The sequence below is a fragment of the Gopherus evgoodei genome, chromosome 8 (assembly GCF_007399415.2).
Source record: "Gopherus evgoodei ecotype Sinaloan lineage chromosome 8, rGopEvg1_v1.p, whole genome shotgun sequence".
Lineage (NCBI taxonomy): Eukaryota > Metazoa > Chordata > Testudines > Testudinidae > Gopherus > Gopherus evgoodei.
The window spans coordinates 11,670,821-11,814,999 of record NC_044329.1 but is presented as its reverse complement, the minus strand read 5'-3'; the positions used below and the strand labels follow the sequence as shown (position 1 = coordinate 11,814,999).

The 144,179-nt window shown below is 42.6% G+C and overlaps 1 protein-coding gene across 4 annotated transcripts; it reads right to left on the bottom strand.

The window, feature by feature from the left end:
* Positions 1-55,413: 55,413 nt before the first annotated feature.
* On the bottom strand, positions 55,414-138,931 carry LOC115655769 (core histone macro-H2A.1). Of its 4 annotated transcripts, none has more exons than XM_030571565.1 (9): positions 138,788-138,931; positions 117,343-117,543; positions 88,127-88,233; positions 85,979-86,176; positions 83,074-83,184; positions 70,711-70,810; positions 65,202-65,291; positions 61,655-61,829; positions 55,414-56,155 (listed from the first exon to the last, which is right to left on the bottom strand). In XM_030571565.1, the coding sequence occupies exons 2-9, from the start codon at positions 117,512-117,514 to the stop codon at positions 55,990-55,992; spliced, it is 1,119 nt and encodes a 372-aa protein (XP_030427425.1). In that variant the 5' UTR covers positions 117,515-117,543; positions 138,788-138,931; the 3' UTR covers positions 55,414-55,989. The 4 variants fall into 4 exon arrangements, with proteins under 4 accessions (XP_030427425.1, XP_030427426.1, XP_030427427.1 ...); XM_030571566.1 differs by having other exon boundaries at positions 83,074-83,181; XM_030571567.1 differs by lacking the exon at positions 70,711-70,810 and adding an exon at positions 69,143-69,233 and having other exon boundaries at positions 138,788-138,930.
* Positions 138,932-144,179: the final 5,248 nt, after the last annotated feature.

Genomic DNA, 144,179 nt, shown 5'->3' with positions numbered 1-144,179 from the left:
AACCCATTGCTACCGTTTTACTACCATATTTTCCTACTACAACAAATTGCCTCATTGCTGTTTGGAGGACCCACACAAATTTACTAGCTAGCTAACTATGCCATGAAAGCTGAGTCCACACAAATGCTGCCACCCTTGCATGCAGGGAACAAACTGAAAAAATAAAGAGGAACTTTTTTCTCTTGAATCTGTCATTTCCAGTGATATGAATGGTTACAACAATAGCAGGGAATGTATTTGCAGACAGAAGGGTGAATTTTAAGTTGATGGTGTCTCTGTAAGTTAACTGGATAAGTGAAAGTGCTGCACACTAAACAGAAACTTAACTGACTGCTCTCTCCCTGCAACTATTCTCTGTAAATCCAGACTGCGATACTTTCCAGGTTTGGCCTGAGTTCCCAGGGCGACAGAGATAAATAAGTGATTAAATGTCAGTAGAACAAAACAAGTGGTTGTAAGGGTTAAGCGTTATACACAGTGGTGCTGGGAAATTAAATTAGTTTAATTGACCATGAACGGGTAAAATTTCTCTCTTTTGGGGACCTGACAATGGTGTTAATTTGGCTGCTCTGCAGTTCAGTGCTGCTTCAGATCCCTTTTGTACATGTGCTCAGTGACTTGAAGATGTACCTGTGCTGCTGATGAGAATGTTCAAAGCTTTGAAGCTCTAAACAGGAAAATAGAGTCTAGTTTTTATTTTAAATTCTGCTCTTGTGTCCCACAGTGCTTCTTTCCTCATTCTCCTTTTCAAAAGTCATCACTCATAGAGGAGCTGCGGCATTACTGAGAAGCCATCTTTGCAGAGGACCAGTTTTTGATTGTAATCCCTCTCTCCAGAGCACAGCTCTAATTCAGCCTTTGTGCATGTCAATGGCAGTCCATAGAGTTGTAATCCAGAGAGAACCAAGGTTGAAAGAGTTGGATTGATCAAATTTCTCATGCAATCAACTATAACATGGGGATTGTCACAACCTTGTTTCATTTCCTAGATTCTGTAGCAACTGCTGCAAAACACATTGTATGGGAAATTTTCTACCTCCCTTCTGCCTGGGGAACTGGCATTTATTTCATAGGCAGGGACTGCGTGCATAACAAAGGTTGAGTGTGGGCTTAGAGTATTTTGTAAGGATTCACTTGGGCCATGTATGCGTAGCCCTGTGTTGGGGCAGTACAGAGTCCTATCACCTCAGCAAATTTCCAGGAGAGATTCTGCCTCCAGGAGAGTTCCTTGGAGTGAGCACACTCACTGCCACATCCCTTCAGAGGGCAAAGCAAATTCCCACCAGATCTGCTGGGTAGTGCAAGGTGGGACAGAGGGCCTGTATGTATGGCCATGTATCCTTGCCTCCTCTCCTAATCCCTTTGGAGAATCTTGGGAACCTAAATGGTGAAATCCATGTATATTACAACTAAGGTTGCATGCCCTGCCGTCCATGTGCACCTATATAACAGCTGAGCACAATCTTTAAGTGATCTCTTACTAGAAGAGAATAGCAAAGAATCCTGTGGCACCTTATAGACTAACAGATGTTTTGGAGCATGAGCTTTCGTGGGTGAATACCCACTTCTTCAGATGCATGAAGAAGAAGTGGGTATTCACCCACGAAAGCTCATGCTCCAAAACATCTGTTAGTCTATAAGGTGCCACAGGATTCTTTGCTGCTTTTACAGATCCAGACTAACACGGCTACCCCTCTGATAGAAGAGAATGCATTATCCTACTGGATATTTTTTTCCCCTTCACATTAAAATGAGAAAGATAGTGCCAGTTCTTAAACAACTTGCCTTAATTTATTGGACATGATCAGTTATTTGGTTTGTTTAAATTAACACATCAATGTCAGTCTGCTTCCTACCATAATAGATTGTCATTTTTGTGATGTCCCTGACACCACAGCACACTGGGTTGCTCCTCCCTCCTTCTAAAAACCCTTTTCAAGGCTATTTATTTTAGACAACTGTTTGGACATGATGTTGAAAGCCACTTCATTTATTTATGTTTTTATATCATTTAGGCCCTGCTGGATGAAAAATAAAGTGTTTGCAGTGAAAACAGGAAACGGGGAGCAAAGAGGCATAAAGAGGATGACCCTTTTCATGCATCATTTTTGTCTGATACATTCACTTAGACTCTAGTCTGACACTTGAGCACATGCTTAACCTTGCCTTACATAGCGGCTAACTTACCAATCCACTTTCTCCAACTGGAGCCATATGTACTGATACTCCTGAAGACCCTTATCTGGTGCCCTTAAAAAACACATCTTGCTCTCCTAGTGGCTTGATGCAATCTCAGCTCCATTTAGGTGGAAGAGTTCACAAGTGGGAATGTAAAGACAATGGAAATCCAAAAGTCCTGAACTTTCACCTTCTTTGTTGTGGGATTTAAAAGGAGCCCCTTTAAACAATGTGAATTGAAACAGCACCATGTTCTTTCATTACCCATAAAGATTGCTGAGATTCCTATTTAATTAAAACAGTTCTTCGGGTACCAATGACCAGCATAAAAGTATCACTGTGCTGTATGTATCTCAGGTAGTGTAGAGAGGTTAGCCAGGGACCGCCTCGCTCTGGGGCGGCGGGGACCCACACCACCTCACTAAGTTTGGGAAGTAGCGGGGAATTAGTCCGGCTGCAGGAGTCTTCCTTTGAGGCCTTTGTGAGGGTAGAAACAACACAGTTAGGCATCAGCCCAGGCTCTAGGTCAGGGTGGGGCAATGGTGAGTCAGGTGCTCAGGCCCTCAGGCAGGGACTGAGCAATATACACAGTGAGCCCAGGCCCTGTGTCTGAAGGCCTGGGAGAGGGGGAGGCTCCCACTCCACTGCGTCCCAGCCTGGGGCCCTAGCAGCAGCAGAAGACCCACTGCTGAGTCAGTGGGGATCCTGGCTGCAACACACTCACGTGGGTTCTGGCAGTGCTACAGCCAGACTAGGGACTTCCGGACTCCCCGTCTTGAGGGACCTGGGTCAAGGTGGTGTCCTCGGGGGGTCCAACACCATGGGTTCCTCGGGATTGCCGGTGCAGGACAGGCTCAGCAACTCTCCGGGTAGCTGGCCTGGGGCAGGCCCGACCAGTCCTTGGATCCGCCGCTGGGGCTTCCCAAATGAGAGGTAGGCCAGAGGCATCTGGTCTCCCCAGCGTCTGCTCTCTCAGTGAGCGCTGGGGTTGGGCCTTTATACTTCCTGTGCCACGCCTGTCCCTCTAGGAGGCGGGTTCAGAGCTCCCTGGGTGCGCCCACTCTGGGGTCTGGAGGGGCTCGTCTCTCTCTGAGGTGGTGGTACCCACATCGCCTCCCTACAGGTAGCAACTGTGGTTCATTGTAAAAAATCCATTTTATAGTGCTGCAGATTTCCAAGGTGCTTTACCAGAGAGGGAGGTGGTTGAAATAGTCAAGATAGAAATTGACTAGGGCTTTTGTTATAAGCATGGAGAAAAGGACCAGATTTTGGAGAGAGTGTAGAACCACCATCAGCAGGATTTAGTATTAGCTAGAAGGTGTATAGAGAACTATAGATTAGAAGAATATGTCCTTACATGATTTTGTTTGCCTTGTTTGTCTTCTGGGGAATGTACATGTCTTCCAGGGAGTGGTACTGCTTGTGTAAATAAAGTAAGCAAAGATTCAGACTCTTGGAGATTTAAAAAAAAAAAAATCTTACTTATTCCCGTCTCTGTTTTTCAGCGTTCAAAGATACCAATGCTACTAACTTTGTCAGTTAAATTTTAAAAAAGCTTATGTGGAGAATATGCAGATGTTTAAGTCATTTGGCTATTGAAACAGAAGATTAAGGAAGGTTTGATCTTCACTCATATAAGGACAATGTCTTTACTCTTAAAAGGTTTCCTTTGAACGTTCAGAATGTGGCTTCAGAGATTCCTAACCTGGGGCTGGATCACCCCTCTCCTCTCCGTCTCCCCCCCCTTTGGTAAATCCTGGGGGAGATTTTCCATATGGAGTTTCCTACATGTCATTCAGTCAAGGGGGCAGGATGTGGTCCCCATGGAATGAGCTGCAGGGCCTGCCCACAAACTCCATGGATCCCCCAGGATCCAAAGAGGCCTGGCTCATCTATGCAAAAGCCCTCTTCCTCCAGACCAACTCTGGAGCCCCAGTGTCCCCTCCACACTGATTCCTGGTGTATTGCCTAGGATGTCTTTAGCCATGGCTTCCTCAGGGATTGTCTTAAATGTAGAAGTCACATTTACAGTCCTGGGCCTAGAGAGTAAGGTGAGACAGGGCAGAATCAGGCCCTTGATTAACTGTCAGATAAATGAACGATAAAATGTATGCAGCTTTCTGGATCTGAGAATGTTGTCATGAATACCCAGGAGCCATGCAAATCCTGATGAATAATAGGACTCCACAGCTCACAACAAACCAGACTTGGCACTGGTATTTATAAAAATATTCACAAATCCATTCTTTGTACCTTTCCGACAGCTCTGTGTATACCAGAGAAATCCCACAATAACACAATCCAATCATAAAATCACACAACACAATTCAATAATAATAAATTACCTCCTCTGTAACTATTGAAATTCAGTGGCATGGTTGCGCAAAGATCATCAGTTGGTAATTAGTGCTATTAGTTATTCATTGCTGTGTGAATTTTAATGATTAGAACCCCTTTTTGGCTCCCTAGAACCTCAAGGCAGAACAATATTTTCCTCTTATCTCATTGCTGGAGCTGACTCGGAGCCTCCTTCACTCTATAAATACAGTCACATCAAAGAGATTAGACTATTGTAAAATAGTCTGAGTTATATTAATGCGTAATTCTTCTACACATCAGTGTTTTTCTATGATATGTAGAGTATGGAACTTATTTTCATCTTAGGCTATCTTAAAGGATTTAGCACTCCTTCCTTTTGAGCAATCTTCTATGTGTTTGCTATGCACCACGTCCCTACTAATAAAAGAAAATATTCAGACTCCCAGTTTACAAGCTTTTAAAAGAACACCAGACTCCAGCAACTTGGTAAAATCTCATTTCTACCAAAGCTTTTAGAAAAGTAGATAAGTTGGGAATGTGTGGCATTCTTATTTGCCTGGAAAGTCTTTGATTTGACAATGTTTGCAACCAAGTTCTGTATGCTGTTATTCAAGACAACTAATAACCGAGCATGCTTACTTTGGGCTAAATGCAACTCACTCTGTGGGAATAAAGCTCTTTGCATACAATGTGAGAGATTTCTTTTGCTGAAAGTAACCTTCATTACATCTATTGTTGATTGTACTCAGCGAAGCTAAGTGACTCTGGCAGCCTTTTTATAGCAGTGGAGGCAATGGTAAACTTTTAACTACATTCTGCATTTTGACTCTATTTGCCAGTAGGAAAAATCTTAAACTTGATTCAGTAGCAGAACATTTTCTAGTCACTGGTTACTACTCTGTAACTTGTAAACTTATTGCCAGTCTATCTATTGACTTATTTACATTTAACCAATAATTAGATTGATTGCAGCTTTTTTCTTTAAGGGCATGATTCAAAATCCATTGAAGTCAGTGGGTTTTGGATCAGGCCCTAAGTGGTTAAACGAATTGAAAATACGATATATATTGTCATTTCAGTACAACTGACAGAAGTGTAGCCAGATAGTTTTGCAAATGTATTGAGCAAGCTACACTGATAACAGATTCTCTGTCCTTTTAAACATTTTAGCATTTTCCTTCTTTATTGTTTTGATTCTTCAAGAGTTTGACTCACAAAAACTGAAAAACACGAATAGAGTTCATTGTTTCTCTTACCAGTAGTTTCATTTCTTAAATTAGTACATTTCAAAAGCTAATCCACTGAAAAGAGAGTAGATGGAAAACGTAGCTCAGTTGGTTTATTTGTCTGACTTGCTCTGAGTTTACAGATCTAACATTATCTACTAGACTTTATTCTTATGAGATATTAAAAGGTATTTTAATTTAAGGAAATACTTTTCTGTGCATCAGTAGAAAAAACAGGCACAGAAACAGCTTAAAGTGGTGGATCATAAAAATCTATTCTCATGTTCGAATGTGCAGCTGAACTGTTAGCTTATTAGTCTATATGTTTTTATTTAAATGCCTATTGAGCAAAACATAATTCATGCTGCTGTTCACCCTTAAAACAGGAAATAATATACCCATTTAACTTAATCACAATTTATATTACATGTGCATATTTCTAAACAAGTGCTGTAGATGGAGAGTTTGGTAGCAATAATATTTATGAATTATACTTTTAGTTAGCAAAGGAAAATGTGTGACCTCTTACATTTTGTTTGACATTTGAATTTGGTATTCAGTATATATGACATGGGTGATGGATGCTTATTAACACAATGTATAAACAGGAAATGCTTCTAAGCTGACCATTTATTAACGCAGTATGTATTACAATTTGAATTTTAGTTGCATTATCCTTCTCTGAAGACTGCTGAGCTGAAATAAAAGGGCAGGCTTCTTTCCTTTTCTATTTGTCTGACTATAAATACACTGTACAGTATGTACATCAAAGGATTTAATTGGAAATATTGCACAAGAGCAATCTGGTATATTAAATATGAGTGTACGTGTGTGTGTGTGTATATAAAGTTAATTAAATGTGACATTTTTTGTAAGTTGGGTAAAAATAAAGTGGTGCAAATGCTATTGGTGGAATGAGTTTGTTAAGGCTTATGCAAAGGAAAAAATGTGTCCATGCTCATTTTTGCATTCTGAGGCATTAAGAAGGCCTGAAAGATTTTATTCTCTTCACTAACATGCCCCCCTCTCCCCGCTTGTTTCTTTACTGTGGAAATATCAGGGGTCAGAGCCACAATGGGGGTAAATTGCCATAACTGCACAGTGGAGCTATGACAATTTACATCAGCTGAGAAGCTGCCCCTGGGTATTGACTTCTTTGTTTCTGCTGGTAGATCCTTTGGAGGACTGGAGAGCTAGTGAGATTTTGCTCCCACTTGATTGTTTTTTTATCCCCCTCAATCGGCTTTCGTACAAACATTTGGTAAAAAAAACTTTCCGTATGAAAGCTTCAGTGCTCTCATTCCTACAACTGGGCTGAAAGGGTCCAGTTCTTCAGTCCTCTAAGGAGTCTTCTGGCAAAAACAAGCTCAGGAATCCTTGATATTTTTCAAGAGCAGAAAAAAATGGTTTTTGTCATTGTTTTTGAGGAAAATAATCTGGTCTTTAAAAAAAATAATCTGATAATGACAATAAAAAAAGACAACACATTTCTTTCCTTTCCATGATACCTTTAAAAAAGATAACCCCTGAAAAATTGAGCATAAAATGTCTAAGCTCCAGCCTAACATTTTAAAACATTAGGATGCAAACAGTTCTTGTAACACAAGAATCAAGATGGGAATGTATCTGAAGAAATTGTTTTAATTTTTATGTGTCTGCTCCAAACAGGTCCACAATATTGATGAAGAGGCAGCTCAATTAAATTATTCTGTGTTTAAAAGGTCTATGGAGTTCCTCCATCTAGTTATTAAAACTAACAGGTACCAGACCACTTTGACTAGCCAAAAATACGTATACTACTCTTAATATTAATACAGATGCTAAATGCACAGGTATCCAGGATTCAGAACTCAATCCATAGAAAGGTTAGCAACTTGGAAATTGAAACTGGCAGATCTTTAATCTGACATTCTGTTTTTCAGAGGGGAAAAAGTAACTTCTTTATAGCTGAAGGTCAAAGGTTAAATTTAGTTTGTATCAAATTACAAAAATATGCTTTTGGTGAGGTTAGATTCTCATGCTCAGAGCTATTCAAACTGTAATGAAAGCAAACATTGAAAGAGATAATCCCATTAAAGATGAACTATTCACTTTAACCTCAAATATTTGGTAACTAAAATAAAACCATCCTAGGACAAGAAGGATGAAGTTCAGCTCTTCAAGAAAACTGGACTTGCACGGTCCCCTATGAAAGAGATGATAAAATAACATTTCTGTTTTTCAAAAGAAACCTTATTTTTAGGGAACAAATTAATTTATGTTCTGCTACTGCTGGCCATGTAAAGAATTGGGAACTGTTTTAGTAAGGTGCTGTTATACCTAAGGGCAAATCCTGCCTCTTCCTCCCTAGCTGCAGATATGCTGCTAGCAGTGAAACCAGTATGGTCCTGCTGCCCAAGGGGGAGATAGGAGTTGAGGGGGTGTATCCACAGACTGGAGCTGCATCAAACTATCACTGCATATCCACATGGCCCCAGATCATTGCAGATGGAGAGCCTCTAGCTACTACTCCCTAGCCTAGTTCCATCAGTATCTGGTTTGATCTTACAGCACAGATCTCATTGACCATACACCTAGTTTCTGAAAGCAAAGCCATTTTTCTCTTGATTGGCTTGTGGACCAGGACTGGGCACAGGATAAACCAACTACAAAGTTATTACTCCTACACTAAGTTGCCCCTTTCTCCATTGTACAACACTCATTGATGTCGAGTGACGTTTTTCACAAAGATGGAGGGCAATGGATATTAAGCAGCATGATCTCTGCTGTTGTCTTTGCCCTCAGTTGCCAATTAGGGTAAAAATGAGTTGCTTACTCTGGGTATGAACTGATGCCAGATAAGCCCCTGCTTAATGGCTAGACAGGTGAACAACATCAATAGTTATTTAAATACTAACAAAACCAAATCAATACAATAGAAAGAATATATAAATGGCAAATGTATATCAAATGTGTGTGGGGAGATTGTCAAACAGGGCAGCTAGGCATATAAATTCAATTGAAAGTCAAAGGCTGTTGAGCACCTAACTCCGATTTGTGTTTTTAAAAGTCTCTCCCTAGATGTAGTAAGGATTGTGTATTTTTATCACCTCCCTAATTCTTCTCATTCCTAGGTTGCTCATCTTAAACCATAAATAAGGTCTTTGAGGTAGAAATTGTCTGCTTCTGTTTGCACAATACCTATCACAACAGGGCCTAGATCCAGGGCCTTTAGGCACTACCAAAATATAAACATTACAGAATGATAGTCCTTGTGAAGGGAAAACTTTGACTCAAATCCACAGGAGCTTTTTCTCCATGACATTTACGAGATTTAATGGGGGTGAGGGTAAGGGAAAGATTAGGTACCCAATGCCCATTGAAAAGCTGATGCCTAACTCCTTTTCTGCCTTTCAAAACCTCCTTCAGGATTATTTACCTGGAGTTTGAAGCACAGCAAGATTGTGTGCACAGCTTTAAAGGTTCTTTAGAAATATGGTCCTAGCAATTTAATGACATTAATGTTTCTGACTTAAAAAAAAAGGGTGCTGAAATACTGCAATGACATCCCCAAAGCAGTGGTCTCTACGACAGCGTAATGCACTGCAAAGTTTCACTTCGAAAAACAAGTCATTTTGGAGTTCTATAAATGCCAAAAGGCATTTTAAATCACTAAGCTTCTTATATCCTGATGAAAACTCAACCATAAGTGTAGTCCTAGACATAGTATTTCTTGGTTCTCAAGGGACTGGATGCTGATCTCAAGAATTTGGGAACAGTCTCATATATTTTGCTTTTTTGTAACTTAAAATAGCCTGAAAAGATTTTTTTTTCCAAAAGAGTAAAAAAAGATTAATCACAGACTGAGTTAGTTTTTTTTGTATGCCAAGTTTTAGAGTGGAGCAAATTTTTATGGCGGAGTTATAATCTCCTGCCCCTTCCCCTTCTCCCCCTCCCTCAAAGCCCCTGGTTTATAACAGAAATGCTGACACAATGCTAACTATAGCAATAGAAATGGTGGTGATATAATATTTATTGCTCCCCTGTGCCAATGGGGGGTTAATCCTTATTAAACACATTTGTTTTCTGGCCTGGCTGAGATCAAAGAATTTGGTGATCATACGAAATACTTCATATGGCTTCTAACTGGATTAATGGAAGATCTCACAATGAGACATGCTAAGTGAGGCTTGCTCAAGGGAGCAACTGTAGGTGGTTCAGTGACTTAAGCATCATCTCTGGAGCCATGGGTTCAAATCCAGGGTTTTCTTTATCCAAGAAGTATCTTTGCTGGAACAGAATATAAAGCATTAAAAGACCTATTTTTTTTTTCTTTTCAGCAATAAGGAAGAGTATGAGAAAATTAACACAGAGATTATCACAAGAAACTTTGGGATATATCCTTTAGATCAGGAGCTCTCAACCTTTTCCATACTTGGGCCCCAAAACCTAGGGTGACCAGATGAGAGGGAGACTGGGGGGTGTGTGACCGCCAGTGGAGCAAAAACAAACAAACAAAAAAGCCGAGTGCTGCTGGTGGAAAGAAATATCGGGACAAATTGTGTCCTGATCAAAGATCCGTCGGGACGTTAGACAAAGACCTAAATATCGGGACAGTCCCGATTTTATCGGGCTGTCTGGTCACCCTACCAGAACCCCTCTATTTCTATCTTATAACCCCTGTACCGTTTAGCAATCTTGGAAAGACAGGATGGTCACAAGCTCCACACTGACTCACTGGGCTTGATACCATTAACTCCTTCATACAATTTACAAGAGAAAGCAAAACTCTTACAGCCCTTTTTGGAACTAAATAATCGAAAAGAAATATTTGTGGGGCAGCACCTATGTTTGCCATATGCTGTCCTTACTCTGGCAAACTCCCACTGACTTTTATAGCAGTTTTGCTTGAGGGAGGACTGAGCAAAACTGGAGTCAGGACCTCATGATTTGGCTCTGCAAGAATCAATATGGTTAATAGTAAGTTCTCTAGACACATAGGGTGGATTTCACAAAGGTATTTAGGTGTCAAACTCCCACTGAAATCAATGGGAGTTCAGTGCCTAAACATCCTTCCTGAATCCCACTCTTATATTGCAATAGTGCATCTTAGACAACACCACCACCACCACCTCAGACAGCCGGGGTCTATAGCATCAGTAGTCCATGACCACAACGTACGGCTTTGTTCTAGGTGCATAAGAGCTGGATGCTAAATTAATCATGTACTAAGTAACAGTTCGGCCAACTGTTCATAAGAGATTGAAACAAGGAAAAAGAAGCCTTTCCAAGCTGCTGAAATATGTCTCCATGGCAAGCCTGAAATCACCTGTTAAGTTTGCGGTCAAGATGTAGCCTAAAATAGCTCTGCAGATTCTAAGCAAGTGAGCTTCTAGGTCTGAACATGTCTCCGAGCAGAATGAGTGAGAATGCCTGGCACGTTCGTGTGAATGCCGAGTGCATGATCTCATTATATCTCCTTATTATAATCAATAGTGATATATTGATACATGCCTGGAAGGCTGTGATGTATAGGAGATGCAAAAGCAAAGACTTATGATAACAGCAAGACCAAAGAATGAGCTAGAGCATGGACTGGGTACACTAACTCCTCACTTAAAGTTGTCCCGGGTAAGGTTGTTTCATCGTTTCATTGCTGATCAATCAGGGAACGTGCTCATTTAAAGTTGTGTAATGCTCCTTTCTAATGTTTGGCAGCCACCTGCTTTGTCTACTGCTTGCAGGAAAAGCAGCCTGTTGCAGCTAGCTAGTGGGGGCTTGGAACCAAGGTGGACCAGCCGCCCCAATATCAGCTCCCCCTATCGGCTCCCCGCTCCCCTAAGTTCCCTGTGCAGCAGCTGCCCAGCAGGCTGGCAATTACAGCTGTCCCTCCCCCCACTGCCATGTGCTGCTCCTGCCCTCTGCCTTGGAGCTGCTCCCTGAGACTCCTGCTTGCTGTGCAGGGGGGAGGTAAGGAAGAGGGGGCTAATTTCAGGGTGTCCCCCTCCCCCTGCTCCTGCACCCCACTTACTCCATCTTCCATAGAGCAGGGGGAGACACACCAGGGCTCAGGATAGAGGGAGCTTGCAGCAGCTGTGGTCTCAGCAAGCTGATCTAATTAACAAGTCGGAGTACTTAAAGGGGAAATGCACATATCTCCCTCCATTCCTGCTGCTTGTAGAGTGAGACAGTTAACCCTTGAGGGCTCAGCCAATTGCTAGTTCATCATTTAACAGTAAGGGACATATCCAACCCTCTGACTCCTCCACCTCAACCAAGCTTCACAATCATCATCACTGTGTACCAGTATTAAATTGTTCGTTTAAAACTTATACTGTCTGTGTATATATATAATATAGTCTTTTGTCTAGTGAAAAAATCTCCCTCATTTACATTAATTCTTATGGGGAAATTGGATTCGCTTAACATCATTTCGCTTAAAGTCGCATTTTTCAGGTACATAACTACAACATTACGTGAGGAGTTACTGTACCAAAATTCCTCATTTCAGTGTTGTTTCTTTTATAACTGATTCCTGGAGAGAAGAAGGGTGAGATCCACAAGCTTCACTTCAGAGAGCTGTTTGAAAAAATAAATAAGCTCAGTCATGGAAAGAAATGAAAAACTTGAGTTTGAACACAGAGCCAAAGCAGAATATTTAAGACCGTTTTCCTCCACTTGATGTTCCGTTTTTATACCTGAGAAGTGGTAGGCAGGGATGAGGAAGATATATAAATATTGACCAAAGGATCATCATTTGAGACTGATTTTACTGTTTCCATCTAAAGTTCCATCTGAATCTCAATGCATAAGGACTCACAAATAATTGAGCTGCTCAAACATTTTGTCATTAAAACTTTTTTTTTCCCCAATAAAAAATAGCTTTTCAACAAAGCTGAAAGTTTTGGGGAAAAGTTTCAATTGTCATAAAAAATTGAGAGGGGAAAGGTTCTTCAGAAGTTTTCAATAGTTTTTTAATGAAAATGCCTGAAACAGTTCATAGAAAAAATGTAGATGAAAAAATATTAGTTTTTGTTGAAATTTTTCACAGAGGAAAAAATATAATTTCCACACCAGCTCTAATAAATAAGTTAAGATTGATAACTGCAACTTGGCTGTAAAGAAAATATGACTAGAGGAGGTTTCAGAAAGGCTCCTTTGTCATGGAGGTAGAAAGGTCTTCTTTGTCTCATACTCTTCATTTGTCAAGAAGATTAAGCTGTTAATCCTCTACTCCTGAGGAACTACCCATATGGAGCTTGAGCCTGTGAGGTACTGAGCATCTCCAAGGCCAATTTTAATGGAAATTGAAAATGCTGAGCATGTCTCAGAAATGCTCAACACCATGGGGTAGGGGGCAGAAGGGAAGTAGCTTCAGAGTCTGTTACTTTAAATCCATGGAGTGTTCATATTTCACTACAAAGGAGAAAGGTTTCTATAGGCCCCTGGGATGGGATAGAGGAAGTTACTAACTATATTGATATCCTGAGATGTGCAGGGAAACCCAGGATATGGAGCCTCTGTGTAGAGTGGCCAACCCCTTTCTGCTTGGCCAAGACCTCTGCCTGTTCCCAGTAGCATGGCTCCTTCACTTTTGGCCATATATTTGCATCCTCATCCTCACTTTAGTAGGTAAAAGACAGACAGAGTTGAGGGCAAGACAAAGCTGCATTAACTTTCACTGGAATGGCCATGGGGTTGCTGAAAGCTTTCATGGTTTTGTGTGCAAGGTAGAGAGAATTCTTCAGAGGCTCATCTTCCACTTCCAGTTCTTTCCAGTCACCTTTGGCTGGTATTTGTCCTTCGTTTCGAAAGGACACTCAGCTACACAGTTGAAAGCAACTTTCAATTAACCAACAGCAATTTGACACAGAAAGTGAGCGTGACCCTTAATATCTGCCCCAGCAGCACAGACTGGTCCAACACAGTCATGTACATCTTTGAAGTTAGCAACATAAGTGAGTTAGGCTGCTGGGGCTTTTTATAAGGTTGCATGTGAAATTGTCAGAGGAATGAAACCATTTACAGATGGTGCAATGATAAGGATGATAGGGTATCTTGCTTGTATGTGCTCCTAATTTCCGGGGGAGGGGGGAAAGTGCGCAACAGGAAAAAGAAACTGAAACAAATGTAATTCTTTTGACTGTGCTGTGGTTGAAGGAGTAAGTGAGATTTCTGGCAATACCAAAAGAACTCCAAAGACAAGCTGGCTGCTGCAGAATTTATGAGTTTGCCTTTGATGAAACCCCTGACATCAAGGATTTTCCTCAGTGACTGATTTTTGTCAGAGTAATTATGAGTGAACTGGATGTGACAGAGGATTTTTTTGGACATGAAACCCTTGCATTATGGCATGAAAGGAGAGGACATAAAAACAATCAACCCGGTGTGACAGAGGCCCTGAAGCAGTTTGATGGGGCCCTGGAGAAAAGAACTGTTATCACTACTCACTGATGTGGTCACGAGGAGGGAAATTGCTAAATAAAATGTATCTTGAAGTCAGATAGGTCAGCGGGGGCCACTTTCTCTTACCACTGTTCTCTCTTATCAAAAGTAGGTCATGCCCGTGGGAGGGTGGGATTGGGGTGAAGTATTTGAAACATTTAAAAAGACTTTCAGAAGAGGAAAGTGAAGTTGGCTTTATGTTGGGTCTGTCACAGTTCAGAGTAAGTGCATCTGTATTCTCCCCTTATGGTCCATCCAGAGCACCCGCTTCTAGGCTTCCAGCTCCCCAGCTGTCATGTCTCTTGGGCGGAGACACATATTTCTCTCCCTCCTGTGAATTCCCCAGCAAAATCAGACTACCTCAGCAGGCCTGCTTTGCTTTTCTCCTCAGAGACAGCAAAGAGAGTAATTGCCACAGTTAAGTTACCCGACAGTCTTTCTCGGCAAGCACATTTATTCTTAAGGAAAAAGCATTACAGAGAAAACCTATTGAAGGCACTACAAGAACGTACAAACATGCTAATAAGTTTACCAGAGATCACTCTCAGTGCCAACAAGGGCTCCTTCGGAGCCCACCCAGGAGTTTTACTGTGGCTACAAGTTCATCACTTCTTCTGCTCAGAACAAGCCCCCCTGTGAATCCTTTCCTCTTTTATGTTGTTTGGGCCTTCTGATCCTGGGAACAGGTAATTTGTAGACAAAGGCTCCTCCCCAGGGCAAAGCTTCAAAAAATCAGATCTGGAGGTGGGCATTTGCTTGCCCTTTCTCCCAAGTACTTTCTAGGAAACCTACTCAACTAACAGTTCATTCTTGTCTTAGCCCATTTCTTTAAAAAAAAATCCTTTGAAGCTCATAACACTTTCCAAGGTTTACATTAGACATATCTCCTAGACAAGCTACATAGAATAACATATAAACAGTTGAATTTTTGATATAATGAGCTCCTAAGGTATTTAAACTTAATTCAATAACATTTATTCAAGATATTGCATCTATGTCACAGGGACTATCCTACACTCTGTAATGCTACCAATAAATAAATAAAATTGGCCCTGTTGTAAATCGTCAAAGCTCAGGAGAAAGGTCCTTCTGGGTATCCTGCCTTCATTATCAGTTTGGCCCAGTTGGGGTCTTTTGACTTCCTACTCAGTGCTAACATAAGTTGATCAGAAACTTATTTGAAAGCATTTAGTTAACGCCAAAGAGACATGGCTTCAAGATGGCGAATGAACACAAAAATATGTTTCTTCTCATACAGTGCTGTGTGAAATCTTCCCTACATGTTTGCATGGAGGCATCTGAAGACCTTCACCTGTACAGAAAGAACATCTGAACAGTGGGCTATCAGTTCCTTGCCTGCATATATGAATGTAATGTATGGAGAGTGGTACACGATACACCCTCAGTCTTTGTAAAATCAGTAGGCTAGGTTTTGTTATGGGGAGTCAAACAGAAAAAATCAAACTACTAGGAAACAACAACAACACAACAAAATCCAATATTTCCAATGACCAGTTTACAGTCCCATGTACACCTACAGTCAGTCTCTGGTACTTGACAAATAAAATAACCCAGAACAACCCTGGATTATCTGATTGTAACAGTGGATGCTGAATAATTGAGGATGTAGGTTTTGGATGGCTAAGGGAATTTCCAATGTAATTAACAGACATCAGGGAACATGACCCCATTTCAGATACCAGAGATATTTTGATAACGGAGATTTGGATAATCAAGGCTGTACTGATATTGTATTTAAGTTGGTTGGTATTTATTCCTTTCAAAACAGTTTGGGTTTTGATACTTTAACTTCCCTTAGCTCACATTCCCACTTTTTTGAGACAGCAGTCTTCATTCGGGAGAAGCCTGTAGTGAAATTGTTGGCATTCTGCACCTCTTCCTGTTAGAAGATATTGATGGAAAATCTGGGACTAGGTTACACTGCTCTGCAGCAGGACTGTTATTCTAAACCGAGGGGCCAGTATGTTAGCTAGATACTTTAATTATCTCTGGATATTTCAGTACATTTCTGCACCCTGTATAAACACACTCTCCTGCCCAAATCCTGCTTTGATTAACACCTTATGCAAACCCTTTGAGTTCAGTGGGGGTTGTGTGAGGTGTACTGACAGACTGGAATTTGTGTGTTGTACAAGACAAATCATCTTTTGTCATATGACAAACTATGGCAAAATATTCTCAAGTTAAATTTTGCTCCAGATTGGAGTAAAGAGATTTCCCTCATTTGTCTTTGACCTGCCCTGGCATGGAGTCACAGCCTGAGACTCAGTTTTTATTCCAGGGAGAAATTTGCCTGAGTAAAAATCAGAACAAAATGTCTTACTTTCAATACAGTGGTAAGAATGTATATACAAAGACAACTTTATTGAATGGCAAATTAAGAGCCTGCATGAAAAAGATGAGAGGAGAATCAGGCCTGGAGTTGGTCTAGCTCAGAAATGTACTGTAATGCCTTTTGGATTAAATAAAAGCGGGGGGAAGGGGGGGAGAAAGAAGCTACCTACTAGCTCTTGAAACATCTATAAGTATAAGGCCTGATCTTATTGCCTGCATCAGCAGCAAGATTGGGCACATAGTGCAGAGGTTATAATTCATATAGTGTCAAAGAGTGTCACAGGATTTGCAGGAATTGAAATCACGAACGCTTAGAGGTGTTATAAATTAACACACACACAAAATCCACTTTCTATCCTGTCTCCTCATTGACTCATTTTCAGTTTCATTTGTCAAGGCAGGATTGTTCTCTGGCTCTTGGAACAGTGCGTCCACCTGTCAAGCAGAAGCTTCAAGACTCCTCCTGGGGATCATCCTGAAGAGACACCCTGGCAATAACGATGAATTCAGCACACACTTGCAATCTGTTTCTTTAAAGGCTTAGAGATTTAAAACTCACTGACCAAACCAGTGCAGTTCTCAAGGAGCCTGCTTTGCAGCACAATGTAATAGACATTGTGGACCTGATTCTCATCGCTCTTACACCGCTGTATGCAGGAGGTACTCAGTCGAAATCCATGGAGTTACACCGCTGTAAAAGTGGGGTCAGTGACAGGTGAATTAGGCCCACTTATTTGCAGATAGTGGTAGTTTCACGTGTGTATTGGCATAAGTGTGGCTGTTAGGATGCTTTTGAAGGAAAACTGGTTTTAAAACACTGATGGCTTTCAGTTAGACAAGGCTATAATTCATGGAGATTTTACAGTAAATCCCCTACAGAGTTGCTGATGCCTCCCAGAAAACTTTGCATAATCTTCTGGCTCTGATGCTTGGCTAAAACCAAGGAATGTACAGTGCAGCTGAGGAGGTAGGGTGCAAAAATGAACTGAAGCCATTCTGAGCCAGTCCTGCCTCTCAGTGTTACTCAGAACAGCCTGCAAGTAGCTTCTGATGAACCCAAAGGCAGAGGAACTGTTGTGGTTCTGCTGTGAGTGCTTGGGGGTAGACTGGGAACAGAAAGGTTGTGCAAGGGGTTTGAGTCACCATGTAGGGTCATTGTGAGATGTGTGCAGGATGAGTGCTGGGGTGTGACCAGTGGGTCTGAAAATTTACTGGTCTAACCCACCTGTGTGTGTGCAGCGATCTGTGGGGAAGAGTGGATGCTCGTATAGTCTGTGGGCTGAAAAGCTGCTGTATGGTTTCTCCATAAGAAACTCAGCAAGCTGCTGTGTACATCCTCTGTGAAAAGACCTTTTATTTGCTTTGGGCAAGGTGGGAGGATTTGGCTGGTAGGTAGTTTTAATTTGGGCTCAAATATGTGTCACATTTTATTTTTTTTAATTGTATTTTCAGCGTGTATGCTGGCACATGAGCCCGTGAACTGATTTTAAAGGACTTCTTGGAAAAATCATCATATTTAGGCCATTTAAATTTCTCTCTAAAAAGGTCTATGTGATGATTTGGGGGGATTATTGAACACTGATGCCAATGTATTTCCGACAGGCTGAAGAATTAAGCACTCCTAGTGTTGAAAGCAATCTGAATATTGCCTAAAACTTGTGCTGAGTGAGGCTCTTGTCTGCAAGTGGACGAAGATGTCAGAAATGCAGGCTGAGCAGAGGCAGTGTGTTGCGGATGAAAGGAAGTAAGATCTGTGTTTTAGTACGAGTTCTTCAAACTGAGAGACATTGAAGGTCTGTAAAGAAATCTGACTGGTAAAAATGTCAGGTGCAAGACATGGCTATCGATAAATTGCATGTACATTTCACAACTGTATTATTATGGAGCATATCCTGTCACTCATTAAGCATATTTATTTTTTCTTACCCTTATGTTGCTCTTTGTTGTGTTGGGGATCAAGGTGTTAGAATATTTTCCCCCATCTCTTCACCTGGTGATGAGGAAATCAGGTACAAATCATCATGGTTTCTTTACTGGTTATATAGCTCTTCTTTTAAATAAAAATCAGCGGAATCTGGTATACAGTTTTTGGTGAATCTTTAACAGGGTAGGTGTTTGGCTGGGGTTGCATGGAACCATGGAGACCAAATGTGGATGCAGAGTGCTAGGTATGTATTTAGAGGCACAATCCTGACAGGTGTTGTTGACAGTGCAGGCCCTGAGGGGAGATTGCAGGATGGATCCCCAACATAGTGTGTGTTGGGAAATGAAAAATGGTCAGAAGAAATCACAGCTGGAATTTGTGTGATTGTGGTTTTCTGACACACTGGAAATCAGCTCTGCCGTTTTAAATGTCTGCTTGCACAAGTCTGAAAACTTAAAGGATGACAGTGCTGCACAAAGGCAGAATCGTGTACTTATACTTTGCCCTGGTTTTTCAGAAGGCCCATGTCCAAATTTCTGTAAGTGGGACTTCTCCTTCCACTCATTTTTCTTAAACCAGCATTTTCCCAATCTGTGGTCCATGGACTGCTGGTAGTCTGCAGGAAGCTTGTTGGCCAAATGGCACTGGCTCTCCTCCTCTTCCTTTCTAGCTGTTACAGTGAAACATACATTAAATACTTCCCTCATTTTCCTTTTCCATGGAAGCAAGTGCTCTAGCTTTCATATTGATGTTATCCTATTGTGAATGGCTGAAGAGAGGGTCCATTCAATTGCAAATGGATAGTTCCATGGGGTCCGTGAGGCAATCTCTCTCTCAAAATGGATCTACACTGTGAAAAGTTTGAGAATCCCTTTTATACCAAATCTGGGTAATTGTTACTCATTCTTTGTATCTGAACTTTTTCTGTAAGCACGCAGTTTTGTTTCCACAGAAGACGTTGTTCTGGACTTCCTATACTGAGGACTTCCTATTCCTTTCTTTACTCGGTCAGATAGCTGTTGTTCTCCTTACCACATGTGAGCAGCATTAGCATAATACAAACATAAATTATGCTGAAACTTCATGCTAACAATAATAACATCATTGCCATGAAGGTTGAAAATAACAGATGATAACAGAATGCATGGATCCTTTCCTTTCAAACCTGAAGTTCTGGTCATTCAGGTCTCAGGTACAATAAGAAGGTAGAAATCTACTTTTCAGAATGTTTGTTATACCCTCAGGCTCCTGACTCTTCAGAATATTGAAATAAATCTCTCACCTTGGGCTTGAAAGAGATGCGTGTGGGCATGTGGAGCTCAAATCCTTAACCTAATAAGGAGAGGAAGTTCTTTGTGCCTCTACTTGGGAGGCCTGTAATGGCTGGTGTGTGTGGGAAGCAGTTTTTAGAAGATGGCCTGACTCAAGGCTGACTCAAGGAAGAAACTCTGGCAGGAAATTGCTTTAGGTTTTGTCTCATGCTCCTTTTTTTTCCCCTCACACAGTTGCTTTTGAAGCCAAGCCATCGTTTAATTGAGTTCCCCTTCCTGTATCTTTTGGACACTGTTTTAAACTAAAAAACCCAAAACAACTAAAACACCTTAAAAAAGGAGGGATGGTCTTGAAGAGCAAAGTGTGGATCCGAATCCAAATTTTTTAACTCTTTCCCACCACACACACACAATTCCTGTGTGTTCAGGTCTAGAGTTTTGCTTTGGCCATTATAGAGATTAGAAGCTGGCGGGGAAGTTTGGTTCTACATGCTGATTTGAATTCCCTAGCTCATCTTCACCACATCATATTTTGGGGAGTTCAGCTCCTGACTTTGTGTTTAGGCTCATCACACTGTAAAAATATTCTCTTGGTGCTAAAGACTTCGGTGGGAATTAGTTCTGGGCTGTTACCCTTACATCTCATTACTTTCTCCTCCTCAGTCACTTACATAGGCATATTTTAAAATGCTGCCTTAAATCTCATTTATTAATAGCGAAATTACCTTTAGCTAGATTTTAGATTCACAAGTAATCACAAGTTAAAGGATCTGATTTTCATTTACACTAAGGCCTGATCTACACCGCAAAGTTATACTGATCTAAGTTGACTTATTTTGCCTTAGTTTTCATGCATCCACACCTAAATTCATCTCCTGCCGACACAGACACCCTGTTACATGGACACAATAACATCACCTTCTTGAATAACTTAGAACTAAAGCTGACCTACTTCCATCGTCCTGGTGCTAGTGCAGACAACGCATTACCTGTGTCCGCTGTACAGTCCTCCATGTGACACTGCTGTAGCACTGTAGAGGGGCCTTAAAGTGGAACTAAATTTAACATACTCTTTAAGGCCTCTATACACCATGTAAAGTAGCCTTGGTGTAAAGAAGAATCTGGCTCAGACTCCTTAACTATCCCTGCAATTATCTCATTGCAGTAACATGGACAAACTAGACCCATGTACTCTAACAGGACACTAGGAAACAATTCTAAAAAGGGAAACAGCATTAAACTGAAAGCTACATTTGAGCCATTTGCAAATAGTTTCAACTTTCAAGATAAACTATTACTTTGTGGGGCTGTAACCATAAATCCCAAAGTACCTGCAAGCAGTATATCAGAGGCTACCAACACCACCCAGCACCTGCACACCAAACCCAACACAGGAAATGAGACCAAAGGAAATGCCACCCATAGGAGACTACACTATTATGTGCCACTGGCAGAGATAGAAGGGACTAAATTGCACCAGTGCTCAAGACTCCTGCCAGGGGCGGCTCCAGGCACCAGCACACCAAGCACGTGCCTGGGGCGGCAAGCCACGGGGGACGCTCTGCCGGTTGCCACGAGGGCGGCAGGCAGGTTGCCTTCGGTGGCATGCCTGTGGGAGGTCTGCTGGTCCTGCGGCTTTGGCGGACCTCCTGCAGGTGAGCTGCCGAATCCTTGGGACTGGGGACCTCCCACAGGCAAGCCACTGAAGGCAGCCTGTCTGCCGTGCTTGGGGCGGCAAAATACCTAGAGCCGCCCCTGGCTCCTGCAATGGCAGGGAAATATTAAATGAGATATAGCAAGATAATCTGCACCCACATGCTGCAAAGGAAGGTGAATCCCTCTGCACCAGTGTTGCTGGCAGTCTGACTTGGGGACAAATTCTTTCCCGACCCCACATATGGCGCTCGGTTAGACTCTGAGCATGTGAGCAAGAACCAGCCAGACACCTGAGAGAGAGAATGCTCAGTGCCACCCCAGGGCATTGGTCCACCCTAGTGTCCCATCTTATAGCACAGGACCATGATTCTTCTATATTGAACACATCCTAGGAATATAGTGCTTATCTTCGATGAGGCAGGAAGAGTATTAATCCAAGTTAGTCTAAATCAGATGTGTAAGTGACATTAAAGGAGAATCTGAATGGATTTTGTTTAGACGAAGGACATGTTGCCCAGGTTTTCGCAGAGATGCAGAAATAACAGATTCTGTATTTTTTAAATTATTTCAAGGAAACTTGTCAGTATAATCTGTTCCATTGTGACATCCCATTTAAAAGTACCAGGCAACACAATCATTATACAGGAAGTCTAAGGATGAATGAAACTTAATCAGAGTGGCTCTAAGTGCAGGTCGGGTGTTTGCCACTGATATTAGTCTGGATGGGGACCTACAGAGCATGGGGACATGCTTCATGGGGTGTGGAAGCATCACGAATGGCACCATATGACATTGCTTTTGAAATTGCCACCATAGAGCCCAAGTAATGTGGGATTGATTTGAGGAAGCCTGATGATTACGTTCAACGCGTAACTATATATACACACAAAAATATACATAGCGGCGTCAATCAGTGCCTTTACTTCTAAAGTGTTTGCAAGTAAGAGAAGAATTGTGCTAACCGGAGGAGACTTTTCCCAGTTGTAGTAGTTATGGCAGCAGAATGAACTTTAGATGCACACAATTTTATTGCATCTGTTAAAGCAGTATTGGCTTTCAGCAATGAAATGTGTACTCAAGAACAAGTGCTTCTGCAGAATTTGGGGCACTCTCCGTGCAGAGATAGAATTTCCACTGCAGAAATGAAAGACAGGACCAGACACAAATGCACCAAGTATTACGTTCAGGGAAAGACCCTGAAGTGGATAGGTTATACCGTGGGAATAGACAGCAGCTGGTGGCTGATGGTGGTGTTATGACTGGATCACTGATGAGACCACAAAGAAGTCAGATGGCCTTTAAGGAAACCAAAAGGGCCAGCCTGTGGACTAATGGCAGCAAAATGCTAGGATCTGGGTTTGAGTTCCAAGCTTAGTCTCTCATTTCCAGGCAGACAGAGTTGGAGGTAGCACGTGCCAGTCTCCATTGATCCCCTCTGGCCAACAGAAGGAGTTATGTTGCCAGACATGAGGGAACTGCAGCCAGTTGTCCTTTCCCGAAGGCAGGTTGTTACAGTGGGGGTGAGAAAGGAGATACACTGAGGCCCCTATCAATACAAAAGGACTATAACTTGTAAGGAAACATGCTTCTGAAAGATTAGCAACCATGCCATAATCAAAGACAGTTTCAACAGCCAAGGAAAGGCTAGACTCACCCATCAACAGCTGAGATAGGAGATATGTCTAAGCCAGCCTTCATCAAGAAATCAGAGGGTGAGGATGCTGTTCTTATAATTCCAGGCTGGTTTGCTTTCTTCAGACCTCTGTCCTGGTGCTGCCTCAGGGACCACACTGCCTCACCTGTCAGCTACATGCAGAAGTGACGCATTCATCTGGCCAAAATTCCATGGGGTGCAGCCTAAAGACATCTGTGCTTCAGATGCTCCTGCATAGGAAATGGGTGTTCCTGCACTATTTCCTCTGTGCATTGCGCCCTTTGCAGATGTCTTTCCTCTTCCTCTCTTTCCACTCCTGTTCTTCACAAGCCTCCCACTCAGCCCTTCACCTTTGTTAAGGGCCTCAGTGATTTCTCTAGCATCTTAAAGACATTGTTGGGCTATTCAGTTGTGAAAGACGTGACAGGTTGAATTGGACTAAACTACTGCACCGACCTCTGCAATTATCTTCTTTCTAGGTAGGAATCTCTCTCATTGATTATATGGTTCTTCTGATTTTCATCAGCTGGAGTGCTAGCTCTTTGGGATTATCCTTTCAGCATTGCATCCTTTCCCCTTGCCTACCACTTAATGTCACAGGCTTTGGCCAGTTAGTCCAGTTATAGCTTCTCTCAATTCCAGCCTTATCCGCCTGAAAGTCTAGCTCCACAAATAAAGCAGAGTGGGAGTTTCCATGTTAATGTGCTTTCCCCTGGAGCCCTCAGGGAAAGGTCCTGAACATGATTTCTTCCGCTTGGATGGAAAGAGGAATTCCTGCTATAGCCTCCATGAAATTACAGTCTTCTGTTTTTATGAAATGTAAACCAAAGTCAATATTACCTTAGAGCCTCTTATTCACATTGTAATAAAATGAGACATTTCCTTGGAAATAAGTTTTAAGACACTTAAGTCTTATAATGTTCATATTTACTAGAGTAGAGTTTGCAGCTAACCTCTGGGCCCTGATGTTTTGAAAGCATAATTCTAGATGATCTTTCAGTTTTCTCTATCTTCCAACACACTAGTTGCAGAACTGGTTAGAAATGCAGATTTTCCCCCATCTCAGTCCCCCTTTCCCCTCGAAACTCCTGTTTGTTCACGTGTCTCTCACGAGGCATAAAGAGTGAAATATTACAGCGAATCTGCTGGGAATCGCTTGTAAAACACATTATTTTGAATTAGCCTCATTAGAAGTCTCCCTTCTCCTTGATTTAAAACAGATATGGTGCTTGAGAAAGAGAACTACAGTGATTTTTTTTTCCTGTCTGGCTGTTTGGCTCGACAAATCATAAGAAAAGTGAAAATAAATCTGTAAACCAGGAGTAGAAGTCATATGCTGCATTGAAGTGATGCTTCCCCTGATATAATTAAGGGCTTGGAGTGTTTCCCATGATGTTCAGTCCTCTAACTTTAATAATAAAATATTCATATTATTTTACATTTATAAATGGCATGATCTTGCATTCCTTGGATATCCCAAATCCCATTGACTGAGGACCTTACCCCATTTCACAAAATATGTCCTCGGCCATTCCACTGCTCTCTTCCACAGCTGTTGTGTAGAGAACTTTGCTCCTGTTGGCTGCCTCACAGCACCCCAGAGGTGGCTGCATTTCAGCACTACCTGATTCAGTTCCTGCTTAAAATGGTTTTACACCAGTGCAAACCCAGCGAAACCAGTGAAGCTAGTTTTAATTTATCTCCGACCACAACTGGTGAGATCACAATCAAGCATTGTTGAAATGCAGCAGCTTCTGGGGTGGAAGCCAACTGGTGCACACCTCACCGCACAAAGCTGCAGGCAAGAGGGGTAGAATCTTTGGGCAAGGATAGAGGAGTAAAATCCGCCTCCCCGCAGTGTTATTTCAGAGTGCATCAACACATTACATGGTATGTCAGCTTTGATGCAATTTCTTTTCATTATTTAGGTGTCAGTAAACAACAATTTTCATTGTCGGGGCTGCTTATAGGCAGCACCTACAACCCTCTTGGCACCATGGTTTGGTTTAAAGGCCTCTGACTTCACCTTTCTTGAACCACTTAATCACATTTAAAGGCCTTAATAAAATTAACACACATCATTATTAGGTGGCCCTCAGTCTGGCCAGTTTCCTGTCATCATAATCCGAACAGCTCTGCTACCCACAGACCCCAGGTAGCTCTCCTCCCATGTGGAGCCTGCGGCTTATCTGTAAGGGTGTCTTCTTGCCTGTGCAGTAAACTCTTGGGTGAAGTCCTGGCCCATTGAAGTTATTGCTGGCCTTAGTGTGCAAACTTTAATGTACCTTTAACTTCCTTGTTTCCCAGGCACTACCTTGTAGTTTGGGACAATGGGTTAAGATACCTGTAATCCTCCAGCAAGGACATTGCTCAAAGCTGTCACAAACAAGTCCAGTATCAGAGGGTAGCCGTGTTAGTCTGGATCTGTAAAAGCAGCAAAGAATCCTGTGGCACCTTATAGACTAACAGACGTTTTGGAGCATGAGCTTTCGTGGGTGAATACCCACTTCCTCAGATGCAACACCCACGAAAGCTCATGCTCCAAAACGTCTGTTAGTCTATAAGGTGCCACACGATTCTTTGCTGCACAAACAAGTCCATTTGCACTGCTTTTGTTGAAGGTGCCATAAGCACCCAGTACCTGTGCCCTCCGCCTTTGGATACATTTCTAGGAGCGAGGACAGTCACATTTCTCCTTGAAACTTGCAAGGTCCTCAGAGGAAGACCCCCCAAAACAGCAATCAGGCATATCTGTGTGCATTATCAGACACTCTCCCATGCTTGTCCATGATACCTGGCTCTACCTGGGCCTGCTAAGACAGGGAGAGGCTGCAAGAGCTGAGTCAAAGTGGGAAAGACTGGAAAGACTGCCAGCTGTTGGAGGAGGAGGTGCGTGTCTCTTCATCTGCCCAGCACTCCCTATACCTGCTGGTCCAGACCAGCAGCAAATTACAACTCCCCCCACCCTTACACACACACTGCTGAGCTACTGTGGCTAGGGAATCACATAGGTCAGAAAGGCAGTAGGTGGTTACAAAACCCTACTTGCATCCTATGCATCCAGACCCATATTTGACATAAAGGGGGAGGCTCTGGCTCCTAGCAAGGGCACAGAGCAGAAATCACAGGTTAACCCTAGGCTATTAAAGCAGAATTATATGTATCAAATTCCCTTTCCAGGCTGTTTACTTCTTGCAGATTTTTGTTTTAACTTTGCCTTGATTTTTGTCAATTCTTCTGTATTTCTTTAGTGGCAACTCACATGATCTTATTTTCCCCAATGTTTTTGCCAGTGTTTTCCCTATCACTTCTTTCCAGGGTGTATTATGCTGGACCTGCTGTATTTCAGTCATAGTTTGTACCCCTGAGGTGGGTATGTCCTGGATTATTCTTGCCTGTGGAATTCTCTGGGGAGACTCAAATTCTCAGGACTGGGATTTAACAACTCTGGATTGAGTAGCCAATTCCTAGTGCACTCAGAAGATGGACACTTATGCGGGACAGCTAAATATCCATCCCACACTCCATCTGCCTTTTGAACTAGAACAATCGTAGTGGTGCCAAGATAGCAGGTTAACTTTTGGTAGTTTACAATGTCTGCTTTATTCTACGCTTCCTTGTATTTCAAGCAATTTCGAAACAGGATTGAATCCACCTGACAATAATGAGGTGGATCCCAGTTGCTACATCCATGATATTCTGTTATGCTTTAACTACAACATGTGAACTTTCAGGGTGTCTTCAGACAGTACCTCCATACATAAGATTGTCTCCCATGTTCTCATGAGAACAAGGAAAGATACACTAATCACACTTCATATACTTCATTTTGCTATTTGTTTCTCTTAGGGCCACATCAAGATAATGGGATTTTATAATCTTTTGTGTTTTCCTTTTCCCACGACAATGGAAAAAATGCTGAGGCTAGATTTTTGTTATACATTATTTTTCATTATCTTTGTCTCATATTTGGTGATTCAGGAACTGTTTGATGCAGTATTTTTAGTATATAACTTCCTGTTTGCAGTGATTGATTACAGAGTACAATATTCAATGACACTGTATATCTCCCAAGGAGACATAAGGATTATAATGGAAATATCACATACCTCACATCCAAGTTCTGATATATCAGCCCAGCACTGAAAGGAAACAGAATATTTGCAACTATCGTTGCAGTTAGATAACTTGGAAATTTGGATGAGAAAAACTTGCAACGATATTGAATCCTAGGGGATTACAATTCTTTTGTCCCTAAATGCAATGTAATAGATGTTAATGCAATGAAAAACAGAAATGTATGAGCTGGTTTAATTTGTCTATTGGTCACCGCATGGTCCGGACACAATATAGGTCAGAAAGATCCGTGTATCAAATTTCAGGACTCCCAGAGTCAGATCTAAACTCCTAGGGGCAGTATTGTTCCTAGAAACACAAATCTAGTGTGAACTCCTCTCCGCAACTTGACTGCCTACATCCCTTTTTCCTTTTCTACCCCTTTCAGCACCTCTCTAGTTTTGCCATTCATTCCCACAGGCCCTGCATTGTGACCACAGAGTACATATCCAGAAGTTGAGGGACTCAAAGTTGCTTTGTCTGCCAGGAAGCTCCTATGAATTTTCTTGTAAAAAAGTATTCTCAGGATGCTGAGAGCTTATGTTCCATATTTCTCTGCAAATATGCATTTTACACATGATAGGGTTACTCCCCTTTATGCAGAATCCCCCACTAAAGTTGCAAAATGCCACAAACTATTTAAGTTACAACCATTTCCCACCCCAGACTCTTGTGCCATTTCAGCAACACTGGCAGCTCAAGAAGTTAGATAAAATCCCGAGCCTAGGTCTCACGTAATTTAGCCTAACAGGAGCTCAACATGTTTGCTGTTAATCTGGAAGTCTGTGCTTTGGATGAGTTCTGCAAGGCTGTAACAAAAGAAATATTTCCCTGTGCTGCAGAAGGCTGGGCAAAAGGTCAATAACAGGTCAACGCAAGAGAATTCTTCTGCCAAGCTACAGTATATACAACCATGCCAAGAGCCACATCCTCAGCTGGTGTAAATTGACGCAGCTCTATGGATGCCAATGGAGCTAGGTTGGTGGATCTCTGACGAGAATCTGTCCCTCTGAGAAGGTAGTTTCTCTAGTTCTAAAATAAAAGGTGATTGGGCTCATGAATTTTATCAGCAATTCAAAGGTCTTGCTCATGACTACAGTCCCACCCTGAAGAATTAACTCCTGTTTCTATCATAAGAAAGGTAAAAGGGATTTTCCATTTTGCTTCTGCCTCCTTCATAAAATGTAGACCCTGCGGTGTTCGTATTAAAAAGACAAAGGTAATGAGAAACCCCATTGAAGTGTTCCCTGTCATAGTGGACAAATCCATTGTTATAACGAGCAACCTAATAGACAACACACTGAGGGTTATTTTAATAGACCCAACACTTTAAATAAAGCCTTAACCATCTATTCAGTCTTTGGATCGCAAGGGGAAAAGGGAACAAAATTCACAGGTGCATCATAAAAAATAAGACAATTATTTAAATGCAAATATAGAACTTGTTGTCTTGGCTGCGAAATGTGACAAAGCTTTAAAATAAATTGACCATTAGCTAATGTTAAGTTACATTGGATATTATATGGTGCCATGCGGTGTCATATGAATAATGTGAATATTGGAAGAATCCATCGTGATCAATGTTTTATCCAAGTCAAGTGACGTCCCACTTAATCCCAATGTGGTTTCCACCCTGCATCTACATTATTTTCCTCATATTTTGCCAAACGTGCTGGGTGAAAAGAAACTCCTGTCTCGGGATATGATAAATTCCACTGTAGTGTGACTGCAATGGACACTGTCTAAGGGAAGAATCTCATCCAGGGTATTTTCATGATAATCAAGAATTTATCCAGGTGTCACCAACTTTAGAGCCAAAAGCTGCTCTTGTGTCAGGATAGTTTCCACTGAAGTTAAGGGCAGCTGGGTTTGGGCTTAAATGTTTTTCTCTGGGAAGAAAGTCCTTTTACAGGATAAATTTTTTCATCTTAACCCTAGAATGAAAAAACTCGTCCTCTACAAAATTACACTATCAAGTCATAACACTTTGCACTTGTTCTTTTTGCCTGAAGAGCTTGAAACTCTTTGGTAACACTAATTAACCAAACCCAACAACACTCTGTCATGAAAAGAAACATTATGCCTGTTTTCCAGATGGTAAAAATGGAGCAACAGAGAATGTCGGTCATCTCAATGCACGTGTCAGGTGCACACTTCCAGTCAGAATAAACAGGAATGGGGCATGTAATTGCGATGCTTCGGATTCGGATAAACCTATGCCTAGCTGATTTAATAATCCATTGAAAAACTGGGCAAGTGCATTCCGTGTATATCTGTATTGCTTAGTATACTCCTGCTAAATATAAGGTGCACCAGCAATTTGTTGAGTCTCTGCTCAGACTGCTTTGTGGAAGGAATATGGCAGCCCTGATGGAGGCCTATTGCAAATATTTTCATCAATGAGATGTTTCAAAACAAGAGCTGTTACAGGAAGCTTGACCAGCTGCGTATTTTGTGCTATCTGGCCAACAAGAAGTATGTTGCTGGATGTTGTCCTTGCAGAAGCAGTGGCTGATTAAATGTAAGTATTTCTTTATGGCTATTGCCGTTGATCCTTTCACTTAGGCAACATTGCTAAGCTGTCTCCTTTTAGGGTGTGTCAGTACATTTATTGACTATGATAAGTTACCCTGCAATGAAGGGTTTACAAACCATCTATATTTTTTTGATTTTGAGACACATATAGATCATGTTAAAAACCAGAAGTCCATTGTTCAATCAATCAAGTTAATCCTTGTGCTCCTTGATAACTATGGCTATCACATTTCAGAGTGATTTTACTGGATATTACTGGGATTACTTGCAGTAGCCATTCAGTCTAGACAGGGGTTTCTATTACAGTGAGCACAGACAAAAGGGTAAGAAATATTAATGCCCAGCATCCATTAACCATGCACGAACAGCATATCAGAGAGTGGATCCTAGACACTTTGCCTTGGTTCCCCCTCTCTTTTGTTTCTCTCTCAGCAGGGCATTGACTCTTTTATTTAACAGGTCATCCTCACAAAGGAAAGTAAATAAGACGAGGTGCTTGAAAACTTGGCGAGTTAGAATTTCAGGATGGTTATAGTTTCTTTCCACTCCAGTTTGATGCACTGTCATAACATAAGGGATCTCCATTGGCCGGCCTACTTGAAGTATTATCCTCACGATGACTTACCATCTTTTCTGGCCTCTCTTTAGGGTTTGAATAATAGTATTTCTACCAAAGCACACAGCTTGAAAACCCATGGCGTTGTAATTCCCTTTGGGCTGCACGGAGAACGCTATAATGCTAGAAACCTGCCGTGGTGGTAAAGATGATCACAAGCAGGGCCGGCCAGAGAGGGGGGTGGGGGGGGGCAAGTGGGACAATTTGCCCCAGGCCCCACAAGGGAATATAGTTTTCTATAGTATTGCAACTTTTTTTTATGGAAGGGGCCCCTGAAATTGCTTTGCCCCAGGCCCCCTGAATCCTCTGGGCAGCCCTGATCACAAGGCAACCAGCAGGGCTAGATAAAATTATACACACTGTTGTTACTGAAACGAAGAATGGTGAACACTCCAGGAATGCTGCTCCTGGATTAAACCTAGTGCAGTTCTCCCTGACATGAGCAGTCTTGTGTGAGAAGATAATATCTCCTGCAGCTAAATGAGGCAAGGTGAATGATGATTAAAATTAGGCCTAATTAACAAGGGGCTGACGTGAGGTAACAAAGCAGAATTTTCAAGCATTTCAAACTTTTATTTTTTGCTGCTTCACAACATTCTCATCTGATAACATCTGAGCCAGATATCATCTGTTGTACAGACTGCTCCCTGGCTGCCCTGGATTTTATTTTTGATATTGCGTAGTTCAAACTGGTGCAAAACTGCCAAACACAAATCAAATCCATTTTATAAAACACACTGGGAATTGGACAAAGGCGGTATAACAGCAGAACAAGTTAAGCAATTTGCTTACATGTGGCTTGCCCGTCCTGACTGATCCCCACGGCCTCTGTCGTCACCTCCTGCAAATCCTTTCTCAAGAAGCTGTGAACTGAAAGCTAGTGAGGTACCGAGCCAGCTGCTGGTAGCGATTGCTAGTGCCCCTGCAGGAGGGCATGCTGACAGCTGTCCTTAAGGAGGCATTTGCACACAAAACCATCCCTGGCCATGACAATCTTGCCAAATCATTGACTAGTTTTAAACTTCTTTCTTTTTGGTAAAGATGGGCAAGAAAGTTGATGATGATGCAACTTTGGGAAGGTGTGGTTTCCAGAGATTCCCTTGACATCTGCCAGCCTGGTTTAATATAAGAAACTGTGCATCTGAAGAAGTGGGCTGTAGCCCATAGAAGCTTATGATCAAATAAATTTGTCAGTCTCTAAGATGCCACAAGTACTCCTGTTCTTTTTGTGAATACAGGCTAACACAGCTGCTACTCTGAAACTTGTGCTACTTATGTTGGCCGATGAACTAGTCCGGGAGCCTGGATGAAGATCCCTTTACACTGAGCAGCTGCTTTTGATACTATTAATTGTGTCAGAGTGACAAGATTGCATTGCCCCTGTTCATGTGACATGTGCCCTATGGACAGGTCTGTCATTTCCCGGGTTATCCACCTAACATCTTCCACAACAAATTCGCTGCTCAGCATATAACTTGAGTAACTACTCTGGGGAGCAGCTTGGGTTGCAATCTCAGGGCTGCAATAGTCCCTGTGGCCTGTAATTCCCCCAGAGAGAGGGACAGCAAGTGGATCTATTTATTTCAGGCACTTATCCCCCATTACCGTAATATCCGAGCATCTCACAGGTTTCAATGTATTTATCCTCACAACACTCCTGTGATGTAGGGAAGGGCTATTTCCCCCATTTTACCAATGGAATCTGAGGCACGGAGAGATTAAGGCCCAGATCCACAAAGATATTCATACCTTTGTGGGTCTGGATACTAATGATTAGGCTAAGATCACACAGGAAGTCTGCGGAGGAGTCAGAAATTGAACCTGGGCCTCTCTACTCTCAGGTTAACCACAGGACCATCCGTCTGCTGCTGTATACGTGAATCCATGTCATTCAGACCCACTGGTCCCAGCCCTTACCCTATTTGGAAACCTTTGCTCCATCGTGACCTGGAAGGAGCTTCCGGAGAGCACATCTCTGCAGTGTTCAGAGTGGGACCCCCACAGCATGCCATTCTGTTTCCAGTGGAATCACAATTGTTCCACTGCCTCCTGCCCCCACATTTTGTGAGCATAAGCTTCACAAATACTTCTCTAGGAACTGCTGCCATCTTGTCCTCCTGCAGACAGGCACTAACTATTGCCTGAAGAATAAAGGACAACCATTTTTGGGGAAGCAGGCTAATGAGGATACTCAATTTCTTGCATCAGAGGGGTAGCCGTGTTAGTCTGGATCTGTAAAAGCAGCAAAGAATCCTGTGGCACCTTATAGACTAACAGACGTTTTGGAGCATGAGCTTTCGTGGCGAATACCCACTTCCTCAGATGCATGTAGTGGAAATTTCCAGGGGCAGGTATATATATGCAGGAAAGCTAGAGATAATGAGGTAGGTTCAATCAGGGAGGATGAGGCCCTGTTCTAGCAGTTGAGGTGTGAAAACCAAGGGAGGAGAAACTGGTTTTATAGTTGGCAAGCCATTCACAGTCTTTGTTTAATCCTGAGCTGATGGTGTCAAATTTGCAGATGAACTGAAGCTCAGCAGTTTCTCTTTGAAGTCTGGTCCTGAAGTTTTTTTGCTGCAGGATGGCCACCTTAAAGTCTGCTATAGTGTGGCCAGGGAGGTTGAAGTGTTCTCCTACAGGTTTTTGTATATTGCCATTCCTAATATCTGATTTGTGTCCATTTATCCTTTTCTGTAGAGACTGTCCAGTTTGGCCGATGTACATAGCAGAGGGGCATTGCTGGCATATGATGGTGTATATTACATTGGTGGACGTGCAGGTGAATGAACTGGTGATGGTATGGCTGATCTGGTTAGGTCCTGTGATGGTGTCACTGGTGTAGATATGTGGGCCGAGTTGGCATCGAGGTTTGTTGCATGGATTGGTTCTTGAGCTAGAGTTACTATGGTGCGGTGTGCAGTTACTGCTGAGAATATGTTTCAGGTTGGCAGGTTGCCTGTGGGCGAGGACTGGCCTGCCACCCAAGGCCTGTGAAAGTGTGGGATCATTGTCCAGGATGGGTTGTAGGTCCCTGATGATGCATTGGAAGGGTTTTAGCTGGGGACTGTATGTGATGGCCAGTGGAGTCCTGTTGGTTTCTTTCTTGGGTTTGTCTTGCAGTAGGAGGCTTCTGGGTACATGTCTGGCTCTGTTGATCTGTTTCCTTATTTCCTCATGCGGGTATTGTAGTTTTGAGAATGCTTGGTGGAGATTTTGTAGGTGTTGGTCTCTGTCTGAGGGGTTAGAGCAGATGCGGTTGTAACAGTGCTTGACTGTAGACTATGGATCGTGTGATGCATTTCTTGATCAATTTCTTGCAGGTACCTAGATAGGATGTTAGAATTCTCACCCCTTTCTGAATGGAATAAGACTATTTTAGCACACACAAAATTAAATCCATGCACATAGAGCCCAATTGGGGTAGGGGGGAAGAAGAGAGAGAGAGAGAAAAGAAAACTTCATATGAAAATATTTCTTATGTTCTGTATGTGCTGCCAGGCTGTAGAACCTGAATCTCTATGAAGACATGAATTATTGTCGTGTAGCTAAATAAACATCACCGTGAACAAAACACGTAATAAAAGTTTTCTCTAGCTTGTATTTTTCACTGGTTTAAATGTCATCTTGATTTTTTGGTCAAATAAAATAACAGCTTGGGACACTGTTTTACAGAAAAGACGATGCTTTGAATTAAAGCAGCTAGCTTGGCATTTGAAGTTATGGCTGGGGATTCAGAGCCTTTCACCGCTCTTCGGAGAGCTTTGATAAATACCTGCACATTTCAAGCAAATGAAAATTGAGGCAACGCAAAGGAAGGTTTTCACTGAAACCCCAGCCAAGCCATACTTTGCAAGAGTCACAGCAGACACTTCCTCTGACTCGGTGAGCTGACATGAAGGGCTTTTTTCTGGATGGTTGGATTTTCTGTCTCTATTTACCTCTATTTTTCTCATCTCATTTGCTTTTTTATTCTTTCCTCTCTGTTTTTACTCCTGACATTTTCACCTCTCTTCTTCCTTGCCCCACTCCTGTCATATCCCCTTTTACCCTTCCTCTCCATGTTTCATCCATCCACTTGTTTCTCTCATTGATTTTCAATTCCTTCCTGTCCTCTACCTTCCCTTGCTCCCAGAGCTCTGAATTACCTTAGCCAGAGCAATCTGTACCAACTAGCTCTGATGGAAGGGATTCCATTTAGAAAGGATCCCTACTCACATCCACATCCAGGAGTTTGGGGCGTGTTTGAAAGTCAGGCTCTGACTTGGCCCATTCCACAGAAAAGCCAGAGTTGTGAAGTCAGGTGCCAAATATCAGGGTGGCGATTAGGATTCCATCTTCCAATTCAGGCCTATCTCCATATGGCCACTAAATAGGAGGAGGGTTTTGTTTCAGTCTGAGCTGGAAGAACGGATGCATAGAATATATTAGCTGAACAATGCCAGGGCACACAGAGTATTGCTATAGATACTGGCATGTCTCAGGTGTTCAGGCAGCATGAGGTGAAGCCAAGAGTTACTTTTGACCCCTTGAGATTAACAGCTCATGGCCTGGATTTTAGTAGTTCAATTTATAACAGAACTTCTGTGGGTGAGTTGGGAAATGAACATCTGCAAAGTCAATAATTATTAAGAGGTCCTTATAGAAAAGTGTCCGGTTAGTTAATCTGGAATGGGTACGATCTGCATCTTTCTGATAAGGGCAGTTTCCAGCTAGTCCCCTTCAGCATCCAAATCTGGCTTGTAGAGTGTGTCGTTGTTTTGACGATAGCTGAATATATACACTCCTGCAGTTCACGATCAGTGATCTCATCTCAACTTCCCCCTCCAAAAATAATCTCTGGGTGCAGGTCACATCAACGACAAGGAAGTGCCCAAGCGACCTTATGACAGCAGCGGGATGGAGCTGTGAAGGCTGATGTTAAAGGCTCTAATATTTGTAGAATGCCTCTGCTGCATCCTCAGCTTCCACCTGAATCCACCATTTAACTACATTATCATGGTAACCCATCACTCCGATTGTCACCTCCGATTACTGGCTAGGCATAGGCAGGTTTCAGCACAGTCCCATCAGATGGCTTGCTCTCCAGGAGCCAGCTCCACTGAAGTCTATTGAACTAAGCTGATTTACATAGCTTGAGTGTTTGGCTCATAAATAACAGCTGTAAGAAGACATTTTCCTATTGCTTTCATTGATTCTTAAAGTGCCATTCAAATTCTCTGCAATCTGATTGGTCAAAAACTGTCGTGGCTCCCAATGGTATTTATAACAATAGCATTGTCTGGGATTAAATTGCCTTTGTTAAACTTGGTAACAGACTCAATCAATAGCAAAATGTATGTGTTGGTTTCATATATATCTCCATATGGAGAAAAATGAATGAGCTGGAGAAAGGGTGGCTACTATTATTTCCTTAGCTATAGGACCCTTATTGCTCTTCTTTATCTAGACAGTTCAAAACTGAAGCCGGTAAATGTCTGTCAAGGATGAAAATATTTACAATAATTAATCACAACTCAGCTGTTCCTCAGCCCAAGCTCCTGCTCTAACATTGGCCCTCAATAAGGATCCACCATTTTGAACCTTCACTTTAAACAAAAAATGTTTTGAATGTTCTAGGTCTAGAGGCTGTTACAGAGATTGATTAAAAAAAAATATTTTTTGGGTAAAGCACAATTGACAGCTGCAATTGCATTGATGGCTTCTAGTTAAAAACATGCCTCTTTCTTTTCACTCTACCTTGCTGCTGCTGCTGCTGCAATTTTCTGACATGCTTCCTCTCACTTGGACTTGCCATGTAGCACCCATCTGGGAGAGGGCTTTGCAACGTACATATTTGCATTTTAAAACAATAAAATAAAGAGGTTATTTTTCTTTCTGTAAGGAGAGATATCACTTAACCCAGCACTTTGCCTTTTCTGCGACTGCTCTGAGTTTCTGTACCCCCAGACTCGCATGATGGTGGTGGTGATAGCAGTCTCATAGACTCATAGACTCATAGACTCTAGGACTGGAAGGGACCTCGAGAGGTCATCGAGTCCAGTCCCTGCCCTCATGGCAGGACCAAATACTGTCTAGACCATCCCTGATAGACATTTATCTAACCTACTCTTAAATATCTCCAGCGATGGAGATTCCACAACTTCCCTAGGCAATCTATTCCAGTGTTTAACTACCCTGACAGTTAGGAACTTTTTCCTAATGTCCAACCTAAATCTCCCTTGCTGTAGTTTAAGCCCATTGCTTCTTGTTCTATCATTGGAGGCTAAGGTGAACAAGTTTTCTCCCTCCTCCTGATGACACCCTTTTAGATACCTGAAAACTGCTATCATGTCCCCTCTCAGTCTTCTCTTTTCCAAACTAAACAAACCCAATTCCTTCAGCCTTCCTTCATAGGTCATGTTCTCAAGACCTTTAATCATTCTTGTTGCTCTTCTCTGGACCCTCTCCAATTTCTCCACATCTTTCTTGAAATGCGGTGCCCAGAACTGGACACAATACTCCAGTTGAGGCCTAACCAGCGCAGAGTAAAGCGGAAGAATGACTTCTCGTGTCTTGTTTATAACACACCTGTTAATGCATCCCAGAATCATGTTTGCTTTTTTTGCAACAGTATCACACTGTTGACTCATATTAAGCTTGTGGTCCACTATGACCCCTAGATCTCTTTCTGCCATACTCCTTCCTAGACAGTCTCTTCCCATTCTGTATGTGTGAAACTGATTGTTCCTTCCTAAGTGGAGCACTTTGCATTTATCTTTATTGAACTTCATCCTGTTTACCTCAGACCATTTCTCCAACTTGTCCAGATCATTTTGAATTTTGACCCTGTCCTCCAAAGCAGTTGCAATCCCTCCCAGTTTGGTATCGTCCACAAACTTAATAAGCGTACTTTCTATGCCAACATCTAAATCGTTGATGAAGATATTGAACAGAACCGGTCCCAAAACAGACCCCTGCAGAACCCCACTTGTTATACCTTTCCAGCAGGATTGGGAGCCATTAACAACTACTCTCTGAGTACGGTTATCCAGCCAGTTATGCACCCACCTTATAGTAGCCCCATCTAAATTGTACTTTCCTAGCTTATCTATAAGAATATCATGCGAGACTGTATCAAATGCCTTACTAAAGTCTAGGTATATCACATCCACCTCTTCTCCCTTATCCACAAGGCTCGTTATCCTATCAAAGAACGCTATCAGATTAGTTTGACACGATTTGTTCTTTACAAATCCATGCTGGCTATTCCCTATCACCTTACCACCTTCCAAGTGTTTGCAGATGATTTCTTTGATTACCTGCTCCATTATCTTCCCTGGCACAGAAGTTAAACTAACTGGTCTGTAGTTTCCTGGGTTGCTTTTATTTCCCTTTTTATAGATGGGCACTATATTTGCCCCCTTCCAGTCTTCTGGAATCTCAAGAGCATAATTCTTACTTCTCAGATGAGAATGTCCCCTAATCTGCAGGGTAGTTGAAAATGGTCACAGACTCCTGTCTGACATATGTGGAAGAAAACACAGTCTTCACTTTTATGTTGTTTGCAACATGTCAGAGAGTTTATTCTCAAGCAATACAATTATTGTTGCATACAATAATGATCAACGGCTGCATCTTATTTAGACATATTCCTTCCTGATATCCAGAGGTGAAAGTAAGCCGGTCCGGTTCGGTATGGTGTACTGGCAAGAGCCAGTTCGCTGTGCCAAACTGCACCGTCTTTGGTGGCGGGGATTTAAAGGACTCTGGGCTTCCCGTCACAGCGAGCAGCCCAGTGCCCTTTAAATCCCGCCCACGGCTCTGGCAGCTGGGCTGGGGCCAGATTTAAAGGGTTCTGGGCTCCCCGTCACAGTGAGCAGCCCAGAGCCCTTTAAATCCCACCCACGGCTCTGGCGGCTCGGCTGGGGCCAGATTTAAAGGGCTCAGAGCTCCCGCAGCTGCAGGGAGCCCAGAGCCCTTTAAATCCAGTCATCGGCTCTGGCAGCCGGAGCTTTGGTGGGGATTTAAAGGGCTTGGGGCTCCACGGCGGCCCGTGCCCCAGGCCCTTTAATTTGCCTCTGAGCCCCTTGGGGCTCCCAGCCACCTCTGCAGCTGGGGGCCCTGGGTTGATTTAAAGGCCCTGGGGCGCCCAGCCACAGCCGCTGCACCAGGGCCTTTAAATTGTGAGAGGCCATGCCTCTTCCGGTTGAGGCCACGCCTCTTCCGGTTGAGGCCACGGCCCCTCAGGACTCTGGTGGTACCGGTAAGTCCTGTAAATAACTTTCATCCCTGCTGATATCTTACTTTTCTCAATAGTTTCTGCTACAGTCTGAAATCCATTCTTATCTAACGCATCTCTTACAGTTTTTCCACTCTCTTCCCGCTAACCCAGGCCCTGCCTTAAAGTCTCGCATTATTAGAGTTATCTTGACTCTTGCTCTATTCTGATGAAAACTAAGATGTCTGTGTCCAAATTCCCTTTATCCTTTTTTCCATTTCCACAAGTACATATATCATTTTTTAAATGATCCAGGTCAAGAGGAAGGAGTGTGCCCAATTGGATAGGGCACAAATTCAGGAGACTTGGGTTGTAATCCTCACATGCTATTTGACATTGAGGAAGTCTGTTTCCATCCTTTACCATTATTTATGTACAACATAAGCTCTTTGGATCAGGGACTGACTTTTATTTTGAGTTTGAACAAAATAAATCCCCTAGCACCGTGGGAATTTAAATCTTCGTTGTGGCGTCTAGGCTTGTACAAACAATTATTATAATAACTATACAAACAAATAATAATAAATGTAGGGATATATGGATTCACACACAGAATATATGTACTCATCCAAACATGTTACAACACAAAGTAACATCTGCCATGTACCCTTGCACAACGGCCTAGATCCTGCTTGTCTTACCACAGGATTTAGCCTGCAGACACCTATGCAAAAAGTACCATCAATACAGCCTTCAAATGTTAGTAACTACAACTGGTCAGATTATTTTGTGTGAATAATTCATCCAGTGAATTTGGGAATTTTCCCTCATATACATTATTATTTTCTGTCACCAACCAGCTCTTTCGAAAGTTCGATAATATTCAGGGAGTTATTCATTTGATTATTTCTCCTCAGTCATCAAATCAATGCTACACAATGCAAAACACGGGCCGGTATGTTTGCTCAGGAGTTAATCTTGTGGAGGCATCTATATATAAATCTAAAGCCTGTCAATATTATCCTCTCGGCTAACTGTAAGTATGCCTTTCTTTCAGTAAATTATGATAATGCTGGAGAAATACAAGGTTCTTTTTAAACAAAAGCCATGTTTCTCTGGTTGTTTTTGTCTTTCTTCTCAGAATACAGTCTATCCTGGATTTTATTAGCCTCCCTGTGGTTTATTTAAAGCTGGACTAAAGGACCTTACAATATGCTGGGAAATATGATCTCCGCACATTACCTGTGCTTTGGGATTGTTTTATAAACATCATTTCAGATGGCATGGAAATAGGGCCTAGTTGTGCCGTCATTACAGATACAATCCTTCTATTGGCTGCAATGCGAGGTACGTTTCTGAGACTTCTGTCATTTAGACCCTCCTCCCTTGCTTGAGCAAAGATTTAGTACAGGGTGGAACTCCCTTTGAAGTTAGCGGGACATTTTTCCTGAGTAAGGACTACGAGATCTGGCCTGTTACTACTACAATGGCTGCTGGAACCCTGTAACTCAGCACAGGACACCCCTGAAGTGAAGAAAAGGCAATTCAAAGCCCATCTCTTTCTTAACCGTAGTAACTCTACTCTTTACTGCCTTAGCACTTGCTGGGCCATATATGTAGGTAGGAACCCCAGTTGTACTTCCTTTTTATGTGTATTGCTTTAGTAGAGTGCAAACATGTTAAAAAGTTCACTTTCTCCTTTATACAAGTCTATAAAAAAGCTCTTAAACTGGAGTCATAGGGTTTCAGTGAGACAAATGACTGATCACCCTGGATGGAACAGTCCTTTCCTATGGATTAGTCACTTAGGTGTGAGCAATTGTAAGATGCTAATTCAGTCTGGAGAGTTCACTTGATTTTCATGCCATTTTCAAGCAATAATAATGCCATGAAGTAATGTGATGCCTCATGATAGACTAGACTGCCAGGACGCAATTATAGGTATCATCCATTGATACCAGTTAGGGCTACATTTTGAAAAGTCTCCAGGCAGCAAAGATTCTGTGCCCAGTTATAGTAGGACATGGGCAAAAATATTCACAATCAGACATTTCAGCATTAACTCTAACCCACACACAGTTACTCAAAAATCATTTTTGGTGCAAGGATATTACGTATTTGACAGGGTTACTGTACAAGGGCCTGATCCTGCTGCCATTGAAGTAAAATACCCAATAACCTCGATGGTACAGAATCGGGCTGCAAAATAAAAGATGGAATCATTTCAAGGAACAGAGATGTAACATCTGATTTTTGTAGATTATGCAATTGCCGGGGTGTACCTGTGTGCACCATGCCACTGAAATCACAAACATTGTCAGTTACTAAGATGCAGCTTTGAGTGTCTTAGTTACAGAAACACTGTAATAACAGCATAATTGCTCCCTGAACTATTACTGAATTACACTCTGAAGGGCTTAAAGAACAGACCTGTTCTGTGCCCCAGGAAACCAGTAATCAGAGTATTCAGTACTACTTATACCGGATATTATGAACAGGCTGTTTTATTGTCTTGCTTAACTCTCTCCTTTTCTCTCTCTTAAAAACAAATATTTTGTGCTTTCTGTGGTCTGGCTCCTGGTTATCCCAAGGGTCACCTCTCCTTCTATGCATGACCCTGAGATTGAAGGTCACCTGGGGCATCCTTGCTGACAATCCTTAAATGTGACTGAAGACAGGACTTTCTCAGTGAAGGGCCCTTGCTTCTGGAACTCCCTTCCCCAACCTGCCCCATTGGTTCAGCGCAGCACAGCATAAAGCTTATATTCTCAGGCTTTTGCTGGATGGTGGGAAGGCTGGTGAATGTGTTACATGTGTGTGTGCATGCACAGTCTGTTAGAGGCTGACACTGTTCAGTGAGATGTGTCATTTCTAAAGGCCAGATTGATTCTTCCTGTGGAGAAATTCATGACAGGAGTCATGGGGGAATTCAAAACTCCATCATTCCCCTCACTGTTTTCCTCTCAAATAATGTAATCAAAGGAGTTGGGTCCCCTGAGATCCATGCAGTGTCATGCTCTCCTGTTCCGACTCCAGGACCTCTTGCCTCCGCTGGCTGCCTGGCAGCGTGGCTCCAATGAGGAGTTCTCCAGAACAGAGGGGGCTCTGTGTCAAAAGTAATGAAATCTCCATCTTTTTTAGCTTTCTGAGGCCATACTGCTTGATGGCTAAGGGGGTTATGTGAGTACCCCCTGGCATCGCTCCTACCATGTTCCAGTCCCCTCTCCCCACACACAGATGGGCACCCTGGGAGAAGGAGATAGTATGACAGAGGTACCAGACTCTTTTCTTCTTCCTGCTAGGAGGGATTCAGATGCAGAGTGGTGCTTTCTGCACAGGGCCGGCTCTAGCTTTTTTGCCACCCCAAGTGGCGGAAAAAAAAAAGGCCCGATTGAGCTGCCGCTGAAGTGCTGCCGAAGAGGAAGACGGGGAGTGAAGGACTGGTTGCCGAATTGACAATGATGACCCGGACGTGCCGCCTCTTTCTACTGGCTGCCCCAGGCACCTGCTTCTTTCGCCAGTGCCTGGTGTCAGCCCTGTCTCTGCATATGGCTCTAGAGTGGGGAGATTAGGCCCAGAAATGTTGACATGCACTCAAAAGGTTGACGGACGCAATGTAGAAATCTAAAAATAATTTTAAAAGGGGGTAGGTGGGTGAAAAGGAGAAAGGAAAATGGTATAGGACCAGATTCTCAGCTGGTGTAAATCTATGTAGCACCAGTGAAGCTAATCTGATTTACACCAGCTGAGGCTCTGACCCATGGTATCCCAGTGAGTTTACAAACATCGGTAACAGATTGTTCATTGTTAGAACAAACACCGGGAAAGATAGTGTTAAAAAATAGAGGGTAAATGAGGGTCAGTAACCCAGCTATCATCCTGCAGCCCTCGTACTAGCCTAGCTTATTGAAGTCCATGCGAGTTTTCTGTCTGAAAGCACTGCAGGATTGGGCCTTTGTTGGTAAAATAAGGGCCATCTTGTTTGTGGTTACAAAATATGAAGAAAAAAGCAGGGACATCCAATTAAGAACAAACATGATCCAAGAGCAGCAAGGATTCTCTCATAATGGAAAATCACAGTTTGAGGTGGTTTTATTATTAAGTGTTTGTCAAACTTGTATTGTATCTGTTTAATATAATTTTTGCTGAGCTCCAGGGTGACTTTCCTCTATTGCACTGTAGAATCATAGAATCACAGACATGTAGGACAGGCAGGGACTTTGAGAGGTCATCTAGTCCAGACCCTGAGCTGAGGTGGGTCCAAATATACTCAGACCATCTCTGACAGGTGTTTGTCCAACCTGTTCTTAAAACTCTCCAGTGAGGGGGATCCCACTGCCTCCCTTGGAAGCCTGTTCCAGGGCTTAACTATCCTTATAATTAGAAAAATTTTCCCCAATATCAAACCTAAATCTCCCTTGTTGCAGAATAAGCCCAAGGTTGTCAATCCCAGCTCTAGGTGCTTCCAAATGGATTGTTCAATAATTTGTTCCAGTATCTTTCTAGGTATCAAAGCTAGGCTGACTGGTCTGCAATTCCCCGGGTCCTCTTTGTTCCCTTTTTAAAGATCCGTGCAATGTTTGCCCTTCTCTAGCCCTCTGGGACCTCACCTGTCTCCCATGGTAATTGCTAATGGTTCCAAGATTGCTTCAGCTAGTTCCTCAAATACCTTAGGATGATTTTCATCAGGCCCCGCTGCTGTGAACACATCTAACTTATCTAAATATTATTCAACTTGTTCTCTCCCTATTTTGGCTTGCATTCCTTCCTCCTTGATGTTAATATTAATTGTGTGGAGTATCTGCTCACCATTAACCTTTTTTAGTGAAGACTGAAGCAAAATAAGCCTTAAACACCTCAGCTTACTTGATGCAATTTATTAGCTGTCCTTCCCCACTAAGTAGAGGGCCTACGCGTTCCTTCATCTTTCTCTTGCTCCTGATATATTTATAGAATCTCTTCTTATAGCCTTTTATATCCCTTGCAAAATGCAACTTATTTTTTCCCTTAGCCTTTCTGATTTTTCCTTACATGCTTGTGCTATTCTTTTGTACTCCTTACCAATTCATCCTTGTTTCCACTTTTAGATTCCTTTTCAATTTTCAGGTCATTAAAGAGTTCCTGGTGGAGCCATATTGGCCTCTTACTATTCTTTTTGTCTTTCTTTCACATTGGGATAGTTCACAGTTGTGCCTGTAACATTGTGTCCTTGAGAATTTGCCAGGTCTTCTGAACAACTTTATCCCCTAGATTTTCTTCCCAGGAGACCTTACCTAGTTGTCTGGGTTTGTAAAAGTCTGTTCATTTGAAGTCCATTGTCCTTATTCCATTGCTCTCATTCTTTTGCTTAGAATCATGAAATTAGTCCTTTCATGACTACTTTCACCCAAACTGCCTTTCACCTTTGGATTCACAACCAATTCCTCCCTGTCGGTCAGAATCAAGTCTAAAAGGCTGTCTCCTTGGTTACTTCCTCCACTTTTTGGAAAAAAAAAATAGTTGTCCTAAGTACATTCCAAGAACTTAATGGAAATTTGTGTTGGGGCATATTACTGTCCAATAGATATCTGGGCAAAGTCTCCCATTTCAATTTTTTGTTTTGGACATTTGTGTTTGTTATAGAAATGCCTCATCTACCGCCTCTTCCTGAGTTGGTGGTCTCTAGTAGACCTCTGCCATGATATCACCCTAATTTTCCCCCCTTTCCTCTTTACCCAGAGACTGTCAACTGATCTGCTTCTCACCTTGTTCTGATCTGAGAACAACTGTATATATTCTTGAGGTATAATGTAACACCTCCACTTCCTCATTGTGAGAAATGAGGTCATGTCTAAGGTTTCATTAAGTAAAAAGGCAAACAAGCATTGGAATGAGGATCCAGAATCAACACCGCACAGTACTCGATACTTGTAATTTTCTTAAGTTTAACATTACTATTATGATTTACATTATGTGGATTTATGGTGGACATGTGCGTGCTCCGAATTTAAGGAAAGTGGCTGGTCTGAAAACATGGTAAGCACAGAGGGGAGGGAGGAAGAAAACACAGATTTTCTTGTGCCAATACAAAGGAGGACTGACGACATGAGAAACATCAGTGCACTTGAAACTAAAGACAACCAGCCAATTCTTGCTATGTTCCAAAACAGAATGGCAACAACTCTAAGACCTGCCAGGTATAATCCTTCTGTCTTTTTCTCGATTCTTTGGAAAGCCACTTAAGGGGAAACGAGCAAGAAAACAGCAAACAGCTTTGGCCCACTATTTAAAATTATTCTCAAAAATCCATGGGAAAGATTTCAGTCCATGGTAATATTTTTCAGTGCTTAAAAAGCCACAAAAGTCACAGGCAATTTGATCCTGAATATTTCTCTTCAAGAAGGTGCTCAGAAGTAGTCCTGGAGCACATATGCGATGTGGGCTCTATTTAAGACAAACTTTTATTGCACAGCAGAATAAATAAGCATGTTGAAGCCGCATACAGTAACTTGTTGGCACGTATGTTAATACTCCCGTGGGCTGCGATAACTTGAGCACCCTCCCTTTTAAACATTTTTCAGCTTTTTACTGACTACATGCATTTAACATTAAGTTGAGGAATGTGCCATTTCTACCCAGGTTTGAAGTAATTGAGGCAAAAAAGGAGGACTGTATAATAAATCATAAAGGGACATTGTATGTGGACAAAGAGGGCAATTTTCCTTTTCCTAACATACATGAAGCCAGGTAACACACAAGGCCCAAACCTGAAGTGATGGACTACCCAAAACTCTGGCTGGATTCAAAAGTAGCTTTGAGTGCTCATAGTGTGAAGCGTTGACACAGCCTGGGTGTCATCAGTAATCAAACAGGCCTCTAACAGCTTATTCTGCGTTTTCTGCCTTGTCACATGGTGTTCCTCATCATGTTACTTCTGTACCATTTCATCCCACCATGGTAGTTGTCCCACTTTAATAATTTTATAAACCACCTGTTACCCTCTTGATTCTGCTCCCAGTTATCCCCTTAGATTTGGGAGGAGTGAGTGAGTGTGCGTGTGTACACCAGTGGAAGAGAGGAAAATCCATGCCTGTAAGAGGATCTAGACCTCTGGTGCTCTTGAGGATCAATATAAGTTATAAATTAGTACTTTATAATGGAAGCTTCAATTTTAAAAGAGTTATTCATGTATTCCACTAGGCTTTATTAACTGAGAGCGTCAAGCTAATTTAGGGGGAGGTTTCCGGCATGGGAGCTGTGATGCTAGCTCCTGCTTCTGTGAGAAGCAGTAACTTTTCTAGTTTGGAGAACTTTGACCCTTCCAGGAGTGGGCAAACATGCTTCAAAATCTCTTCCAGCTCATTTCCATTATTTGTTAGTATATATGCACATCAATTCAGATATAATCACATATTTGAGATATCTTCCATATAAAATAGGCCTGGCCCTTATTCCCCATGGTTTAAGGAGGAATATGATTTTAATGTGCTTTATTCTTTCAGGACCTGATTCAACTCCAACTAAATCAATGGAGATACTTCATATAGACTTCAGTCAGATTTGCATCAGGTTCTTGGTCATCAGAATAGTATTGGTCACCTAAACTTTTCTTTACTACCACTGGTATCTAAAATGTGCTCTAGTTTCATGAAATGAACCACAAAATGTGAGGACTGATTATTTTATATGAAACATACATGCTGACAGGTTCATTATGAATAGCATTTTGCCAAAGAAGATAATCTATTAAGGAGTGGTACTTCTAGGCTGCTTTTCAGGAGAAAAAAGAGAGAGAGAGAGAGAGAGAGAGAGAGAAAGAGAGAGAAGAGATTTTTATGCCTATAGAATGCCTTCTGGACACAACCATAGATGAAGAACTACCATGTCCTTCCAGTTGTTTGGATCGCTGGTAATTAGAGCCTGGTGAAGCTGTCAATGACTGTTGACAAATATATTACAACAAAGTTAGGTTAAGTGAAAGTTATTTAAAATAAATCCAATCTTTGCGCAATATTCATGTTTCACTTCAAAAGAATGTGCCAGCAGGGATACGTACAATTTCTGACAATGTTCCGAGAAGCACCTCAAGGTGGAAACTTGCAAATAGTGCTACTGTAGAATGTAATGAGAAGCTGCAGGGCTTTCAATTATCCCATTTGGTCTGTCTCTTTGCAACTTGACTGACAGCTAATTATGCTGGTGCCATTTTTTTTAGAAGTGGAATTTAATCTCCCAGATGGAAAGCAAATCAATCTGCCCATCCACGGCAGCTGAGGCATACTTTGGCTCAACTTTAATTTATTCTCCTAAGCCTAAGAAGGCTAGTCATTTCAAGGTACAAAAATATCAAATTTCCTCTCTTAGCCAGGCTGGTGCAAAAAAGTGTGGAAGAGTTGGGATTTCTTAGGCTACAGTGTGAAATGTTGTCACTATTTGTTTTAGAAAACAGCAATATTATCTCCCCTTGATTCCTATTTGTGAAATCCAGTCGAGAACAAAGGCATTGATGAGCTGGTTGCTAGTGATAATGGTTAAACATGAGTTGTGGAGGCATTAAGCTGGATTGTATGGAGGAATGAACTAAATCTCTGAAGAGCAGAACACAAAAAAGGAATTGGTGGCAATTTTCAAGTCTTTTAGTCAGTGTGTACTAGCCTGGTTCCCATTGGGTTTCATATCAGGATATAAATGCAATCCTTCTACTTACCTGCACTCTCCAGGCCTATCAATTATGCTGTTTCCTCTGACTTGCTGTTACAACTTTAGCTATTATTGCTGTCTGTAAAGAAATTGTAGGGCAGAGTATCTGACTAGTTGCTGCAGACTATGGGCCTGATCCTCAGAAGTACTCAGTACCCACAACTCCCCTGAACATCAGATTTCAGGCTATCAGAGTTCTCCTGCTCCTATTGCTTCTAGAATCTGGGGCTTCACAACATCAGCTATTATTAACAAATGCAAGAAAATGGAAACTCTTCTTTCTGAAACCTTTACAAAGGAAGCCTCACAGCATTTCATGAATCTCAGGTTCCTTTATTTTGTCTCATCTGTTACTCTTCAGGAGGAATTCTTCTGAGTTTCTAAAATAATTCCCAGGCTCACTAGACACATACAGTGGTTATGGGAAGTTTACAAACAAAGAAATGATGTTCTTCTTTTGGTGCTTAGGACCAGCTAATCATATCTGAACATGCTTTGCTCCAAAACAATGGTTCAGAGTCCAATCTCAGTCACACTTCCGTGAATACAGAGTCATTCTATTGATTTCTATCTAGTTTGCCTGTAGACTGAAACTTGCTATTTATATATATAGAGAGACTATCTATTTTTAGTTTTAATATAGCATGGTAACTGAGCCCTAATGTCAGCTACTTGAAGGTTATTTTATTATAATTATGAAATTTCAAACAATATATTCAAGCGTTCTGTGAAACTTTCCCCAGAGAGATGTTTCCTTATCATATGGTACTTAATTGGCATGTTGGTTACGGGTATGCTGGACCATATAAACAAAACGCAATAAATAACTAAGGAGCCTCTGCAGTATGTTCTCAATTTGTCAGTTGTCTCAAATATTTGTCAATTAATTATCTCATGTATAATCAACAATCCTAATTACTCTAGTTTGTGAGATTAACAGAGATCAATGCTTGGTGACAGCGAGTAGAGAGAAGGGAAACAGTTGAAATAGCTCAGTACTTTGAAATGTCATTGTGATGTATCATGAGTTTCAATTCATAATACCACTGTTAAAAAGATGCCGATTGCAGGCTCCTTGGCCTTTCATGTTTCTTTAAAACCACACACAACCACCAATAGAAATCCAACACAGACCAGAAATAACCAGCCAAGCAAAAAAATAAAAGAAAACCCATCATTCTTCCCAGATATCAACGCTCTCCCTGCAAGCCCATTAAAAAGGCTCATCATGGTAGCATGGTCAACAAATTCCAGCTATGTCAAGCCAGAAAGGCTGGGGTGAAAGAGAGGGTTTCTCTCTAGATCACTGTACCAGCAGATGTTTCTTTATCACATTGAGAAGGGCTCTAGCTTTTGGAACAAATCTGATCACAGTTGCAGCAGTGCGGCACAAGGACAGAAGTGACCTTTCAGGCAGGAAGGCCGCAGGTTATTTAGGGCTTCTTAGGTTTTAAAACTACACCTTAACCCTCCCCTTCTTCTCCCTCCAGGAAACCCAGAGGTGGCCAATGCAGATCACAAAGCATCAGTGTACTAGGCTGATTGTGAGATACATGCTTTAACAAGTGGGCTACTATACAGCGCACTAGTGTCAGCATCCAAGTGGGTTTAGGATGTAGCCCCCCAAATGGAACTTGTTACCATGGTTTAACCTGGACAGAGGTACGAATCACGGTGGTGAGATCTGCATCCAAAAGAGAAGACAGCAACTTCTGGGACAAAGTGACTAAAAGCCATCCTGTCCACTGCTGATAGCAGGTCTTCTGAAAGCAGTTGGAAATCCAACCACATTTCTAGGTGGCAAACAAACGTGCTACGTCAGAACAGGTACAGTCTCCACCATATTTTTCATTTGCTTTTTCAACTCTAGCATCACCTGTTTTATCTGCATTGGTCCTCAGCCCCCTTCCCTTCTTCCATGCCCTGGTCTCTCTCAGGGTAGGATGCCCAATGTCCCATCTGAGCAGGAAGTAGATATGGGCTCATGCCAAACCTCTAGCACAAAGCATGCCCAAACACTGAGAAAATTTCAGTCTAGATCCAGATGTGAACATTAGGGGCTGGCCCACATCTCTGTAATTTGGCAAAACACATCAAGTCCATCTGTAATCATAAGTAAGAAGAGTGTGATTTGTTACTGAATTCTAAATTAATCATGAGATATGGAGGGCTGTATTTCATAGGCAGAGAGAATGCAGGAGAATACTTGTTTGTCAAGGTCAGTCATATATGACACCTTCCCAGTTCTTTTTCCAAAGAATCTTCCATTCCCAAATTGTTTTAGCAAAAAAGGGTTATATAAATGTTATTTATTATTCATTGCTTTCATCTCTCAGGTGAATAACATAGGATCTCAGGAAACAAAAATTCCAGTGGCAAAAGATCTGCACAATGCTTGTGAACTCTTCCTCTTGACAAAACTGCATTTTCACTTACTTCCTCTTGGGAGGCAAAATAACACTGCTGTCAACAGCTAATTGCTGCTGTGACCTAGCACGGCAACCTGACCATGAATGCAATAGAGTCATCTGATCATATAAACAAATCATATGGGTTTACAGTGTAGAATGAGTGAGCCTTTGGGAGGATAGTAGGCTGTAATATGCACAGGGAATATCTAAAGTCACTTAGTTTGATGCATGCTAAGGACAGTAGTAAGCTTAGCTCTCTCTTGCACAGTGTAGAAAGTTCATGGAGTTACACCAGAGTAAAAACAGAGTGAAGAATCAGACTCATCATAAAAGAGTTTCAGACAGAATTAATAGCAAGTGCATAGTTAAGGTTGCAAAACAGTTTCCTTTTAACCTGCTTTGAAACATTCATGTGTGAGGCACACTAAAAACAAATCTTATGAAAACACTCACTTTTGGGTCTGACGCTTTCCATACTTGGTCCTGCCTGAATTTTTTTGGGAGTGAGGAGGTGGGGGAGGGAAAGGGGCAAATGGAGCTTGCCCAGTTAAATTTGAAAAACAAAATGCAAAAGTTAAGGTTCTGGAAGGAAGAATAACCTGGCCACAATATACATAGTAGTAACACTTTCTTTTCCTGTTCTTCTACTGTAAATGTGTTCCCTGATACATTTTCATACCACCACAATACTGAATGTCATATTGCAGATTGTGTAGCATGGCTGAATTAACAATGCTTAACTTCTGAATTTCTTGCTGATAGAAAAGGCCAGATTTGAGATCCCTACAGAGCTGTTCTGCAGTTTGGAGCTTTGGTGTTTTCTGGCATGAGGCAACACCAGGTCAAGTAAAGAGCAGGTGTATATAGGACTACGCATGTTCACCTACAGGTTCATAGGTTTCAAGGCCTGAAAGGGCCTGTGGTGAACCTGACCCCACACCGCCTCTTTGTGGCAGGGGTGGGATGGGATGTCAGAACCTCACCAATCCCAAGCTCGCATGCTCGCCTCTCTGTGGGAGGCCCGATGTGGCCGAATGGCCTCTCCCCACGCAATCACCCCTTGGGCGGGGTAGCGTGTCCTAACAGCTAGAGTCCATATAAATCACTCCCAGTGTTGGAGCCGTGCAGCCCAATGGGCAGAGTCCATATAACTTCCCTCGCAGGCAGGGTAGTGCGGTGTAGTGACCGGAGTCCATGTAACTCACCCAAGTGTCAGGGCAGTGTGACCCAATGGCAAGGGTCTATATAAATCGCTCCCTGGGGTGGAGCAGTACGGCCCAATGGCTGGCATCCATATAATCACCCTTCTCAGACAGGGTAGCATGGCCTAGCATCCAGAATCCATATGATTCCTGTGGCAGGTGAGTGGTAGGGGGACCCAGACCCACCCTCTCCCTCGGGAGCCGACCCAGGGCCCTGATAATGGCAAGTTTCCCTTGCCACCAGCTCAGTGGGAATCTGCCCAAAACATGCTGAGCGTCTGTGTGGTTCTAACACCATTTTTCTCTAAAGTTCTTCTGGGTCACTTCCTACCATAAACAATGGGTTCTCCGCTTCGGGGGGGTTCCTCGTCTGCTCCCCTCCTGTGATGTACTACGTCTGGGCATCAGGGTGCATCCAGACTTGGCTGGCCTGTGGATCCTGGAGCGCAGGCTGTCTGTTCTCAGGAGCTGGCGGTGTGCCTCCTTCCCCTCCAGCGGTCAGCCCAGACTGAGCAGCTCTGCAGGCTTTTATACCAGTTCTCCAGTTGGAGCATGCCCAGCAGAGCCTCACGGGCGTGGCTTCCTCTGCTAGGAAGGATTAACCCCTGAGGTGCCAGTGCGGGTCCACTCTGCCCCATCACAGGACCACAGTGATCATTTAGTCTGAGCTCCTGTATAACACTGTATAGAACTTCCTCCAAATCATTGTTCGAGCAGTTCTTTAGAAAAACATCCAATCTCAACTTAAAACTAGTCACTGATGGAGAATCCACCACAACTTCTGGTAAATTGTTCCAATGGTTAATTATTCTCACCATTAAAAATGTATACCTTATTTCCAGTCTGAATTTGTTTAGCTTCAACTTCCAGCCATTGGACTGTATTATACCTTTCTCTGCTAGATTGAAGAGCCCATTGTGAAATATTTGTTCCCCATGTAGATATCTATAGATTGTTACCCAGTCACTCAACCTTCTCTTTGTTAAACTAAACAGATTGAGCTCTTTCAGTCAATCACTATAAGGCATGTTTTCTAATCCTTTAATGATTATCATGGCTCTTCTTTGAACCCTCTTCAATATATCAACATCCTTCTTGAATTGTGGGCGCCAGAGCAGAACACAGTATTCCAACAGCCATTGCACCAAGCTAATATAGAGGTAAGATAACCTCTCTACTCCTACTTGAGATTCCACTGTTTATGCATCCAAGGATTACATTAGCTCTTTTGACCACAGCATTGCACCAGGACATCATGTTTTCTGCTGATTATCCACCATGACTGCCTGAATCTGTTGAGTCACGGCTTCTCAGGCTAGAGCACCCATTCTGTAAGTATGGCCTACATTTTTTTGTTCCTAAATGTATTCATTTACACTTAGCCATATTACAATGCGTACTTACTTGCTTATGCCCAGTTTACCAAGTGTTCCAGATTGCTCTGACTCAGCGACCTGTCCTCTTCGTTATTTACCACTCCTTCAATTTTTGCGTCATCTGCAAACTTTATCAGCAATAATTTTATGTTTTCTTCCAGGTCATTGATAACAATAGTAAATAGAGTACCCGTCCCTGTGGGATCCCACTGGAAACACATCCATGCAATGATGATTTCCCATTTACAATGACATTTAGACCCACCAGTTGGCCAGTTTTTAATCCAATTTTAATCCACTTCCATCCACAGAATGGGAGTGCACTGGACACCAACTGTGTGGAGGCTGGAAGGCAGCTACTTGGATGCATGCTGGGTTAAGAACTGTTCCTTTAAAATATGAAGTAATAAAATTACCAAATCAGTTTTAACTATTTAGCGTTTGTTGGGCCTATTTCAAATGGACTATCATTTCTATTGACATGACTGAGAATAAATTCATGGAAGAGGAAAGATCTAGGTTGATACAAAGGAGCACACAGCTCAGTACTGCCCCTCTGAAATCAATGTCTAAATTCCTAATGATTTCAATGAGCGTAACATCAGGTTCCATAATTAGGATTAGTTGGAGGGAATTAAAGAAAAGGGAGAATTTAGGCTAAAGAAACTTCCTGTGAGGGGAAATCTATTCACCTGTGGAATTGTCTGCCAAGGAAAGTAGTGGAAGACATTTTATCTGGGACTTTTTTTAAAGCAGACAAAACAATGAAAAATGTTTTTCAAGGGAGAAACCTTCTGTTCACATGGAGATGGGGCACTTGCCTATTAGGACTTTTTCCACTGTGATTCGCTATCATCACTAACATAATTCACAATGGGCCAGATTATGATTCCCACTCTCACGATGATGACTACCTGACTTCACAAACAGTTGCACTGAAATAACAGGACTGCTTGTGGAGTACTCAGTGTAAATGTATTCGACTCAAAGCCAAAGACAAACTAGCCTTTTTAATTTGAATTGTATTCCAGTTTATCCAACAAACAGAAGAACATGTACTTGCCTTGATGTTGTAGAAGTAATAGTATATATTGGTTCAACACTTGGCGATGGGGAGCAATAAGGGGAGAGGTATTTTAAGCAGTTTTGAAACTATCTGAATTCTAATTGAAGTTGGATGTGCTGAATGGAACATTTGTGTTTTTCAGTGACCCTTTGGAAATGACATTTGTTCTAAAAATCAGTCAACAATTCTGGTGTTAAACATTACACTATATATAAACTGCAAAGAAAAGACTGTGGATGTTGTAAATAGCACGGTGCACATAAGTTTTGATGTACAGAATCACAGAATATCAGAGTTGGAAGGGACCTCAGGAGGTCATCTAGTCCAACCCCCTGCTCAAAGCAGGACCAATCCCCAACTAAATCATTCCAGCCAGGGCTTTGTCAAGCTGGGCCTTAAAAACCTCTAAGGAAGGAGATTCCAGCACTTCCCTGGGTAACCCATTCTAGTGCTTCACCACCCTCCTAGTGAAATAGTGTTTCCTAATATCCAACCTAAACCTCCCCCACTGCAACTTGAGACCATTGCTCCTTGTTCTGTCATCTGATACCACTGAGAACAGTCTAGATCCATTTTCTTTACCTCTGTATGTAAACATCTGAGTTGTACACATAGCATATACATCTCATCTGCATTATGGGAAGTCACAGATATACCTAAAGTCCATGTGAACTGCACTGACAAAATCAGCTTATTCCTCTGCAGCAAAACATTTACATCAAATATATTTTATGCTTTTACTTATTTTTCAATCCTTTTAGTGACATCTAGTGGAGTTTGTGCAAAATGCAGTTCTAGAATTCAGTGATTAGATTCTAATGTGACTGCAGTAAAAAAAACATTTTATTTAAATCCTATACCGGTCTAAGTGATTTTTTTCACTTCTACTTTCAATCTTTTTCCTTTAGGAATGTGTGGCATGACACTCTTAAGGAAAGATAAAAGACAACTAAACTTTTAACTCTCTCTCTCTGGCTCAAATTATTATCTACTTTATTCCCTCCCTCCACACCCCTTCCCCCAAAAAAATCACAAACAGCCCTACTGTCTGCTTAATCATTTCTTATTTGAAAACTTATCTATTCTTTCTGCACCTTGTAACACTTCTGTACAATCGGAATTACAAGCACAGTGACAAACAATCTCAACAGAGGTCACGTGACCATAAATCGGATGTATCTGATAATTACTCAAAGTCAGATTCTGAACAGGATTGGATTCTGAGTTCGCTGAAGACAGTAACAGTCATTCTATCAATGGGCTTTTGGATCAAGTCAGAATGAATTTGAAGGAATCTGTTTCATCAGCAAATATAATTCTCTGAACAAGAGTAAACATGAATTTTCTGTCTAGGAGATAGACAGGATGAGCACAAGGTTTCAAAGGAAAAACTTCTGAACAAGGCTAGCAGTCCTATGAAATATAGGTTTCTTATAACTTTTGAAACTTCCCCCCACCCCCAAAGTACAAATGACTGCTGTAAAGTAAGACTGGGGGAGGGATAGCTCTGTGGTTTGAGCATTGGCCTGCTAAACCCAGCTAGTTAAGGTGGGGGGCTGGACTCAATGACCTTTCAAGGTCCCTTCCAATTTTAGGAGATTGGTATATCTCCAATTATTATTATTATTTTTTTTTACACAGATCTGATTTGGGCTTTGTGAACAATATGGCAACCAAATACAAAGTGGGCTAATAATACAAGGATTCATTTGTATTTGGGAAACACAAAACCCTTTACATAAAACAGGCTAGTATTAGCTGTTGGAAGCTAATCTGGATCCTATATATCAATTTTTATAATCCAGTACCAATGATTAACAAATTACTCACCTACCTTCAAAACACATGGGAACAGTGTGGGGGTATCAAAAAGTTATAACAGCATGCTTTGGATGAAATATTATTGATAACTAAACGTCTATTGACTTTCAAGCTAAAAAACAATGAAGTCAGGTACTGCATGGGAAACTTTTGAGGCACCTACCAGAAAATGATACCACTTATTTCAATTGATAAAGGCCTCATTTTCCAAGATGCAGTTAAGTCAATGGGAACTGCAGGGGTTCAGCACCTTTGGGCACCAGGTTTGAAGTATTCTGGTTTGGATTTTGGATGGAAGTCCAGTGCATTTTGTCACCCATTCCATCCCTCCAAATCGTCGAGGTGTATCAAACAAAGGGTTAAAAAATAATTCAAACACACCAATGGTAACAGTTCAAACATTTTACTAAATCAATTCACACAAATCTCAAATTGCAAATATAATTAAAGACGACAGAGTTTTTTTGTTGTGTTTTTTCCCCCAGATTCATCATTAAGACAATAAACAAACAAATTAGTTTTGTAGCATGTGTTCTTTTTTTAAAAAAAAAATGAAAGAAACGCCACGCGATGTATTGATAAAGCACCACAACACAGTTACAAAATAGGGCTTGCCGGCTTCTTCCACAAGTAAAAGACTACAGACTGCTAACAACGCTCTGCATCAATCCATACTTCATTAAAATAAAATTATAAAATCTCCAAGATTACACTAAAAATCAGACAATGCCTGGAATACAGTGCATTAACAGCAGTAATGCCAACTATCATCAGTGCCAACATAAAAACATTTTAGAAAGTAAAAAACCAACCAAAGAAAACCAACAACAACAAAAAAACTTTATTCCCCAATAGGAGCAAAATTTAAAATAAGGGGTGCTCTGCCTCACAATGAGTTAAGGACCAGGGATGGGGGGTGTAGAGAATGGGTAGGAGGAGGGCTGGTATTGTAGCTTTCTAGGCTTAGTTGGCATCTAGCTTGGCCATTTCCTGCACATAAATCCCTATACTCTCGCTGTCAAAGAGCACAAAGTACACTGTCTTGATTGAAGAGGACATTGTCGACACAAAATAGCTGGAAATGGCTTTCAGGATCAGCTGGGCAGCAGTTTGCTTCGGGAAGCCATTTCTAGGGGAGAGAAAGAAAAGAAAAGAAAGACTTGCACAGAAAGCTTTCGATAGACTAGCCTTGCAGTTTGCAAACAATATCTGGGAAATCTCTTGTATGTCGTATGGTAATTAAACCTCCAAAATAACAGTGTGTGAGTTCCAAATGGAATTCGGGTTTTAACTGTTTTTTAGCTATTGAGACATAGAGCTCAAATGCACTGGTAATTAAAAACAAGTTTGTGGAGGAAAATACTCATAAAACAATAATCCTTTGCACTTTCATCCAAAGATCTTGAATCTCTCTACACGTTAATGAATTAAGCCTCACAAGACCCCAGTGAAGAAGTTATTTATTATCTTCATTTAACAGATGGGCATACCGAGTCACAGAAATCCAAAGGACTTGAGCAAAGCTGTTTGTGTATAAAGATATTTGCAGGCCCAGGAACAGAAACTATAGTTGTGACTCCCAGTCCCTTGTGAGAATTTCACAGTGATGTTTAAGTGGTATAAAGGATACTTACTATACTTTTTGCTTGCCAGATAGGAGGCCTAATGAGGCCCCTCTGAACTTCAGAGTTAAAGCCATGTAAGTTACACAATGCGAGAAGGTCATAAATGTGAGAGACTAGTTCATCTAAATTAAACATCACCTCTTATCTCATCTCCTTAATTCTATAATTACAGAAGTAGCAGGGCTGAAAATGCCCCGTTTTCAGAAAACTCATGGAAAGCAGCAGCAAAACCATTTTCTACTTGGGTGACTCTCTGATAGGCAGAAGGGGGTTGGCTGGCTGAAGCCAAGGTAATTTGAACCTTCTGCATCAAGTTTGTTGAATTTGGTCCACGGTCACCTAATGTAAACACAGTTGTGCATAGTAACTATGCAGCAGCTGGATTAATCAGATGAGACAGGGAACAGAAGAAATGAAGTAAAGAAAAGAGCTGAATGGCACGGAGGAAGTATTTTTAAAGATTTACACGACACAGGAAACTGTAAAAATTATACTGACCAGCCACAGGTGTTCAATACTTTTACACAAGAATTATCCTACAGATTTCAAACAAATGTTTTGCCCCACTCCAGGTCACATCCTCTTCCATATATCTGGGATTCCAGTTCAACCCAATCTATTTTATGAAAGCCATTTGGCTCTATAAAAAACTTGTAAAATCTCAAAAAATAAAATAAAATAAAAATGCAACCACCTAGTTACATTGCAGCAGTCAGATAACAGATCTGAATGTTGGCTGTGCTGACAATATGTGACAAGTCTTTTGCACATCTTGTATTGGGAAATATACACAAAAAGCAACTCACATTTTAAGCTCCACTGGAAACAACTGGCCCAACCCAGAAGAATGTCTCTGTGAACGTCTGGACTCTGCAGACTTGGAAGGCCAGATAGGATGCCTACACAACAGCTCAACTCACTTTGTAAAAACACTAATCTGTTGCAAAGAGCCAACTACCCACTTCTCATCCTTGCATACCACTGAGCTGGGGTACAGTGCTGGAGGAAAGAGAGCTTGCAAAAAGAGCTCTCCACCTCCTATCTCAGCGATTTTTTGCCCTTCCCCACTGGAACCAGAGAGACTGTAAAGCCAAAGAAACTCCATTCATGGCCACAAAAGTGGGAGGCAGAACAAATTATGGCAGGCCATGGGCCTCTGTGATTATGGGGGTATCTGTCCTATCCCAATTACTGGAGAGGTGTGGGTGGGCCCACAACATTGCTGGAGGGAGTAGGGGCCTTTGAGCACAAAAGTTAGGGTTTCCTTCACTCTGACGGTTTGGTTTCAGAGAAACATCTGGGCCTCCTCTCATTCCTAACCGTCAGCCCCACAGCTGCCACCATGAAGTTATTGCCACTTCTGGGAAAAGCATCTACAGCTGCATTACTTTGTTTCCTGACAGGCTGATTAAAGATTGAGGCACTTGGGTAGTTATAAGGCCCTCATTTACTGTGGTTGCTAAGAGAGGGTAGATGGATTGTGGGGAGGCAGCGTATCTAGCGGACAGGCCACTGGACTGAGAGTCAAGGGTGGCTCTGCCAATGACCCGCTGGGTGCCCACTGGGCAAGTCACTTCACCTCTCTGTACCCACTTCTCTTCCCCACCTTTGGCCACCTTGTCTATTTAGACAAGGGCTTTGTCTCCTGCTCTGTGTCTGCATAGTGCTTTCTGTTGTATAAGACATGCATTATAGGGAACAACAGTACTTGGTACACGGAAAAAGACAATGACTAAAATTTTCAAAATCGCCCACTGACTTTCAGTGATTTAGGCTCTTAAATTACTTTTGCCTTTCAGAAAGTATTAGGAAAGGGTCAAAAACCTGCACCATTAAAAATTTTGCCACTGACTTTAATGAGAATAGGACAGGCACTAAGGAAACAAGGTTGGTTTTTTCCCTCTAAGAAAGTTTTACATAGTAAAGAAAAGGTTTTTTTTTTTTTAAAAGCCACTCTTACATTTAAGCAGAGAGAATGCTTACATCATAATTAGGCTTGGCAGAATTAGATTTTGATTTTTTTGTCAAAATATACAAAGTAACTAGCCTTAAATCAAACTCTAATAAGTTCTCAAGCAGCATTTTTCTTATTCCACGTATCTATAGATTTCAATTACCACCAATACAAATTGTTTTTGTCGGTTTGTGTGTCTAGGGTGAAATCGAAGGTTATCGATATTTACCTATAAAAATCTAATCCTTCCAAGCCTAATTGTAGTATTGGCGTTACTGAGATACTCAGCTACTAGTAATACAAGGGAATACTACTCCTTACTTACAAACTGCACAACAGTGTTGGGAATTAGTGTTTGTCCAGCACTTTGAAGACATAGGGCCAAATTCACCCGTGGCATTAACAGATGCTACATCACTTAGCATTCATTGGATTATACCTGCACTGAATCTGGCCAATAAATACTGTTTTATTCTTCAAGCTGCCTGTAGTAAACCTGGGATATTTCAAAATTGATGACATGAAATTGCACATGCTGTTCCCCTCTTATTAGAACAGGTTTCCTAAAGCTAGTTTAGCTGTCCTACTGAGGCGCACCCTACGCAGGAACAACCCAATCGTGGTGCACAGCTGTCATAGGAGCTTTTATACCACTTACCCTCCCTGCTGCTGGCTTAGCAAAGAACAGGACATGTGGCCAGTATGCTTCTGTACTCCACCACTGCCCAGCTCCCTCTCTGGTCCCTTGTGGATGTTTCAGCCGGATATAAATTAGAGGGGCCTTCATGCTGTTTCTATTACAGGGTTACAGTAGGGGGACTTATGCAGACTAGTCCCAGGAGCAAAGGAGTGTGATAAAGTGTACAATTTTTGGCACGACCCAGGGATCCTGCTGCACCCCACCCCAATGGTGTCCCAATTAGATGTCAAGAGAGAATACAAGCAGGGCTCTGGGGACTTAATTCCCAGGATTAGGAGAGCTCCAGGATTAGATTGTAACCTCTGTTTAGACTTAATTTCTTGGGGCAGGGACTGTTGTTTTGTTTGGTGTTTGTATGGTGCCTAGCACTATGGGTCCTGCTCCATGACTGGAGCTTTCACGTGCTATGGTAATACAAATAAATAATAATAACCAGGGAGGCATTCACGTCTGCAAACTTACTAGATCCAAAGGAGTTTATTTAGGGTCAACGTGTTAGAAAGAGCAAAGAGAGACCTGGGGGGGGGGGGGGGGAGGTGCTGACCAGAGACCAGTTTAAGGGCTTTCAGGGAAAACAGGAATTACTTTTATAGCGTTACATTATTTGTATTTTGAGCTTAATTCTTGTAAAACTGCAGTTTGAGATTTTTGCCAAACTGGTGTCAATACAGATTAAAGTCAGAGCTTCTGGAATAAAACTCCATTCAGAGTGGGTGACTTTATATTCACACTGAATCTCTAGTAAACTTCTCTCCCTCATGGTTCTCCCCAGGGCTTTAAGCCACCTTTGCACAGCACCCCAACTTGTGCTCTCTGCAGGTTGGCCCTAGCTGAGCATCTGACTGCTACAAGCAAGCGATTTTATTTCCCCCCTGAAGTACAAAATGATTTATTGTAACTGCCCTCACATAATCCCATTCCTTAGCCATAAAAGAAAATGAAGCTGTTTACGTGAGTTTATTGGGTGATGTCTGTTTGGCAGATGTCCGTACCAGAACAGCTGTGTGCATGTGCGGCCTTTGGCGTCTGTTGTCCTTAAATCTTTATTTATTTAAAAAAAAAACCTTTTTACTTTATAAAACAACAGTAGAGACAGAATGAATATATTCTCCTTCATAGAAATTAATTACATTCCGCTTACCCACTTGAATTAAAGAAAACACCCAAGTGTTTATATCTTCCATGTTCTGAAGGCTGCAACCCCCAACCTTTTCATTGGCTTCAGTGAGAATTACATGCCTATGCCAAGAGAATATACCCCAAAATCTTGTCCGTCAGTCAGACAGGCTCACAATTGAATGTGAATGGAATGATTATTTGGGATTTCATTCTATTCAACAGCAATACACTCCTTGTAACAACAGCTTCTGTAAGTCATCCACTTGAGAAAAAAAATATACCATGTTCTGTTTTGTAAGGACTGCCATGTCAAGCAGTACATTTCGCATAAACATTGTTCTCCACAAAAAGTCTCCTTGAAGCTGCATAGTTACATCCTCTTAAAGTGACAAATGCCAATGTTCTTTCTGTATGAGCTATTAACTTGTATATTTAAATCTGGTACGATGTATATCTCTTCTGTTTCAATAAAAATGATAGGGATAATTTACATTTTATAGTGCAAATTATTCCAAAGGCTCCAACAGTGCTTTACACTGTATGAAGGATATACAGGAATCAATTCCCCACTGAAACAGAGCCCCTTTGGTGGGGTGGAGGGTTAAGGGGGAGAGTCCCAGAGCCTGGGCTCCAGTTCGCCCCAAAAATCTACAATGAAATTTTATAGCCTCACATCCTGAGCCCAGGAACTCGAATCAGCCGGCATGGGCTGGCCTCCGAGTGTTTTACTGCCATGTAGACATACCCTAGGTGTTTGACTGCCGATACGTAGACTAACACTAAGCCATGCCTCGTTTCTATCATACGACATATTCGCAGTGGTGCTGACTACACACTAAACCTTGGTAAGATAGATTTCCTTTTCTTCTTTTCACGTTTTTGTTAGATTATTAAAATGTGTTAATTTTAAATATTTGAATGCACTCATAAAAATGCATTGTATTCACTTGAACGTATTTGCGTACTTCATGATTCTGCAGGGATTACTGTTAAACCTGCTCAAGTCTGAACTATGATTCACTAGAGTATTTCACTTGGGATTTACTGGTTGAACTAGACTACAAGCAAGGGGCAATTTCACTGAAGAGATTGGAACTGAGTGGGTGAACAAGAATAAATCAATACTGCAGCAATGGGAGTTATGCCCAAGTAAGGGCTGGAGGACACAGGGCTGCATTAGAAAATCTGACCCACACCAAGTTAGGTAATAAGTTTGCATGACAACCTTACCGGCCACTGCCAATTGAAGGAAATGCAATTGACTTCAGCTTCTTTTCATCTGCCAGAGCCAAGCAGTTCTTCACTGTCTTTTCCAGCAGTTCCTCACATTTGTCCGAACCCCAGCCCGGGCTATTACAGTGGATCACAAATTTAGCAGGCAGTCCATGGCCTGCACTGACAACAGCTAGTAGGAAACAGGAAGTGAAATTTAATTGCTTTCATCTGGTCAGGATTAAAAAAGTACATATGTGGCAGTGTGATTAAAACTGTAAACAGCTGACAGACACTGCTATAATCCCAGTGGATCCTTTATCATACAAATCAAATAGCCTGAAGAGATAACATGATTACATAGACCATTTTACATTTGCTACCACGTTTTGTTGGAGTAATTTGTAAGTTACAACTATAATAGACCTCAATGAATAGAGAACAAGATCTATCACTGGCAATTTAGAGGACACATAAATTTGAAGTGGGCACTTTATTGCAACTTTCTTCTCATTTTATCAGATAATGTTACAAAGTTGGGTTGTCTGTTGGAGTATAAAACTGTTACAGGGCCGCTGTTGTTTTATTGTAATGTTACTGTCAAGTTACAGTACGTGCCAGGATGTTGTTCCAGACTCAAATTAACTACCTCTGTGATATTTAGAGGTTTAGTGTTAATATACAATCTGTTGAGCCAGCTTTTGATTGGACTGCAGCCCAAATGGCATCAAATGCAAAGATTATGATGTATCTATAAATCGACGGGAAAAGCTACAGTAATTAACCAGCTGTTTTCTTTTATTCCCTGCCAATGCGACACACTTTCTGATTTAATATGAGCGAGTCTATTTTGTCTAGTTTCAGCAGAGTTTTGGATTCATGTTACTTTAAAATTTCTTTATCACATGCATCACCTCACCCTTGATGACTGATACAATGCTGTTTTCTAGTTTACCTCTTTCATTATTTAATGAAACAACTGTCCAGTATGGATTTATGGATTTACAGCATTTGATTTATTGTTTTTATGCATCAGAAGACAAGACCTTGCATGTGCCAGGGAAGGAAGAGGGCATTTTATGTGCTAATTATATCATGGCACCTCAACCCTGGCACAGATGTGCAAGAGACATAAGGACACTCCACAAATGGACTAGTGACACTCAGGCTCAGTGAGTGCAGAGACAGATCCTGTGACTTGGGAGTACAAATCTCCCAAGAGGACAGGGCAGGAAGCAGGGCTATGGTCTCACCACCTCACCTTCCTCTGCACAGCTGGTTGGGCGCAGAGAAGGGAGCAGACTACGTGCATACGAGGGAGCTCAGGGCCAGATTGTGTGTCTATTCTGTATCTGCAGTTCAGTGGTGGAAAATACAGGAATTTTATTTTACTTATTTGGTTCATTAAAAAAATGCCTATTCATAGGCTCGAGTACAAAGTTAGTCGCAAAATACAAACTTGAATAGCAGTTCACAGTCAGACAGACATCTAATTGCATCTGTGGCTGAAGCTATCTATGCCTACAAAATTGTGGGTAAAATGGAGCTTGCTTCTAACAGTCAGACCTGCAAATGCTCCTCTTGGCAAGAAATTCTCTCTTCCATGCTGGAATGTTTATGGAGCACTTTGTTATTACAATATGGCCACCATATTGTAATAATAACTCCATACAATAACTCCTGGAGCCATATTATCACATATGGATATTATCCTGTAGGTGCTGCAAAAAAGAGAAAATAGACCTTGGCATGTGGAATTCTGACTGCAGAGGGGTAAATTTCTAAGGGGCAATGGAAGCACAAGCATTTGTGCACTTTGGGGCCTGCAGATGCTTAACATATTGAATAACCTCAGTGCGAGGCAATTTTGTCATAGTTAGCTCTAAAAAGTTGGCAGATTCAGAATATATCATAAATCCAAGAAAAATCTAATAAAGCCAGCAGACATCTCCAGTCAGCGGAATTTTATGTATCGTGCGACTCTGATGTGACCAGTTCAGTATCTTGTAATACCTTCAAACTGCAGGAGGAAAATACTGTGCCGACATGCCTCACTAGTTTTACTGTCTCTGAAATGGAGAGAGCCTTCTGATGGAACTATGGGGACTCTGAAGGATAATTGTTAATTATCCAAAGCAATTTTCACTTATTTCAAATTAAAGTGCTTTGAAAGAGGAAGTATTTTACAGTTTTCTATAAAACATACAAGGTCTGTGTGCAGAATTCTGCTACTGTTACAGCTATGCTCCAAGAAGAGAACGATGGTTTAGTCTCCACTATGGAACAGGAATCCCCAGAGACATGGGAAATGTCCAGTGGATGCTGGGGGCATGACTGGAGCCCACTATTTTCCAGTGGCCACATACTGGAGGTGGCAGTTTTTGCTGGCCTCAAAGAGCCCAAGCTGCCCAACTGGTCCCAGGATTGGGGAAGTGGATTTGTGACTGAGCGCCACTTTTCCTGCAGTCTCAGATACTATGCTGAGCCCAGTGTGGCTGGGTTTGTGGGTCTGGTTTATACAGTAATTAGGAATACCGTAGAGTATTGTAGTCAGTCAAGAATATGGGAACAGTTCATTCTATAATTTTCATGAAAAAAGAACTATTACTAACAAAGTAAGCATTATGTTTAAACGTATGTCTCCATTTTCAAGTTTGGACAAATGAGGACAGTGCAGTGAGTGTGATATGATAAAAACTGAGCAACTTGAAAAAAAAAGTGACGATAAACAGCAGACAAACAGTGATAATTTTTTCTGTCATATTCCAAGTCATAAATTCTGTCCTAGTTGTAGTCAGTATTCATTTAGTAAACTGCATGCACTGTATTTATTTTTACAGTGTAAACACAGATGGCAGAATCAGAATTCTTTATTCACAACATATATCAACAATTTTACAGATGGCCTAATATTACATTTTGAAATTCATCAAACTTTATTGCCCATATGCAAGATTTTCTCCTTTTACTGAGATATTGATAACTGGTCATCAAAAATTCATAAGCTGTTTGAAAGAATCACATTTATACAGATGACTTAGGTCCCGACTCAACAATGCCCTTATGCAGATGCTTAATTTTAAGCGTGTGCTCAAGTTTGGGATGTAAGTATGTGCATTGCTGAAAAAGGATGAAACTGAAAATGTGTTTAAAGTTAAGCATGTGGTTATCACATGCTTAAGTGCTTGCTGTATTGAGGCCTTAAAGAGCAAGAATACTATCTTTAAGTATATAGATACACATGTATACAGGCATATGTTATCAATCACACACCAATGTATGTTTGTAAATAATGAATTTTTAGTTTTTGATATCACCACTACACCCCTTGACCATCACTTTAGGGTGAATACAGTGTTGTTTTTTACCTTTGAACACTCATATACTTAAACTATGTTGATGGGGGTCATGCAAGAAGAGAGAAACCCATGCAAGTGTTATGTTCAAATAGATCTGTTTGTGTCTGTTTATACATAATATACAATAAAACCAAAGTGAAAGTCAACTAGAAATCACAACGCATGCAGACGTTCTATTCATCCATTTTCAGAGATTTAAGCCTCACCTCCTGCTATGTCCAATGGCCCATTCTTTTTGCGAAGCTCAATGACGGCTTCCACAAATTCTTTGCCACCTTTCTTCTCCAAAGTGCTCCCTGAACAAAGACATATTTTAGTTTATCCGTCTGTTCCTGAGTTGCTAAAACAGACATGTGATTCATTGTTTTAGATGGTCATATAGCCTAGATTTTTCTGTCCAAACATCTTTTTGGGGACTGCAAAGTAAGATCTAAACCTTTTGGGACTTTGGAGTTAACTAGTCATTTAAAAATAAATCCCACCAGGACCTCGCATTTGTATCCCTTCTCTAACACTCAGATTCTGATTTAAATGTCAACATGTGTGGTGACATTCCTAGTAGCCTCCATACCACATAGTTCCTGGTACCGTGCTGTGTTTCATTGGCTAGTTCAATGGTGACTGATGGTTCACAATTCTTCCCCTAGGATTCAGTTCCCCTTTCTCTTATAAATTGTTTTAAAGAGCAATTTGCCACAATAAGAACTTGAAACTCACCTGATCTTGATCCCTGACCCCAACAGGTGGCACCAGGAATGAAACAGTCTCGTGAGTGCAGCGGGCTGCTTTACTTGGCAACTGCCCAGCTTGTTGAGCCACCTTTAACCAAGAGGAAGAGCCTCAGAAATAAGGAGAATCTCTAAGGAACATACTCCTCCAATGAACTCCGCTAACTACTGCTAATGAGTGGGACACTGTCACTCTGGGAGGAAGAGAGCTGTGCAGTGTTTCAGGGCAACAAAAGGTGCAGTCTACAAAGGCAGTCCAACATGAAATGGTTTAGATCTTATTTTGCAGCTCTAGTTTCATATATTAATATAAAAATAGCCCAAGAAAACATTTCCCTAACTACTTAAGCATCCCAAACCATTTAGCACTGTGCACATTTATTATAAGATAGGCAAAATAAGAAGTGGTATCAAAGTTTCTGATTTGTGATATTACTTTGAAAACGGATTTAAAATAAATAAATAAATCAATCAGAAATAGAAACTGTAGTAGAGTCACACATTTATTTGGTGAAGCCCATTCATTTTACTGATTGGGAAGGGAAACTGCATTTTCTGATGGAAATGCACATATTGTATGCTCAGTGAAGCAGAGACCCTCCTACGAGATTCATTTTGCTAAATAGGGCTACAATTCTAAGAGCTAACAGCACTGCAGCAGCCTGCTTCTCTTTGACATCATTAGCCGTCTTCCACAATTAATATTAAAAGTTTGTTAAATAACTGCTGTCTACTGACTTTTTGACTGACTCTGCTTTTCTTAAATGCAGTTTATTCTACTGGATTTGGATGCTAATAATTTTAGAAAGTACGCATCCTATGCTCTTTCGCCATAACTGATGGACACTGGGCATTTTGTCCAAGTATGGACTGCAAAATCAGACCCGTGGCATTTTGTCCTAGTATGAACCCAAAATCAGTTCAGCGTTTAAATTATTCACAGTAAACATCTCAACTTTACACCTAAATATTTTGGTCTAGGGTCATTTTCACAAATGAGTGCAACTTTCCTGATTACCTCCATGATATCTCAGAAGTTACCTGCACATCCACTAGATATGTTCCAAATGGCACATTTTTATACCTATAGTTGTAGAATCAGGAGAACTCTTATGTCTGAGCCGACTGGGGATAAAGCGGAGTTGCACCATCTGAATAGAGTATTATGCCTTTGAAAAACATATCTTGATAGGACTGGAAGGATGGAGGGAGTGCCATTTACTATTTAAAAGGCCTAGCCAGTGCCGCCCACTGTGCAGCCACTCCAGAGTGTAAAGGGATGAAGGAAAATGAGCTTTCACTCCACCCAGAAATACCCTATTTGGGGCTGTTAGTGAATCTGACTAGAACTGGGGCACACACTGTGCAGGGACCATGTACCCTCTAGCACAACCACAGAGAATCTACAGAGAAAAAAGGGATATTAGGCCACTGAGTGACAGCACTCTGCCATTATAGCATTGTTGTACACATAATGGCATTTTGTCTGGATTACTTTTAATTGTGTCAAGAAATGGAGCTTCTACCCCTTCTGATGAAGATTCATTTACTGTGAAAACAAAATCTATAAAATCAATTTCTTTAAAATTGTGGTTTCTCTTTTCGTATAACAATCCAAATACTTATCTCCTTGCAGATGTGGTGAAAAGAAAAAGTATTTCATACAGATCAATAATAATTTCTGCCCCTATTCCTAAATTAAATTCAGCCTTTTTGACTGATAGTGAAGTTTTAATTTTGCATTATACTTTACAACCTTCTTGTGCAATTATGAGCCGTATCTAGAAAAGGGCACATTGTATTCAATCATTTCCCACTACATTAGTAAGGTTCTTGGTGAAAGTCTTGCTTCACAGCTTCAAGGTTAGTGGCTTATTTACTCACAAGCATAAATATGTGTTACTTCCATGAGAGTAAGGTCATTATCTCATGCTTTCCAAGCAGGCATGGGTATCAGTATTGAAAAACAGCCTAAGCAGAAATTTAGGCTTGTAACATTTTCAGGATAAACCCACAGTACATTTAATTGTTAGAAGGATGGTAAAAGTTAATATTCGGAAGCTAAGCATTTGTGCATTTTTATTCTTTCTTCCAGCAGTCAGATGTAATTAGAACATACATGAAAGCATAATCAGTGCATTTTTCATAGAAGTTTCTTTGTCCACTAGTTTCAAAAGCATCTCTTCAAAAGGTAAGAGACAAGTACATTAGCTAGCTGAACCTTATAGACTTTAGAAGCGTATTATTCAAATACAGAATATTCTTGTATTTTATTTTTGAGGCTTCTGTGTAATTTCCTTTAGCCAGCTAGTCTACAGCTGCACCAGCTCAAGCTGTTGTCTCTGCTGCTCTAATAAGCTGTGCAGAATTGGGTTTGTCTGGATGTTGCTTGGAAGAGAGGTCTTTCAGGAAAACCCAAGGTGCTGAAGGAAGTGCTGATCCTGTAGGAGACACTCTCCCCTTGAAGACAATAGTGAAATAACATCCCAAGCATTAAGGCGCCCTGTGCGGACAGTGGTGATGTGGTTAAGTTCAGTGGTAAAATGAGGCTGTGATCCCTGTTGTCACATCCTACTATAAGGGTAGGTTGCTACTCTTAGCAGCAACTTTAATATTCAGTCCAAATTCCAGTTTGCATAATTCCATTCTGCCTTAAGTTTTCCAGGCAGGTTCAGTACGATCTAATACTCTTTTGCTCCGTCCTCTGTCTACATTTCTATTCTAAAATTTGAGAAGTGCTTTAAAATCATTGAGATACAAGGTGCTTCTCAGGGAATTAGGTGATTAAAAATAATGAGTTACACATCTTAATGAATCTTAAGAATAAAAAATTAAATGGAACTCCTTGAGTCATTCTGCCTCCCGTGCATTCTCTCTTTGGTCTAGCATGTCTATGCAAGTGTACATGAGAATACAGAAACAGCTCATGACAGCCACAAATACAATTGAGCTGTAGGTAAAATGTGACCAGATGACTGAGTGTATGAGTTTAGAAATTCCAGAGAGGCCACCCCCAAGATGTCAGATGTGAACACCTCATATTTGGTGAGGAGTGGGGAAACGGGATGTAAGTCAGAAATCTGAGGGATCTGGCCCAACTTTATTCAAGTCTAGGCATTTACACAGCCAAAACAAACAATCCTGTAGTATCCTTTAATTGGGCACACATGAGCACTGCACCTCTGTTTCTTGCATTTTGGTTTTGGTTGTGCATTCTATAACTTTGCTTTTAAAAGTCTGATCTGACTATGCAAGTCAGAGCTGTCCAATGACTTTGCATTTACTTGCTTGTTTTTACGATCAGTCAGGACTGCTGGAAGCGAGAAAGGAATGCAGATCTGCATAGCTTGGACAAGCGTGTTGCTGCTGATTGACCATGCACACACATACAAACTCTGCAGCACTGAACTTTCCATTACCTACTTCACCACCGGTGTAGAAGTCAGAGTTTGTCGGGTGAACGACAGCATCACTGTCGATCGTGGCAATGTCAGCCTGTACAACTTGCAACTACAACAGGTAAACAAATGTATATCAACCACGTTGGACAGAGACCGAGGACAGGCTCTACATTTACACATGTACCAACGTCCATGTTTTCCTACCTTTACATCTCCAAACCTCGGGCCAAGAGAGTATTCTGAGTGGTGTGTGCAAGTCTGTATAAAGAAGGGTGTGTGGAGAAGAGGAGGAGGAATGTTGAGTATGACATGGTTAAATAAATGTTTGGATGACAAGTCAGAGCAATCACATGAGATCATTTCGAAAGTTTCAAAACCATCTAAAAACCCCATTTCACTTTGCAGAAACCTCTAATACCAGCACCCCACAGACCATGACACTAAAATATGGTATCTGTTTAAAAAGAAATTCTGAATCATCAAGTCAAACAAAATAATTAGTTTCTCCATTTTTTGCCACCATTGCTGTCACTTCTAAATTTGCAATTTTCATCATGTTGTCAGCTTCTAAAAAGAAAGTAACCTTCATGTTGGGGGAAAATATTTTCAGGCAGAGTTGTCCTTTTAAAAACAGAGCTGAGTAATTTTTTAAAAAATCCACATTTTATCCATCTAATTAAGTTAGATTTTAAAGGTTTTTTATATTTTCAAAAATATGTGCATGATGTAACCTTCTTGTATCTTTGTCTTGGTAATTTACACATATACATTCATGTATAAAATGCAGTGAAAATGGAACCAAATTTACTGTTCCATTAAGGAAATCTGTAAAGTAATAAAAAAGATATTAAAACAGGTATAAAACAGATATTAAAAAATAGTATTTCATGAAGTGTATCTAGATCAGTACTTTTTTTTTTTTTTTTTTTTTAAGTAGACAGACTTCTGCTGAAGGGTAATATTTTATTTGAAACAGAGTGGAAGCCATAAAAGCAATACACCGTACACTGTAATATATTTTCAAGTTTTATGCTGCTATAAAATCAGTATTGGTTTTCAACTGAATATGAAGGTGATGGAGAGGGGTAATTGAAGACTAATGAAAACATACAACCCAGTTGATTGAATTAAACATGAAATCAAGGTAGAAAGCCACTTTGGGGGATTATTTGATCAGCCCTCTTTATGAATTTCTGTGTCTACTTTGAAAAGGTGGGACTGCAGGTAGAATGGAGAAACTGCTTATTTTGAAAGTAATCTGACAAAGAATATTTTTATCCTTAATGAATCCACATAAGAACCCCCCCTCAAAGTAGCTAACAGTCAATTATGAGCATTATGGAAAGGAATTTAGATGACTTCTTATTTTAATTGCAATCAACTTGAAGACAATCACTAATAATTAATATACAAATATTTAGATTTGGTGCAAATCATGCTTCTTAACTTTGAATTCTCCGGGTTCTACTTTCTTGAGCACTTAAGAATTTGAAGTTATATTTTAATGCATGAAGTCCTGGAGAATAAATTCTGGGTTCCATAATTTTCATGTGACCATTAGTTGTGTCAACCCATTCCCCATTTACCTAGGTCATCTTTAAGGTCAATGTCAGCATTGGTAGGATTGATAATGGCCTCCACCTCAAAGCCGGCTAAATTACTGATTTCACTGTGAATAAGGTTCAGCTGAAAAGAAAAGCATGAGGTGGGAAATAACAGGACAGCTGGGAAATCAGAGAAGCTGCAGAAAAGTAAGCTTTGCAACACAGATGGAGATAGCATCACTGCAAATAAATACGCAAAATAAAGTGCAGGTCATAAAAGGGGTTATTGGTCCAACAAAGAATCAATTTCAAACACAAGACTCAAACATTGTTCTGTATATGGAAAGGAAGTCAATGTTCTTGTTAATGAGCTTTGCTCTTATACAGTGTATGTTTTATGTTCAGAATTGTTTGAAATTCCTGCACTGACATGATAAAGGATAAACCATTTCCCCTTGAACTCCTGGCTCAAAGATACTCTCATGATTTCTTATGCATCAAGTTGAGACAGGAATTCTTTAGACAGGCCAGGACTTTTAATAGAGTACATGGTGGTTTTAATGGGTCTCCCCTTCTTTACTTAATCCATTAAGTGTGAAGATGTTTTGGAGAAATCGGACATTTATTTCCAATGACACTGCCAGTCTTTCCTTTTTAGTCACAGAAGCAGACATCATGATCTGCACCTTAGTACCTTAAATTTTCATTTGTCCAGGACTGCGTTATATTGGTAGAAGGGCTGGTGAAGTAGCACCACTGAGTAAATGGAAGGCTCTGTCTGTATATCTGCAATGTTTATGGTGCATGCTTGTGCTGCAATCCAGTGCAATATTTTTAGTGGCTCTACTTTTTCTTTTAGTTAAATATTTTTCTGCCTGCAGCCTGTGAACTATACCCCGCATAGGGCTGTCTTTTAGACATCCCCACAGCCATCAGTATTAGGAGGATTTATCATTGGTATGTATCAGGGTGATGGAAATCAATTAGCACAGGCATCAGGAGATTAACCTCACATTTATATCTTAAATTCTTTAAAAATGAAACTATCAAGTGGAATCTCAGGCAATATAGTTTTAACATCTAGCAACATGTTTTGAGCAAGGCATATTAAGTGTTCATTAAATCACAAGTCATGCTCAAATAAGAAATATACGCCTTGTGCCACAACTGTGGTTGAGATGTGAGTCCCTATAGATGCCCCACTGTCAATGCACAATTTACCTCTTGAGCCTTGATTGGAGATTATCCATTAGCAATGGCCATTTGGCCCCCACATGCACTTGATACAACCTCGTGCCTAAGGTACACTGAGCTGTGTGGGTGAACTGCCCTCAGTTCCTTCTCTATCTGAACGTCCAACAAAGGACAATCCGAAGCCGAAGGGAAGGTCGGTCAGTAGTGGAACACCCAGAGGTGGACACATCTCAAAGAACCACAGCTACTGCAAAAGGTAACCTCTTCTTCTTTTTCTTCGAGTAGCATCTCTATGGTTGCTCCACCTCAGGTGACTCCCAAGCAGCATCACCACAGAGAGGAGGGGGCTTAGGAATTGATTCGAAGATTGAAGACAGTACAGCAGTACCAAGCACCACATCAGATCTGATGACGTGGAACAAAGCACAGTGTTTAGTAAAAGTAGGCACCTTGGCCCATGTAGTAGCTCTGCATATTTCAGACACTGGAATGTTGTTAACTAAAGCTACATAAATTGCCAGAACTGACAGAGTGTGCTATTATCCACTGGGGAGGTAAAGCACCAGCTTCATTGCAGAAAACAACAACAACACACACAGAGATTCAGCCTACGTGTAGATATCACAGACCCCTTGGATCTCTCTGTGATGGAGACAAACAGTCTAGGTGATTCTTGAAATTATTTGGTCCAATCTAGATAAAAGGCCAAAGCCCGCCTCACATTTAAAATATGAAAGGAGGTCTCCTGCTGAGTTTTATGTGGTTTGGGAAAAATACTGGTATATGAATAGATCAGTGAAGATGTGAATTGACCACACTATAGGTGAGAATTTTGGGTGCAGCCATAAAGAGACCTTGTCCTTGAAAAATACCATTAATGGAGGGTTTGCCAGCCAGGTCCCAATCTCCCCAATCCTGCTAGTTGATGTGATAGCTACTAGAAAGGCTGTCTTCATAAATGAAGCAAGGAGCAAGCTGCAGGTTCCCTAAACCTTTAATAAATCTTGAGGACATAGGGTGAGCAAATATGGAAAACCCTTCTAGTGGGTGATGAAATGCTGATATTGCAGCAATATGAACCCTAATAGAGCCAGCTGATAACACTGATTTCTTCAAGTCCAGCAGGTAATCCAAGATGTCTGATAGTGAAGAGAATTCAGGCACAAGATGGTGACAGTAAAATTAGTGGTTGAATCTTTTCCATTTCTGAAGGTAACTAATTCAAGTTGACTGCCTTCTAATGTTTAGTCATACCTGTTCTCCTATAGAGCAGGTAGATTTTAATTCTGTGAACCACCTAGAAGCCATATGCAGAGGTGAAGGACCCCTAGGTTTCTGTGAAGCATGCAACCTGCATCCTGGGAGACCAGATGACAGATGGTAAGAAGCTTGAATGACAGTTGGACACATAGGTGAAGCAGGGAAAGATACCAAGCCTGTCTTAACTAGGTCGGTACTATAAGGATAGTCCTGTCTTTGCCCTGTCTAATCTTGTTAACCACTCTTCGTATTAGTGGTGTTGGAGAACATGCTCTTCATCCAAGGAAGGAGAAAAGGAGTCCTCAAAGCACGGTGACCTAGACCGTCTCTGGAGCAGAATGCGATAATTCTTGTTTTTGAATGGGTCCACCTCTGGAAGACTTCACCTTTGGAATACCCCATGAAGAATTTTAGTCCAATGCCCATTCATCGTCCTGGGAGAAGCATTTGCTGAGCATATCAACTGTGCTATTCTGGGCTTCAGGAAGGTAAACAGCTGAGATCTGAATCTGATGGCTTCTATACCAGTTCCATAACTTTATAGCTTCACTGAACATGGAAGGAGATCTTACTCCTCGTTTGTTGATGCAGAATATACAAGCCACATTGCCTGTCACGATCCTGATTGATTTGCCCCTGATGAGTGGCAACAACTGAAGACATACATTCCTGACTGCTTTGAGTTCCAACAGGTTGATATGGGGATCAGTTTCTTTAGGTGATCATCTGTCTGGAGTTGTCAGGGTTTGGAGGTGTGCTCCCCACCCTAAAGTGATGCGTCTGTCACAGTTACTGCTAGAGCTGGGTGGATGAAAGTGATGGCTGTGCAGACATGGAGCTGATTTTTCAACCAGACTAGGGAGTTCTTCAACTGGAGGGGAACTGTGACCTGTTTGTCCAAACTGTCTCTAGTTGACGAATAGATCCTTTTGAACCAGCCCTGAAAGCAGCAAAAAGGCGAAATCTTGTTACAAAGGTGAAAGCTGTCAACTGCAAACAGTTCCTTACTGTGGATCAGGGATTTCCTTGAATTGTCATGACCAGATTTGTCAAGGTTATGAATCTGCCCACTGGGTGCCAATGAACCAAAGTATACCCCTATAAATTGCATTATCTGTACCAGAGCGAAGAGGAGTTTTTGGTTTGCTTTTTTTTACATTCAGCTGGAGACCCAAGTCCTAGAAGAGAGTAAGAGCTGCCTGGGTGGAGGTCAGCACTGCTTTGTAAAATTGGCCCTTAAGTAGCCAGCTGTTGAGATACAGAACAACTAAAATCGACTCTTGCCAAAGGAAAGCAGCTACTACCACCAGAACCTTTGAGAACACTTTGTAGCCGAAGGGGCAAGCTGAGGGGAAAGGGAAGTACCTAGCATTGAAAACGCTCCTGGCCCATGATAAAATGTGTGTATTTCTTGTGAGCTGGGTGAATCACTATATGGAAATAGGTGTCCTGTATGTTGAGGGCTGAAAACCAATCTCCTCCTCTAGAGAAGGAATTATAGCTGCCGGAGTCGTCATCCTGAACTTCTGAGACTTCACTAATTTGTTCAGTCATCTTAGATCTAAGATCGGTTTCCACCCTTCATCCTTGGGCATGAGCAAATACTTCAAGTAAAATCTTTTCCCCCTGCAAGGGGATGGGACAGGCACTATCGCTCCCAAATGAAGGAGAGAATGCACTTCTTGACTCAGTATAGTCTCATTAGAGGGGTCATTGAAGAGGGACAGAAAGGGGTGTGGCAGGGAGGGAGGGACATAAAGTGGATGGTGTAGCCCAATTTTATAACCTTCAGGGCCCATTTGGCTGTTGTAATATGATGATAAGTCTGTTACAAGTGGGAAAGGCAGTCTCCAAAAGTGGGAAGGTCAGTGAAATTTGAAGCTTGCCAGCTAGAGGTGAAAAATCAAACCCTTGACCGACCTGTCAAAATTGTTGTGATGACTGGGTACTCAGTTAAGGAGGGTGAGGAGCTGTCTTCCTCTGGAATCTTTCTCTCTTTCTAGTGGGTTTGGCGGTCCAGTGAAATCCAGACAACTGGGCCAGGCGCGATCTCTGAGCAGTTAGAGACTTGCAAAATCTCCTCTTGTTCTTAGCTGTTTATATATCCAAAGATGTCAACATGGCCCTGGGGTCCTTCAGTGTGTGTCAGGACTCATATGTAAACCCCAAGAAGCACTTCTGACCATCAAATGGGAGGTCCTCAACAGTATTCTGATCTTCTCTCTCGGGAATCTCAACAGCTGGAGCCATGACACCCTGAACCCTGTGGAGATGGATCTGGCTGCAATGTCTGCGGCATCTAAGGACCCTTGGAGAGAGGTTCTGGCTGATAACTGACCCTCCGTGATGATGGCCTGAAAGTGTTCCCTATGTTCATAGTAAGATGATCAATAAAGGCAGCAAACTTCTTGTAATTCATGAAGTCATACTTGGCCATGATCACCTGATAGTTTGAGATCTCAAACTGGAGGGTGGCGGATGAGTAAGCCTTTCAGCCAAAAGAGATCTAATCTCTTCTGGTCCTTATTGTACGTAACGTACAGTAATGCAATTTGGCCCTCTAATTTACAACATCCGCTACCAGGGAAACAGCCGATGGGTTGGAAAACAAAAATTCTGAGTCCCCAGCAGGGACATAATATTTCTTATCCACCTATTTGCAAGTTGGAGGGATAGTGACAGTTTGCCACATAGCCTTCATTGGATGGAGGAGCACTTCATTACCAGGTAATGCAACCTAGCTGGGTGTTGCTGACTGCAGAATGTCCAGGAGCCTGTGTTGTGAGTCTTTAACCTCCTCAAGAGGTATCTGAAGGGTGTCAGACACCCTTTTCAAAAGGTCCCGAACTGATGAGAATCATCGACATCAATGATAGTGAAGGCATGATTGACTTTTCCAGAGACAAGGATGAAACAGAAGTTGAGGGATGGCCTCCATATCTACCCTAGACTCCTATTCTTCAAAGGTCTCCTTGTGTTGTGGGAATGGTATAGGAGACCCCAGCCTCTCAGTGCAATGGGAGGTTTGGCAAGTTATTGCCAATATGCTGCCCAAAGAACCCAGTAAGGCCATTGGGGGTGAGGGGCATCTAGAAGAGGGGATTACACTCAGGGCTGAACTTACCATTCCTGTTGTGGTTGAGGATCCTTGTCAAAGTACGGGTTCCTGCATGGAGATAGAGGAGAACCCTGCACTGATAATGAGGAGACTGACTGAATGTCCCCCCTTCATTCTCCTCAGTGTTCCCCCGGGAGTGGGAGTGGGCCTTTTAGCAGCTGATTCCTTCTGGTGGGAGACAGAGCTCCTCTTTTTTGGAGCGTTCCTTGAGTCCTCTGCTGTCTTCCCCCTTTTACGGGAGACTGGGCTGAGGTTGAAGGGGTGCTGGATCTGTCTGGACACAGATGTATCGGGGGTGGAGGGAGGTGTCTTTTGACATGACTCAGAAGCAGGTTGAAGGGAGTGTTCCATCCTCCATTTGGTCTCCTGATTCTTCCATGCTAAACATGAGAGGTTGGTGAAAGTTACCCTTTTGGGCGATATGGGACTCTCTGAAGCAAATGGATACATGTCAAGTGGCTGTCGCTGACCAGGAGAGGCAGCATTTGAAACCTGGTGAGCCAGGCATACCCAGCCAGGCCAAATAGGTTCTCTGGAAAAAAGGGTGAAAAAACCCAAACCCCTCACTATCTATCTAACTAATTCTATACTAATACTAACTAGAAACACTGAGCTAACTAAAACGACAACTGTAGAATACGCTAAGCTTACCAAAGGCAGACATGCTACAGGTTTGTCTCAGGCTGAGGCGGTAGAGGAGAGACTGAGGGTGGTTTGCCAGCGCAACTCTACAAACCCTCGGTGTGCAGCACGAGGTAATATAGAGTGCATGCACAGGCCAAATGGACACCGCTAATGGAAAATCTCCAATCAAGGGCGCGAGAGGCACATGTGCACCTGAAGTAGAGCACCCTAGGTATATTACTCGAAGAAGAATTAAAGTTATAATACCATACCAGCAAGAACATATTTGTAAAAAAGTGCTCAGTGACACACTATTAGTGCAGTTTGTTCATTACTGAGCGCAAGTTTGTGAGTCTCTAATACATATCACAAATTACTCTGTAGTCTGGGACAATTGAACACAGAATGTCAGACTCTGCTCATGACATACCAACCACTGGGACAGCAAGAGTCTAGTGAAGACAGCACTTTGACAAAACTGTGTAGAGAATCTGTGCTTAGCTACACTGTGCCCTAGTTGCAGCCAGTGTTCTAAAGTCTTTGATATCATAAGCATCAAACTAACTCAAATGTTTTAAAAATATGATGATTCAATAATGTTTATATTTGTAATCGCCCTAATCCCTTTTGTAGAGCACAACAGTGAGAATAAGCAGATATATACACATTATAATTATGCCTACAAATGTGATCAGCATGGTGCTATCCATGCACCTAAAGTGACTTTTTCAGTGTCTGACTACGCAGTACAGAAGGCCACCCAAGTATGTATTTGAGCTAATGCTAAATTTTTATCAAATATTTATAGATAAAGAAAACTAAAGACAAAGTTCTCATTCACTTACATAAATCCTGATCTAAAGCCCACTGAAGCCAATGGAAAGATTCCCTTTGAATTTAATGGGCTCTGGATCTGACCTATGAAGTACAACATTTCAGTGTAATCAAGTATATTGAGACCCAGAGATTACTTCCACCGATTGCTGAATTTGGTCTGTTGTATTTTAATCCATGTTACTTAATGTTAAGTGCACATCTCCTTCCTGTGTGTGAGTTAATTTACTGGGCGGGAATATAAACGTGTCGATATACTGGACAACTGGTTTTATGTAATGTATGACCTGGATGCCAGTAAAGTCAACATGTCATTCCTAGAGATGTGCAAAATTTATAATTTTTGCTGTGGAGTTTCCAACAAAAATTGTCACCATTTCATTTCATGTGATTATGCACACAGACATAGAAATACTGTTTTTAAAAAACTTGTCAGTAAATAATTGTTTGCATGATTTTAACCTGTAAGCAATTTTCACTCAAAAAAAGGGCCCATTTTAGTTCCAAAAATTAGCATACTTGAACATCTGTGCAAATATGGGCCCATTTTTGACTTTGTAATGAAATGTGGAAAGTTTGACTTTCAAACAGAATTTGAGTCCAGTAATATTTCACACATCTGGTTACTGATTTTTCACATAATCCAGTTTGAGTCTTGAGTATGACTACAAGCAACTGCTGTTTTTTCTTTTAAAATCAAATCAATACTGAAAAAAACTGTGTGCACACTGAAATAAAAAGCTGACCATACAAGATTTAAATTGTAATAGAGGCCTGAACATATTTGTTTGTTTCATTTAAAAGTCAACTCTTTTCGTTCCCTAGTTCCCAGATTTCTGTGGGTTTTCCCCTCACTTTTATTAACTCCAGACCTTTTTGGCTTTTCAGTTTTGGGGTCCCCTTGATATTCATGCATTTATGTTAGTTATTAATGTATGTCCCAATTTAACTATAAAAAAATCCACCTACAAAAGCCCCATCATCCAGTCTTAGGCTGCCTTTTTACTGTGCAGCAATTAGACATTTATTATGAAGTGTTAGGTATCTGTCACATATTTACAATATAAATCAAAAGGTTTCAATGAGAATTAAATCCTGATGACTATATAATATAAGTTTGTATATCAGGCAAAAGAAGAGAACTGATCCCTAAAGGGTCACATTGTTAAAAAGAGACACAAATTGCACTTGCATGTACAACACTGTACAACACTGGGTAGGCCTCTAATTAGTTAACATTTAATTAGATGAATTAGTTAAAGCGTACTTAGAAAATGTTAAGTGCCACAGAAGTGCTAATTATTATTATTTGGTCGACACTTGTAGTCCTTACTTCAGGCAAAACTCTCCTGAATTCTTTGCTATTTTGCCTGAGTAAGGACTGAGTAATTATTTATTAATTTAATTTGCACACACAAAACTGGAATGCCTATCGTTGAAGCCTCTTTGAAAAGACTGTACTCAAACCTGCAGTGTGTGCTACAATGTACAATGTTCTCAGTAATTAAATCTTTGGGGGATATTGCAGTGACAGAACCAGTTCTTGCTAGTAAACCTTTTCCTTCCTCCAAATGTGGAGCCAGAAAAAAGGATTTTTCCCATTAAGGCATCATGGATGGCATGGCAGTAAGTATACGATTACTTCCTTGCTTCCCCTTAAGTCTGCCACAGCCCAGATTTGCAGATCTAGTGAACATGCTTATAGAGGAATTCGGGGAGGAGAATGGTCATTTGAAGGTAATTGATTATAGGTTTTAGGGAAGAGTAGTTATCTTTTGGACCTGTTATTCTTATTTATTATTTGTAGTGCTTGTTGTTATTACAGGGAATAAAAGTAATATCTAAGAGGCCGTAACAGTAATCTGTTTGGTGCTCTGAATGTTTATATTCAAATTTTTGTAAGAGCACCCAGAGCAATGGAAAGTTGCTTGAAATAAACTAAAATCAATCAATATTTAAGGAAGAATGGTCTCCATCACAAAATGCTTATAAGCATTAGTGCATTAAGCCTGCTATCATCCCTGTGAGGAATGTATGTATGTATCTCCATTTTACAGATGGGGAAACACATACCAAAAGATTAAATGATTTACAGTATGGCAATCGCACAGTCAGAATTAGAACCCAGGAATCATAACTCTCAGTCCCCTTTACTAGTCCCCGATCCCATTGTCTCCTCTAAGTATGAGGGTAACTGCATTCTGAGAGCTATGAATAATTTACCTTTTGCACAAGATCCCACAATTCTGAAATAGGAAGGTAGTGCTGAAGAAAGCAAAACCAGGTTCTCTTTTGCCTTCCCAGTAACTTTCCAAGACTCTTTCTCCCTCCCCCACACTCTGAAAATACTGTACAGTGGGAATTTCTAAGAATTACAGTGCTCATCACATTGTTGGGCTGCATTAGTCACTTAAAATAAATATCTGCTGTACCAGGAAGACCTAGAAAATTTAATATCATTAGACTCTGATTTAAAAAAAACAAACACTCCTCCCTCCCCACAACAAAAAAACTTTAGATTCTTTCTGGAAACACAGTATCTCACTTAATGCTTTAGATAAATATTTTAATCAAGAATGTCTTTTTAAAACAGCAGTTGCATGTAGAAATGACTTAGAAGCATTTAATTGATTCCAAGATAATGCACTCACTATTTATAAGTAATCTGTAAAATTTTCAGAATAATGAAAGGCCTTGTTTGAAATTTCAATGGGTCAAGACAAACATAATTAAGAATAACAATTAGCTACCAGTCTGTTAACCTGCTTGCCTTCTTTCATACAGAAAGTATCTTAGCAACAGACATACTGTAACATCCATGAACCTTTCTTATTCAACCAAGCCTGTGCGGAATGGGCCTATAACCTAGTAGGTGAAAAGGGCTGTTCACTCCCACTGCATCTATGAGTGTTGAGGGTGCTCAGGACTTCACCTGAGGAACTCAGCAACCACAGATCAGGCCCAATGTTCTGCCCTTGTTTTTTCTCAATATAGAAAAAAATACACTATGTTGGATCATTAGTAAAATACATTGAGGCACATTGAGCTGCTGAAAAATAATTTCTGGGGAATGCTTCTGAAAATATTCCTAACCAATAAGCTGACAAAACAAACTAACTATTTTATCTTGTGTTTTTGTTAAATGCATGCATTCAAAGATATCACTTCTTTATATACTATAGTGCAGTGAGATCTTTGCCTTTTAAGCTTTCCATGTTTTCAGGCTTAAAAGGAATCTGTGAAAAATCAAATTAGTCCCCAAAATGTTTTTTCTAGGAAAAAAAATTACCACAGTAACAGATTTATTATTTGTCACTTCACGTAAGGTAAGAATGCCCTCTATTTTTAACCTAATAAAGATAGAGAGTAGGATTTAGGGAATTCTTAGATTCATTAACAATATGGTATTTTATAACCTTGATTTCTGCACTGAGCACTCACTGCCTTTAATAACAGTTCCTAATATGGTGCAAAAGCAGAATATGGCCTTTAATAGCTAGGTGATGTATATCAACATGTATCCTCTCTATATGAACAGAAGTGCACATTTTATCTGGGTTTTTCTTCATAGGAGGTGTAATTTGCATCATATTTGCATTTTTTTCCATTACAAATATGAGACAAGCAAACTCCCACTAATGTCAATGTGATCCACGATTTGCCCCATCAAATACAGCCACTGGGAAACAGCTCCTTCATACATGATTTGTGCTTACCATACACAGGCATGATTTTTTTTTATGTCACTTAGATTTGCACACAAAGTGATACAGATGCTCCCTTTCACTTGTACGGGCAGAGAGGAGCTAAAACCAGTAGCACTGAGCAGGGGAATCTAAGACATAGCAGTGAGCAGTTCTGTTGAGTTAAAGCTGCTCAGAGGGAGAAAGGAGCATGGCTGCATGGAGATGGAATGGCAGTACAACGCTCAGGGAGCTGTGTTCCATGTGAATAAGGAACCAGCTGTCTAGAGTTCTGTTGCATTGCTAGGTTGCACTCTTTCACCAGCATAAGGTTAGAAATCCCTCACCGTTAAGGGGACAAAGGAAGGTAAACTCTGCAAGGTAAACCCATTATATCTGTGATTCATATCAAAGGAGCACTGGGGCCCAGAGTTGCTTATTATTAATTATTTGTATTATTGTTATCACTTAAGAGATCCAGTAATTGATCCAGACCCCATTGTGATTGCTGCAAACAAAACCAGTGCCTGCCCCGAAGAGCTTTCTCTCATTGAAATGGATAGCAAAATTCTACTGGCTATGTTGTCATCAGGGTAAGGTCTGTGATACCATGACATTAATTCCTATTTTGAACAAAAGAATTCCAAATCAATTCCAAAAGCCTTAACTTGGTTGCTCTGTAAAGAGAATATTTAGTTTATAAACTTTGGATTTTAACTAATCAAAATGTCTTAAAATCTGAATATTTTCAAGAAGATTCCAGAGGAAGCAGCCAATCTCTCTCCATCAAATGACAATCTGACCGCAAGTGTAAACTGCATGTAAAATACAGAAACCATTTGCAGAAAATAAAATAAAGTTACTTGCATGCATAATTAACTTAGCAGACAAGCTGTGCCACAATAAATGGAATACAGTCTCGATATGAAATTAAAATGAGTTAAAGGAGACATTCCATGATGGGACAAAAATGGTTCGTCACTTACAATTTACAATACAATGATTTAGCCACTGAATGATAAAAGACAGACGCAGTCTTACTGCAAAATAGTATATCACATAAGTTCAAGACTGGTTTCAAGAAAAGAGATCAGGTTCATTTCTTGAATTAACAATGTCTCTTTAAAGTGTTATTTTAGATTAAAACCCTGACATACCCAACTCTCAAAGTACGCTCACAGGGTAAACACAATTGTTGATAAACAGCTTTTTGCAAAAGCCTCATTCATTATTGTAGGGTATTAGATTTTCATTTTATTTTCATTTTTTTTTACAAAAACTATTATAAATAAATATTTTAAATAGGTTTTGATCGAAGCCTGTAAATCATTTATATTGGCAATAAAGCAGGCTGCCCTTTTGTCCTTAGCAAAATGTCATCATTGGGAGAAGCTTAGCTGTAATAATTATGCTAATAAAAAATGTGGAAAGTTTCATAGCAAGCGAAATTTCACTGCATCAGAATGTTTGGTTAATTATGCACATGAAGATCCATTTATTAAAAAAAAAAATAATCAAAAATGGTTTCAGGGGATTTCTTTGTTAAAAATGCTTATCCAAATCCGCTCCATACTGCATGTGCAGATGAACTACAAGACTGGGTGAATGTTAATCAAGAACAGGCCTTTTTTGGCTGTATCTCTTAAGCAAAACTTCAAGATAGGTATTGGCTTATAAAATGCATAGACATACCTTCTGGCCAAGGAAAAGACTTTTGGTGGACAAGACTGTGAATCCATCTGCAGGAGTTCCTTCTGTTGTACTGTCAGCACTTGCTGATTTGCTGACTTCTCCCTGCTTCTTCTTGCAAAAATATAGTTAACTAGTTAACCAGAGGTGAGAAATATGGTTCAATAATACTGATAATATGACATGCAATACACACATCTATATTTATTATGCTATAAACAACTAATATAAACAATGGTATTGGAGTCTGTCCTTTAGTCACATGTGACTGATAAATGTTAATAAAGGTAGCTATACATATGCATCCAAAGGAGAAATGACCTCAATGTTTGCATGTCTACCGAGGTACCCTTTTGCCTATGAAACCACACAAATTAGAGACTTCACTAGCTTTCTAAAATTTCCCAAAATATTTTAAACAATTTTCTCAAAATGCAAAAGGGCAATGTACCCATTTGCAACAGACATTCTTGGCATTTCTAAGAGCCTTCTTCACAGATGAAATCCTGTATCTATGCATGAAAGTGGTCACTTGCAAATTTCACAGCTATGTTTTTAGGTACCTATTTGAAAATTTGGCTGTTATCGTAAATAACATCAATCATGTACTCTATTATGCTGTATGCCTGACTAGAGGTGTTGTGGGCACTGGCTGAAAAATTCTGTTTTTCAAACCTGGCCCAAGTCATCTTCCATTACCCAGTAAAATTACAGGGTTTATTCCATTCATTTAACTGGATTATTTAACTGGAACAACACAGGCTTGGCCTGCATCAAATTGCTGGATATAAATTAGAACTGTATCATTTTGAAGGGATGTCAATCATGGCAGTGAAACAACTGCTGTAGCAACTAGCTCAACTGCTGCCAAACTGAGAGGTAGGAATATTTTAATTAAAAATAAATAAATTAAATAAATAAATAAAATCATTTAGCATAAATATGTATTGCCTCAACAACATGTCTGTGAACCAAACCTCTACTTGGGACATTAAAGCAAAGCTACTGTTGTGTTATACCAAAAGTATAGGTAACACAGTATGCGAGTAAACAAGTAAGGTGGTGAAGATACAGCAGTATATTTGTGTTTCTAGGAAGTGTAACCATAACCAAACATTATACAAATGTTTTGAAAATTAGATTTTCATGGCTCCTATTTCAATTCTCCTGGAGTTTATTATTAGCCAAATATTAGTATAGTAAGCAGACAATGAAGTTTATTGTGTGGAAGAAAAACAGAACCCCACAACAGACTTCCTGCTTTTGTAATCAAGTAAGAAAACAAAATCCAGATTTAAGAAAATTATTAGTGCATGGTTATTAGAAGCTCTGCACTCCAAATGCCAACTACTAGGTGTTCTACAAGGAGAGAGAAAATTCAAGAGCTCAAAAAACAACTGTAAAATCAGGAAAATAATTAGGACCTCAGAATAGAGTGTTCAAGACAAAGATATTGTCTTTGTTAAACACAGAAGGCAGCATTTTCAAATGCAGCACATTAAATGCCTGTGAACATTTCTGCATCCAGAATTTTTCATGTGTAATTTTCCACAATTTTCCCCACACACTAAACCTTGCATGTATGCATATGAAATAGAAAGAAATTCCTAACCTCTATAAATGGAAACTCTAGTAAAAAAGTTCAAAAATGAATTTCCTTATTTTAGTACAAGAAATTTATCATGATCTGGATGGACCCCACCCACACACTTTCTTTTTTCTTCTTCAAATTTTGAATGATCTACATTTAGTCTTTAGGAATTAAAGAAGTCTCCAGCTCAAAATTCAGAAGAGTCTCATTACAGCAACCTAAAAATGCGGAATAAAAAATTTTTATGGCACTGCTTCTGCTGAAGAATCTGTATTTAGGCAAGCTAAATATCACGACTTCTCCATGCAGAAAGAGATCTAACTATCTGCTCTGGCAGAATCCTATCTCCACTTCAAAGAGATAACAAAACCCATCTCTGAATTTCAGCAAATTTATTAAATGAGAACCTTATTAAATCTACTTTTTCAAAAAAATGCTTGCCTTTGCAATGTTATTGATAAGATACCTAATGAAATCAGCAAACTGAAATGTTATACTTTTTCTTTATATTTGCAACTGAAGGAAAAATTATATTATTCTAATGTGCTTTTAGTTTTGATAGAATTATCCAAATACTCTGAGTGCCAAATACTGATACTCCACGCTAAATCCAAGTAAATTTAAATTGTCTCTCTCATCCAGTGGCAGAGCACAGACACCTGTGCATTCCCTGCACAGCTGCCACTATAGTTGCCATATGAGATTTTTGGATTCATTGAGTTCATTAATGTGCTAGCCACAATCCTGCCATGCAACAGCTACAATCTCCACCTCCTCAGGCCTATATTCACAGCAGATGTGCCAGTTTGACTGACATTCATGCTTTGAGACACTCTGGGGTGAGGGCTGTTATTTGACTTTTGGTAATTGTTTATGTTACTACTGAAACTGCTACCCCTGACTGCACTCTGAACTGGAAAATACCCTAAAGGATATTTACTATATAGGTCTATATCAGTGGTCCCTAACTTTTTCGTCTGGATCACTTCAGCGGTGGAGCACCCGCCGAAATGCCGCTGAATTTCGGTGGCATTTTGGCAGCGACGCCTCTTGATGACGCCGCTTGCCGTCGACAAGTGACGTCATCGAGAGGCGTCCCTGCTGAAATTCGAGGGTGATGCCTCTAGATTCGGCGGCATTTTGGCGGGTGCCCTCCCAGGGGCGAGGACGCGGATGCATTAAGATGCCCCCACAGGCACCGCGTTGGGGACCACTGGTCTATAACTGTATATATACACATCTAGTCTCTCTGATTCTCCAGTTTTTAGCAGCTCCTGCATTACATGTTTTGGGTTTGATATACACAGATTACTCTACCTTGGACTTCCTTGATCCTTTCTTGCCTCCTGCTTTCTTTGATACAGTTTTTTTCTGTGATGGGGACTTTGCCTTCTTAGCTGGGGGTGGAGTGATGATGGCTTCCAGTTTTCCTTTAGATCCCCGCTTCTTTGCAAGTAGCTCTGGGTGAATATTTGGTAATACACCACCACTGGCTATGGTGACACCTTTCAATAGCTAAATGCAAATAAAGTAGAAAATAATTAAATCCAGCATCTCCACAGTGATAAAGAGCAAGCAGTGTTTATTACTATGCACTGTATTCTGTGTGGTCTATTCCTAGTTTTGTCTTTATATATCTCAATAAATATCTCTGAAGCAAAGAAACACTTTCCAAACAACATGAATTTAAACTGAACAATTTAGTCAGAAAATGCACAGATTCTTGCATGTTGCTATGCATCCCGGATGTCTTTTGTGCTCACACACGATTAATTTTTCATCTAGGCTGTCAAATGTGTGCAACAAAGACTAAATTATTCAGCTACAGATTAGAGAGAAAATAGGATAGTCATATCTGTGGACTCAGGAGCTTTGCAGGGCAGTGTGTGTTCAAAAGGGAGCACTCTAAGCTTCATGGGGAGTACGAGGGGAGGGGGAGAGGGAGAGGCGTGCATATGAAGCTCTTAAACTTGCATTTCCCTGAATCTTTAAAAACTAAAGAAATTAACAGACAAGAAACTTCACGTGAAAGGTAATGTATATATATGCATTTATAACACATGTATGTATATAACGTACATACACCTCTACCCCGATACAACGTTGTCCTTGGGAGCCAAAAAAATATACAGCGTTACAGGTGAAACCGCATTATATCGAACTTGCTTTGATCTGCCAGAGTGAGCAGCTGCCCCCCCCGGAGCACGGCTTTACCACATTATAGCCGAATTTGTGTTATATCAGGTCACATTATATTGGGGTAGAGGTGTATATCCAGAAATATTACAGTTATAAAGAATCTAAGTCTTAAAAAACATGGAAACAGTACAGTTAAGAAAAGGTAGATCAGGGGTTCTCAAACTTCATTGCACTGTGACCCGCTTCTGACAAAGTTACTACATGACCTGGCGGGGTGGGGGTGGCGGGGGCTGCCACCCAAGCCCTGCCTCCCTGGGTGGGGGTGGGGGTTGGATTTCAGCCCCAAATTCCAGCAAGTCTACTGCTGGCCCTAGGGGGCCCATTAAAATGGGTCATAACCCACTTTGGGGTCCTGACCCACAGTTTGAGAACCACTGAGGTAGATAAATAATCAAATACACTCCGAGTCCATGCATGCTATTAATTAGAAGTACATGGGAAATATATCCAGTTGCATATTTCTAAAGACAACCTTAACTCCACTCTCCAATTAGTGTCCTGGACCAGACCAGCATCAAGATTTCTACTGAATTAGAGAGGGTGCAAAAAGTGACTTAAAGCCCCTGTGGCATTCCCCATCTTGATCTGCGCTGACTGTTCCTTGATTGAAGCTCAGGATCTATAAAGGTAAGGCCCCTGACCCACAAAAGGAATAATGAACAGGGTAGTATTATGGGATTTCTAGGAAGGATGGCTGGAGTAGATTGTTTTTTCAGCTAGTGGAACACTGGACTGCAGTAGGGAGTTTTTCTTATTATGTGTTTGTACCGGACTTAACTCAATGGACTGTGATCCCCGTTAGTGCCTCTGGGTGATGTATTCCAATGCAAATAAATGATAAATAATAAATACTAGCTATGTCTGCATTTATTTGACTATCTCAAAAAATCCAGCCTTTTTACTCCTGAAGTCTGGCCCCAATGGGCTAAGAAAGTTTTAGGACAAAAAAGAAAGATCTACATAACCAGAATACATACAGGACTATTAACTCAAAGGAACTGACTGACTCAGTTTCCTAGGAGGCTTTCCCTGGGTGTCTCAGAGGAGGCAACTGTTGTGTTGTATCTCCTTTGCATTGCACATTTTATTCCCTGAAATGTAATTAAGCAGCGTACTTTAACTAGTTACATAGTGAAAGAATGAACTGCTTTCCAGTGGCCTGCTCAAGAAGCAGAGGTTTTGAATTACAATTCAGTAATAACGGAAGGATAATGGAAGAAACCCTAAAGGAAATGCTGGCCCTCACATGATGGAGACTTTTCTTACCTGATTTAATTCTTCATCATTTGCTACAGCCAACAGAATGTGTCTAGGAGTGACTCGACCCTTCTTGTTGTCCCTCGCTGCATTTCCAGCCAATTCAAGAATTTCCGCTGGGGGGGAATAAACCCTTCTTAATTAAAATATGATAGCTAAAACTCAGTTGGTGTTTGGTGAACAAGGCTATAAGATGTCAATTCTCAATAGTCAAAGAAATAAGTTGGCCCAATAAAAGATATTATCTGACCCATCTTGTCTCGCTAATATCCTCGGACAAACATGGCTACAACAACACTGCATATAAACAAACATTAAAGCACTATGTAGTACTTTATTTGAACTATTTGCCTCACAGGGTCAGGGAATACAATATAAATGGTAGAGGATGGACTCTAATCTTGGAGCAGAGGCATAGCACTGGAAGTTTCACAAAATCCATTTGTGCACTTACAGATCTGTGAAGATGTAGCAATGCACACTGTACATTTGAGATTAGTGCAACTCAAAGGGCTGGATTCAGATCTTTTCTTAATTTTACACTAGTGTAACTCCACTGAATCCAATGGAGTTTTTCCTAATTTGCACCAATGTAAGAGAGAACAGGCCCAACTTGTTTTAAACTGTGCTAAAATACAGTCTCATGAAAGATTGAGCACAACAGTTCTCACTGTCTCCTTTTACATTTATGCCAGTGAAGATTAAATGCCCGTTTGAAGTCCTACTATTTAAACTACAGTTATGTTTCATGTCCTCCTAAATCAGAAATCTTGATTCTTGACTGTTCGTTGAGTTCCTGGAACTAACTTTTTGTACATTTTCTAGGATTTTGTTATTGCCAGACTTCAAAGTACTGTGCGCACGTAAAACTAGAACTTTTTGCTGCACTCAGCACTAGCCTGGGTGATGGCTTTTGTTCCTCGTACATTTTTTTCATACTTGAATGAGATGTTTATTCTGTTTCTCATTTGTAGTGCCATTAGGCAGGCAGGCAGACATTTAAGTTAGGTTATAGGCAGGCAGGCAAAAATGCAAAATCTCTTTGCTATGGCAGTGACTTAATGATTTTTGGCTCTTCAAGGAAAGGTTTCCCTCCAAGAGGGGAGGTAATTGACATGTCAAGTTTGTTCACTCCTAGTAGATTATCTCTTTAGAAGAGATTTCCAATCATGTCAAACTGTACTTAGCTACTGCATGTATGATGATGGTTTCTTGATCGGAATTAGGAGGGATTAACTTGTTTCCGTGTAACTGTCTACAACATGAAAGGCAAGTGCTTTATCCACTAACTTATCTATCTTCAGCTCAAAAAGCCTCAGGCAAAAAATCTGAGGGAACCAGCAGTAATTAAAATTGAGAGTATGGGGCACAAATACAGAAGTTACAACAACATGCTCATGTTTATCTGGTTCCGCATTCAAATATCATTGCTATCTCTCACTTTTAGATTGTCTGTACAGAGGAAGATGAAAGACACTGTTTGTCTACTGCTTTTGGATCACTGGTTTTGCAAACCTGTGAGTGGTAATATTTGAAGAGGAGAAATTAAAGGAAAATGTCTTTTTTCAGTCAACCACACACAATATATCAAAGAATACTGAGCGTCAGGGTTACTGAAATCTGACTCTTTCGCTGAACAACCAAGGTGGATAAAAATCAATTATTTAAGTAAAGTAAAGTCAAACCACTGAACTGATCGAAGTCATTAGCTAAGCACCTAGAACCAGTGTTTGTTGAAGTGCTAAACCTGTTTTTGACAGCAGTAGCCTCTTCTGCAGTATAGAAAGAATATTTTCTTCATTTTAGTTTATTCACCTAGCTCGATTAAATGACTAGTTCATTCAAAGTTAAGAAATCAATTGGGAGTTGAAAAAGCAGGAAAGTTGTTTTCCCCTCCAAGCTATAAATAAAAAATACATGTAAGAGAATGACACCTACTAGCTCTAAAATCTTGAAGAACATGGTGACCTGAAATAACTAGTTCAATTCATGAAGTACAGATATTTCCTTTGTTTAATAATTCAGTTAGTTTAAAAACACATTTTTTCATAAATGTTGATAATTTTTTCTCATGTACATAGCATTTTAAGGGAGATTTATTTAATAAAAAAAATTAAAATGCTGTTTTTGTGTATTTTAATTTAATTTGAATTTCCATCCACAGAACTGGACACAATTCACAAGTAAAAAAAATCAGTCATCACCTGGAAAATAAATAATGTATCACTCGTTATTTTCTAATGTAATAAGAAATGTAAAAATTAAGATTCTGAATAAAGGTAAGTTAAGATATACATTTGCTTAAACAAATGTATATAAATATAGTGTATCCTCTTGGTTAGCAAAAAGAAGCACCAAATTTAGTATAAAGGCTATGTTTAGTTGCAAACAACAAGTTTTTATGGTCTCCAACTAATAAGAATCAACCTTTCTTTACGAAAATTACTAAAACGTATAAATGCAAAATAAAATTAAAACAAGCGACTTAAATCATCCCATCCTGCTAACAAATGAACTGAATACACAATGAAAGCTGAAGCATAAACTTGCTTTAATGGACAAGTGGAAGGGAATAAAGACAGTATCCTGGAAATGAATAAAAGATGATTTAAAAAATATAATCAAACCTCACATCAGATCACTTTCCTCCAACACTATAAAACTTGAGAAAGCAGTGCTAGATAGCCACAGCCCATGACTTTATATTATACTGATTTTAATATGACTCCCCAGCTACTTTTAATCACGACTCCCATAAAAAGCCAGTTATGACACCTATTGGAAAACTCATAGCTGCTTCTGCCTGTATTACAGTTCAGTTTTACCAAGGACTTCAGCAAGCTTTCAATAGCCTCATGTTCTTCAAGGGTAGATGACTTGAGTGTGGCACAGAGAAAGAACATTCAAGTCTTTGGTTTTGGTCTTTCAATATGAATTAATGTATTTCATACAAACAAATAATCAGTTAAAAAAAATCAGAACTAGTAGGATAAGGCACCTCCCAAACCTTCATAGAGCAGACTCAAGCCTGCATAATCCTCTTGTCATTCACTCACCATGAGCCAAAGTTCAGACATACAATGCTTAGCTGCATCAATACAGAATTCAAACATCTATTGTGATATTGGAAATGCGTTAAATTCCAAGGGACAGATTCTGCTCTAAGTAACACCTAGTACATCCCCACTGATTTTGGTAGGACTGCACCACTGTAATAAAGAACTGAAACACCTCAATCCAGGCACCGTGATCCTTATGTGTGAGGGTTTAGTGCTGACTGAAAGGTAAGGGGGCAATTGGCTGTAACACAGTGTGTTGCTTTTTGTTTGCCCCCCCCACACCCAATCTCTTTACGACATCAGCCACTGCTAACACTTGTGTCATGTTATTCTCTGCATCTTATCAGCATAACTATGTAGACAGGTCATTTTGTAACGAAAGAGCCTAAGAAAGTGTTATGCCTGTAAAGCATGGAGGAATGTTTTATTTGTTTCCCATAAAACTAAAATGTCTGCCTCCTACAGTGGAGAACTGTTCTTGTAAGTGCTAAGCTCTCTTCCTTGGACAGGAAACTCATTTTGAAATTACAGTTTTCTAATGGTCCTTTAGGGAAGTTGAGGTAACCCACTTCCTTTTCAAGCACAGAAGGCAAGGAGAAAGCTTTGCTTTGGAGCAGAGGGCCAAGGGGGGTGGGGGTCTTTTCTTTTTGCTTCTCCCTACTCCTCTGCCATCACTCCAACAAGAATCCAACAAGCTGCAAGTGCACTGAAATGACTCACAGCACAGCAAAAGTAAGCTGCAAGTACTTTCTTTCTCAAGCACTGATGCCCTCTCTGCCCTCCCCTCCTGCATCGAATCTGAGCATTATCAATATTATAAATGTAACCAGCACAGGCAACAGAACCCATTTAGTAAAGACAGTAACTGAAGCCAGATCCAAATCAACCCTCCAGATCAACACCTCCTCCAAACCTTAGGGGTCAAGAAGTCCAAAATCTTTCTTGGACCCTAATAATTTGGCCAGAGTCATTCTCCTCCAACCTCAGTTTTACACCAATCGTAAGTTGCAAGATTTCAACATGTTCCACTGTTTTAAGTGAAATGAAAATCTAGTCTTCTCTCCATAGGAAAATTACACAAATCTCTGAACTCTGGGGTGGGAGTTAACTATCCACTTTGCATCTGAACTTTTAGGTCGGGCCCACCTCACATAGTAACCTGGGGATAGTGCACTTTTGTCAGTTACAAAATTTGAGTAATTAAAGAGATTTATTCCGCTATGATGGAATCTACTGTAGTGCTTTATCATTCCTTGAACAAAAAAAACGTGACCCAGAAAAAGGTGTGATTTTTAAAACTAAATAAAGTTGTTAAATGAGGACTTGTTAAATTGGTTAGTTTTTTTTTTTTAAATAATTTTCAGCAAAACGATCCTTTTTCTGCAGTACTTTAAATGCTCACATCTTTTCAAAGTCCAAGTGCAACACAAAAAAACAATTAAAGAGAATGCTTTGAGTCCTTGCGGTACCTCAAGTACTGTGCACTGTAACAAAATTATTGTGCAGTTATATTGGGTTCTTCTGTCCTACTGCTTACCAAAATATTAGCACAGTAAGTAAAAATAAAATAAAATAAAGCATTAATAAGACTAAACCAATGGATTTTTTTGTTAACATAAAATCTTTTTAACTCCAAGACTGAAATGAAGGAACACCAGCTCTTTCAGTTTGTCTTCTGAAAGAACGCCTCCAACAGGAAAGGACAAGATTATACAGTGAGTTGCTGTACTCAGCATCAGCTGTGTTTGTTATAGCATTTATGTATCTGAAAGCCAACGTTTTCAAATTCGGAAGACAGTCAGCTGTTGACGAAAACATGGCAATGTCAGTTTCCTGTGACTTCAGAGTTCTCTGGATCATGTTGAGTGCCACCTTCTCAGTACATAAAACAAACTCCTCTGCTGAAATGTCACTGAAGCCAGGAATTGAGGTGTAATCCTTCTTCACATGAGATATTACAGGAACTCTTCTGGGCTTGAAAATCCTTATGCATTTTAGGAACTTAATTGAGGGTTGCCCACTCTCAGTATCAGTGATGTAATTCTTTAGCTTTTCAGCTGAATTGTCAACAAACGAATAAAACAGGTGCACAAACTAGCTACTTTGATTAGTTGTTTTTGTTAATATCTTCAGCCCTGAGAAACTTTTGAATGGTTTCCTCCAAAAATTGAGTGTCTCTCTCAAGGAAAAACAGCAGTTTGTCCATTTTCTGAAAAGCAAAGAGTGCACAGTCTCTGGCTTTCAAATACAGCCATTAGGTCAAGTATCAGCTTGAATTGGAACGTAAGAGTGGCCATACTGGGTCAAACTCACATTCTGTCTGGACCAGTATCCTATCTCTGACAGTGGCCAGTACCAGAGATTTCTAAGGAGGTGAACAGAACAGGGTCATTTCAAGTGGTCCAGACCCTGAAGGTCAGTCCAACCTTTTGGCAGTATGAGGTTTAGGGATACCCGGAGCATGGGGTTACATCTCTGGCATTTTGGCTAATAGCCATTGTGAATTTATCTAATTCTTTTTTCACAACATCTCATCTTATGTTCGATCTTCACTGAGAGGTCTGAAGGAATGTCTAACATAGTGAATGCTTATGGGAAGGGGGTAGGTTTAGAAGATAAAATAAAAAAAGAGCAAGTTACAAATCACTTAGAAAAGTTAGATGCCTGCAAGTCACCAGGGCCCGATGAAATGCATCCTAGAATACTCAAGGAGTTAATAGAGGAGGTATCTGAGCCTCTAGCTATTATTTTTGGAAAGTCATGGGGGATGGGAGAGATTCCAGAAGACTGGAAAAGGGCAAATATAGTGCCCATCTATAAAAAGGGAAATAAAAACAACCCAGGAAATTACAGACCAGTTAGTTTAACTTCTGTGCCAGGGAAGATAATGGAGCAAGTAATTAAAGAAATCATCTGCAAACACTTGGAAGGTGGTAAGGTGATAGGGAATAGCCAGCATGGATTTGTAAAGAACAAATTGTGTCAAACGAATCTGATAGTTTTCTTTGATAGGATAACGAGCCTTGTGGATAAGGGAGAAGCGGTGAATGTGGTATACCTAGACTTTAGTAAGGCATTTGATACGGTCTCGCATGATATCCTTATCGATAAACTAGGCAAATACAATTCAGATGGGGCTACTATAAGGTGGGTGCGTAACTGGCTGGATAACCGTACTCAGAGAGTAGTTATTAATGGCTCCCAATCCTGCTGGAAAGGTATAACAAGTGGGGTTCCGCAGGGGTCTGTTTTGGGACCGGCTGTGTTCAATATCTTCATCAACGACTTAGATGTTGGTATAGAAAGTACGCTTATTAAGTTTGCGGACGATACCAAACTGGGAGGGATTGCAACTGCTTTGGAGGACAGGGTCAAAATTCAAAATGATCTGGACAAGTTGGAGAAATGGTCTGAGGTAAACCGGATGAAGTTCAATAAAGACAAATGCAAAGTGCTCCACTTAGGAAGGAACAATCAGTTTCACACATACAGAATGGGAAGAGACTGTCTAGGAAGGAGTATGGCAGAAAGAGATCTAGGGGTCATAGTGGACCACAAGCTAAATATGAGTCAACAGTGTGATACTGTTGCAAAAAAAGCAAACATGATTCTGGGATGCATTAACAGGTGTGTTGTAAACAAGACACGAGAAGTCAATCTTCCGCTCTACTCTGTGCTGGTTAGGCCCCAACTGGAGTATTGTGTCCAGTTCTGGGCACCGCATTTCAAGAAGAATGTAGAGAAATTGGAGAGGGTCCAGAGAAGAGCAACAAGAATGATTAAAGGTCTTGAGAACATGACCTATGAAGGAAGGCTGAAAGAATTGGGTTTATTTAGTTTGGAAAAGAGAAGACTGAGAGGGGACATGATAGCAGTTTTCAGGTATCTAAAAGGGTGTAATCAGGAGGAGGGAGAAAACTTGTTCTCCTTAGCCTCCAATGATAGAACAAGAAGCAATGGGCTTAAACTGCAGCAAGGGAGATTTAGGTTGGACATTAGGAAAAAGTTCCTAACTGTCAGGGTAGTTAAACACTGGAATAAATTGCCTAGGGAGGTTGCGGAATCTCCATCTCTGGAGATAGTTAAGAGTAGGTTAGATAAATGTCTATCAGGGATGGTCTAGACAGTATTTGGGGTAGGGGACTGGACTTGATGACCTCTCGAGGTCCCTTACAGTCCTAGAGTCTATGAATCTATGATTTGCTCACACATTTCATTGATAAAACAATCTTCAGCCTTAAACACTGGGTTTCATCTGACAGCACTCTTTCAAGTTCCCGCAGTGAATATGGTGCCAACTTGTCATACATCTCCGTTGCTTCGTTAACAAAGCTGTGCTAATATTGAAAGTGCTTTTCATGGTACTGAATAGTAGTAAACCAGCTGTTCCGTCTAGTTGCTACTGGGTCTGGTGCCATTGTTATATTGGGAACTTTCTGCCTGAGGTAATTTAAGTACCTCATTTTCCTGTCCCTTGCCACATAGAACATTTGTGAGAAAGCTTTTACTAGTGCAGTGACATCCTCAAAAACTTACAAAAACTTTCCCCAACCAGACTGATTATGTGAGCAAAGCATGTTACATGGATGCTACCGGGAAACAGTCCGGACAGTACCATTTTGTAAGCTTTCTTCATGTATGCGGCATATCCATGTCAAACACAATTTTGCAATTTTGCACAGTTTTGAATGACTGTTTGAGACACAGTGCTGTGATTTGTCTTCTGCAAGAAGTGCATGTCAGCAAGATAGGAAGACCCCTTCCCAGTACTGGCTTACACCATTGGTGCGAATAAAATGTTAAGTACATAGCAGCCCCCATCATCAGTCATTTAATTGAATATAACTGACACAGTTATCCTTCATTCTGTCCTTAAGTTTATTTCTCTCAGTGTTGTAGAGACCTGTAAGATTTCCCTCTTGAAGCTGGTAACATCCTGGAATTGCACCACTATTCTTCACTCAAGTGTTTAGAAATTGGAATATGAAATGATAGTCTGCTTTAGGTAACTGTATGTTTGCTGCAGCTCATGTTAAGATACAGTCACGGACAATACCTAAGCGTTCATGTTGTGCTACTGTGGTTATGTTGAAACAAGTTGAGAGCGTACGCTGCATTTTTTGAGATTCTAAATGCAATGCAGCTTTTCTGTTTAAATGCTTCTGTGATTGGATGAGTTGGTTTGAATTGTCGATTTCCTCTGATGATCCAGAACAACACTGCATGTTTTGCAAAAGACTTTTCTTCCATCTTCCAATACCTGTCCAGGAAAATCTTTTACTCTCTCTTTTGCGGGTGTATTTGCAATATGGGATCTTTGTCATGGCATTTTCTGGCAAAAATCGGTCAATGCTCCCTTAACTCTCAGTGTGATCCAACATTTTTCATAGTCTGTCTGCTAAGGAATATTATGTCATATTATGTGACAATGCATAGTCAGACTTTTTGTGTGTGAAATTACACAGGCGCATACATGCGTAATTCCCTAAGGTGTACCCACAGCACTTCAGACTACATAGAGCCCTGCTTGAATTGCTGCTACCTTGGGACTAGGAGATTAACAACCAAAGTAGGACATTTCCCAACAGACATGCTGGGGCAAAGCCCCGCTCTTTCAGAAAGTGCCACCAGATGTTTAGCAACACACTTTTAAAATTATGATGTAAAAATATTGCACAGCTATGATCACACACACAAATTGGGTATTTGTGCATACAAATGAGTATTTTTAGATGCCTATCTGGCCATTTGCACATACAAAAAATGGTTACTAACCTTCTGTAACTGTTGTTCTTCAAGATGTGTTGCACATGTCCATGGTGCATGGTAAATGCATGTGCAAATCTAAGCATGCAATTGCACAGGCAGACATGGGCTTCTCTTTTTGAACATCTAGCACTTAGTGTCCATGCAAAGGAGGCATGACCTCAGTTTTTAAGGCTTTTCTGAAAGAGCCACACACATAAACTGCAGGAAACAAGTTATATACCTCACAAGACTTAAGAGCTGAGTCGATCTTGCTGGCTCAGTTTCACACCTCGTATTACAAGGAGTCTAGATCTTTCCACCCTGATGTTCAGCCCAGTAAGCTCCCCACTAGCATATATTTTACACACACACACACACACACACACACACACGCACACGCACACACACGCACAGTCATTCTGAACAGTGCCACAGGCAGAATTTATGGGGAAGGCTAGAAAGGAGTCTAACATTTTCAACAAGTTCCCTCTTTTCCCCATAGATTTCAATGGGACAAAGGACCAAATATGTTCTGCATCCCCAGATTTCAGTGCAATCAAGGCAGTCATTTACTGTGTGTTGATTAACAGGTAGTGATCATACTGCACAGTTTCCAGACCTGCTAATGGCTGGTACATGAATAACGTCAGAGAGGTGGGACTCCCTTAAATGGCAGCATATCAACATAGAGAAATCAAAGAGGGCCCCAATCTCTGAACAGGCAAGGCATGGAAACAGACATTCATCCAGCTGGAAGAACAACAGAATTTTAGAGCAATTTTCAAAAATGAGGGTAAATAAACAGGATTGAGGCTTTCGCTAGATGTGCAACACCTTTATTCTAATCATTTATTTACTCAAGCATTTTGTTTCCAGATGGACAGTTACTATAGCAACCCTTACGTAAAGGGCCATATGATGCTGTACATCTGAGATAGACCTTCTAAAAGAATCGCACATCAAAATATTTATTTTGGAAAAAAAAGTTTCAGTAAGGAACACACAAGTATCAGAAGGTGTTTAACATTTAAGGGACTGATTCTGTAACCCTTACGCATGCATAGGAGAGCGTTCTCTTCGAGTCCCTCTGAAAATTGAGAGCTAATCAACATAAGGGTTAAAAAATAGATCTCTAGAACAGCAGTTTTCAACCCGAGGTCTGGGGAACCTTGGAGGGCTGCAAGCAGGTTTCGGTGATCTGCCAAAATAAACCAGAGAGGGGCCAGCATTAGACTCTCTGGAGCTCAGGACAGAAAGCTGAAGCCTGAGCCTCACCACCCGGGACCGAAGCTGAAGCCTGAGCAAATTAGCTTCGTGTGGTCCTATGTGGCAGGAGGCCCTGGGCAACTGCCCTGCTTGCTAGCCCCTAATGCCAGCCCTGGCTTTTAATCTACTGGATATGCACCAAAATTTGTGGGTTGTGGAATTTTTATAGTATGTTGTGGGGGGGGGGGAAGAGAGGGAGAGTCTCAGAAAGAGAAAGGTTGAGAACACCTGGTCTAGCAGCCCCACCCCGCCCGTTTTTAAAAAAAATGTGTTATTGTAGTCCCAGATTTAAAAGCAACATTGTTCCAGAAAAAGAAAGGCTGAGATAGGTGTATTGTTAGGGAAGAAAAGTGTAATGCAAGATACCAGTTTGCATGTCATGTGATTCTGTTTTTAATGGTTGGTTACGAAGCAAAAGAGTGGAGTGCCTTTGAAGATAAGTGGTAATGTGAACATGTTGGTTTGTTTGATTTACGTTTATATTTTGTCCATTAAGATTTTTAAACTAAATGGAAGTGAAGTTTGCATGTTACAAAGATTTCTCTTAAATACAATCCAGCTAAAATGCTGTGTCCATGACTATCTGTATCAACTGAAAAAAATTCTCTTGCAAAATTCAGAACTGAGCAAACGGATTTGGGTAACAAAAACTGGTCTGAGCCTGTTCCTAAAACCTGAACTAATTTTTTGGGCTACTGAGGTTTTTAAAAGTTCAGTTAAAAAAAAAAAGTTTTAAGAGAAAACAAAAGGGGTTGTGCACCTCTGCACATAAGTCAGAGATAAGACCACAGGAAAAGCTGCTCTCTCAGCATTTCCTATTGAATCACAACCAAGTTGTATTAGAAATCTTCACAGAAAGCATGTTTCAGGGTGATTTTTCAGAGTGAATTTTCATCCTAGAGGGCTGGTATGTGCGTCTGAAGACTTGTCTAAACTCAACATTGCTCACCTCTTGGGCATTTCACAAAATTCTCTCTTGAAATAGTTTCATTTGTGTGTTCCACAAACCAGCTGTGTGCCTTATACACTTTTCTTCACTATGGTGTTTAACTGTTCTGGCGTGGTCTAAAGAATTTAGGAACAAGCACTGAACTTCTGAGGTTCAAATAAAACACATCACTGAAGTCCTAAATGAAGCATGCACAATAGCAATATTTGACCTGGATGAAAACACATTTGATTCCATTCCCCTCCCTCTGGATAGTGGGTGGTTTATATATTTTCATCTTCAACAAAAAATATTATTTCTCCTTACTGAATGTGAGTTTTTTAAAGTCTTTTGTCGTCTAAATGACAAAGCCTTTCCATTTGGCGGGCTTTCAGAGTTCTAGCCTTGCTTTCCGAATGCAAACATGGCTGACAGGCCTGCTCTCCAAGTTCTTTGGATGGATGAACAATTTTCACCTTTGTTTGGTTTTAAATGATTTCTGCTGCATGGAAGCCTTTTGTCCACCTTCTCTTCAGGGAGATGAAATCACAGCTTTGCAAATTCAGCTTGTAACAGCTAACAGGTGACATGCTGAGACAAAGCCAATTTTTGAATAAAGGACTTCCAACGAAAAGAAGTCAGAGCCTTTTGAAAATTGTTTGAAGCCTCTCTTCTAACCAAAAGAAAATTAAAAACAACACTGAGAAATCAAAGAAAAGTGAATGTTGGTGTAATCCCATTGAGAAAACATGTCTTTGCTATAAAGCCAAGTACATGACAAGGAATCTGTTTATTGTATTTCTGTAAATTAATCCTTCCATCAGCATTTTACTGAGTTCAGATTTGTTTTACATGGTTCCAGAAGGTTTTACCCCAATCAACCCCAATCAAGTATGATTGTTAAGAGTTTCCTGAATTCTTTCCCCTACATATTCCATTCAATCCCCCATGGAACCTCTAGTCTTAACAGCAATGGTAGAATCATTTAATAACTCTCCCTCCCACTCCCATGCCACATTCCTATAAAACAATTCTCAGCCTTGTCTCAAAGTCAGAGAAATCTGATGTAGTGAAAATCTGTTAAAGGGATTTTTTTTTTTTTTACTCTGTGCAAGCCTTGGTGTTCACCCACTAACCTCAACCAGGCAATCATAGTCTTAGGAATGTGATAAAAAACCTTCATGCGCTGGCATCTGGGCTACATCAAAACTGGGCCCTGTTGAGCAAAAACTGTTAACTCTGTCAAGTTATTGTAAGTTTTGTGAGACAGATAACAGACTGATGTTTAGATAAAATACAAGCTGAGGCCACAAAAGCCACTTCCACTTAAACTGTTCTGATCTGACTCAAACTTCTGTTCAGCTCTTTTCTTCTTTCTCCACTCTTAAGCTATCCATTATTCTTTGTAAGCATCAATATCATTCAACTGTCGGGCTTTTTAAAGTTCCAGGTTAATCACTTAAAAAGGTACAAGTAGTTCAGTTTTTAGGGCACTCTGACAGCAAATTCAAGCTTAAATGCAAATTAATGTGCAATGTTCAGATCCTGCCTACAGAACAGTTCCCTTCCCTCAACTTGGCATACTCCTATTTAACTCAAACTAAAAAAAAATTTTTTTTTTGCAGTGGTGTTTCCTCTCCCTAGTAGTTTACACTTACTCTTAACAGTTTACATATGTTTAAAAAAAAAGTATTCAAACATGATTAACCTAACTGCTGCCAGACGTTACTTGATCGTACAGCAGTATGTTTTCGCCTAGCTGGTTCAGAGTTCAGAAGACTACTAATGTCTTAAGACTTGGTCTTAGTTTAGCCTTTAACCTTTGCAGGCATATGTAATAAACCTGCATTTACATACATACATACACACACACACAGTGGTAGATGCCAATCACCCATTGAAGTCCTAAGTTTAGGGAAACGGCAAATGCCAGTGGCATTAGTAATGAAAGAAAAGCAGATGACCTCATACCGAATGTCCGGTTTTTGGCTCAACTTACGTCAAAGGGAGAGTTTCTGTATTCCGTGTCTGAGCAGAAAGAGAGGGATGCATGGAATGTGCGTGTGTATGGAGGGTGTGCGTATCTGTGTGCTGAGATAACGTGAAAGCATGCTAGGCATAGCAAGGCATTGGTGCATAGTAAGGTCACAAGTCAACCCTCAAGACTTCACTGTCCTAACAGAGTTCTTACAGCTATAAAGTCAAGATTTATCTAGCCAAGTCAAATAATATTTTTACTGCTTTGCTCTCTGAGTTTCAGACCATTGTCCACATCATAGTATCTGCTTCACTTCAATTAGCCACTGTCTCTAAGATTAAAAAGAAACTAGATCTAATGATTGAGAATGTTTTGATTTTTAATAATAAAAAAGTGATTGCATACCATCATCCTTTCCACGCCCCAAATCTTTTCTGTATCAAAAGATACTCTTCCTGGAGGCCATAATAAACACAAATTTTTGCAAACAACGTCTTTGTATGTTATTCTGAAAGTGAATGTTAATATGTTTAACAGCATTGTTTTGTCCTGCTCATCTCTTACAATCAGTGCAGTGGTGACGATGTAGCATATTTAAGCCATCACTGCCACAACTGGTCTCTCTCTCCATTTGAGTTAAGTTGCAAACTTCCACATTTTACTATTTTGGGTGTTCTTCTGGTGGAACATCACCTTGATTTCTTTTCTTCTAAATGAAGTTGGTGCTCATGGTAAACAAGAGCTGGACTGACAGGCCCAGAGACTGGAGTCTTCTGACTGAACTCAGAGGACTAGACAGCTCTTAGTGTGGAGGGAGTAAAGTCCAGGGTCACTGAAGCTCAAAGGGGCTTGGACAACATTGATGGAGAATGAAAATGATTAGAAGAACTTTTTCCAAGACCAGAATCCTGGGTCTGAAAACTTTGAGAAAGTTTGGCTAGAAATCCAGATACAAACTGTGCAACTGTCCTCTTTCTCTATGTTATCACCAAAAGTCCAAGTTTGAACATCTCAAATTTTGATGGAGGATTCAGGAATTGAACCTACATTCTGACCTGAACCTCAAAGTTGAGACCTCTCATCGTTATGATGATCTGGATCCCCAACCATTGAACAAGGCACTCTCAAATTTTGGGTAAATTCACAACCAGATTCCAACTTTGCAGATCAAATCCATCTGCCATTAAAAAGTTTTCGTTATCACAGACCTTCAAGCAAGTGGAGGAGATGCAGCAACAGATTGGGAACCTTCACAATGTGGACCAGCGAAGAACTTCATCTGCACAAAAGTACAGGCAACTCTTCCACACACAAGGATTAAATACGCTTGCTTCTCTAACAGGTTTTGGATTGTATTGATTCAGAAATACTTTTATTGCACTTGACTTCTTCAAAATACTTTATCAACATTAACAATTAATACTAACAAGACTTTTGTGAGTATTACTCCTATTTTAAAAGGTGGAGAAGCTGGGGTTATTGTAACATCTTCATTCAATGCGTGCCATAAGAGGGATTAAAACTTGGACGTTCTAGTCTTGTGTTCAGATCACACTTCTCTCTAGCAGCCTAATGTGGGGTTCAAGATCAAAAATTAAAATATGTTGCCTGGACAGAGAGTTTAAATATTGACTCATTCAGAACAAATTCATTTGAGAAAGTGACATGCTGACTGAAAAGAAGTTGTATAGGCATAAACGTTGTTCTGATGTCAAATTTAACTTGTGAAGAGGAGCTGTCTGGCCATCAGCTGAAGTGTGTACACACCCTTGCATATCCCCATACGTGTAGACTACATGAGATTCAGAAAAAGAGTTTGTCCTCTCAGTCAGAAGTCAAAGCCTGCACATGGCTTAGCCCTGAGCACTGCCCTCTAAAGGCAGGTGGTGAAGAATAAGGAAACGTTTACATAGTTCACAACAACGGATGTCCTCCTCCTTCCCACTCCTCTGTCCTGGAATGATGTCAGTCCCAAATGGGGAGAGATGAAAAGAGGCACCACAAACTGCATGAAGAGATGTTTTTTGATTTCTCTCAATAGCAAGAGATACCCTTTTCCCAAAATCAGGCAGGGTTTTTAGAACAGAAAAAAAGAATGTATAGCAAAATATACCAGTTTTAATTTTGTGCTGCAGTTTTATGGGGGGGGGGGAGAGAAGGTAAGTAATATATGTGATATTACCACTAAAATAAATAAATATCAACTTTTGCTGCTGTCAATACCAAGATTTATAGACTCAAGGAGGTAAATATTAACCAAGGCTAATATTTATGAAGGGAGGAAATAAATCACAGTGAATGAAATCAGAAGGCAGCAAACCATATGTATTGTCCCATACATTGTTCCAAAAAGATACCCATCACAAACCAGATTTTGATTTAAGTTTATACTTTGAACTATAGCTTTGTTTACTAGCATTTTCCATTGTGTACTATGAAGGTTTAGTACATGAAACCATTTTGTTTTCATTATTTTACTTAACAATCCAAACTACACACTGTTCTGGGAAGCTGAAATTAACTATTCCTATGTGTTAAGCATGTGCATAAGTATTTGCAGGTTCGGAGCCAAAGTGAGCAAGGCTTATAGGAGAAAGGAAATGCTTCATTTATATAGGTCGGAAGCATTCTGATTCATGCATTTATAGGGCTAGAAGGGAAGACTGTTAAACATTTAATTGATAACATTACAAAGTTTTAAAGTTAAACAGGCACATTTTACAAGTATAAAGCTTTCTAAAGTAACTGCGACAGTCTCACCTCTGCTATGGAAGATGGCACAAAACCAACACAGAAAGTGGAATGTTACAAAGAAGCTTTGCCACTACAGGTCTTTAGCAAGCCCATGGCTGGCACTGGTATAACTCAGTGTAAGAGACACATCAACTTAAAAAAAACCACATCTGTCTGTGAATGTTTACAAGGAAAAGACGGTTACTCACCTTTGTAACTGTTGTTCTTCGAGATGTGTTGCTCATATCCATTCCAGTTAGGTGTACGCGCCGCGCGTGCACATTCGTCGGAAAACTTTTACCCTAGCAACTCAGTGGGCCGGCAGGTCGCCCCCTAGAGTGGCGCCACCATGGCGCTCCATATATACTCCTGCCGGCCCACCCGCTCCTCAGTTCCTTCTTGCCGGCTACTCCGACAGTGGGGAAGGAGGGCGGGTGCGGAATGGATATGAGCAACACATCTCGAAGAACAACAGTTACAAAGGTGAGTAACCGTCTTTTCTTCTTCGAGTGATTGCTCATATCCATTCCAGTTAGGTGAATCCCAAGCCTTACAAAGGCGGTGGGGTCGGAGTGAAATGTGGCAGAATAAAACTGCCGAGCCAGAGACTACAGCCTCTCTTGACTGCTGAACCAGGGCATACTGCGAAGCAAAGGTAAGGACCGAGGACCAATGGAGCTTCGCGACAGGTCTCGTGGGTAGAAACACGAGCCAGCAAGGCGGCAGATGAAGCCTGAGCCCTGGTAGAATGCACGGTGATGTGGCTTGGGGAACTATGAGCCAAATCATAACAAGTGGGGATGTCCGCCATCACCCAAGATGAGATCCTCTGAGAGGAAAACAAGCAAGCCCTCCCTTTGGCCCGCTACCGGGGCAGAGCTGGGGAGCCTTAGGCAATGATTCTGTCAGCACAATATAATGCGAGCACTCCACAGATGTCCAAGGAGTGCAACGGTTATGCCCATTGCGTTGAGCTGTGGGTAACATGAAAGGCCAAAACACTTTAGGGAGGAAAGCCGGGTGCGGTCATAACTGCACCTTGTCTTTGTGGAACCTTCGTAAGAGCTCTGATCTCAGAGACCCGTCTGGCCAAGACTAGGTTGAGGTCCCAGGGCGGGGCTGGGCGGCGCACCCGAGGGTGCAAGCGCTCCAAGCCCTTGAGGGACCTCGAACCCATAGAGCGTGGGACACTGAACGTCCATCTTAGCCTGCTGGAAGGTAGGGATGGCTGCTGAGAGTATCCTCAGCGATGATACCGCCAGATCCTGCCGCTGAAGGCCAGAGGCAGGCCAAATAGAGGGGATCGAGACCTCAGCAGGAGCAAGATCGAGCGTACTGCAGCTGTAAAGGAAACGCTTCCACCTGGCTCGGTACGTTGACCAGGTGGAAGGCTGCCTGTCACCCCGACTCAGGTACGCAGGAGCCACCGTGAGGCGAAGAGGCTGCAGGTCCGAGTGATGAAGCCTGTCATTGCCCTGAGTGATGAGGTCTGGGCTGACAGGCCGAGCAACGTGGTATGTCAGTGCTGCCTGGACCACTCTGGAGTGATCATGATGATGCACGCTCTGCCCCTGCGGAGTTTGAGCAGGACGTAACGAACCAGTGGGAACAGTGGGAAGGCATAACGCAGTTGGCCGTTCCACGGCATCAGGAATGCGTCCAAGATCGATTCCGAAGAGAGACCTTGGAAGGAGCAGAACACCTGGCATTTCCTGCTCTCGCGATGAGCGAACAGGTCTGTGTGAGGAACCATCTCCACTTCCGGAAAGCGGGACGCCTCACATGGGGCAGAGTGATCACTCGTAAGACAGGAAAAACCTGCTGAGTCAAAGAGTTAAGACGTTCCGAACGCCTGGGAGAAAGGACGTCGCCAGCTCCATCGAGTGGGCTATGCAAAAGACCTGGAAATGGATGGCCTCCTGACAAAAAAGGGGGAAGGACTATGTCCCCCCTGAATACTTATGAAGCACCTGGCCATTGTGTTGGCTGTAAACACCGAGATACAACGGCCTCGCAGCTGCCGCTGGAACCCCTGGCATGCCAGGCGGACTACTCTCATTTTTGGGGCATTAATGAGGAATGCCAGCTCCCTAGAAGACCGAAGGCCTTAAGCTCGGAGGTGACCATGAGCACTCGAGCAGAGAGATGATGCGTCCGCCGTCAGGGGCAGTGAGGGCTGGGGCGGATGAAACCGCATCCCTGTCCACACCAAGGAGGGAGTTAGCCACCACTCTAGGGAGCCTAAGGCGTTCGAGGGAACGGTGACTACCATGACCACTGGCTCCCTGTCCAAGCGGTACGCCGAGGTGGGCCGGACTTGGAGAGGACGGAGGCGGAGCTTGGCGTGTTTGGTTACAAACTTGCAGGCAACCATGGACCCAGGAGACTGAGACAAGAACGAGCTGAGGTCGTTGGGAAAGCCTTCAGACCTCAGATGATTGTTGCCATCGCCTAAAACCGCAGTTGTGATAAGCAGGCTCCGGCTAGGTAGGAGACCAAGATCGCCCCTAGGAAGCCCAACCTCTGCGTGGGAACCAGAGTGGATTGCTCTATAGTAATCATCAGGCCTTGAGCTGTGAATAAGACCGTGACGATGCCCACGGGCTGAGTGGTTTGTGTCTCAGAGTCTCCTCGGATAAGCGAATCGTCCCAATACGGAAAAACGCATATCCGACATAGCTACGGTAGGCGGCGACTATGGCCGTAAACCGGGAGTATTCACCGCTGGCTATAAAGCGGAGGCATCTCCCGTGCAGAGGGAAGATGGCATTGCGAAAGTACGCGTCCTTCCTATCCAGGGCGGCATAGTAGCCCCCAGGATGCAAGGATGGAATAATGGTTCCCAGGGATACCATGCAGAACTTCAACCTTATCCCAAACCGGTTGAGTCCATGCAGGACCAGGGAGGTCTGAGACCTGTGTTCGAGTGGGGGACTAGGGCATAACGGGAGTAAAACCCCTAGCCCCTTTCGTCCGCTGAAGGGGGACAGGGCTGGAGCAATTTAAAGGTGGTACCTATGCTCCATCGTGCGCAGGACCCAGCGATCTGAAAGTAACTGGGGCCATGCCAGGAGAAAGCGGGATCAGGATCCCGTCCTGCGACTGGTACACCGCCCTCCGGCGAACCTTGGAAGGTCCGTCTTTTGTCCCAGTGGTAATTGCGAGGGACCTTGACTTTGGCTTTTTAGGGGGCCTGACTTTTGTCTGCGACCACCTTGGCCTTGCCGTTCTCCAGAGTTCTGCCTCTGGCTAGGCACAGAGTATGGCGGCTGGGGCCATAAAGGCCTGCGTTTGGTCGCTGGCGTATACATGCTGAGACGCATTAGGACCCTAATGTCCAGCAGGCTTCGCAGTCTGGGGCTGTCTCTGCCGCGAAGATGCCTTTACCAACAAAGGGTAAATTCTTTCCCCCGTCCTCCAAGACGGCAGCGAACTCCAGGTGGGAGGTTCGAGGGAGAAACTCCTCCACCCAGGTGCTATAATTATCGCAGCTAAGCAAGGCTTGTTGCTTTGCTACCCAGAGGTGCAGGGCCCCTGCAGAGTACACCTTGCATTCGCCAAGGCTCTTTCTGCTTCGGGGCTGGCGCCCGCTGGCCATCATATCAGGGTCGTGGTCCTGAGCATAAAATCTGCGCATATGGGATGACACGGATGCGTGTCCGGACGGCCATGGAGGTACGAAAGAAGGCACGGGCCGAGTCTCTGACTCACTCGGACCTTGCCCAACTCGGCACCAGGGACCGGCATCGGGAGGCGTATCGGTACCTGGAACGAGATCCAGACCCGCAACCAGAACGGTGTCGGGAGGTCGACCGAGATCTCGAGGCTCGGAGAAGAGCTACAGGAGTCAAGGTACCTGCCCCGGTGCCAGATGTCGGAACGGTGCCGATAGCGGGTCGGCAAACGGGATACCGACCGGTGCAGCGAGTGTGACCAGTACCGAGGAAAACAGCACCGGGACTGCCAGTGGTGTCCGGCGTGCCGACAGGACTTGGAGTGTCTGCGGGACCGTGATCATGAACGGTGCCGCTCTGCTGTACTGACAGGGGACAGTCCCTTGAAGAGACTGTATTACCCGTACCGGCAGTACCCGGGTCAGGCAGCACTGACTCTGTCATGGCACTGAGAGCCCTCGCCGTTGGTAACATCTCCGGCGTGCAGGGAACAGCAGGCTCAACCACAGAGCGTACTGGGGAGCTGTCAGGCACCGGATTCGACGGCCCTCGTGGGGCCGGGATCCACGGTACCGAGGTCATCAGAGCTTCGGTAGGTGCCGGTGCCGGGCGAACCGAGCTAGATAAGCTGTCTGGCTGCGGTGCCGTCAGCACTGAAGCAGCGGGAGTAATACGCTCAACCACGGCGCGTGCCGGGGAGCCGTCGGGCACCGGATTCGATAGCCCTTGTGGGACTGGAATCGACGGTGCCGATGTTGTCGGTGCCTCAGAGGCTTCGGTTGGCATGGAAGCAGCCGGAGCAGGAGCTCAACCACGGCGCGTGCCGGGGAGCCGTCAGGCACCGGATTCTACGGCCCTTGCGGGACCGGGATCGACGGTGCCGACGTCATCGGTGCCGCAGCAGGTGTCGGTGCCGGGCGATCCGACTTAGACCAGCCCTCTGGCCGCAGTGCCGTTGGCACGGAAGCAGCCGGAGCATTAGCTCGACCACGGCGCGTGCCGGGGAGCCGTCAGGCACCGGATACTACGGCCCTTGTGGGACCGGGATCGACGGTGCCGACGTCATCGGTGCCGCAGCAGGTGTCGGTGCCGGGCGATCCGACGTAGACGAGCTCTCTGGCTGCGGTGCCGTTGGCACGGAAGCAGCAGGAGCAATACGCTCAACCACGGCGCGTGCCGGGGAGCCGTCAGGCACCGGATTCTACGGCCCTTGTGGGACCGGGATCGACGGTGCCGATGCCATCGGTGCCGCAGCAGGTGTCGGTGCCGGGTGATCCGACGTAGACGAGGCCTCTGGCTGCGGTGCCGCTGGCACGGAGCAGCAGGAGCAATACGCTCAACCACGGCGCGTGCCGGGGAGCCGTTAGGCACCGGATTCTACGGCCCTTGTGGGACCGGGATCGACGGTGCCGACGACATCGGTGCCGCAGCAGGTGTCGGTGCCGGGCGATCCGACGTAGACGAGCCCTCTGGCTGCGGTGCCGCTGGCACGGAAGCAGCAGGAGCAATACGCTCAACCACGGCGCGTGCCGGGGAGCCATCAGGCACCGGATTCTACGGCCCTTGTGGGACCGGGATCAACGGTGACGACGTCATTGGTGCCGTAGCAGGTGTCGGCGCCGGGCGATCCGACTTAGACGAGCTCTCTGGCTGCGGTGCCGCTGGCACGGAAGCAGCAGGAGCAATACGCTCAACCACGGCGCGTGCCGGGGAGCCGTCAGGCACCGGATTCTACGGCCCTCGTGGGACCGGGATCGACGGTGCCGACGTCGTCGGTGCCGGGCGAGCCATCTTAGACGAGCTGTCTAGCTGTGGTGCAGCTGGCACAGAAGCAGCAGGAGCAGTAAGCTCTACCACGGCGCGAGCCGGGGAGCTGCCAGGCACCGGATTCCATGGTCCTGGGGGACTGGAATCGACGGAGCCGAAGTCATCGGTGCCTCTGCAGGTGACGGTGCCGGATAACGCAACTTAGGCGAGCTCTCTGGCTGCGATGCAGGTGGCACGGAAGCAGCGGGAGCAGGGGGCTCAACCACGGCGCGTGCCGGGGAGCCGCCAGGCACCAGCAGGAATCGTAGACTCTCTCGACCTCGGAAGAAGGGAGCGGTGCCGAGTCGACATCGGTGCCGGCGACGGTCGGTGCCGAAAGGCCTTGGTGGTACCGGCGGGGTCCGGTGCCGAGGAGGCGCTTCTGCCCGCCGCTTGAACATCGCTCGGCGCCCAAGGTGGAGGGGTAAGTGAAAGTCCCGCACCTTTTGTTCCCGGCTTAAAAGTCTTGCAAATGGGGCACTTATCTGTCAAGTGTGATTCCCTGAGGCACTTCAAACAGGAGTCATGTAGATCTCTCTTCGGCCGCGGCTTCTGGCAAGCCGGGCCCCTTTTAAAACCCGGTGAGCCATGCATGGCTCCGGCACTGGGCTCATGGAAGGGGCTACTTCCTGAACCCCGCTAACTAAACTAACCATGTTAGCAAAGAAAACACGTATAACCATACAAATATATATATAAAAGTGTTATAACTGCATAATTATATAAGAGAAAACGAGTAGCTAGGGAAGTGGAGGTCAGCTAAGCCGCGCTCCACTGTTCCAACGACCGACACGGGCGGTAAGAAGGAACTGAGGAGCGGGTGGGCCGGCAGGAGTATATATGGAGCGCCATGGTGGCGCCACTCTAGGGGGCGACCTGCCGGCCCACTGAGTTGCTAGGGTAAAAGTTTTCCGACGAATGTGCACGCGCGGCGCGTACACCTAACTGGAATGGATATGAGCAATCACTCGAAGAAGAACAACTAAAGTTACTAGAGCTTAAGGGAGGAAGATGGCAACCTTCATTCAATCCTCTGTTAAGTGCTTCAGCATGAGCAATGTCACCAACATGGTGTCTGAATGCTGATCAGTGGTCTCGTAGTCTAAAAAGCGACCTTCTCAAACAAAATGGCCCTTTTCAGGGCAAACAATCAAAAAAGGACACCAATGGTGTCCTTAATGGTGCTTTTCTAGTTGCCATACAAAAAAGAACTCAAAGAAGCTAGAGGAATGCATTTTTCTTTTTCAGTTTGTTCACACTGTGCATTAGACATCACTTTGTGTATGGTCAGCAACACTGTTTCCCCTGAATTCTCAGCTTTTCCCATGCTGAAGGAAGCACACAGACTCTAGAACTCGGGTCGGCAACCTTTCAGAAGTGGTGTGCTGAGTCTTCATTTATTCACTCTAATTTAAGGTTTTGTGTGTCAGTAATACATTTTAATGTTTTTAGAAGGCCTCTTTCTATAAAAAAGTCTATAATATATAACTAAACTATTGTTGTATGTAAAGTAAATAAGGTTTTTAAAATGTTTAAGAAGCTTCATTTAAAATTAAATTAAAATGCAGAGCCCCCTTGGACTGGTGGCCAGGACCCGGGCAGGGTGAGTGCCACTGAAAATCAGGTCACGTGCCACCTTCAGCACATGTGCCATAGGTTGCCTACCCCTGCTCTAGAAGTCTCTTAAGTTGATCATGCTTAAGTCTAGCCTTGGAGTGCATGGCTTATACCAGAATCAATCCGATCACAGCAGAGCCAAAAATGGGATCATTGCTTAAAAGTTGCCTGTTTGAATGGAAGAAAATGTATCATGTTAGAGATGAAAATGTTTTAACTTTTTCAAAAGAACACTGTCAATGAATAATTTTACCCTGCATGTGCTACAATTAACAATAACCCATAGAAAACTTGGAACTCCAATCTGCTTCTAACCAATCGATTTTTTAAATTTATCGTGGAATGCTAGGCTACCCACCTTCTCTTTGCACCCCCAGAAAAAAGTTCACTGGGGCATTTGCTTTGAAAAATAAAATATATTTAAGTTGTATTCCTATTTTATGAGCCTGTGTAGTTTTTGAGCAGTAAGCAGAACACAGGAGGTGAACAGCAGTTTAACTTAATGAATTTGGACATCATACAAAGTGTTCATTTGGGGCGAGCAGTTAAATGTATTGGACTTGAACATGACTTATTTTTCAGCCAGTCAATGGCCTGGAATAGTTTTCTACATCTAAAATGAATCAAGAAGAAACAGCAGGCAACTGACTTGGAGTACCTGAAACTCCACTGAGAAATTCTACTGATGTCAGAATGCATGAGAACAAAGCTCAAGTCACCAGAACCCCAGAGATGGAATTTTAGCTCTGGAATTCAGAAAGCACTTGTTTTATATTTTAACAAAATACATGGACAGACAATAAAATCCAGTCAAGAAAAAAAAATTAATGGAAAAAACAGACATTTCAAGTTCTCTCCTACCTGACTTCAGTAAGTGCAGAACAAACATAAATCAAAAAGTCTGATTTTTTTTTTCTGTATTCCTGTTCTCCTGCTGTTTTATACACTTCTCCCTCTCTTCATATGCTGTGACATTTTGGCAACTGAAATTTGTTTTCTGTGTAGAGGAGCCAATTAACAAAAAAAAAAAAATCACCTAGGGCTGTTGCTTGCTGCCTTTAAAGCATGCACGGGAGATTTCTGTTTTCCTTTTTGAGGGTCAAGGAGTGTCTTTGTTTCTGTCAAAATACTCATAATATACAGCCGTAACAACTCCTGCAAATTATGGGCCCGAAGGAAAGACATGTGGTTTGGTGTAGGCTAGGCCATTTCAAGCACAACATCATTTCAATGGGGGTCCTGCCTGAAAGACCCAAGATTCAATATGTGACTTCTTGGACTGCCATAATCTCTTATGCCGAGACAACTGGAGGCATGGATATTCCAGAACCTGTGTGCTAGTTTACAGAGGAAATTGGGGGAATGGTAGACTATAGTTTCCTGCTAAAGAGGATAAGGGAGAGAAGCCAGCAACATGCTACCAACAGTGCCACGATAAGGTGAGGAGACTCCTCAAGAATTTTAAGATTATTACCATTGCATGAACCAGTCTGTAATCCACATAACTGGCTCTGGAGCATGAGCAAGCATTTTGGATGTCCTGACCTAGCTCCCCTGCATATTTAGCAGCACTGTCTGAACTAGGTTGGATCAAAGGAGGGGAGGTCACAAACCATGAATTACAAAATGATGATGTGAGATGCTGAAGTATCCATGTAGAACTGATGTACTCAATTCATTCTGTAGCTTTAGTGTGTGGCTGCTGTGTTCACAGCCACGTACCTCAGAATCTTTGGCAAAATAAATATATGCCTTCACGTCCTTCTCCACCCCTGAAAGGTATGGTTATTTTAGATAAAATGTGGTTTACAGAGTGCTTATGCATAGGGAAGCATGCTGTGGCTCACCGGCCTAGGAACATTCTGGAGAAGGCCACGGGGAGGGGGGTGAGCTCAGCATACGGACTGGAGCACTATCAGCATGTGATAAACAAACCCATATATGGGTTTGTTTAACTCTGATTGGTTAGAGGCTCATGTTATGTAAGTTTTTACATAAGCACCATGTGCTATAAAGTAGCAAGGGGAGGGGCTCCTTGCTGGAGGGACTCTGCCTGATTCTTTGTACCAGGGGCTCTCTTTGTGCACATGTTGAATAAAGCTTTATTGAATAGAATTGAATCGCATTGGATCGAAGTCCCATGATTTCTGCCCAGCATCAGATTCACTGGGAACCACCAAATCCCAACATCCCACACATGCTTTAGCATTAGCCTCTGGTGCATAGTAGATGTTATGTATTATTTCCTTGAAAGAAATGCACAATAAAGATGTGCATTAAGGATGTTTGTAGAAACCTACATACGTTGGATGTGCTGACAAGCACAAGTATTTTGTGAATCAACTGTTTAGAGTAGTAGGGACATACTAGCTGCCGCTTCCAGCAACTCCCATTGGCCTGGAGCAGTTAACTGCAGCCAGTGGGAGCTGCAATTGGCCAAACTTGCGGACGTGGCAGGTAAACAAACTGGCCTGGCTCACCAGGGGCTTTCCCTGCACAAGCAGCGGAATAAGTTTGGGAACCACTAGACTAAGGCCTTGTCTACACTACAAAGTTGCAGCGCTGGTGAGGGGGTTACAGCGCTGCAACTTAGGATGTGTACATACCTGCAGGGCATTACCAGCGCTGCAACTCCCTGTTTGCAGCGCTGGCCGTACACCCGGTCGTGCCTCGGGTGTAGGGGATCCAGCGCTGGATCACCAGCGCTGGTCATCAGGTGTAGACACTCACCAGCGTTTTTGTTGACCTCCGTGGAATAAGCAGGTATCCCAGCATACCTGAAGAAGCCTCTCTGGTAATTAAGCAAACTCCACTGCCCTCCAAGCAGGTCTCCTTCCCCGCGGTGTGCTCTGGCGTTCCCCGACCCCCCCTCCAAGCAGGTATCCAGCCCCGCGGTGTGCTCTGGCGTTCCCCGACCCCCCCTCCAAGCAGGTCTCCAGCCCCGCGGTGTGCTCTGGCGTTCCCCGACCCCCCCTCCAAGCAGGTCTCCAGCCCCGCGGTGTGCTCTGGCGTTCCCCGACCCCCCTCCAAGCAGGTCTCCAACCCCGCGGTGTGCTCTGGCGTTCCCCGACCCCCCCTCCAAGCAGGTCTCCAGCCCCGCGGTGTGCTCTGGCGTTCCCCGACCCCCCTTCCAAGCAGGTCTCCAGCCCCGCGGTGTGCTCTGGCGTTCCCCGACCCCCCTTCCAAGCAGGTCTCCAGCCCCGCGGTGTGCTCTGGCGTTCCCCGACCCCCCCTCCAAGCAGGTATCCAGCCCCGCGGTGTGCTCTGGCGTTCCCCGACCCCCCCTCCAAGCAGGTCTCCTTCCCCGCAGTGTGCAACAGCGCTGCAGCGTGGCCACATCTAACACCACTTGCAGCGCTGGTTGCTGTAAGTGTGACCACTCTGCAGCGCTGGCCCTATATAGCTGTACTAATACAGCTGTAACAACCAGCGCTGCAAAATTGTAGATGTAGACATACCCTAAGCTATCCGTGCCCTGGAAAGCCTTTAAGTCAAGCATTTAAATGGTAACATGTGCCGCTCATTAGCACTACCTCAGGCACACCTGTACTGCTCTTCTTAAAAGGACAACATTCAAAGCATTCTCTTCTTAAGGGACATTTCAGCTGAGGGTGCTCAAGTGAAGCCTCCAGGGGGGCAGGGGGTTTTTCATTTCAAAGGAAATCTACAGGGTTTAAGAGTTCTTTTAAAGAAGAAATCCAGCAAAAAAGACGACAATCAATCTGCAAGAAAATATAGAAAGGCAGGGAAGTTTGGTGGCTGGCAGAAAAACAAGGTAATTGAAATAGTTTCTACACACATGAATCAGGCTGACTACAAATAACTCCCTTAAATTACTAGTCCTTATATGTCTTCAATTCTCACAGGCTAGCAGGCAATATGCCAAATAACTCACCAGTAAAAAAAAAACAAAAAAACAGGCAAACAACTATGGGCTGTGCAAACGGACGTACTAATAAACAGAAGCCAGAGAAAATTGTTCTAACACCACTTAAAAGGCTGGTAGAAAAAAGATACATCAGTACTATCATGCTCCAGTCTTGCAAAGAAATGACTGAGATGCAAAAAGTACCCAGAATGCTCTCAGGAGTCAGGAACTTACAGCTGGCTAGTAAAATTACAGCTATACTCTCTGAAGAAGGATTCCAGTAATAGAGATAAAATTCTGGTAGGAATGAAAAGAAAATTGATGGAACTACTTAATGTAGTCCAAAATATTATAAAAAGCCTAAAATATAAACCCAGGTAACATGTTAAAAATAAACCCACTAAAATATAAAAACAAGCTGATAGTATGAACATTTTAAATACAGTGTTACACACCCATTTAGTTTTGACACCTGATAGCCCTGTTGTTCCAACTGGAATGTAACCCGTAGCAAAGTTTGTGTCGTGTGTGGCAAATTAAGAAAAAAAAAATGCTATAAAACTATTCTATAGACACCCATTCAATGGGAGGTAACTGAAGGATTTTGGAAGCATATGTTGTTTTCTGAATATGAATTAACACTCATTTACACTGCCCATGTGGTATCTACTCAGTTTTTTAAATATACCATTAAATGTATTCTTAAAAGTGCAGCAACAATGACAACAAACTAACAAACCTGTGCTATTAGCTATTTAATTAAATGAACCACTGGCTGACAAAATCACCGAACAACCTGCTAAGCTTTTTTTTTTTTTTTTTTTTAAATCATGCTTTAAAGAGACTGAATTCTCCAAGAGGCAGGCCTAAAAGTCAGATCTACCATTGATATTTTGGTCAATAGATATGCTTCAGAATGTCTGCTACTAAAGGAGGAACAGTGTAGAGTGAACGTTTTGAATTTGATGTGTTGTAAGTTCCTTCTGAGGTTTAAAAAAAAAAACAAAAAAAACACTGAAGGAGAATGCTTTTAGACTGTACTCACTGTCTCCTATCTCCAGCATCTGCTGTGGCAGTGTCTGTAGCTGCTCTGAGATCACTGCAAGCAGGAATGGTCTTGGTGGTGAGAGCGACATCAATTTAACTTACCAAAAAAAAAAAAAAAAAAAAGCCAGGCAACCCCCTCCCCCCCCCAGCTTAAGTCACATGCTTTACTGCATGCTGTAAGGTTCATGAAAAGGCAGTTAAATTAATTCCTCCTACCCTTGCCTAACTGATCAAGTGAATTATCGAAGTGGCATAACTTCCTCTAAAGCATCAGCTGTTGACCACTTGCAGAGGACCAAATGAAGCAATTACTATGTGGAAGTGTTGACAGAGAGAGATGAGACCCAGTGCAGGTTTTTCATTTGCCCTCACTGCTAGTAATTCAGAGCTCTTGCACTAATTTGGCTCTGCTGAATCTTGATTCTCGTTGAAGCTTCTAACCCATATGCACAGGATCCATAAGCCAATCTGAGCACGTGGTTTATTCCTGATTATTTAAATTCAATGTACAACGTCAAGTTTATTAGCCCTAAAAGCCTGAAACCATTATATTTAAGATTCATTTCAAGTTAACGGCAGAGGGAAAATGATTTTAGAAGCAAATGTGAAACTTCTAAGACTTGTAGGACAGGGAGGATTGTCTTGTAGGTAAGGAACTGTACTTGGACTTGGAGATCCAGATTCTATTTCCAGTTCTGCCTCATCCTATGAGACAATAATAAAATTATGCAATCTCTGTGCAACTCAAAGTCCTAATCTGTAAAATGGGGAAAATAACACTTCCCTACCCCACCAAGGCACTGTGAGCATAATTTAATTGCTTCTAAGGTCCTTGTGTACTCCAATGATGGGAGTAATAGAAAGACTATAAATGAAAATAAGCTGTGCTGGTTTGGTACAACTGGACAGAGTGCACAAGCACGAGTTTGTTGATTAAGTCTAACAGTAAAGCACGTCTCAACTTCATAATCAGCAAAAATGATCAGTTCACCTCCAAAAAGGATTGAATTTGGAAGTTAAGATACATCTCATGTTCGTACAATGCTGTAAGTGTACATAGCATTGTATAAACATGGAAGAACTTGTTCTCCGCCCAAAAGTTCTCCGCCCAAAAGAGCTTACAGTCTAACAGACAAATGCAACATGAACAAAAAGATTAGGTGCAAGAATGGGAGCAAACAGGAGTACAGCACTGAGGGTTCAATTAACACTCACTGAGGTCCATGAGAATCCTTTAGAAAAGCTATTCGCAAAATGAGGATTTTAGAACAGACTAAACCAAAACCCTGGATTGTAATGTCATCAAAATAAGGAAACTTTGATCTAGGTCTGGACCTGGTAGTTTGGGTCTATAGGTACAGTACTACCAAACTAGATCTTATTTTAGCCATTCATAAATCAGCAGAGCCATTTTTTTCTGATTGCTTGTATATTGTAGTAATTCTATTTATGCACTATTCATTCTCACTGCTGCTATTTTGAATTGTTCTATTAAACTTACCAGTCAGGTATTCAAGTACAGCAGCCATGTACACAGGGGCACCAACACCAATTCTGTACTTCGGATGACCTTTCTTAATGTAACGTAGCATTCTTCCTACAGGGAATATGACTCCAGCCTTCGCTGAGCGGGAAGTCTTGGTTGACTTCTTCTTTCCACCCCTGCTGGACATTTTGTCTATATTGGGTCTAGAGCAGCACACTATAAACAAAGGAAAAGATAAGGTTACCAGTGAGGAATACTATACTTAATTCTTTCAGAGGACTATTGTACTCTTTGCATAGATGCCAGAATAAACCATTTTTTCATCAGTGACAAAATCAACAGATTCTTTGACTGCTAAAATGTCATATGCTGAATTTTAGTTATGCTCGACTGTTACTTTGAAGTTGGCATCTGAAAGTTGTATCAAAGGTGCCTAAAACATATCCATATAAGGTTTTACAAGTTGTTCTGTAATGGATACTCCTTAAAATTGTGACATTTACTTGTCATGACTTTGTTTATAATACAAAATGAGTGATCCAGAGATTGGCTGGTGAGAAATCAGACCTTTCACTATTTACATTCATCTAGAGCTTCCTCTCATCCTTGAAGATCCTAAAGGATTTTACCATAGATAAATATTACTGAATGCAGCCATCTCTGGGGTGAATCATGGCAGTCATAGTAAAACAGGGCTTGAGAGTGAAGGGAGGGAAAATTTTGACCAAAGGCACTGAGCAAATCTCTACTCTAATGGAAAAAGCCATTGGCTAGATTTTCAAACTACAATATATAATTATGCTGCTAATGTGCAGGTGCAGTTACCATGTGTCATAAACATACAGCTAAGGGTAGCATAAAATCCCTCTTTACTCTGTAAAGGGTTAATTCCTCTTTTACCTGTAAATGGTTAAGAAGCTAAAGTACCTGGCTGGCACCTGACTCAAAGGACCAATAAGGGGACAAGATACTTTCAAATCTGAGGGGGAAGAGGAGAGGCTTTTGTTCTGTCTGTTCTGTCTTTGGCTGGAGCAAGATCAAAGAAGCAAGCAATCCAACTCCTATAAAGTTAGTAAGTATTTAGTAAGTAAAGGCGTTAGAATTAGTTTTATTTTGGCTTGTGAATTTTCTCTGTGCTGAGAGGGAGGGTATTCCTGGTTTTCTTTTTGTAACTTAAAAGTTTTGCCCAGAGGGAAACCCTCTGTGTTTTGAATCTGATTGCCTGTGCGAATATCTTCCATTCTAATCTTAAAGAGGTACTCCTTTCACCTTTTTTCTTTAATTAAAATTCTTCCTTTAAGAACCTGATTAATTTTTCATTGTTTTAACATCCAAGGGTTTGGGTCCATGTTCACCTGTACCAATTGGTGAGGCTATATTCTCAAGCTTCCCCAGGAAAGGGGGATTGTTCTCAAGCCTGCCTAGGAAAAGAGGTGTAGGGGTTTGGGGGGATATTTGAGAAAGGCAGGGCTCCAAGTGGCCCTCCTTACATGTTTGTTTAAATCACTTGGTGGTGGCAGCATTACCCAATCCAAGGTACAAGGAAGGATTTGTGCCTTGGGGACTTTTTAACCTTAGCTGGTAGAAATAAGCTTAGGGGGTCTTTCATATGGGTCCCCACGGGTCCCGCTAGAGTTCAGAGTGGGGAGGGAACCCTGACATGGTGGCAGAGAGCGGTGGGATCATTTTGAGTCAGAGATCATTTTAAACCAAAAGCCCAGTAGGATTTTTTAAAAGGACCATTTTTTCCCCCCTTTTCGGCTGTTTAGAAAGCAGATTGAGCTCTTATCTCTCTTGGCCTGGAGGCAAAGGTATCAAGTCCTTGTAACAAAGGGATGTTTTTAAGCTGTGAGAAGCTGAAGATTTCTGTCTCTGCCCGAGGGCACGGTAGGTTACTTTCTACAAGGGAATTCACAAGCTAGTATTTTTTTCCTTTATAGCTCTCGGTAAGGCTAGTTAAGTACAAAAAGCAGGAACATGACTACCAGTGAAACAGCTAATAAACTAGAGCTGGCTAGACTGGAAGCAAAGGAAAAAGAGAACAAACATAAGAGACTGATCAAATTAAAACAACTAGAAAATTAAGGCACAGGAAGCTGCCCACAAGAGAGCTATGGAGGCAGAAGAGGCTGCCCACAACAGAGCCCTGGAGTTACAAGAAAAAGAGAGGCAGCATGAACTGGAGTTAGAAAGGCAAGGGCTAAGCAGAATATACCACACAACCCTAGCAATCCTTCTTCGGGTACCGCTTCCCATCCCAGAAAGTTCCCCACCTACAAGGCAGGCGATGATGCCTTGGGTACAGCATCTCTACCGACCAGTACATGGTAGAGCTGACACCACAGCTCAGCGGACGTTTAGCAGAGGTGGCGGCTGAAATGCCTAAGGAACACATGAACAGTTATGAAGTTTTTTTTAAAAAAGGCCAGAATCAGAATGGGGCTAACGCTCAAGCACGCCCGTCGGCGGTTCAGAGCCCTAAAGTGGAAACCGGACGTGGCATTTTCCTGACGCACCTGAAAAAAATTGGGATGCCTAGGTATCAGGAGCAAGTGTTAAATCTCTGGAAGATCTGTCTTTCTTAATGAAAATGGAGCAGTTCCTAGAGGATATTCCTGAGAAAATAGAAAAGTATATCCTAGATAGGAAGCCCAAAACTGTAACTGAGGTGGGGGAGATTGGAACCAAATGGGTGCAGGTCGCGGAAAAGAAAAAAAACTAGTAGCAGTTGGATCAGATATCAGAAGGGGCAACTCAAGACAACACCCTATCACATGGGGCAGCCAAAGGCCCCACCTATATTCCAGGGAAAAATTCAAACACCTTATCGTCCCACCACACCGTCTCCAGCAACCCACCTCGCCCCAGTGACCAGTCAGCTGGGTGATGTTTTAAATGTAATGAGCTGGGTTGTGTGAAGGTCAACTCCCCTAAGAACCCCGACAGACTTCAGTTCATTACACTGGAGTCATACCAAAGGTCCTCAGGATCAGATGCCTTCCAGGCAGCCTCAGAGTGAAGGGAAACTGTGAGTGTAGGCTGGAAGAAGGTTACAGCATGGAGAGACACTGGAGCACAGGTGTCAGCTATCCACCAATCCTTAGTAGACCACAAATTCATCAACCCAAAGGCCCAAGTAACAATTCTACCCTTCACGTCAAAATCTTTAAACTTGCCTACACCACGTTGCCTGTCCAGTACAAGGGCTGGTCAGGAATGTGGACTTTTCCAGTCTATGATAATTATCCCATTTCCACGCTGCTGGGGGAAGACTTGGCCAACCATGTAAAGCTAGCCAAGAGGGTGGGAATAGTCAGCCGCAGCCAGGCTAAGCAAGCTTTCACACCTATCCCTGTTCCTGAGCTTTCCACCAGGGCCCCATCTGTGTTACTAGAAACCCAGATGGAGGTGGTGGAACTGAATCCCCTGCCAACAACTGCAACTGTCGTAGTGGAACCAGTTCCAGAGACCCAGCCAAAGCCAGTTCCAGAACCAGCAAAGCAGCCAGCATCAGAACCACTGCCAGCACTGAGTCCAGCGCTTGCAACCCCTTCTACAGCTCCAACACCACAGGGCACCACTGAGCCGGCACTGGCAGCAGCAACAGATAACTCTACACAAGAGGCTCAGCCAGAGCCTAAAATACCACATAGTGCACCAGCAGAGAGCGGTTCACAGTCAATGGAAACAGCCCCATAACCTGCATTGCTTCCAGAAGGACCAAGCCCCGGTCCACAATCCAGTGAGGAACTGATGTCTCCAGCATCAAGGGAACAGTTCCAGGTCAAACAGGAAGCATATGAAAGCCTCCAGGGAGCTTGGACGGTGGCACAGAGAAACCCACCGCCTCTCAGCTCTTCTAATTGATCCCAGTTTGTTGTAAAAAGAGGACTTTTATACAAGGAAACTTTCTGGTGGGCACCAGGAAGACTGGCATCCTCAGAAACAGTTGGTAGTTCCAATTAAGTACCCAGTAAAGCTCTTGAGCTTAGCTCACGATCATCCTAGTGACCATGCCGGGGTGAACAGGACCAAAGACCGTTTGGGGAGGTCATTTCACTGGGAGGGAATGGGCAAGATGTTTCTACCTATGACTGGTCTTGTGAGGTGTTCCGAAGAGTGGGAAAACCCCAAGACCAGGTCAAAGCCCCTCTCCAGCCACTCCCCATAATTGAGGTTCCATTTCAGCGAGTAGCTGTGGATATTCTAGATCCTTTCCCAAAGGAGACACCCAGAGGAAAGCAGTACATACTGACTTTCATGGATTTTGCCACCCAATGGCTGGAAGCGGTAGCTCTAAGCAATACCAGGGCTAAAAGTGTATGCCAGGCATTAACAGACATTTTTGCCAGTGTAAGTTGGCCCGCTGACATCCTTACAGATTCGGGAACTAACTTCCTGGCAAGGACCATGAAAAGCCCATGGGAAGCTCATGGGGTGAACCACTTGGTTGCCACCCCTTACCACCATCAAACGAATGGATTGGTGGAGAAGTTTAATGGGACTTTGGAGGCCATGATATGTAAATTCATAAATGAACACTCCAATGATTGGGATTTAGTGTTACAGAGTTGCTTTTTGCCTACAGGGCTGTACCACATCCCAGTTTAGGGTTTTCAGCATTTGAACTTGTGTATGGCCACAAGGTTAAGGAGCCATTACAGTTGGTGAAGCAGCAATGGGGGGGGTTTACGCCTTCTCCAGGAACTAACGTTCTGGACTTTGTAAACAACCTACAAAACATCTTCCGAACCTCTTTAGCCCTTGCTAAAGAAAACCTATAAGATGGTCAGGAAGAGCAAAAAGCCTGGTATGATAAACATGCCAGACAGCGTTTCTTCAAAGTAGGGGACCAGGTCAGGGTCTTGAAGGCGCTTCAGGCCCATAAGATGGAAGCGTCATGGGAAGGGCCATTCATGGTCCAAGAGCGCCTGGGAGCTGTTAACTATCTCATAGCACCCCCTGCCTCAAACCTCAAGCCTAAAGTGTATCATGTTTATTCTCTAAAGCCCTTCTATTCCAGAGAGTTAGAAGTTTGTCAGTTTACAGGCCGGGAAGGAGATGATGCTGTGTGGCCTGAAGGTGTCTACTACAAAGGAAAAAGTGACAGTGGCGTGGATGAAGTGAACCTCTCCATGACCCTTGGATGTATGCAGCCACAGCAGATCAAGAAGCTGTGCACTAGCTTCGTGCCAATGTTCTCAGCCACCCCAGGATGGACCAAACAGGCATACCACTCCATTAACACAAGTAATGCTCACCCAATTAGAGACCAACCCTACCGGGTGTCTCCTCAAGCCAAAACTGCTATAGAACGAAAGATCCAGGACATGCTACAGATGGGTGTAATCTGCATTGGCATCTCCAGTGGTTCTAGTTCTCAAACCAGATGGGAAGATACGCTTTTGCGTGGACTATCATGAACTAAATGCTGTAACTCACCCAGACAACTATCCGATGCCACACACAGATGAGCTTTGGAGAAACTGGGACGTGCCCAGTTCATCGCTGCCTTAGACTTAACCAAGGGGTACTGGCAAGTACAGCTAGATGAACCTGCCAAGGAAAGGTCAGCCTTCATCACCCATGCAGGGATACATGAATTTAATGTGCTCCTTTTTGGGCTGTAAAATGCACCTGCCTCCTTCCACAAACTTGTAGATGGTCTCCTAGTGGGATTGGAAGAATCTGCAGTTGCCCACCTTGACGATGTGGTCATCTTTTCTGATTCATGGGCAGAACACCTGAAGAATCTACAAAAAGTCTTTGAGCGCATAAGGGAGGCAGGACTAACTGTTAAGGCTAAAAAGTGTCAAATAGGCTTCAACAGGGTGACTTACCTTGGACACCAGGTGGGTCAAGGAACTATCAACCCCCTACAGGCCAAAGTGGATGCTATCCAAAAGTGGCCTGTCCCTAAGTCAAAGAAACAGGTCTAATCCTTCTTAGGCTTGGGCAGATATTACAGGCAATTTGTACTGCATTACAGAAAATCACCGCCCCACTGACAGACCTAACCAAAAAGAAACAGCCAAATGCAGTTCAGTGGACTAAAGAATGTTAGGCCTTTAACCAGCTTAAAGCGACACTCATGTCTGACCCTGTGCTAAGGGCCCGAGACTTTGACAAACTGTTCCTAGTAACCACAGATGTGTCCAAGCGTGGTGTGGGAGCAGTTTTAATGCAGAAAGGACTGGATCAGGAATTCCATTCTGTCGTGTTTCTCAGCAAGAAACTGTCCGAGAGGGAAAGCCACTGGTCAATCAACAACAACAAAAAAAAAAGTTATGCCATTGTATATGCGCTGAAGAAGCTACGCCCATATGTTTGAGGACGGCGTTTCCACCTGCAAACCAACCATGCTGTGCTGAAGTGGCTTCATACCTTCAAGGACAAGAACAAAAAACTTCTTCAGTGGAGTATCTCTCTCCAACATTTAATTTTAAAATACCACACACTTCAGGAGCTTCTAACAAAGTGGCTGATGCACTCTCCCGTGAAAATTTCCCACAATCAACTGGTTAAAATCATCCTTGAAATGTGAAAAATATTATTAGTTTTTACATAATCAGTAGTATAACGAAAGGTGCATGTGTCTTATTAATTCTGTTTTCTCCTAGACTTCCAGGAAGAAATCACAGCCAGTGTGGAGCAGGCTGTCCAGCACAGTCTATGATTTGGGGGGCGTGTCATAAACATACAGCTAAGGGTAGAGTTCAGAGTGGGGAGGGACCCCGGCACCATGATTGTGTGTGCACAAAACTGGGTAACTGCCTGCACTAATGCCTATCCAGATTAAATTATTGTAAAGGCCAGATATACAAGCAACAGATGTCTAGGTCCTACCTCAGCACAGGGAGATGGACTAGTTCTCAAACTGTGGGTCAGGACCCCATGTTAATGGGGTCGCCAGGGCTGGCATTAGACTTGCTGGGGCCCAAGCCTGAAGCCAAAGTCCAAGCCCCACAACCCAGGGCTGAACCTGAAGCCCAAGGGCTTCATCCTTGGGTGCAGGAGTCAGGCGTCAGCTTCAGCCCTGGGCGGTGGGGCTCAGGTTACAACTTCCCAGCCCTGGGCTTCGGCTTTTACCCCACCTTTTGGGGCGGAGGGTCTCTTCCCGAGGTCATGTTGTAATTTTTGTTGTCAGAAGGGGGCCGCAGTGCAATGAAGTTTGAGAAACCTTGGACTAGATAATCTCAAAGTCCCTTCCAGCCCTTCACTTGTATGATTCTATGTCCCTGCAGAAGAGCAGCACTCAGTTTTAAGTTCCCCAAAAGACCCATGCATAGTGAACTATAACTCCTGTAGCTTAGTTGTTTTGGAAGGACAGAGGGATGAGATGAACTCACAGGAATCTAGCTATCTCCAAACTGATGCTCAGACCACTAAGACATCAACTCCAGGAATCTGATAAACTTCAATCTGATTATTTTCTTTCCCTAATATGACTAGCCTATACACAGGACAGATGTCAGATAACTGTATTTTAGCTTACTGTGGTACAGAAACCTGCTGCTGCTACTTCTGACAAATTCCTTTTTACCTTTTGTTATTTGCCAGGGTATACCTTTTAAACAGAAACAGGCAAAGCTTCATAGAGTCTGAGAGCTCCCAGACTCCCAAACTATTTTTGGGGGCTTGGGCTAATGGTTTGTAAAACCAGTTCATGATTCTCTTCTTCCCCTGCACCCCCGCTCCCCAGAATATACATATCATAATGAGATTTTTTTTCTCAGAAAGGAGATTCAGTTTTTAAAAAATATTTTATTAGCCAGAAAGAAACCAATGGTGTATTAGCAATAGAGCCCCTAGTCCTTCCATCTCCTGCCCCAAATCCAGTCTGGCACAAATGAGCACCCTTTAGAGAAGTTTTTCAGTGCAATTTTTTTCTCTCCTTTTTTCACAGTTTGAGTTTATTTTTCACTCTCCCATATCTCTGCTCCATTTTTTATTCTGTTCATCTACTGGATTATTTATTTCTGTGCAATCTCTTTACAGTGGAACACAAACCTAATAACATGTGTACCAAACTTGTGAATACACAATGACTGAGTTCAAAATTAGGCAAAACAGGTTCACCCAACCATATTTTTAAATTCTGCAACTCTGGCTATATGACTTCTGATGTGTGCTGACACACCTTGCCAACTTTCACATCTCAACTAGTCACGGAGCTTCAGATTGCATCAGTCTCAAATCAGGATTACTTCTTATGACTAAGACCTTATTTTAAATACCTAATGAGCATCCCCGTTCCCTGCCCCCTTCACAGAGGGCTCTATTACTCAACAATTCAATACTTGCATGAAAGACTGAGTGAAATCAATGAGTATTTTACTGTCTGCTGAAGGCAAACAAAACCTAGCTCTAGACTATTCACTTGGACACAGGTTATATTAGTGTTATGAAACTGACTTTGTTCAAAAACAAAGTCAGACAACTTCGGAGGGGAAAAAATATCAAATCACTTCTGCTAGCTCCCACCCAATGGAGCCAGTTGCCACAACAGCTCCTCAGTGATTATGACAGCAAAAGCTGGCCTTGTTGCTTTGGGAAACTGCTCAGATTAGTTTACATCCCCATTTAAAACAACAACTTCAAAATCGGATTTAAAACAGCACCATCTACTAAGTGCTGTCTCATTGCATGCTCTTAGCAAAATGGTGTGGTTTCTTTGTCGGCTCCACCTTGGAATTGTATAAACATTTTTCTACCTACTATAGCCCTATTAGCAAATTTTTTTTTACAGTCAATAGTCTCAGTTTGGGTTTCCATCAATTCTACAGATGCTAACTCCATCAAATTTTTAACAAAATATTATCCATGTTTTTACTAAACCAAAGCATTGGACAAGCAGGGGAGGAAGTTGAAAAAAAGCTGTGTGGGTTTTGGTTTCTCTCATTTTCTAATTGAAAAGCAGAAGTAGAGAAATATAATTTTTCTTCCCTCGAGGGGCCCTTGTGAGTGTGGAAGTAGGTGGTCTCCATTGCCAGCTGGCTAATTATGGTGTGTAAAAAAAGATGGCCTTTATTGAAAGCAAGGAATAAACATAACAGACATACTCATAAACAAACTAGGGAAATGCAACCTAGATGGAGCTACTATAAGGTGGGTGCATAACTGGTTGGAAAACCATTCCCAGAGAGTAGTTATCAGTGGTTCACAGCCATGCTAGAAGGGCACAACGAGGGGTGTGGGTTCCGTTCAGTATCTTCATCAATGGGTCCGGTTCCGTTCAGTATCTTCATCAATGATTTGGATAATGGAATACAGAGTACACTTATAAAGTTTGTGGATGATACCAAGCTGGGAGGGGTTGCAAGTGCTTTGGAAGACAGGATTATAATTCAAAATGATCTGGACAAACTGGAGTAATGGTCTGAAGTAAATAGGAAGAAATTCAATAAGGACAAATGCAAAGTACTCCACTTAGGAAGGAACAATCAGTTGCACACATACAAAATGGGAAATGACTGCCTAGGAAGGAGTACTGCGGAAAAGGATTTGGGGCTCATAGTGGCCCACAAGCTAAATATGAGTCAACAGTGTAACACTGTTGCAAAAAAAGCCAATGTCATTCTGGGATGTATTAGCAGGAGTGTTGTAAGCAAGACACGAGAAGTAATTCTTCCTCTCTACTCCACACTAATTAGGAGTACTGTGTCCAGTTCTGGGTGCCACATTTCAGGAAGGATGTGGACAAATTGGAGAAAGTCCAAAGAAACGCAACAAAAATGATTAAAAGTCTAGAAAATATGACTTATGAGGGAAGATTGAAAAACTTGGGTTTGTTTAGTCTGGAAAAGAGACGACTAAGAGGGGACATAACAGTTTTCAAGTATATAAAAGGCTGTTACAAGGACAAGGGAGAAAAAATGTTGTTCTTAACCTCTGAGGATAGGACAAGAAGAATGGGCTTAAATTGGAGCAAGGGAGGTTTAGGCTGGATATTAGCAAAAACTTCCTAACTATCAGGGTGGTTAAGCACTGGAATAAATTGCCTAGGGAGGTTGTGGAATCTCCATCATTGGAGATTTTTAAGAGCAGGTTAGACAAACACTTGTCAGGGATGGTCTAGATAATATTTAGTCTTGCCATGAGTGCAGGGGACTGGACTAGATGACCTCTCAAGGTCCTTTTCAGTCCTATGATTCTATGATTAAGAAATCCCAAAAGTATATGACATGTTCTGAAGCACTTCTAATTCAATTAAAGCAACATTTATGCTTGTGTTATTCTATGCTGGAATCTTCAGTAAAATAGTTTTCAAATAAAGCTATTGGTGGAAAACAAAATACCAGCTATTTTACAAATACAGGTAAACTTTGCTGATTCACACAATTTAAAATATGCAAACATCTGACAGTCTCTCAGTAGGGATTTCTTAGCTGAGAGTGAGATGCCATACTACCAGGACTTCATTTTTCCAACTCTACAACAGAACATTTACTAGTGAAGTGAACATTTAATAATGAAGCATGGTCATAAATGAAAACTGAATATTAACTGTCACAATAAGTGGAAAAAATGCATCCTGTTATGTATTATCCTTGCTTCTAAATAGTGATTATTTAGAGGAAAATATAGGCTCCTCCATGGCTATATAGGGGACCCCTGTGAAACAGAAATTCCCAGTTTTGCAAAAATGCTGGGGCTGAATAAATTCTTACCACTCACCCTCCCATTGGCAGAGGTATATGAATGTTCCATGGAGTCTACTTCACCCATTGGGCTGAAGTTTATTCTGCCAATCTACTCTACATGCATCCGACAAAGTGGGTATTCACCTATGAAAGCTCATGCTCCAATACATCTGTTAGTCTATAAGGTGCCACAGGACTCTTTGTTGCTTTTCTCCACAGCAGTTTACGAGGAGTGGCTCCAAGGGCTTTATCTCTTCAGTGCCCAGTCTGTCTTAGCAGGTTACAGTTTGCCTCCTGTTAATCAATTAGAAAAACTAACCTGCAATGGACCTTCTAGTCATTAGTGAAATTTAGAGTGGCACTACTTATGGTTTGAAATGTGCTATACCTCTCTAAAGGCTTGCATATGGGAGGTTTTTATACTTGGCCAAACAGTTATTTTCAAATACTATTGTCAGGCCTCTAGAAACTTTTGAAAAATGTACAATCCAAATGGTTGTGTCTGTATATTTGTTCCTATAGCTCTGACACCGAACGGGCAGAAGAATTTGGGTAGGACCTCAGTGCATGTCTCACCCCTACCACATGGAACAGGATAGGTCAGTGAGCAGCAATGAGGTATTGGACAGGGGAGCACATCTTCCCAGCAGCCCCCTGGAGTTTCTTAGGAAAACTCAACACTACTTCAGGGTTTATTTTGTGTCCTGTCTGAGCTGAGAAACCCCCCTATGTAGGAGATGCTGGGACAATTGTGCCCATGGAAACCCTGGTAGCTTGGCTCCCATTCTCTGGCAATGTGGCTTCACTGAAATAGATGCCAGAGTTCCCAGAAAACCTCTCTGCAGGTGGCTCCGATCTCTGGATTTATGCAATCTGGCAACTTACTCCATGGGGCAGTCTCTCCTTCAGAACGGTTGGAAGGGAATCTGAAAAGAGTCTCAATTTTCCTTTCCTTAGTGTCCCTGTGGATTCTACTGTGAGTGGCGGGGTGGGGGTTGATCTAGTCCTGAGTGGCTAACACTTGGAGCCCAATTCGTAAGAGTAAAGTGTGTAGCAAAACAGAATTTTTCTGACATTTTGACTGAATTGGCATTACATATAGCATATCTGAGCTTTAAAAATACAAACTGAAGATCTTCACAAACTGTTGTGGTAGAGTGCTGCAATGTACAGCACAATGGGACCACATGGCATTACACTTTTATTTCTACCACCAAGAAAATGACTCAACTCATGAGAGATGGAGATGTGAGTTATGAAAGTCATTCTTTCATATGGGGAAACAGATTGTACCTATGTCATTGTCCGCGGATATAGAGAGTCTATTTGAGTGATGCTAAGGTTGTCGTTAACGATTGATGACAACTGGCAGTAAGTTATCAATTCAACTTCCATTATCGGGCTTGAGCAAAGGCAGCAAGAAAGAGCCTCGCTGGTGCTTTCCAACCCATCTTGTAGTTCTTGCTCAGTGGAATAATGTACTAATAATAATGTACTAATATTCAAGGCATCTGTGCTAGCAGTAAGCACCTTCAAGATGCAATGTGTATAACAAGACTGAGTCTAGGATTTTCGCTCTGAAGCCTAAAATGTCTGAGTCAGTGTGAAGTGATGGAAACGGCTACAAGCACGGTTAAGAGCTCTCTTTGTTCGGAATATCGCCAAGTTTGATCAGCTCTGGCATCTGTGGTCTGTTACCATTCAATTTTTAAATTCTCATCCATTTTGACTTTGATGTAAACCTGTGCAAGACAAGTATCTGGGCCATGCCAAGAGTGCTAAACCATTGTGATATCAGAAATAACTCAACCAACCACCACCATTATTCTACAGCTAGCCTGCATGCAACAGTTTCATTGGCTGTATGAGGGAGAATGCACAGATGGTGGATTACTTAATCCAACTGCCACATCCATGTGACAGCATGGGATCTTAGTACTAGTGATATATACACAATGGGTAGTGTTTTTTCCATGCTATGCTTGCTTTACCACTACCTCTGCATGACTACAAGTAGCTCCTGCTAACGTTAATGGTAACCATGGACCTACACTGAGAATCAAAAAATAAGTGTACAGTGAGGTGTTCAGACAACCATTGATTACCTAATCAGAAAAATATAGTGCAAGCCACAGAGGAAGAGTTTATTTGTTTTATGTATACATGGAATTCTCAATTTGTAAATGCAAAAAAGTTTTAGGGAATTCCTAGTTAAAGCTCTAATACCCTCCTTTATTCTGGCATCTGCTTAACATAAAAGGAATAAAAATAAGACGAAGTTTTAAAAGATCCCTTCCATTCTAACTATGGATTTGTGCTAATCAGATTGTATAAATTGTACATGATTGGAAGAGGCTGGAGGGCAGGAGGCAGAGGACGGATTTAACTTGCAATGGCCAACATAAACACACTTGCTGAAAATACAGATGTAAAGAGAATGACCATAGGTCTGATGCTGAAGAAAATTCTATTTTACTTTACATGGTGCTCACAAACAGTTTGACTGTAAAACTACAAACTCTGAAATGCTGCTTTCATGAAACCTACAGCAGTTTGCTGAGTCACTGCTAGTCTGTGGTCACACAAGGTAAAACTGACCAAAAGGAACTTCATAGTGCGCTCAACAGTTGTTACAAGATTTGAAAAAAAATTCAGATAATACATGTAACAGGCCCATTCCTCTTCTTTCTCCACTGCCTTTCCACTGCAATATTTGGCAAACTTCCCCAAATGTGTAGGGAATACAACTCTCTATTCTAACTGTGACACACTGACATAGAGCAAAAGTATGTGATTTATATTACAGATACTTCTGGATCAAGGATAAAGACAGACTAGCTGAGTTAGATCCCTACTAATGTACCAGACAGTGGTTCAGCCATAAATTTTCTTAAAGCTTAATGTTTACACCAATAACCATCAAAGGCAATGGTGAGACTCCCATTGACTTCAGTGGATCAAGCTCTTAAAGGAGGATTCCATCCCCCCATCAAAATAACTAATAAAGAAAGAAAAGAACACCACAAGCAATGGGCTTTACTGTTCTCTGACCTACACCAGTGTGAATTAGCTTTAAGTTCACCGAGGGCAATAGCCTCAATGCTCAGTTGTACCTATGTAAGTCAGGATAATTCAGCTCTGCTTCTTTAATTCCTGCTTGAAACTGTCTAGGATATTCTTGGTTGAATTCAACACTGCATGTGAAGAATGTATACATTGCAGTCAGAGGCACATTTTTAATACACACTCAAGATACATACTGATGTCTTCCTTGTTTGAAAGTCTAAGCTTCATACAAATCATATTACATATTGCACATCTTGGTAAAAAGGTACTTAACAGGTGGCTGTCATACTTTGCATTTGACATTAGTTTAGCCAACGCTAACTTAATGTTTGGTAAGAGGGTCAAGCTGATAACTTGCTATTAATAGTCCTCAGGGCCAACTAGGGTGACCAGATCACCCAGGTCAAATATCGGGACACGGGAGGGGTGGGGAGCAGAGGGGGAAAAAATGGCAGCAGAGCAAACAAAAAAAGAAATCCCCCACCCCCGATTCCTCCTCCCTTCGCAAGTGCTGGAGGGAAGCCCAGGAGAGTCAGGGGAGCATGGTGCTGGGGTGAGTGGGAGTCCGGCCTGGCCCCGAGCAGGCAGGACTCGGGCGCAGTACCTGGAGGGAGAGTAAGGGGGTGGCTGTTCTCCCCATCTTGGCAGCAGGACTTGGGAGCAGCCGCTGCTGCAGTTCCCACTGCCGCGGGCGGAGGAAGCGGCCGCTGGCCAAGCTCAGTGGCTGCGGCTCTGGCGCCCACGAGCCCCCCGAACCTGGGCCTGCTGCAGGTACCCAGCACGCACGCTGCGCGCGCCCAGCCCCTGGCAAGTCGCTTCTGGGCTGGCTTCCCAGCTGGTGCAATCCTGCGGGCGGCCCCAGAGTGGGGGCAGCAGGCCCCAGCCCCCCCATCCTGCTCGGGAACGAACAGGGCTGGGCTGCCGATGCCTCCGCCATGGGATTGCACCAGCTGGGCAGCCAGACCAGATACAACTGGCCAGGGGCTGGGCGCAGCGTGCATGCTGCTGGGTCCCCGCAGCAGGCCCAGGCTCGGGGGGTTCAGGCCCGGGCACCAAAGTCACAGCCGTTGAGCGCCACGAGCTTGGCCGCTTCCTCGAGCTGCAGCTGCGGCTGCTCCTGAGTCCTGCTGCCCACCCGCCTGGCCCCGCGGGCTGCCTTCCTACTCTCCCTCCAGGTACCACGCCCGAGTCCAGCCTACTCGGGGCCAGGCCGGACTCTCACTCTCCCCGGCCCTGTGCTCCCCTGCATCTCCTGGGCACGGCGTGCTTGGCAAGAGGCAGGGATTTGGGGAGGGAGCTAATGGGGCAGTGATGGGGCGGGAATGGGGGTGGGGATTTGGGGAGGGATCCAATGGGGGGAAGAGGGGGTGGAGTCGGGGCAGGGGAGGGTGCAAGCCCTTCTGGGCTCCAGAGCCTTTGCTTGTTTGTCCAGTGTCCCGACCTAACACTGGTCGGGATGCGGGACAAACAAGCAAATACTGGACAGTCCCGATAAAATCGGGACATCTGGTCACCCTAGGGCCAACCCAGAACATTTTGGCACTTGAGGCGGGGAGCTCAAATGATGCCCCCATGCCCCTTAGCTTGGGCCAAAACTCTGAAAGGTCTCAATTCTGCCTTCTTCCTGTCCTACTCCTCTCATGGCACTGCTCTGCTACCTACCCTAATAAAGGAGAACTAACAACTTAAAATGCCTTGTTCAAAAATTTTAAGTAATACTTAACTTTCAAACGCTTGAACAGCAAATGTAACTTTTCTTGTCTGCATAGTAAACACTGGCATTTTTATCTGTCTGAATAATCAAAGTGGTGCCTCATGCCTTCTTGGTTACAAAGATCTGAACTGCTTCTTGCTGAAGGTCCACAGTCTGGGCCAGCTCATGCTCTACTGAGATGGTTGCAAGGCCAACCAGCCTCTCCTGTGTCATTGTGGAGCACAGATGTGTTTTTATTAACTTCAGCTTGGAGAAGCTCCGCTCTACACTGACAACTGTTACAGGAAGTGTTAGACGTATGCGCAGAGCAACAAAAGCATTTAGAAAGAGGGTGATCATCTTATTTGTGCAATGTATTCCAGAACAGCCTTTGGAGTTGATCCTGCTGAAATGTATCTTGAAAGAGCTTTCAGTTCATCACCTAAATCACTCGCATCAATATTGCGCATGTCATCATGTGTCAACTGTCTCTAGTGCCCTGCATTTCTGGTGCAGGTCTTCTTCAGGTATAGTGAGAAGTTTTGGAATATCATACAACATCCCAAATATTCTGCTGTGTTCCTTGAGCTGCATGAAACATTCTTCAGCTGACTGTATTGCACAATCTAGCACCTAGTTAAAGAATTCAACTTTGAATTGTTGTTTGGAGTCTCTTATGGGATTATCCCATGCCTCGTAATCAAAATGTCTTCTTCTTCGATGACTCTTGTATTCTTGAATAGGTTGGAAAATAGCTTCAGTGTGAAGTTCCTCTGCCAACTTCTGTGCACTCTTCAGAACATTTTGAAATCCCTCATCTAACTGGTAAGACTGTAGATATGACTTTGCTTTGTCAAGTTGTTCCATTGCTCCAGATATATCAAGGTCAACACTCTGAAGTCTCTTGCTTACAACATTTATTTCAAACAGTATGTCATGCCACAACATTAAGCCACACAGAAATGTGAAGTTATGTACATTTCTGGTGATTCCATTTCCCTCTGCCACTGTTCTCCTATGAACAGTTCCTGTCATAGCATTATCCTCCATAATGGCAACTATGGCATCATCTATCTTCCCAATTTGGTGTCTGATAGGCTTTATCGCCTCCACTCGACTTTCCCATTGTGTGGCACTCAGTTTCAGCATCAGAGAGGATGTTCCCAGATGTTGCTTCGAAATTTGCCATCGATGAGTTGATGCAGAGAAAAATACATAGATGCTTTGAATTACATTAAAAAATGCAGCAGCATCATTAGAAGCTGATGCTGCATCACTGACCACCAAGTTCAACGAATGAGAACTGCCTCTCCACTTTGTCACCATTGGGGATTTCACGCCAGTAATGTGTTGAATGGAAACTTCTCTTTTCATTGTCTTTGGGGAACATGAAGTTTTTCACTTCCTATGGCCCATGCAGTACCAGAAAGTCCCTCAGGCTACTGCTAAAGTGGGACCACAGTACTGGATCATCTAGACTTAAGGAACTAAACTCAGCAGCAGCTGTTTCTTGTGCCTCCACCACACTCTCCTCTGATCTACACTTTTCTTTGGGAATGTGCATGGTTACATCCATGTGAGATGAAGATATGGATGCTGCAGTAGCTGCCAGGTCACCTTCACTCTGACTAACTTTAAGATCAGGCATCTCCTCACCACTCACATCCTCACCTTTTCTCCTACCTGCCTGTTATGTCTCTTGTGCCCTCCTTCCTCCAGCACAGCACTCCACCATCTCTGTGCATCTAGAGCAGAGAGAATACATAGGCACCAGCAGCAGACACAATTTTCTACACTCTAGGTCCTAGTGGCACCTCGCGCCCTCCTACCCCCACAGTCTGGCACCTGAGGTGGCCGCCTCAGTTGCCTCATGGTAAGGCCAGCCCTGACAGTCATCAAGTGCTGACTCTTAAATGACTATTTTAGTCAAGCAAGTAGCATTCATACTAATCAGGTCAGAGACAGTAACTAGTCTGATTAGATGCTTGCATCCACGTTAATTGCATTCACCAAACAAAGATGACAGATTTCATTAGCTCTTATATAAGCATATCAAGGGGAATATTGTCACAGGATAATGTTCTCCTGCAACTGGGTACATATCAAGATGAAGCAGGGGCATTTGCCTTTCCCACCTTCCTTCTCTCAGCATCAAGGCAAAAGAGAGATGTTTGTTTTTCACTCCAGAAGAGATTAATTCTGTTACAATACTATTCATTTTCTTTCCATCATCCCAAATAAGGAACAATGTAAATGCTCTCATTCCATCTGATGTACCATATATTGCTCATTGTACTACTCTTGATAAACTGCATTCTGACAATCTTTGGCAGCAGATTTGCTCTGTGCTTCAGCTAATCAGAAGCTAGTTAGGAATACTTTATAAAATACAGTGTCTAAAAGCATGAATAAAATGGTCTCTAATATGTGAGCCTAGTACAATAGGATTCCTGGTCCCTAACTAAGACTTCTAGGAGCTACAGTAATACAAATAATAAATAGGGTTATATCAGCAAGTAACCAAGCAATGATTTGATATAACAATGTGATTTCACATGAAACTAAGTGCTCTATTGAGGCAGTAACTTTTTTACCTTTGGCCTATGAAGAGGCAGCAATCAGCATGGAAGAATCAAGTGATAAGAATGGGCATAAACCCCATACACTACTACTACTTAATTTCTCATCTAAAAACATTACATCAAAATATACAGTTAAAAATGGATTCATCTATAGCAGAACTCTATCAAGACAAATTCTCCTCAACTACAGCGCTCCATGGCTGTCCATTTTATTGAGGTTCCATAACAAATGAAAGTGTCTAAGCATTTCTAACAAAGGTAACTTACTTTTTTTTTTAAAACGCTAATGATCATTTTATTTCCACTAAGTTTGTGTGCAAGAATGAAAATAGTTACACAATTTTTAGCATACTGATAAAAGGGCTTTTTACGAACCTGCAAGATATTTAGGCAACTTCTCCCTTTTTAATAAATAAATACGGCTGTGTCAATTATATTAGCAGTGTGCTATGATTCCTAGCTGGGCATTTCTTGCTGCAAATAATTAGACTAATGCAAATATACTGTTGTCTCTCTTGACCACTCTTGGAAGTGCTGACACTGGGAGGAAAAAAAGCCTCTTGGAAGAGAAATGCTGTATGTACATGAGCAGGCAAAAAATTAAGACAGAAAGGACTTTAAATCATTGAACCATTTAAAATTGGGGATATAGGTCCAGAAAAACAATGTGTTTCAGGTAAAGAATGTTTCAGAAACTCCTTCCTCACAACCACTATTTTGGAAGCCGGCAAAAATGCAACAAACAGTTGATGTGGATGTTTCTCAGCCAAAATCCTGAGGCAGAATAAGTTTAAAATAGATAAGAAAACTGCATGGCCCTGTGCAGGTGCACAAATGGAGGAGAGGATACAAGGACCTGCCTGAGTAGCTGCCAGGCACAATGTGATCCTCACACTTAATTCCTTTGACTGTTAAGAACTATATAAGGTGAATGCTGGCATTAGTCTCTCCAGTGTGGGCTGGGAAGGGAGAAGATGATGGAATCGTGGACCACTTCTTCCTCCTGTTCTACCCTAGCAACATCCAGTAGGGATGCTCAAGTAGAGAAGGGGAGGAGTAGTCATGCTCCCATTCCCCAACTTAGACCTCTGGAAAGCACTATGCTTGTTTCCAAGCATAATGCTGCCCAGATTTCTGAGTGAGCCAGTGCCCCTCTTCTCAACACAGCTCTTAAAATTCTGAGGCCTTCTCCTTTCCTCCCAGAGCAGGGGAACTGACCGGGGCCCTTAAATAGTAGGGTGAACTATATACATCACCTTTTCCTTATTGTGTGAGAGAGGGAAATTTTGATTCCAACTACTGTTCTGGAGTGTTAATATTCCAACTGTCCAGCAGCAAAAGGGTCTTTTTAAGGAGCTCCCTGCTATTCAGTGGAATTTGCCCTGCAGCACCAAGAGAATTTTATTTTCACTTTTATGTAAATGTTTGAATGTTTGATTTCCAAACACTGATGTTTGTAGCAGTTATAATTTTGCTAACACTAAGCTAAAATCAGGAACACCTGAGAGTACCTTCCAGTGTTAATGTCAGTTGGTCAAATTCTCCTCTGTTACATCACTGTAAAGCTGGAGTACAATTTGGTCTGATGTGTATAGTTCGCATTCAACTCAACGGACAAAAGAATATTTTATTTAAAATGAAGTTTTCACTTAGGAATTCAAGTGGCCTAAAAGATTTCACTTTTTTTACACCATTTTTGCCATGTTAAAACATAACAACAAAGTGCCCTGGAATTAAAATTTGGCCCTAAATTATTTAAAGGTAATTCCTTCAACTGCTTAAAAAAAAATCAAAATAAAAACAACAACAGTCTAGGGAAATTGTCTTGTAATTGACTACATATGCTTCTAATGTCTACTCAGTATAAATTCTTCTAGTAACCAACAGCATTTAAAACAACAGAAATGGGCTTGTCAGAGAAATTGTAATTGTTGTGTTTTATGTCTAAATCTCTTATTTCCATTCTGTGCATAAGAACTCAGTTGTTGATTCTCTAATTACAGACTAACTTGCTATTTGGCTCATTTATTTTGATCAAACCTTTAGGAACGGGGGAGGTGCCTCAGCTGTAAAGTTCCTTACACACCTGTTGCTACATGACAGCCGTACTATAATATTAGGAAAAATTGCTACACTCATTCTAATGGTCAAAATATGAAACCATAAGGTGCTACCATTCAAATGTAACTCAACCCCCCCCCCCCCACAAAACAATATAAATGGCATCACTTCAGATTTACACCAGTTTAACTGAACAAAATCTGGCCCCAAATGTCTGCTACAACTATAAATGGGGGCAGTCTAAAAGCTACTTTTAAAGACTGCATTGCAAACAAAAAGACTACTGTGAGATTAAATACACAGAATTTGTGTGTATTTATTCCTCCTATTTTCTTCTTCACACACACGTATGCATACCCTTCAGTTTTCCAGTTAAATCTTATGCCTTACTCCCGAGACTGAGAAACCTGTATTCACCCGCAGCATGCAATACAGAACATGCAGTTAGGGTGCAGCTCATGTGAGAAACACCCACACCCAGGCGCACAATGCATGGATTTGTAAAAGCAGCAAAGAATCCTGTGGCACCTTATAGACTAACAGACGTTTTGGAGCATGAGCTTTCCTGGGTGAATACCCACTTCGCCAGAGGGTAATCCACTGCATGGATTGTGATGTGTTTGCTGGGAAGATTTGCACAGGCTTTAAAAGAAGTGACAGTCGTAAAATAATGCGTGCAGTACCCATTCCTTGTACAGTATTTACTTCTCCCACTTCCAGGTTCCTCTATGTTTTTAAAATGTCAGCTAGTTCTTTCTAGGCTACATCCTTCCCATTTTGCAATCCTAAACAACTTTGTGCCATTGTCTCCTCAAAATGTACCAAAAATGTCTTCCCACTGTTCTTCAGCCATTCTTTTTGGCAGTGGCTACACACTATCTTCTCCTGTCCAATGACCCGGTGGGAAGGAGAAGGAGGAAACCGGGGGAAGAGCTTGTTTCAACACATACAGGTTCACTGAAATCACTGTGCAACATACTACAATTCCGGGTGTTCACTGGAGTCTTTCCAACCTTAATCCCATCCCCCTGCCTGGGAGTCAATGCAAATACAATCCCACTGCCGCCACCCTGCTGAGAACGGAGGGGATTTCCTGGTTTTAGGAAGGGGAGCCCAGGGGATGGTGGATTTAGCTAGGAACCCCCTGGATTTGCTCCCTGGAAGGGGTCCGGGAAGCTCTTTTCTCTTCCCCTCAGCCCCAGCTGCCAGCGAGCTCAGTGACTACCCCGCTCTGACCCGAACCCGAGCGCGGGACAGATCCCCGCTGCGGGGCGAGCCCGCCCGGCGGCGGTAATGGGGGCAAGACGGGAACCTTACAGAGCAACCGCCCCCCGCCCCCATGCCGGGTAAGGAGCCCGCGGGCAGCGAACCCGCGCGGCGGCCGGAGCCCCGGAGCGAACCCGCCCGGGACTTACCGGGCAGCCCCCAGCAGCAGCCGCGATACGTCTCCGGTCCGTCCGTCCGCTCCGCTCCCTGGGCTCAGCCCGACGCCGTGTGAACTGGAACAAGTCGATCCCAGAGCGGCGGGGTGGAGTCCCACAATGCACCGCGCGCGCCTCGTCACATCCCCTCCCCGCCTGTGCCAAGCCGGGCGGGCTGCTCTGCTGCTGCCGCCGGCCGCGGTGTGCGGCGTCCCCGGTCCCGCCTGCCGCCAGCACAGGAGAGAGCAGCCCCCTCTCCCGCGGCGCCACCCCCGCTTCTCTCCACCACCCAGCGCACAGAGCCCCCCGCTTCTCCCCCCAAGGGCACAGAGCCCCCCGCTTCTCTCCACCACCCAGCGCACAGAGCCCCCCGCTTCTCCTCCTAAGGGCACAGAGCCCCCCGCTTCTCTCCACCACCCAGCGCACAGAGCCCCCCGCTTCTCCCCCCAAGGGCACAGAGTCCCCCGCTTCTCTCCACCACCCAGCGCACAGAGCCCCCCGCTTCTCCTCCCAGGGGCACAGAGCTCCCCCGCTTCTCTCCACGACCCTGTGCAGAGCCCCCCCGCTTCTCCCACCCAAGGGCACAGAGCCCCCCGCTTCTCTCCACGACCCTGTGCAGAGCCGCCCCGCTTCTCCCCCCCAGGGCACAGAGCCCCCCGCTTCTCTCCACGACCCTGTGCAGAGCCGCCCCGCTTCTCCCCCCCAGGGCACAGACACCCCCCCAGCTTCTCCCCACCACCCTGTGCACAGAGCGGCCCCTCTGCTTCTCCCCCTCAGTGCACAGAGCCCCCCTGCTTCTCCCCCCATGCATAGAGACCTCCCGCCCCCTCCTCAGTGCAGAGTCCCCCTGCTTCTCCCCCACCTGTGCACAGAGACCCCCCGCCCACCTGAGACCCCTGCTTCTTCCCTCCCATCCTGTGCACAGAGTCCTCTGCTTGTCCCCTCACATGGTGCACAGAGCCCCCTGCCCCCTCCCCCAGGACAGAGTCCCCCTGCTTTTCCCCTCTGTGCACAGAGCCCCCTGCCCCTCCAGAGCCCTCCTGATTCCCCCCCCCCAGTGCACAGAGCTGCCCTACTTCTCCCCACAGTGCACAGAGCTCCCTGCTCCAATTCTCCCTCCCACCCTGTGCACAGAGCCCCCTGCTTCTCCCCCCAACCCTGTGCAGGGCCCCTTTGTTTCTACCCACAGTGCACAGAGCCCCCTGCTCCAATTCTCCCCCCTACACCCTATGCACAGAGCCCCCAGCCCCCTGATTCTCTTCCCCACCCTATGCACAGAACACCCAGCCTCCTCCCACTCCCCCTGTTCACAGAGTCCTGGACCCTCCTTTTTCACCCACCCTGTGCACAGAGCCTCCTGCCCCTGCATCGCCCCACACCCTATCCACAGCCATCACATTGCTGGAATAGCCCTGTTCCCTCTCCCCCTGCAGCTCCCCTACTCACTACAAAACCCTAGAGGCCCCAACCCCCTTCTTTTCTCTCCCTCCCCCCACAGCTCCCCTGCCCACAGAATGTGCAGCAGCTCACCGCAGAGACCAACACCCTCTCCAGCTGCTTCTCTTCCTGCCTGCCACCTACACTGCGGGCAAAACACAGAGCCCCAGTGCCATCTCCTGCTGCTTCTCATGCAGGGGGGCGAGCACAGCAGTACTTGCTGCTCCCTGCAATACAGACCTGTCCTATATACCCCCTTCCCCTGGGGCAGGACCTAATTCAGCACCTCTGTGCCTCCCTTTGCAGGGATTCTCCCCCAGCCTCTTGCTGTGACTGACTCAGCATGCATTGCCCAGCACCCTGTGCCCTCCTGTCCCTGCCTCTTCCCCTCCATCATCTGAAAAAGTCTGTAGTGCACGATCTAGTCCTCATGACAACGCCTCCCACTCAGAGCCAGGCTGTCAGCGCAGCAGAGGAATTCCCTCACTAATATGGTGTGGCGCACACAGCAAAGTGCCTGAGCACCATTCCCCACAAGACTGCCTCTCTCCCTCTTCCTTGCCGCTGCCCACGCCTTGTGCTGCAGCACAGTGTGCTTGGTTTCTTTAAATCTTGTCTGGCTTCCTTACTAAAAAGGCTGGGGAGATTGGAAGCAGAAGGCTACAGTGAAGCTGAGTGAAAACGTTTCCTTATTTGAATAAAGTTCCTTGTTCAGTGTTAGAAGAAAGTGTCTCTAATTCTCTCCCACACAGTCACATGATAACACACCCTCACCCGGGGTGGCTCTGGCCACCCCACTGCCCCGCACCTCCTGTTTCCTCGCACAGCTCCCAAGAGGAATTCTGCCTTAGCGATGCAAACACGTCTGCGTGTACCTTGTCGTCATGCAAGGGGAGCGTGCCTGTTGCTGCCTTTCTTCCTGGGATGCTGCCTGCTCCCTACTGCATCACCGACTGGTCAGCACAGAGAGGCAGGTAGGACTGTGGCTCTGTCTCAGTCTCATTCTCTGCTTGATGTCCTGAAGCCTAGGAAGTGCTTAGGAGGGGAGAAGTGCTGCACTAGGGGGGACAGGATGTACCACAAGGGCTGCAGTTGTGTCCTACTGCTCAGGAGCACAGAGAGGAGGGGGGCAAACCTCCCTTCATCCTCCATCCTGTCTGTGCCTGTGACATGCACCCCTCCCAATGCCACCTGCCCCTCTACTGCCCAGCCCCAGCTGCTGCTACCTATCCCACTTCCAGCTTGTGACAGGTCTTTGTGCAATGGGAGGGGGCCATATACAAGGAACCCACTTCCCCCTTCCTTGCACAGGCCTCCCAAAAGGATCTGCCCCCTCCGTGCACTGCCAGGCCCACATGCTACCCTGATGGAGTGATAACTTCATGGCTGCAGGAGTCAATAGGCTGCATTCCTGGGGGAGGTACGGAGGCTGCTGGGCATTTGTGTGCAGTCAGCTGAATGCACCTGGGGCCCATGCTTGCTGCCTCCTCCTGGCTGTGCTCCCTCCCACATCCTGACTGCTGCTGTATGGGGATCAGGGAGCAAAGAAGCTGCTGGCTCAGCAGGTACCTCAATGGCCCTTAGTATGAGAAGGAGCAACTGCAGTGGAATTTACCTTGCCTGTGTGTAGCCAGTGGGATATTAAGGTGTGGAGAGTTGGAGCCCCTTGACCGTCACATGAGATACCCAACACTTGACAGCCTGCTGAGACAGTTTACCGTCCTGCTGCTGCGACTGTTTTACCAGAGCATTTCCTCTCTCTTGCATCGAAATGCCTACTGCCTTCTGTGAGAGCAGGAGCAGGCTCACAGGATTCATAGCATGCAGGCAGCCCTCCCACCCTCTCTTCTTGGTGCTGTGGTGTGGGGGCTGGACTAAGGTGGGCAGACACTGCTAGCTGCAAGGTTCCGTGGCTCATATTAGAGACATGCCATCTGCCAGCCAATAGCTCTTTGGGCCAGGACACACAAGAACATTCAACTCATGGTCCATCTAATCCAGTGTCCTCTATCCAACATTAGCCAGCACCAAATGTATAAGAGCCCTGCAGAAGGCACTTAATAGCTGCCCATAGAGAAAATTTCTTCCTAACCCTCAACAGTTAAAGATTGGTTTATGCCCTGAAGTGTATGGGTTTATATCCTTTCCAAACTGTTGGAGTTTTAAAATCTTTTCTGTTATAACTCTGAATGGTCTCATATAAATATTCAGTCCTTCTTTGAATCCTGCTAAGCGCTTGTCCTCCAATTATAATTTGTGGCAATGAGTTCCACAGCTTAACTACTTTAGCATATATGTACAACACAGCCAAAGGAGACCCTGATACGACTGCACTTTCTGACTGCTACTGTAAATCAAACACTAATAATACATTCGGTCTTTCTTGACAAAGACTCCCTGCTAAAGAAAATACCACGATCATGCATAGCCAGGCACCTTGGCTCAGATTCACAAAGATGTTCAGTCTCCTAACTTCAATAAGGACATAGATACATCCCTAGACTGTCTGCAGTGCCTTTGCAGATATGGCCAAGAATACAGCATACTTTGCCGTAACTGTAATCCACACCCACCACATCCCCCATCTTCTCATTTTATCCACATCCCAATCTCATCCCTCTTGTTACTGATAATGCTACCCAGGAAGCATCTCCTCCCTCAGACAGAACAGAATTCATGCTCCCAGTGCCTCTCTCTGCCCATCCCAACCTGCTGTTGTGACCCACAAATTTTAGTTTAAAAAAATAAGTAAAAAATTGCTATTGGCATGATGTTATACAGTACTAATATTGCCAATGTTTAAAAAGCCAAGCAATGACTTTCTGTTGGGAGTTGATAGCAATCCAACAGCATTTTACAACGCTTGGAGGATGATGCAGATGGGCATCTCAGTTGTTCTGTAGGTTTTCATCTTTCAATTTTCTTAAAGGGAGACTCTAGCTGTTATGGGTGTGAAGAAAACCTTTAAAACATAACCTGAGTGTAACCGATGCAGTGATGTTTTCCTGAGTCTGCAGAGAGCCTGAAACAGTGGCACTGAGTTATGCATTTCCCCATTTATGTCAATGTCAACTCAAAGGCCACTGATATTCATTTAAATGTCAGCATTAACTATCTCATCAAAACATAAATCATCATATTCTGAAGATCTACCCAATCTATTTGAGTGACCATTCATTTTGGATTTCTTTTAACAACACATGAGGAGCACGTTGGGTTTAATTTGCCTGAAGGGCAGGGAGTAGGGGGAGGCTAAACACAATTGTCAAAAATTTGGGAAACACTACAATGCCTCAAATATCAACCAAATGTAGGGCTTAACCAGTTTTATTCCCTCTGCTTATTTTGCTGTGTATATATTTAGATTTATATTGCTAAAAAGCATCTATCCAGAGCTCTAAGATCTATTTAAAGTATCTATAATCTACAGTCTCTCCTGCCTCCAACTTTTACTCTATGAACATTTTAGCATCAGTACTCCATAAATACTCCTGTTGACCTCAGTGGGACTATTTGTGGAATAAGGAGCTATTCAGCTTGAATTGAGGGTATTGGCATCTAGCCCTTTAACACTGTATGGGGAGATAGCAATGGGAACGTTACACTAAGATAAAAAAGGCGGCGGATGTATGGTTGTAATGGGGGGAAGGGCTGTGTATGGTGGAAGATCCCCTAGGCTCAGAATAGGATCTGCATTTTAGGATATTTGTCCAGATTCTGAACTTTAGAGATTTTGTCATCATTGGATTTTTGTATATGTTTGTTATACTAATGTAGGAGGTTTTGATATGATTTTATTACACTGCAAAAATCTGCTGAAATATCACGTATAAATGCCCCCAATGCAACGTGCAAATGCCATTACAAAATACAATGTTCAGAGCCAGCAGCTCCCATTGTCCGGGAACGGTGAACCGCAGCCACTGGGAGCTGCGAGTGGCCGTACCTG

Excerpts from the sequence above, each read along its gene's own strand:
- LOC115655769 (XM_030571565.1), bottom strand. The coding sequence starts at position 117,514 with ATGTCCAGCAGGGGTGGAAAGAAGAAGTCAACCAAGACTTCCCGCTCA. Across the intron at positions 88,234-117,342 it reads TGTACTTGAATACCTGACTG|CGGAAATTCTTGAATTGGCT; the intron begins GTAAGTTTAATA and ends ATTCCCCCCCAG. Across the intron at positions 86,177-88,126 it reads ATGATGAAGAATTAAATCAG|CTATTGAAAGGTGTCACCAT; the intron begins GTAAGAAAAGTC and ends ATTTGCATTTAG.